Below are 129,208 nucleotides of genomic sequence, written 5' to 3'. Positions count from 1 at the left end.
AACGCAGCAGATCTCAGGAACCCTGCATAGTCAAGCAGGCACACTGAAACAGTGCGTACATCTTTCAAACACCCTGTATCCGAAAAAACATCAGCCAAACTTTCTAACAGATTGATAGGCTCTTTTTAACAAATTGGTCTAGCCAGTTTGCGCTTAGCAGCCCCCAATACATTTCTCATCAGAAGACTATCTGTAGGACTTGGCAAGCCTGTATTACTATGAGCATGACGAGTACTGTAAAAAGCCGCATGTATGAGCGGAAACGAATGACTTCACAACTAGGTAAATGGCATAATATGAAGGTTAAAAGGTTAAATAAGAAAATGTCGTTACTCCTCGCCTACTGTAACCACCTATGAATATCCATACTCATAGTTCTTATTAGTTGAATCCGCTCGTGCAAATTACAAAAGTTCTGGAATTTTACTAACCAGCAGTCTGTCTGGGCCTGAAAGGCTATGACTCTCATTAGCGTGTGCAGTATCAAAGACATATGCAAATATTGATTGTCAGTATGTCAAAGGTTACGTCTCTCTCACCTCACATACCTCCAGAGCTGACTTGCATGATGCGATCTTAGAGCTACTATGATTCTTCTCATTTTTCAACATAGCCTTAAGATGACTTTTAGTCGCAGGACTAAAATTGTTTTGTGCAAGTGGGCCCTGGAATATGACTGGGTACATAAGCTTCCTTGATCCTTCGGACACAGCAATGGTCAGTAACTAGCTGAGTACCACGCAGGTACAATCAAAGTACCTTGAGCTTTGCAAACCTTCATATGAGCTAGAAATCTACAAACAATATACACAGGAGGCACAATCCAGTTGTTTGTATCACTCCAATGCTCAGTGAAAGCATCTATTGCAACGCATAATTGATTTCCAGAATCGTTGAAATGTTTTGCGTTGTAATGAGAATAAAATTTGTCGACATCATACCCTCGTTTTTCTCCAGATTTCTAAAAAAATATCGCGAAATTCCCCAACCATCGTGATCTTTTATCTTGCCCCATATTCAGCTTTATCATGAAGGCATGTAGGAGCAACTGTATTTCCAAATGCACAGAATGAACTAGACACACGTTGACTATAGATCTGGCAAAAGCCTGCAAATCGGGTTTCCTGCTACCTTTACAGGCTTCAAGTTATATAACGTTTGTATTGTCAGTGTACCATTTTACTCGCTGTGTGGTTTGAAGAACCACCCTTACCGCCATCAGCTCTCTTCTAAGCCGACGTCTTATTTGCGTCTTCTGAACCTGTTTCCCACTGTTGCCAAGCTGAACACCATACCCACTAGAACTGAATAATCAACGATCTTGTCATCACCCTGACAAAAGGACCTCGCTACAGTCTTCATGGAAACAATCTGACCAACAGTGAAGCGACTGTGCTGACATCTTGAATTTCATTGAAGAAGGACAGAGGCATCCAGGACTGTTTCAAAATTTGATGAGACCACATCGGCGATCCGTTACATTCAATTTGATGAAACACATGTACAGTCTGGCACTTCCGTTACGGATAAAAAGGGAGTTAATCAATTTTTTTTCCGTTGCAAACCTCTAAAAGAATAAATAAGAAAGTCAGTGATGCGCCCATACAATCTCTACAAAGCAAGACATAACTGCAATAAATACTCAACAGGCTGATCGAACCGGATCTTTACCTGTACGATTTACCAGATCCTGAACAGACGACAGTAGCTTGTCCAGCCTCAATGTAGGAATGGACAACATCATAACTCTAATATTAGTAACAAGACCCAACCGCTTGACTTGACTAACACAATGAGGTCTCAATCTTCGGTACAAAACCGCCTCCAGGTCACTCTTGATAGCTAGCGCAATGCTCTAGGCATCATTCAAAGTATCACCAGACATTATCCCATCATCCGGAAATGTCACTCATCTGTTCGACTGAGATAGCCAGAACTTTACTAATTGTCGTGTAATTTTTGTAAACAACAAGGAGACAATAATTTCTATCTCATTCGTCCCTCAAACGATAGAAATCAAACTACTCCAAGTGGACTTTCCTCTCTAACTACGACCTACTCATATCTTATACGTCCCGATAAGCGTCCACTATACCCTGGACGCATCTACGGGTCGGCCCGATAATTTTATTACCTCCCTTTGCTGGCTGCGCATTCTCACAGTACAGGTTACACAACACCAAATGTTTGCTCATAGACTTCTATAGTAACCATATATATTTTAAAAAAATATCCAGGCTATCACCAGCCAATCCATGTACAGAGGGGTACAGTCTAGTCTTTAAACTACAATAAAACATAAATTCTGTCCAACTTGTCCACCTACTTTTCCCAGCACAGGAAGCGAAACACTTCAACCCTCGATTCCGCACCAAATGTCACCTACTTGAAAACATCGGTGCACACATAAGCATAAGTCATGGTGATGAAAAATGACAGCACTGAATAACTTAAAACTGTGGTCTGCTTTAATTACTGGATGGATGAGCTTTTGAAACACATAAACATCTTACACTATTTCATCCAAGGCCGCCGTTATAACCGACCTTGCCAACGTAAACAAAGGTAGCGGTCGCAACTGCGAAGGTTTGCTCGCAGTGCGACTCAGATTTGGGGGAATCATGCAAATTGACAGGTCCGAAACTTTAAAACAACATTGCAAGTATTCCTTCTACCTTCCAGGGAATCTCTACATGGTTTGTGTAGTCAAGTTTAATCGCTTAGATGATGTGAAAAGCGAAAGTGAGTTGTGGTTGGTTCGCTCAACTTCCCAGCGTAGACACCTGATTGGATAACAAGCCAACCAAGGCAGGCCACAAATTTATCGGGCTGAGGCGGAGATGCGTCCAGGGTATAGTGGAGACTTTTCGGACCGTATACCTTGGAGATATCGAGGATGCGACCTACTACACTAGCCCAGGTATACTAGTTATGCATTCACTTTGTCATGTGAGCGGAATATTAATTCTCAAGCACAGCAAAAATAACATCGTTTCCGTTGTTACGGAAACCTAGTGGATACTGGGTATTGTAGGTTTCCGCAATGTTTCAGCATCGTTTACAAAACTGAAACTAACAAGTCTAGGTTTCCGTCGTGTTTCTGCAACTGAAACACGAAAATTTGATTCTCTACCTATATTAATCTGTTAATCTGCCTATCTTTACGATTTCTGTATACATGTACTAATATTCAAATAAGGATATTGTCACATGAAAATTAATTTTTTGTATGACGGATTCTACTCCTTTTGTAAAGGTTAATTTATGCTAAATTTCTGGGAAGAGTGAAGTCGATAAGGCTCCAGTGGGTTTCCGTTTGTTATATTTCTCACCGTGATACATATTGACATAAGTAACTGGGAGTGGTTATGCACAGAACACGTAACTGTAAAAAAGAGGACAACACGTTCGTGAATGTTCAAGGAGAATTGTATTTTCCAAGACAACATAATATACATAATACACAAAAACATACAGAAAGCATATATCACAGTAGGACTCTACAACCTCTGATTATATATACTCAGTAACAATTTAAGTGAGTGAGTTTTAGTTTTACGCCGCACTCAGCAGTATTCCAGCTATATGGCGGCGGTCTGTAAATAATCGAGTCCGGACCAGACAATCCAGTGATCAACAACATGAGCATCGATCTGCGCAATTGGGAACAGATGACATGTCAACCAAGTCAGCGAGGCTAACCACCCGATCCCGTTAGTCGCCTCTTACGACAAGCTGAGTCGCCTTTTATGGCAAGCATGGGTTGCTGAAGGCCTATTCTACCCCGGGACCTTCACGGGTCTAACAATTTAAGTATTAAGTATTAAGTAATAAGATTATAATATAAACCCAGCTATTGCGCAAGAGCTGAACCTATAATGATTATTTACAATCACGGACAAATGTATGTTCACACATTTAGTTACATTTCCATGACAGCATTAGGTACAGTACACAACGCAACTATACACAAGAGCGAACATGCACCTGACAGGCAACTAGAAACCTAGTGCTCTGGTGTATTTCGAATGTCCATGCTCCTCTACACAAAATTCTCTGTACAGGTAAGGAGGCAGGGCCGTCATTTTGGTGCTTGGCTGACCACACTGACATCGGAGGCAAATAGCCGAGGGTTTCATCGCTAGTCCTGAACCAGACTACTTCGGCAAAAATGTGTTTTGTATAGTCCCCCGTGTCCAAATCATTGAAGTGAACAAGTAATCTCCTTACTTTTGCAGGCCGCGCACCTTGTGGTTCTATGTTTGTTTTATCATCAGCCCATGCTGCCCATATAACATCACCAGTTGATTGTCTATATTCGCTTAATCGAATTATGTCACCCATTAACTCAATGTAGCGATATTTCTTGTCTCCCCACCTAACATATCAATTGTTACTGTCCTCCTGTACATTGCAGTGTATGCACAGGCTAAGTCTTCCAAACAATTTCTGCTCAAGTTAGTAGTCTTGTAAGATTCATGGCGGAATGAACAGCTGGTTAGATCTTGCCAAGTGTCTTCACTCAAGTCGGAAACAGGCTTGGTGGGTGCAAATATTAATGAAGTATTTGTTGTCTTAATTACCTTCTGGGCTACATTTTGGCGAAGCTGCAAAACATTACCTTGATATTCTTCATGGACGCTATTTGGAATTAGTAATGTGAAAAGTTCAAATTTACGCACAATCTGTAATTCAATCGATCTCTTGTTTGTGGGATAGTCTGCGAGCATCCCATTGTAGCGTCCAAAGCTAAATAGCCCAAATCTATAAATACTTCCAAAATTTTGAACAGATTCTCTCAAGTGACAGTGGAGGTGCATGTTTGGGGTTACAAACTCTGGGCCATACAACGAACCTACTTCTCTGACAAACTTGACAAAACATTTATGGGCAATGTCAACATCAATATCGGACACAACTGGTTTACAAATATGTTTACAAGCCAATACAAATGTTTGCCATTCTCTTAAATGCTGCAATGGTAAATTTGTTTTCAGAGCATAAATTGAATACACAAGTACCCAGTTTTTCCACTCCTTTGCTGTCATCTGGCTGTAGTTTGATGAGATTTTTCTGGGAATACGGCCTAACTCTGAATCTACATTCAGCTAGTCAATCTTGTCAGTGATTGAAGACATGCCACTCTTGAAATCAGTTCAGTATCCACCCAGTGAGTAAACATCATATTTGCAATTGTCCAAAATATGTTGTGCATTGGATCAATTGCATAAAATGTTGATGGATTAAAGTAGCTAAGCTTCAACAGTTCTCTGTGCCTGTACTCATAACGTCCTCCAATCATGTTTTTGGCAGTTGAATTTAAAGTCTCACAATCTTCAGTCATTTTCGAAAGGTTTATATGATCTGCTCTGTTTCTTTTCGGCCATTTCATTTCATCAGGTACACCACAGTCATGCTTAGAGTTTCATATCAGTGGCTTTGTACAGCTAGAGCAACTTTGAGCAGCAGAGTGGCCCAAACATCCACATAGTTTTCTGGCAGCAGGTATATCTGCTGCTGCACACATGTATGCTGACGTTCGGTCACTGGTAGATTGGAACCGTGCACAGTCATTAAAACACCTCGCCATAATGCTTTTAGTTCATTAACAACTGGTTCAGGAAAGGAATTTATACAACTTGGCTCTTTCTTCGTTGATGGAATAATGCCTACAAGCAACACATTTTCAGTCTTATAGCGTTCTTCCCTGGGCAAATTGAGGACAACCACGTATAAGGCACCGATTGACAAGTCCCTACGTCCCTTCTGGGGACAAAACCAATCAACATTTAATGTAACACCAAAATGATATTTCTTTGTTAAGAAATCTGAACCATCGTTGCTAATGAAACTGTGCAAAACCTGTCCATCATACACATCGACATACAAACTATCTAGATTTCTCTGTCTCCAGAGATTACATTTATCAATAAAATCTGATCTATTCAACACAAGATTCTGAATGCTTTCAACAACTCCTTTAAAACAGTATATTTTGTATTGGTACAACACTCTTTCTCCATTCTTTAGAATAATCAGTCTTGCCAAGTTAGCATTACATTTTGCTCTCCCTCCCCTTCTACTGCTGTTAACAGACCTACAAGCAAAGATCTCATTTTTGCATAATATTTTACCATTTGTTAAGACATCCTCATAAGAATGTAATGTGCTACAGTTTGGACAGACAACACACTTTGTAAAATCATTTTGGCTATAATCTATAAATTTCCTGACCATATGCATCGACAAAGGAAATACAGAAGCAACAGTAGTACATAGTTCATTGTGATTGCTCAAGACAGTAAACCGTTGAGACAGCAATATCAGAATCTGTTCCATACATTTGTTGCTGAGATAGAGTGTACATAAATGCAAGTAAACATATAAATATTACGTAAACAGTAGCTTTTAGAACACTTGTGTTTGAGCTACCCGAGTCTGGGACAGCATTCCTGTTCATAAAACAGAATAATTACATGTATACAATTTGCCTAAAGGTAAAAATTTTAATGAAAGATCTATAAATAGTAGGGATACTAGGAAAAAGACCATTTACCATATACATTTACCAACATCAGATTCCTAATGTGCTTCACATTAAACTTACCTTTGCAAATCTTTGAGTGGTTGAAAGCTGTTTTCCGTGACACACACTTGTCACAGTGGGAACAATGGACTTGCTCTTGGATAGGTATTGTTGAATCACTGTACTACAGTACAAAACAGGACTGTCGGTTTTAGAAAATATAAACTATTGTTATTTCCAGAAACATATTTTGTTTTGTATCGAGCAATAACGATGGTAATAAATGCTTTTTGAAATACAATGCAAAATATTCAAACCTTTCACTTACAAATACAGTAAATAACCAGACATTGTAAAACATAGAGTGAGTGAGTGAGTGAATGAGTTTAGTGCTACGCCGCACTCAGCAATATTCCAGCTATATGTCGGCGGTCTGTAAATAATCGAATATGGACCAGACAATCCAGTGACCAACAACATGAACATCGATCTGCACAATTGGGAACCGATGACATGCGTCCACCAAGTCAGCGAGTCTGACTTACTATGGCAGAGGAAATAACCGAAGAAGACAAAACTTTTTGACCGCGAATATTATGATGAAAACAAATTAAAACTCTTATTTTTACCTTGCATGAATACCTGTCAACCATGTAACCCCAGAACAGGTTACCAAGGGCGTTAGCTACAGCAGCAAATGAGGACACCAAAGACAGAAAGTAGCCATCGGGGATGAACGTTTCTCAACAACATGAGCATCGATCTGCGCAATTGGGAACCAATGACATGTGTCAACCAAGTCAGCGAGGCTGACCACCCGATCCCGTTAGTCGCCTCTTACGACAAGCTGAGTCACCTTTTATGGCAAGCATGGGTTGCTGAAGGCCTATTCTACCCCGGGACCTTCACGGGTCTAACAATTTAAGTATTAAGTATTAAGTAATAAGATTATAATATAAACCCAGCTATTGCGCAAGAGCTGAACCTATAATGATTATTTACAATCACGGACAAATGTATGTTCACACATTTAGTTACATTTCCATGACAGCATTAGGTACAGTACACAACGCAACTATACACAAGAGCGAACATACCCCGGGACCTTCACGGGTCACCAGATGAGATGATAAACGATACCTATGCGACAATGCATCAGTGTTCAAACTGACAATCCCCGCGAAGATTTAATTGCCGCGTTGAAACAATTATTTATGCCGAAGTGGCCACCGAGTTTTCACACCTGTTAATCCCATTCAAGAATGACTAATGTGGTACAATGTCCCCTTTATATTTGTTATTCCTACCTTTTTTTAACCAAGATCCTAGTGAGTGAATTATCGTCCCATTATGACAGAAGCTAGTGAGATAAGTTGACTGGCGTGTTTTCGTAACAAAGGCCAGTGGTTGAAAAGTTAATTTGCATAAATGTGTCTGTCATGATGACAGCTTATATCACTGTTCTAGTGTACCGTCGGCATATTATCAGTTACATGTTTTTCAAACAGGAATAGAAAGAATTATGTTGGTCACTCGTGGATTCGTACAAAATACAGCGTTAAACAGTTTGAAATTATTCCAATCATTATGATTCATCATCCATCCACTTCTAAGCATACACAATAGAAGAAGTTGTTATCCATAACTATTATATATTGAAATGTTGGGTTTTGTACATACAGACCTTGAAACTGACAATCTGAGTTTGCACCCAGTTCCGTCCGACCCAGTCATCCGGGAAAAATGGAGGTAGTTTGTTTGCAACTCACAGGCGTAATAACATGTCATGTGTACAGGAATCGCACTTGCCTGTCTGTGTAATCACATAAAGTGACAGAGGCAGACCCCAGGTGCACGAGCCATAAAGCAATGGAATTTGTTTACGGTGTATAGTCTGATAGGTGTTATGTTGGTCAATGATTGAAGTCATTAGCAGACAAGCAGAGTGACAGGTGACAATAAACAGACATTGCGCTTTGTCTGTGACATAGACTGCTTGTCACAATCAATATATTATCTACGTTTCCATATACATGATTTAAAGCATTTCAGTTTTCAGGCTGAACAATGAAATTAGCATTTCTAAAACTACACATTTTTTTTAAAAAACATGGGTTGCAAATATGCAGGTACTGTACCAGTGTATTGTTATTACTGCCGAACCAGGATGTTTGTAACCACAAGAAACATCTCTTGTTCTCCCACTTCGACCGCAACGATAATCTTGCAGACATCACTTGTGTTTATACGAGTTGGCTTCCCGGTTCAAGCTAATCACTGCACATGTGCTATGGGTGGTGAAACCTCTTTTCCCCCCTGCGCTGGGGAAGCGTTTTTTTATTCGCGTTATTTTTCAACTTCATAACTTTAATTTGCATTTTTGATAATTTGTTACCGAACCGAATCAGAATCTGCAAAGAACTGTTTTGTGTTGCATGTGACCTTGAACCGACAAGACGTACTGGATATACTCTATAAAACATCTATTGTCCATTCAGCACCAACTGGCATTGTTTCAGTGTATTCCCCGAGTGGACGCTCTCTGGCTTGCACAATTATTAACCGCGGTGTCCACTCAAGGACAACCGAACCGGAACGATGACCGCTTATAGAGACAACCTGATAAACCACCAATTAACAGGTGTGAATACTCGGTGGCCACTTCGGCAAAAGTCATTGTTTCAACGAGGCAATTGCATCTTCGCGGGTATTGACACTTTGAACACTGATGCATTGTCGCATAGGCATTGTTTATCATCTCATATGGTACGCTGGTCTTTTCGGGCATGTTGATGAATTCAAATTATGGCTCCCATGTCTAACATTGTTATTATTGTATGTATGTAGTACATGTCCGGTTTCGTCTCTATTCGCCTTCAACCCATATCGCATACAAAAACAATGTAGGCTTATTGGGATTGGAAAATGCACTCCAATACTGTTAAATTAAATCTAGCACGACGTGAATCAACTAAGAAGTTACAATTGTGTTATAATGAAACGGATGGGAATAATGCATAAGCCTTTTAAAAGCAATAATGAAATACGGTCAAATTCACACTGTAAAATACTCTGTCTGTACTCTAATACTCTGGTTGTCTGGTACTAATAGGCTTTAAACAGGGGAAAACGACATAATTTAAAGAAAGTCTATATTAAATTTTATAACGATGGTGTTTAATCTTATTCAACTAAGATAATTCTGGTAGCGAAACCAAAATATCAGATAAATTGATGACGCTAAGTGCTTATTACTTGGACTAAACATGAAACTACCACTCACGCAGCAGTATCATTACTTATACTCTCTAATTTTGTTAATTTTGTTAAGATAATTCTGGTAGTGAAATAAAACAATTCTGCCAGAAATTTCTGCAGGAAAAAAAATTGCCAGAAATTGCTGCAGAAAGAAATTCTGCCAGAAATATCTGCAGAAATGCATTTTCAGAGCCAATTTGTGAGCTTATTAACACGTTAACACACTGGCACATGAACTTTTCGTTTTCATCTCCTCGAGATCTTGGTTATTTTGGTTCATACTTTTATATATTTAATGTCCATGTCAACTGACAGGGTTTTTGTGTCATTGTAGTTTGGTTTGTGTGTGTGTTTTTTTGTTTTTTGTTGTTTTGTTTTTTTGTTTTTTGGTGCTTGCGTCCGTACAGTGCTTTTCAGCATATTTTGTATTATTACAAAAAACGAATAAAGAGAAATTGACCGACTGCTTATATTTGTTGTTTCTTTAAATTTACATTTACATTTAATACTGGACAAATGTAGTTAGGGATATTTGTAAATTTTGCAAATTATGAATAATGATGCATTTATTCCTTGACATGCTTATGTTGTCCAGTGCATTTAATATGCACACGTGAATCTGGGTATCTGAAACCAACTGGAGCCTAAAGGGAATCTGGATAACGGAAACCCACTGAAATCCCCACTGGAATCTGGGTAACGAAACTCATTGGAACCCTACCGGATTGTGGGTAACATGTTAGTTTCCATTTTCCGGAAATTTCACGGAAACGTAAAGAAACGATCCGGAAACCTACCTGAAACTTAAGTATCGATTTTGTTTTAGTTAGGTTTCCGGTGTCAGGAAACGAGGTTAGTTTTGCTGTGGAGGAAAACTTTGCCCGAGATATTCGTTGTATGGGTCAGTATTGCAAGCCGTTATCACTTTTACTAAGAAATTGAAGATATCTTCAATTGAATTGAGCGTGTAACGGTCAGTCGACAGAAGGGCATTGGTCACCTGAGGAAGTAGTGCTTCTCATCAACTATACTGAGTCAAAACAGAAACTTCACATTCTTTCTTCAGGGCACTAAAAAAGAACAAGAGATGGTAAGATGGTTAAATTGTTATAATTTCATTGCTGTGATCTGTGTGATGTACTCGATACACTGACAGTGTCATAATCAGTTCCATTAGGTTACACCGCCGTTCCAAAGCATGGGTATACAGAATGTCAAAGTCACAAGAATAAGAATTCGAAATTTCTCCGTTCAATATTGTGTATGGCTGCCCCGCGCACTCACCACTGCCAAACACCGTCTCCTCATGGACTGCCTGACGCTTGTGAACACGTTGTTGGGGATTCTGCGCCATTGCTCTTGCAAAGCAGCGCCAATTTCCTTGAAATTCTGAGGTTGGTTCCTTGGATCACGAAGCCTTCTCACAAGTGCATCCCAAATGTGCTCTATAGGATTAAGGTGGGGGGACCTCGATGGCCAGTCCATGACGTTGATTCCAGCGTTTTGATGGAAATTGTGTGTCAACATCGCGGTATGCGGCCGAGCATTATCATGCTGGATCTGTAGACTTGGGTCATGAGCCGCCATGAAAGGAACGAGTTCAGGGGTGAGCACCTGGTCGCGGTAAGCAGCAGCTGTGAGGTTTCCACGGACGACCAGTGAGTGAGTTAATATTTAGCGTCACATCGGCAATATTGCAGCCAAATCGTGACGAGAACATACGTGACATATATGCGTATTATGAAGAGCCTGTCGACGAAGGACAGTAAAACCACTAGACTATCACAGTTAGTATTAAAACTTCTGTGGAAAACGGATGACCAGGAGTCGGGAACGGTTGTTCCCACAGAAAGTACCCCACACCATACAATTTCAGCCCGCGAATCTGTGCACTTCCTGTGCACAACATTGGCATACCGTTCACGACGTCATCTCATGGTGAACCTGTATTCATCGCTTAAGACTCGATTCCAGTCCCTCTGGGTCCATCGGGGGTGATGTTGGACCCACAGCAGAGGTTGACGTTGATGAAATGAAACAGCGTCAATATTGGCCCACGATTTGGACGTCAAGAATGGAGACTGGCAGCCCGCAACCAATTTCGAATGGTCTGTGAGGACAGTCGACCTCTAAATATCTCAGCCCTGCTTCGTGTAGCCGGCAGAAATGTGTCACGTAGGTGACGTAGGGCGATTTGATGGTCTTCTGCTCGTGACGTCACACGTGGACTACCCGACCTTGGGCAATCAGAAGTGGTGCCAGTTCGTTGTAGACGCTGCATCCTATTGCCCTTGCGACGTCAATAATCTTCCCACTTGCAACATGCCAACGTTCACGTTGCACAGTTGACAACCATGGCATTGAAAGTACTGTTATACCTGTGATTTAAAAGTGTTCTTTCAATTTTTGAGGCCAATGCAAACACGTGCAAATGAACAAAACTTCGATGCGAATATCACGTGATCGACTTGAAGTGCAAAACCTCATTTTTGCACTTACGTCATTTGCACGACAAATGGATGGGTTTGAGTGGGTTTTGCTAACGTTTATCTAGAGTCGAAAGATAGGGATCCCATTTCGGATACATAGATGTATCATTAGAGAAAAAATATTCATTATTTTCAAAACTTACATTTTGACTTAGTAAACGTAGAGATGTTAGCAGCTTTCCTCACTCTTCGAACTTATTGTTCAAACATGTCTATGTGCCACGTTAAACCTGTGATTGACAATACCACAGCTGCTGCCTATGTGATCAACATGGGAGGAAAGAAACCAACCTTGAACCGGTTAGTGGTGCTTGTTCAGGAATATTTGATTCAGCGCAGTATATCTCCCTGGTAAGCAGAACGTTATTGCTGACAAGGCATCACGGGTGATCAAAGACAACACTGAATGGGGTTATCGTGACGCGTGTGTCCAACAACATTTGTCACTTACTCGGTAGACCCCGATACAGATTTATTTGCCTCGAGACTGAACTCTAGGTTAAACAAGTACGTTTCCTGGCATCCCGATTCTGATGCATATGCAGTTGATGCATTTTCTATATCATGGACAAGTTATTTCATCTATGCCTTTCCACCTTTTCAGTCTTCTGAATACTGTGGTGAAGAAGATCGAGGAAGAGCAGCGGAACACTGGTAGCCCCATTATGGTCCACACAGCCGTGGTTCCCGCGCCTGCTCAGGCTGATCTCACACCCTCCAGTGATTCTACCCCGGGTACGTCAGATTCTAAGGTTCCCACACAACGAAGGCACGACCCACCCACTAACCAAAATGAAGATGGCAGGAGATCTCTGCAGAGAAGAAATGTATCCTAAAGAGCTAATGAGATCATTCTCCAGACCTGGTGGAAATCCACAAGAAAACAACATGACGCTAACATGAAACCCTGGCTGCCATTTTGTAATCCAAAACAGGTTGATTCACTGTGTTCATCTGTGACGGAAGTGTTGAATCTTCTGTGTAAGCTTTATGACAAGAACCTGGGATACAGTGCTTTGAATTCAGAGAGATCTTCTTCAGAAGACCCTTGAGTTACACACGCTCAGAAATAAATTTGTGAAAGGTGTTTTTCAGTTCCGTCCAGCCCTTCCACGATACAATGTAACCTGGGACACTAATGTAGTTTTAGCGTTTTTGAAAAGTAAGTCACCTGTGAAGAAACTCAGCTTAAAAGATTTGACACTGAAAGTTTGTACACTTTTAACTCTGTTATCAGGCCGCAGAGCACATGCTTTAGATATTAGACATATCACAAGTTTCCTCTGCTTGTTGTAGATTTAGATTAGGTAGCCTAGCTAAACAGTCTAGTCCTGGTACTCATCTCATCGAGGTAACAATTTCAGCCAACGCGCCAGAACGGCGCTTGTGTATTGTGACAGTTATGGGTGAACACCTGGACAGAACAGGTTTGTTACATGCAGGAGGAACTCATGGTGTCAAGTTGGGTGAACCGTGTACCGTGGACACTGACATAATTACACCACACAGCACCAGCGCTGCAATGAGACAGAGTGTACCACTACAAATAATTCTGAGAACACTCTCACTGGGTGGAGTGGTACTTCCACATTCACAAATTACTACAATAAACCTGTCAATGATGACTCTGTGTTTGCCTTGTCAATACTCGACAACAGTTGCCCATAGTGTAGTGTGTATATGTTCTATTGCATCACCAGCAAAATTTCTGTATGCGCACAATATCTTCTGACATTAAAACATGTGAACTTCCTTTTTTGTCACCTATGTCACAGTTTGAAACCCAGAACACTTTAAGCATATCACGTGATCAAGTACAACGACGTGATTAATTGAAATATAACTGGAAATTAAACGAGACTTCCATGTAAGTTGAAGTCTGATTAAAATTATATGAAACTAATCACAAGTAGACGGATCACGTGCCCACCCAAAGTGTAGTAGCTGTCAACCCACCGTGTATGGGTTTCAAACACTTTAAAGTCTGACTCGGATCTCTCTGTCGCTATCTCACGTGATTCAGTTGTTTGATCATGTGACATGTCAGCTCGCCTCCGTTGATACGAGAGTGACTCATGAAAATACGAGGGTTAGCAGACCACAAGAACCTGACTAGAATTTATGAAGGTGGTCGTGATACAAGATCGTGTCTTGATTGAATAGAACTGCATCGCGGCTCTCGACTAGAACTGTACCCTCGCCACTTTCCAAACCGGAAGTATATATTTGAAGATATATTGAAATCGTTTCCATTCAAAATATCTTTAATTCATGTAAAGATATCTCTAATTCAATTCCAGATATCTTCAATACAAATGAAGCACGTTTAGATTCAGTAACAGAAAGAATTAAAGATATCTATAATCGAATTAGATATATATCTAATTGAAATAAACATATCTGTAATACATTTGGAGACATCTTGAATTAATTTCTAATACAACCATCTACACTATGATCTTAATTATTTTGCAGCTATAGTTAACTTATAAAACTATCTTCAATTATTTACAGATATCTTTGAAACATTGTTGATATCTTTTAATAAAATACAGATACCACTGCAATAACAGAATACTACATGTAACAAGTAAAAAATAGACAATTTGTAAAGTGGTTTAACATCTCTTGTCTTATTTATCTCTTTGGGATCAATTTATAACACCTTAAACAATAATTCAATTGTCACTGGAAAGGTTTACATTTCACAAGTGAATGATGTATTCAAAGGCACCACTTGGTCCATCCTCGATATCTCCAGGGTGGAGTAGTGGAGAGTTATCGGAACGTATACCCTGGAGATATCGAGGATACACTTGGTCATGGGTTGAAAGTAGTTCCTATGCAAATTAGCCAAGTTTTGATAAGGTCAGGCCTGCTGTCTTATCCGTGGGTTCCATTGGCTCAAGATATGCAGAACCTTGATTGGATGTTGAATTTAGTTGCATCTGGAAAGTCATCAGTGGAGAATTTTGAGTTTGGTAGAATTCAGGTTAGTTATAATTGAATTTACATAAAAGAAATAAACTACAAAAAAAGTTTAATTGTTGAAAGGTGCATTGAATATTTATTGTAGCTGAATTTATTTATGTGGCGAAGGTATATTTTGAATCAGGGTTATAAGTTGTTGGTGTCAATAATTTCACACACAATCGATTCAGATTAATGTTTGAGTCCAAACAGATTGCACGTTTACTTTATTGGTGAGAATTAGCATCTCCATGCAAATTAAGGCATATATATTATAGGTCCTTGGATCAGGTGTATATGTTTGGTGCCCCAGAACATGTGGTCAGTTTAATGCAAGTTGTCCCATAGGTGGTAAGGCAAGCTGATATTTGATTGTTTGGAGGATGCCAAAAGTGTTCCATAACTGCGCTTCTAAGACTCTCATTATGTAACTGAAGCATTAATTTTGTGATGTCCATTTATTTTGAGTTCTTTTTATATGTTCAGATTCAGTATGCAATTGTTATTTGAACAACGTGCAATGAACTGACTGTGATAAAAAAAGTTAGTTTTGGTGGAGCTTTATAAATCGACAAAGCTCCCTGTCGTCAATGTTTTGCGAACTAAACTAAAAGTGCTTTATGATTCAACTTCTTTATCATACAAGGTCACAACGTTTCGAGACAGATTCTAGTCTCTTCTTCACGTGAGGTGAGGATAAAACTAAAGGGTTGTAGTATATATACACATAACAGTAGACCGACAACAATGGGTAACAAGATTTACAGGTTTGTATTGATTGATGTACAGGCTTCGATTGATTGATGTACAGGCTTCAACTTATGTACAGGCTTCAACTGATTGGTGTGCAGGCTTGTGTTGATTAGGTTAACGAGTTACAGGTACGGATGTTTGGATAAAGATTAGTCACTGAGGATAAGGTGGTTCCATGCATTGGGTGAGTAATAAGGCTTCCTCCAACTTCTAAATGCCTTTGAAACAACTAATGTTTTGCGAGATGAACAGCCCAACCAGTTTTACGTCTTTGTTTTGCGAGTCCACTTCATAATGATGAGGAAACTTCATTTACCGTACAAAGGAAATACCAATCGCATCGCTGACCATATATTTGAACAAACCACGATACAGCGGCGTACATACACACACGATGCCCACCATGTTTGATCACGTGATACACCAGCGTAAGTGGGGGGACAATTACATTGAAAAGATCATAGTGTGCTTATACACACATCACTTAACATACGTGGTGCAATGACTTGACTCAGTAACTAATTAATAAGACAGTGTCACTTTGTTTTAAACATCCGGAATTACACACTGTTGTTCCTGGACTACCGGACCCTTCTGTACCTGAAACGCCCCCAAAAAACTGGAAGAATGACGGCAGCAAACAAGACGATTGAAGGAAGTGTGAGGGGAACACCAGATACAACTATAACAAAACGTGGTGTCAAACGGAAACGGGAGAACAATCAGAGACACTTTATTTCAGCATTGGAGGCCGCGTGGCCCAGAGTGCAAATACAAAGTATTCACTGAACATATAATCATACAATTCTGTTAACTATAAATGTACATTAAGGTGTGGGAGATTAAGTACAATTATACATATTCCTTTTAAGGTAAATGGCGAGACCTTTCAACAATCACTTTTCTCCTGAGACTCATGCTAAGAATGCAAAGTATGGGACGAACACGGTAACACTAGGGCTGATAAACATGTTAGCACTTTATTGAGCAGGAGCATTGGTGAAAGCTCGGTAAGGTTTATGAAAAAATCTTACAGAAGAAAGGTGAAGACAACACAGTCGAAACTCACCAGCTGCCATATAAGGTGGGTCGGCCACTGTTCCTTTGAGAGATTGACAATCTCGTCAAAAAGCACGTGATTGGAATCCGGAATAGTGGGGACACCATAAACCTTTCTATTGTCATTGCTGCAGCAAAGGAGATAATAACGCATGAGAACAGATCTCTTCTGAGAATGGCGGCCTTATTAGTTTTGAAAAAAGACTCTGCCCATGATTTGTTTAATCGATTACGGTTTGTGAAACGAAGGCTGCGAGAAAACTCCCGGACGACTTTGAGACACAGAAGGACGAGTTCATTTCTGGAGTGGGTGATATGGTTACCGAGTGCCACATTCCACCAGAACTGGTAATCAGCTTCGGTCAAACAGAGGTTAAGATTGTCCCAGTATCCTACTGGTCATTGGCGACTCAGGGGTCGAAACAAGTGAAAATTGTCAGTCTCGAAGACAAGGGAGAGGTCACAGCCGTATTGGGATTACTCCTCCCATCAAAACTCATTTATCAAGGAGTGACAGACAAGTGCCAGGCCCAGATCAAATTTCCAGCTGATTGGCATGTGACGCATACAGCAAATCATTGGAGCTGTGAGCAAAACATGTTAGACTACATTGAAAACAAACATACTGGTTCCTTATACCAAATCGGTATAATCGATCTTGAAATTGCCTATTAGACAGACAACGCTTTTGTTGTTTCATGTGTTTTGCAGCGCGACCCTTTTTCAACTTGTTGGAGCAGCGACATTTCGTTTGGAGATTCTTTCCGGCTGGATGTACGGGCAAATTACAGCCGATGGATTTATCAGAGAACGCCGCTTTCAAGAGTGCCATGACAACCACCTTTACATAGTGGTATGCTGAGTGTATTGCCCCAAGTGTGAAAGACAATGTTGACAAGCGTATAGACTTGAGCATCAGCATGATGAAACCCGTTCACGCGAGGTGGATCATCGCAAGGCTTGATGCTGCCAAGAACAGGAGAGAGGAAGTCGTCCGCGGCTGGCAAACGTCTGGCCTTCTTGACATTGTGATTTGCTGTTATTGTTGCGTACTGAATGCGTATTGTCAGATTTGCTAGTATCATTGAAGTCATTGAATTTCTTAGTGTAATAAACTATAGTACCTAATAATGTGTTCTTGTTTATTGGAACAATACCAATATGGCTGCCATGCTTCATCGCGTAAACGTGGACCGGGATAATTAGTTAACGAAATGAAAGAGGTCATTACCACTGGAAAGTTTTGCTCCTGCAGTTCATTCGCAATACTAGCAAAACTTGCCTGCCCGCAAAATTTTGTCGATTTAGATTGTGTCAGATTTGTATTATGAAGTCAAACCTACAGTTAATTAATCAGAACTACAGCATCAACGGACCTAGGTCTTGTGTTGTTGAGTTATCCCCGATACATACATACTATCTGAACGACAAAATGGTATATCAAATAGGTGTGTATGTTTATGTCATAACGACCCAAGTTTATTTACACTATGAGTGAGCGACACATACGTGCACACAATGGAAAGGGAACTCCACACTGTTCGAATTCAGAACTGGGCTATTGCAAATCGAATCGCCTGGAGAGGTCAAGATCTATGCTTTGTTAACGTGGGATCAAACTGTTCGAGCACAAAATTTAAAACATGCAGGTTAAGATATCAAATGTGGCCAGAAGGGAAATCGTGCTCCCTACAAACGACCTGGTCTTAATTCAACACATTCCTGTTGTAAAAGGCGACTAACAGGATCGGATGGTCAGACTCTCTGACTTGGCTGACACATATCCCGATTGTGCTGCTGACCACTGGATTGTCTTGTCCAGGCTCGACTATTTACAAACAACTGCCTTGCACAGCACGTGGAAAGTTGAGTGCGGCGTTAAACAATAATCAGTCAGTTATACTCCAGGGCAGTGAACGCTATCGGCTTTATTAGACGTATGGGTATGCTTTACAACTGTATTTGATGCCCCTTTGATAAATATTCCTTTACGGTGTGTGTGTGTGTGTGTAAAAGCGTTCGCTTGTCACGCCGAAGACCCGAGTTCGATTCCCCACATGGTTACAGTGGGTGAAGCTCATCTGGTGTCCCCCGCCGCCATATTGCTGGATTATTGCTAAATGCGGCGTAAAACTAAACTCACTCACTCATTATTCCTTCGGATATTCACAGCAGATATTTTGTGCGGGGCGTGAGAGTGAACGGATTGAGTGCACAAGCATGGACACATGCGCACGTGTGCATACATTTATAGGAAGAAGGAAGATGAAAAAAAGAAAATATTTTTATTTGTGTGTCACATGTTATAAATAAAACGTATTTAGATAATTTAAAACACTCAGTACACTATAACATCCGGTCCCTATAAGACAGACCGTGAAGGTCCCCGGCACCCATGAAGAACCACCTCCTCTTGGTGGGTGCTGGGGAACGTTAAGTGCTCTTCTCCCGTGTGGACCTGTGACAGAATGTGTCCACAGCACCCAAGTGCTGGTCGTAAGAGGCGACCAATTTGGACAACCTGTTTGCCGTGGGTTGTGTCAGTGGAGGAAGGGAGGAAGGGATTCTGGTGGTTGAGAGCATAGGAGCTATGAACGGCGTTCCTTTGCCGAACACACCACCTAGCCCTGACTTCACCTAGCTATAGACGGGTGGTAGAATGGACCCGGTTCGACTAATCGGCTGGTCATGACAGGCCCTGTGCACTTTTTTTCATTTGTGGTCTTGGCACCTTTTGTTTTGTAACATCTTTTGATTTTTATCTTTATCATGAACTTTGCCTAGAGTCAGAATATTATTTGATTTGAATTTTGTTTACATGAATTCTGCCTAGAGTCTGATGCCCATAAGGCGGTGGCTCATGGGCAAATCTGGCGGAAGAATTAACGTTTTAGTTTATCTGCTGGAGTATCTCATCCGAGTATCCTTGGTGCTGCAAGTCGGAGACACACTTGTGTTTGGCATTGTCATTTGTGATACTTCGTGGTGGGTGGGGAGCTCAGATGATGAAACATATATACTAACTATGGAAAACCAAACCTCCCAAAAACGGAACAAACGTCAACTTGAGATCGATGATGACGACCAACGACCTTCCAACTCAATAGACTATTGGTCACGATTTTTAGTTATGGAAACTGTAGACAAGACACCACTTGTCCCTCTCTGTTGGTGGAATGCAGCAGAAAACAGCAAGCAACGAACCTGATGTCGACAGAAGTATTTGTTGGAATTCCCGTTTCTATCACTGCCCACAGGACTCTGAATGCTAGTAAAGGCATAATCAGAGACAGAGATGGATTGTTTGCTGTCATGTCAGTTAGATATTGTTTCTGAGATGAAAGATCAGGGAGTGATTTATGTGAAAAGATGCACGATCCACAGAAACAATTAAACGGTCCAAACAAATACGTTTCTGTTCTCCTCATCGCCGAATCCTCCGAAGTCTGTTAAAGCAGCTTACTGTGGTATTTCAGTTGACGTGCACATCCCAAATCCTTTGAGATGTTTTAGATGCCAAAGGTATGGGCACGGTGTTAACACTTGTACCAACCCATAGCACACGCCCACTGTTGTGAGAATACTCATGTCACAGAAGACTGTAACAGTGACCATAACAAGTGTACAAATTGTTCGGGAAATCATTCGTCTTTCTCCAAAAAGTGTCCAATCTGGAAAAACAAATGGAAATCAATAAAACTAAATTTTCCCAGAACATCAGCTTTTCTGACGCAAAAAAAAACACAAAACAAAACAAAACTTGTGGAATCTGCAGCACTTACTGAATCATTTGCATCAGTTGTCAGAACTCCTGAATATATCGTAAGAGTAACCACCTCGTCGATACATTGCCAGACATATTTGACGTGGGTTAAAACAAATAATGCTCAGTTTGTTGCACCCGAACAATCTACTCAAACCTTGACATCTTCTGTCAACACTCAGTCGATATCAAAAGTCCCGTCACTGTACTGTAGTCAGCCTTCATCTTATCTGGAGAACAATCTTTGTCTCAGTCAACTCACAAATCACGTTCAAAAACAATCTCGAAGAATATTGTTCAAAGTAAAACTGACTCAAGAACAGAATCTTCAAAAAAGAGAGTGGCAGACCCCCGAAGGATTAAAAAAATCATGTAAAACTATTCAATCAATACGGATCGCTTGAGGCCATGGAAGTGCCAGAAAACTTTCATCCCAGGGCACATAGCTTGTCTCCCTCAAAAAAGGTGAGGGCTAGATCCCCTATTTTTAACCCACCAAAAAGTTAGTTTATTTAAAGAACATTGTGCAGTGGAACTGTAGAGGTCTACGGACTATCTTCAATGAGGTACAGCTATTAGTCCAGGATTTAACACCATCAGCATTCTGTTTGCGGGAAAGGTATCTGAAACAGACAGATACTTTTACATTAAGTCAATTCAAAGGCTACCATTGTTTTTCTGCGCCAGGTGATCGGGCCACTGGAGGATCTTCTATCCTTGTGCGACAGGATATTATACACAGTCCTGTTACACTGAAAACTAATCTTCAAGCAGTAGCAATACGACTTACTCTTGGTGTTGCGTTTACTTTATGCTGTCTGTATATCCCACCCTCGCCAGCACTTCAGAAGACTGAACTTCAGCCTCTCTATGATCAACTACCGAAGCCCTGTGTTATCATGGATGGGTGACTTAAACAGCCACAACCCACTCTGGGGAGGTACACACACCAATGGTAAAGGTAAGTTTATCTCTAGAAATGATGTGTGCATATTTAATGACTATTAAAGCGCGTACCTGCATCCATCCACTGGCACATATTCTTCTTTAGATGTGTCTATTTCAAACTCTGTGTAACTCGAAACTACGACCAGAATGTTTCAATGATGTACCTGATTCCACTAAGACATTTTCTGACATTTTAAATGAAATTGCTGATGAGTGTATGCCTAAGTCCTCTACGACTCCACATGTACGAAAACCATGGTTTAATACAGATTGTAGGCAAGCCAGAAAAGCGAGGAAAAAGGCAGAAAAGTATTTCCGTAACCATCCAACTGTACACAACTTGAATAAATTTAAAATATTAAATGCGAAGGCACGTCGTACCTTCAAACAGAATAAACGGCTGTCTTGGAGGAACTATGTCTCCAAACTTAACTCGCGCACGCTTATGTCCAAGGTGTGGAACATGGTTCAGAGAATAAAAGGCAAAGGTTCAAAATCAGCTGTTCACCATCTTAAAGATGGAGATAATTTATTAGCTGACAAAACTCAAATTGCAAATAAAATTGGCGAAACTCTTGCCAAAAATTCATCATCGGCGAATTATGTCCCAGAGTTTCAGAAATATTAGAAACAAGAGAAAAACAATTGCAATAATGGTGAAGATTATAATGAAGTCGTTTCATTACACGAGTTATATACGGCTCTTGAGCAAGCTCACGACACTGCATTGAGTGATGACAATATTCATTAACAGCTCCTGAAACACTTGCCTGAACCATGTCTGATGACAATTTTAGATATATTTGATAAAATATGGACGTCTGGAAAATTTCCTCCTTCGTGGCGTAATGTCATTATAGTGCCAATACCAAAGCCGGACAGGGATCATACAGATCCGTCTAATTACAGACCGATATCTCTTACTAACTGTGTCTGTAAATCCATGGAACGTATGGTGAATAATAGATTAGCTTGGTATCTAGAAACCAATAACCTTATCACAAATATTCAATGTGGTTTCAGGAAAAATGGAAGTACTATTGATCATCTGGTACGACTAGAATCCTTTGTTAAAAATATTCTAGTAAATAAACAACATCCAGTATCGATTTTCTTTGATCTCGAGAAAGCATACGATACCACCTGGAAACATGGCATTTTGAAGAATTTACATAACTTCGGTTTAAGGGGTCGTTTACCTCTTTTTATATCACAATCTTTAAAGGACAGGCAATTTCAAGTCCGAATGGGTTCACCCCAGTCTGACCATTAAAATCAGGATCAGGGTGTTCCACAGGGCAGCGTTTTGTCTGTAACACTCTTTAGTATGAAGATAAACAGTTTATCCAAGGTTTTAAATGATGCAATCGATGGATCACTTTTTGTGGATGATTTTAATATTTCTTGTCGGGGAAAAATATGCACACTATTGAACGGCAACTGCAATTCTGCTTGAACAAAATAAACAAATGGTGTCTTGAAAACAGCTTTAAATTTTGTAAGTCAAAAAACAAATGTATACATTTCTGTAGAAAATACAAACCGCATAAAGACCCAGAATTGTTTTTAAATAGCACTCCCATCAAAGTCGTTCAGGAGGCAAAGTTCTTGGGTCTGATTTTCGACTCAAGTTTAACTTTTCTCCCCCATATCAAATCCCTAAAATATAAATGCCTGAAGGCGCTGGATTTATTAAACGTTGTTTCTAATTCAAAATGGGGAGGGGATCAAGCTACCCTCCTCCACCTATATAGATCACTCGTCGACTCAGAACTTGACTATGGCTCCATCGTATTTGGTGGAGCCTGCAAAGGCAACCTGAGACTATTAGATTCTGTCCACCACCAAGGTGTAAGACTTTGTCTTGGGTCCATCAGAACTTCACCTATTGACAGTCTCTACGTTGAGGCAGTCGAACCATTTCTTACCCACCGCCGTATAAAATTATCCTTACAATATATTACAAAGTTGTATTCTAACGAGTCTAATCCTGCATTTCACCGTGTCTTTAATTCTCCTTATGAAGATTTGTACAACAAGAAATCATCTCTTGTTCCGCCTTTCATTACTGCTGCCGACATTTAGCTGGATACTATAGCTCCTTCCCGTATCCTATCTTCTCCTCCTTGGCAGTTGGTTAGCCCACAAGTTGACTTCAGTACATTTAAAACATCAGAAACTAATGACTTACAATATAAACAAGAACATCATCAATTAAAAAACAAAAATAACAATTACAAATCCTCATTTACGGACGGGTCCAAGGACGGTGGCGCAGTAGCTTGTGCCACGGTCATTTGATCCAGAACAATATCTTCTGCTAACAGATAGCAGCTCTATTTCCACAGTAGAAGCAAACGCCATATTAACGGCTCATAAATAAATTTAAAGACATCCTAAACATAAACAGTATATAATCTGTTCGGACTCTCTTTCTTGTCTTCAGGCAATTAAAATTATTTCTTGTAAACATCCACTTTTAATAAAAATTATTGAATTGTATAATGATCTTGCCACAGGCGAATACGACATCGTCTTTTGTTGGTCACCCAGTCACGTTGGAATCTCTGGTAACACCGATCTTGCTGCTAAGGCAGCTCTCAACAAATCTGTGACATCACTTTGCATTCCTTATTCTGACTACAAAGCTAGCATTAGAGCTTACACCCGTGATCTAATGCAGAAGAAGTGGGACACCCAATTATGTATAAATAAATTACATGAAATAAAACCGTATATTGGTTACATCTACCTGAGTTGTCAGTCCAGATTTGATATACACATAAATAGTTGCTTAAAGGTGAGGATCCTCCGTTTGTGTCCATTGTGATGAAAGAATTACAGTCAAGCATATCCTGCTTGACTGTGTTGAATAATCCATCACAAGGGATCAGTATTTTAATTCACGAACAGTGAAGGATCTTTTTAGCAATATTAATCCTCGTTTAATTATTTCATTTTTAAAGGAATTAGATTTGTTAATTGAATTATAAATAGATAACTATTTCATAATTGGAAGATTAACCAGTAACTCAAATCGTTAGTGGCTGTACCCTCAAGGGGGTTGACGTACTATAAAATAATTGTCCTCCTTAGAGGGTACTTTAAGTCCCAAAACGTTTGAAGTAAATTTATGTTTTCCAGGTTTTTAATCGTAGAATAAGTGTTCTTTTACTTTCTGGCTAGATTTGTCTAACAACTGAGGAGATGATGTAAATCCAGCTAGGGTCCATGCCGGTAGCAAATGTACTGTAAGTCCCCATGGTCCTTAATATGGTGATCTACCTTCAGTTGTTGGCAACCTATTTTTATATTGTATTGTCCTCTATAGATACAATTTTTTAGGTCTAATCACTAGTTTTACATTCTACTCTGTGATATTCCAGTTAGTTTTACTTCCTTCGTTGACAGCTTTTTACAATGTATGTGCTATTAATTCATTTGTGTTTTTATAATTAATTGTTGTCGTCAATATTGCCGATGTGACGTTAAATATGAACTCACTCACTCACTCACGTGGAGGTCACGGGGTAAAATAGGCCTTCAGCAACCCATGCTTGCCATGAAAGGCGACTAACGGGATCGGGTGGTCAGACTTGCTGACTTGCTTGACACATGTCATCGGTTCCCAATTGCGCAATTCGATGCTCATGTTGTTGATCACTGGATTGTCTGGTCCAGACTCGATTATTTACAGACTGCCGCCATATATATGTAGCTGGAATATTGCTGAGTGAGGCGCAAAACTAAACTCACACACACACCCAAACACTTTGAAGTGTTTGGGACCAACATAACCCGTGGAGTACAAAAAATTACACTACTTCAACCCCTATGCAGAGTATAGCCACTAACAATCGCAGTTGCTAATTCACATAAGCATGTTTAAAATACCAATTTTCCATTTGCAAAACCTGTTATTCAAAATGTACCTAAATTCTATTTCCCTTAAAAATTCAATGAGTAAATGATAATTACCATTTAAAAGACTCTTCGCTGTTTTGAAAAAATAAATTATTCCTCTCTTGTGATGACAAAATCAATACAGTCCAGTGGAGGAAAATGTGTGCCACATGCTATATATCACACATACATTAACACTCAATAAACTATAACACCTGGCCTATGAGACACAAGCCACTACACTATACCTAAAATAGACGGTAGTGAATAATATATCACAGCATTAAAAGCATTAGTAAAGCGTGGTATATTTGATTATAGGACTACAAAGTAAACATTTCAGTAACCAATGCAGTTAAGGGTTCTAATAGTTTAAAATTAGGTAGTAGAAATACATCCTGGTCAGCTGGCGAGATAAGAGAGAAAAAATGATTTAACACATTTTCCCATGAGTCATATCGTAAATCCGAATACAGCGGACAGCGGATAGGCCAGTTCTGCTCGTTACACTCTAATTTACAAGCACACCCACACATCTACTGAAATGTATTAAAACACACGAATCACGTTATATTTCCGAATAAATTATCTATACATTGGCATCCGTGTACATGTTCAACTTCCAACACGTTCTATGCGGTGACTGCATGCAGAGTAATCGCCTTAGGTAATAACCCTTGTTATTGTTCGCGGTCGCTGAGCACATCGCTCGAACGCAACGACAAGAAAATGCTGGGGTAAGTCGACCTCTACAGCGCGATCACCTAGATCACTGACCTACTTGCTCAACTAAACTGCCTCGTGACAGTTTTAACGTGACGTGTAGAGGAGAAAGCATAATCCTGCAGCGTCGGGTCATAATGCTGAAACGGAAACGGGGCATGTCACGTTGTTGTGCAATATTTTATGACATCCGCTCATTATCTCTGCATCGGCGCATTACTACCATCATTGAAATGGTCGCTACATGAACATTCGCTTCCAAGGAGCTCTGGATGGGACCTGACTGAAGGTAACGTATGTTCGATACACGTGATTTGTGTTGTTGGGATCAGCGTAACACTGCTGCGTTTGGGTGTTACAAACCTACAACACTTCCATGAACGACTGGAGAGTTGTTCATACGCAACATTCACGTTTGTCAATCGAAATCCAAAAATAATGGGACATGTACAGATTGGGTAATTTTATTGAATATCGTCTGGAAAAAAAAATTAACAATGGAATTTACAGTGCATACATGATAACCATTTGTGCAAAGCTTTTATTGAAAATCTATAACTGTAAATACCATGTTCATGCAAGGCTTTATGCACAGTATTGCACGGCTTTATATATAGTATATAGCTATAGCATTTCTCTTCACAAACGCAGAGGCTCAGAGATTTCACTATCTCCTGGCGTGTAACTATTTTGTCAAGCTTTCATTGTCTCCGGGATCTTGTAACTCGGGTTCCATTGTTAACAGTGTAATGTGACGTAACGGGACCAATGATTGGTACGTGAAACGACAAACACAACGGCCACAGATACCCTGGAAACATAACCTGGAATGTTGCTGTGAGCAAGATAACATCTCAGTCATTCACTCACATTTTTTTCTTATTTTAGAAGGAAAACAATGAAAGCCCGCAAAGAGGACGCTGACCATGGATATGCCTGGGTTGTTCTCTCTGCTTGCTTCGCAATCGAGTTCCTCTACGGCTTCTTGATCTGCTCTGTTGGCGTGCTTACGCCAGCCTTTTTGGAGGAAATTGACAGTGACTTGGTTAAAGTGTCCTGGATTGGATCTACTCTGCTGGGGACATTTTCAACGTGTGGTGAGTGTATTTCTGATGTTCATGATTTAACGGTGATATTGTTATGTGTGGGCCTGATCAATGCACAGATGCGTTGGACCTGCGTCGTTGTAGCAAACACAACCACAATATGGTACTGGCGTCTCCGGCTGTAGTTTGCATGTCAAGTTTGGGACACTTACACAATATGTTAAGGGGAATAAATGACTGCAAGATTGTAGTGTATAAAACTAGTTTTGGGGAGAACGAAGGACAGTGCAGTATCGAGACGTCATGGCTCAAGCCAAAATATGATTATTTCTGAAAGTCTCCACTGGTTTGTTTGAGGAGCATAAATGTTCAATGAATCATCTGAGATATCAACATATAACATGTAATATATCACATATATTACATGTATCTATAACCTGTAACATACCTTACGTAAACTTATAACAGGTAGGGGGGCGGTGGGGTAGCCTAGTGGTTAAAGCGTTCGCTCGTCACGCCGAAGACCCGTGTTCGATTCCCTACATGGGTACAATGTGTGAAGCCCAATTTCTGGTGTCCCCCGCCGTGATATTGCTGGAATATTGCTAAAAACGGTGTAAAACTAAACTCACTCACTCACTATAACGGGTAACCTAAAACACATGATATATAACACAGATCTTACGTTACCATGTGACGTAAACATATGACATGTAAATATAACACATGATATCTAACACACTAACACACATCGTATGTGTTACATGTGATGTCAGTATATAACATAGAACACTTAATATATAACACGTATCTTACGTGTCCCACGTGACGTAAACACATAACATATAATGCATAATATATAACACACTAACACACTCGTTGGCATCTAACATAGTAATAGTACACGTAATGCATAGCACATCGTATTTACACAGTGTGACGTAAGCATGTAACATATAACGCATAATCCATAACACCATATCTTGCATGTACCATGTGACGTAAACATAACAAATAACATATAACACAACGCATAACATATAACACTAAGACATCTCACGTGTACCCTGTGACATAAACATATAACATACTACATGTAATATATAGCACATATGCTAATTGTACAGTGTGACGTAAACTATAACATGTAACATATAACACATTATATATTACACATGTCTTACACGCACCATGGGACGTAAAATTATAACTTATAACGTAGCATGTAACACACCACATGTAACATATGATACATAACACACATCGTACGTGTTGTAAGTGACGTAAGCATGTAACATATAACTCATGTCTTACGTGTAGCGAGTGTGGTAAACATGTAACATATAACTCATGTCTTACGTGTAGCGAGTGTGGTAAACATGTAACATATAACTCATGTCTTACGTGTAGCGAGTGTGGTAAACATGTAACATATAACTCATGTCTTACGTGTAGCGAGTGTGGTAACATGTAACATATAACTCATGTCTTACGTGTAGTGAGTGTGGTAAGCATGTAGCATATAACTCATGTCTTACGTGTTCTAAGTGACGTAAGCATGTAACATATAACTCATGTCTTACGTGTAGCGAGTGTGGTAAACATGTAACATATAACTCATGTCTTACGTGTAGCGAGTGTGGTAAACATGTAACATATAACTCATGTCTTACGTGTAGCGAGTGTGGTAAGCATGTAACATATAACTCATGTCTTACGTGTAGCGAGTGTGGTAAACATGTATTATATAACTCATGTCTTACGTGTAGCGAGTGTGGTAAACATGTAACATATAACTCATGTCTTACGTGTAGCGAGTGTGGTAAACATGTACCATATAACTCATGTCTTACGTGTAGCGAGTGTGGTAAGCATGTAACATATAACTCATGTCTTACGTGTAGCGAGTGTGGTAAACATGTACCATGTAACTCATGTCTTACGTGTAGCGAGTGTGGTAAACATGTAACATATAACTCATGTCTTACGTGTAGCGAGTGTGGTAAACATGTAACATATAACTCATGTCTTACGTGTAGCGAGTGTGGTAAACATGTAACATATAACTCATGTCTTACGTGTTCTAAGTGACGTAAGCATGTAACATATAACTCATGTCTTACGTGTAGCGAGTGTGGTAAACATGTAACATATAACTCATGTCTTACGTGTAGCGAGTGTGGTAAGCATGTAACATATAACTCATGTCTTACGTGTTCTAAGTGACGTAAGCATGTAACATATAACTCATGTCTTACGTGTAGCGAGTGTGGTAAACATGTACCATGTAACTCATGTCTTACGTGTAGCGAGTGTGGTAAACATGTAACATATAACTCATGTCTTACGTGTAGCGAGTGTGGTAAACATGTAACATATAACTCATGTCTTACGTGTAGCGAGTGTGGTAAACATGTAACATATAACTCATGTCTTACGTGTAGCGAGTGTGGTAAGCATGTAACATATAACTCATGTCTTACGTGTAGCGAGTGTGGTAAACATGTAACATATAACTCATGTCTTACGTGTAGCGAGTGTGGTAAACATGTAACATATAACTCATGTCTTACGTGTAGCGAGTGTGGTAAACATGTACCATATAACTCATGTCTTACGTGTAGCGAGTGTGGTAAGCATGTAACATATAACTCATGTCTTACGTGTAGCGAGTGTGGTAAACATGTACCATGTAACTCATGTCTTACGTGTAGCGAGTGTGGTAAACATGTACCATATAACTCATGTCTTACGTGTAGCGAGTGTGGTAAGCATGTAACATATAACTCATGTCTTACGTGTAGCGAGTGTGGTAAACATGTAACATATAACTCATGTCTTACGTGTAGCGAGTGTGGTAAGCATGTAACATATAACTCATGTCTTACGTGTTCTAAGTGACGTAAGCATGTAACATATAACTCATGTCTTACGTGTAGCGAGTGTGGTAAACATGTACCATGTAACTCATGTCTTACGTGTAGCGAGTGTGGTAAACATGTAACATATAACTCATGTCTTACGTGTAGCGAGTGTGGTAAACATGTACCATATAACTCATGTCTTACGTGTAGCGAGTGTGGTAAACATGTAACATATAACTCATGTCTTACGTGTTCTAAGTGACGTAAGCATGTAACATATAACTCATGTCTTACGTGTAGCGAGTGTGGTAAACATGTACCATATAACTCATGTCTTACGTGTAGCGAGTGTGGTAAGCATGTAACATATAACTCATGTCTTACGTGTTCTAAGTGACGTAAGCATGTAACATATAACTCATGTCTTACGTGTAGCGAGTGTGGTAAACATGTACCATATAACTCATGTCTTACGTGTAGCGAGTGTGGTAAGCATGTAACATATAACTCATGTCTTACGTGTAGCGAGTGTGGTAAACATGTAACATATAACTCATGTCTTACGTGTTCTAAGTGACGTAAGCATGTAACATATAACTCATGTCTTACGTGTAGCGAGTGTGGTAAACATGTACCATATAACTCATGTCTTACGTGTAGCGAGTGTGGTAAGCATGTAACATATAACTCATGTCTTACGTGTAGCGAGTGTGGTAAACATGTACCATGTAACTCATGTCTTGCGTGTAGCGAGTGTGGTAAACATGTAACATATAACTCATGTCTTACGTGTAGCGAGTGTGGTAAACATGTAACATATAACTCATGTCTTACGTGTAGCGAGTGTGGTAAGCATGTAACATATAACTCATGTCTTACGTGTTCTAAGTGACGTAAGCATGTAACATATAACTCATGTCTTACGTGTAGCGAGTGTGGTAAACATGTAACATATAACTCATGTCTTACGTGTAGCGAGTGTGGTAAACATGTAACATATAACTCATGTCTTACGTGTAGCGAGTGTGGTAAACATGTAACATATAACTCATGTCTTACGTGTTCTAAGTGACGTAAACATGTAACATATAACTCATGTCTTACGTGTAGCGAGTGTGGTAAACATGTAACATAAAACTCATGTCTTACGTGTAGCGAGTGTGGTAAACATGTACCATATAACTCATGTCTTACGTGTAGCGAGTGTGGTAAACATGTAACATATAACTCATGTCTTACGTGTTCTAAGTGACGTAAACATGTAAGATATAACTCATGTCTTACGTGTAGCGAGTGTGGTAAACATGTAACATATAACTCATGTCTTACGTGTAGCGAGTGTGGTAAACATGTAACATATAACTCATGTCTTACGTGTAGCGAGTGTGGTAAACATGTACCATATAACTCATGTCTTACGTGTAGCGAGTGTGGTAAGCATGTAACATATAACTCATGTCTTACGTGTTCTAAGTGACGTAAGCATGTAACATATAACTCATGTCTTACGTGTAGCGAGTGTGGTAAACATGTAACATATAACTCATGTCTTACGTGTAGCGAGTGTGGTAAACATGTAACATATAACTCATGTCTTACGTGTAGCGAGTGTGGTAAACATGTACCATATAACTCATGTCTTACGTGTTCTAAGTGACGTAAACATGTAACATATAACTCATGTCTTACGTGTAGCGAGTGTGGTAAACATGTAACATATAACTCATGTCTTACGTGTAGCGAGTGTGGTAAACATGTACCATATAACTCATGTCTTACGTGTAGCGAGTGTGGTAAACATGTAACATATAACTCATGTCTTACGTGTTCTAAGTGACGTAAACATGTAAGATATAACTCATGTCTTACGTGTAGCGAGTGTGGTAAACATGTAACATATAACTCATGTCTTACGTGTAGCGAGTGTGGTAAACATGTAACATATAACTCATGTCTTACGTGTAGCGAGTGTGGTAAACATGTAACATATAACTCATGTCTTACGTGTAGCGAGTGTGGTAAACATGTAACATATAACTCATGTCTTACGTGTAGCGAGTGTGGTAAACATGTACCATATAACTCATGTCTTACGTGTAGCGAGTGTGGTAAACATGTAACATATAACTCATGTCTTACGTGTAGCGAGTGTGGTAAACATGTAACATATGACACTTGATCCACAGGTACACTGCAGCGCAAATGTGATTGCGCATCATAGAGAATATGACAAGTCTGTTTATATGCGAGCGAAGCAAGCAAAGGTTGGCAACGTGCTTCCCTCGCTTCGGATCGCAAAATATTTTTCATGTCAAAGTAAAATATCGCCATCATCCAAGGATTACTCCCATTTCCTCAGTTGGTTGTGCTCTCAGACTTCCAACCCCATATTTAGTAATTACTCACATGAAATATGTTTTATTCAACATTTTTAGCGCCACTGGTGGTATTCAGATCGTTCTTCGCCTCCATTACTCCTGCAAGCTTCCCAATGAAGAAATGGGTGCATACCTTTGATGGTGGCGATATTTTATTTTAACATGAAAATATTTTTCAAACCGAAGCGGGGAAATGACGTTTGCCAACTTTTGCTCGCTTCGCTTGCATGTAAGAGGACTGGTCATAATCTCTTCGCTGCGCAAACCATTTGCGCCAAACTTTGCCTGTAGGTGATCTACCCTCTGTTGTTGGCAATCTATGGCCTGTTTTCATATTATACTGTCCAAATAGTGAGGGTATTATGTTTTTAAAGTTTCCACGCTAGCTGCAATACTAACTGTGATAGCCTAGTGTTCTTACTGTCCTCCGTCGACAGGTTTGTCATAATATGCATATATATTTCTTTTTTATGTCACGTATGTTCTCGTCACAATATGGCTGCAATATTGCCGGTGTGACGTTAAATATTAACTCACTCACTCACTTATTTCGGCATGGTCGAAAATAGGACAATCTGATTATCTGAAAACGATACCTAAATGTGCATGCGTTTGAGAATTTGTTTTGATGATTTGCATAAAACTGTTGTTCAGCTTTCTTGTAAGCTGATGCCTTCCGACACATCTTTGACAGTTGTTAGTAATTCTCAAAGGTAGGGGAGTAAGGTTTCTTTTTGTGTTTAGTGTCTATACTTTTTGTGGGAAAATATATGAAAGCTAGCTATTGTTGACACACGTGATCGTATCCTAGTTTCGTAGACCGATGCTGACGCTGTCAATCAATGGATTATCTCGTCCAGAATTAATTATTTTCAGGCAGCCGCAATAAAGTTTATTGTTGCCGAGTCCGGCGTTAAACCGCAGCCAATCAAACCAGACAAAAGTTTTCGTAAATCGGTCACTATGATGTCGTTTTAATTCTCGGCTACCCTGTAAAACAGCCGATACACGAGTAAATGCGCATCTAGACATTTTTAAACCGCGTGCTATTGAGTGATATAGCTATGTTTTCACCATACGTCAATATTACTAACCAGGGCACCCAACTTTATGGATGACAACTTCTTGTTTATGCACAGAGCAACGTTTCGCTCTTGACTGACTACAGTGGGTTAGTGAGTTTAGTTTTATGCCGCACTCAGCAATATTTCTGCTATGAAACGTGACTACAACCTAATGGTAGGAAGTGTATATAATTGTTATGTTATGGCAAACATTAAAGTGTAACAGCAGTACTTAATTGAAGAACAAGAGGTTCAGGCAAGTAGGGAACTAAAAACAGCCAATAAACACTGGGGATGAAGCCAATGAACAAGGACAATTAAGTATATGGTAACAACAAGCTGATGGGATGCTTTAATAGAGTTAGAAAGCATTTAGTAACCATTATGAATAAAACAGTTCAGTTTTCATACTTTATGTCTGTATACATATCAATGATAAATGTGCATTTAGCACTGTCAGCATTTATTGCATGGAGTTTTAAAAGCAAAACTGTAAAGAGTGGGATATTGCGGTATGAACATGACATTATGTTACAGAACTTTCATTGTATTAATCGGGGACTAATGGTGTAGTACGTATTACGGTACAAGGCCTTCGGTTCCGTGTATGGTATATGATCATAATGCATAGAAGAAAAGGAAATCAAAGAAATGCATAGATTTTGACAAAATGATTCCATTTCGAGACATTTTAGAAACGGTTTAAAAAGGTTACTAGTCTGATTGTATGAAAACCGAAAAAACGTAACTGTTTTCTTTTTACGGTATACCCTTTTTTTCAGGACCATTTGTAGGAAGTATTGAAGGCCGACTCGGACACAGACTGGCCAGTTTCCTGGGCGGAATCATCATTCTTGTAGGAATGGTATCCGCATCCTTCTGTAGAACTGTGACTGGGTTAATCCTCACCTTAGGAGTAATAACAGGTGAGGTAGAAACCAAAATATATCACGTGTCAGCAAACAGTTATTTTGGTTTAAACATATTTTTATTTTCAGAGAATCGGGTTTGGTAAAGAAGCCAAACTTTGCTTTTATTAATACATCGCCAGTAAATACATCATCTCGACACAAGAACTGCATACACAAAAACGACAAATTAAATCATATATGTGCATTGTACTTGCTCACGAACGACTAAAGTGCAGTTGCATTTCATTCATTGCATACATATATTGGTTTAGAATAAAGAATCAAATCGTTTAGTCTTGAAGACATATCGGTGCAGGGACGGTATTATGTTCTTTTTGACATTGTTGGTAGCTGGAGGTATTCCACATAACACAGATGGGAAGCTGTGGCCATTTACAGGGAAATATTTATTTGAAGAAAAACATCATGAACTGCAACATGACTTTTGCAGATAATGAGAGAAACTGTTTGACATTCTCGAAGTAGGTGTATGAAGCATACAATTTTATGCATGCCACCTTCATTGTTTATGGTACTAAGCTACGTTTCAGTCTGACAGCGATGAACGAATCTACACCTACACCGTAGCGTCGCTCCGTGCAACAAACAAGAAGCTGTCATCCATAAAGTGCCATGTTCCATTGATGACATAAACATCGCGCAAAGACATTGTACATCAATGTCTACTTTTTATGTCTTTCTTTGAGGATTTGATGGCCTTCAACAAGCTTTAGTCGGATGTGCAGTGCGCTTGTTTAGTCTTGAGAAGTTTCTGTTTGTTAAGAAGCGGGTGCGTCTGTGGTGTCCGATGTATAGGAACTCGTACATTGTCTGATATCATAGTTGTATTTTGCATATTTCTTCACTCTAAGCTTTACTTACTATATTTAACACAGGTTTAGGTTGTGGCATGGCTGCCAATGTGAGTGGTGTGGCTCCCGGAGACTACTTCAATACGAGACTGCCAATAGCATACGGTATCTGCATGTCTGGAGGTGCATTGGGACTGCTTGCAGTCGGTCCATTGACGATATTTCTGTTGGAAGTGTATACCCTGTCCGGAACGCTGCTAATTATGGGTGCCATCGGATTCCATGTGTGCTTAGCCGGAGCTCTGCTTAGACCATCGTCTACACTGATGCAGGAGATAGCAGTTTCAGAACATGACAGTGCTAGTTGTGTAGACGTACCACTAGAACCTGCTGATTGTGTGGATGTACCACAAGGATGTGCTGATTGTGTAGATGTACCAGGAGAACCTGCTGAGTGTGCTGACGAAACAGGAGGATGTGCTGATTGTGTAGATGTACCACAAGGATGTGCTGATTGTGTAGATGTACCAGGAGAACCTGCTGAGTGTGCTGACGAAACAGGAGGATGTGCTGATTGTGTAGATGTGCCAGGAGGACCTGATGATCGTGTAGAAGCACAACAAGAAACTGATGATCTGTGTACACAACGAGTGACAATTGTTACCCTTTCCCTCCAGGAAGATGGCGGACAAATGTTCTCACAAACAGATAATAATGGTGACACAGAAGCACACAGTCCTGACTCTGGCAACTCTTCGAAAGAAGACACTTCAGGCACAGAAAACGCAGCTGTTGCGCCTCTGCTGGGACAGAACTCACCTTCGTCAAAGACACATTCACGATGCAGGACAATAATAACAAGTGTAGCTTCATATGGCGCAAATGGGTTCCCCCTATACCTCCTCAGTGTCCTGTTTTGGTCTCTTTCAGAAGCTACCTGCATGGTTCATCTACCCAATTATGCTGAATTAAAAGGTAGTACGCCGGCACAAGCCGCGAGTCTGTTTACAGGGATGGGCATAGCAGCGCTTTTAGCTGGAATGCTTTCTGGTATGGCCTCGTCAGACAAAGCTATTGGCAGCATATTACTCCATGTTGGATTTCAGGGAATGTCTGGGGTGTCTGTGTTGCTAATCCCCATGCTGTCGCACACATACCATCTCCAAATGGTTATCTGTGTGTTATATGGCATGTATAGTCAAGGCCCGTATACGTTAGTAAGTCCTATATGCATTGAACTGCTAGGCCGATCTAAACTGGCTGTTGCCTATGGAATGTGGTCTTTTGTCCTAGGAATCGGCTTATTGTGTGGACCACCCATTGCAAGTAAGTAAAGTTCGGAATGTTCATTTTCTTAGCTACTTCGTGAGCCAATGAACATCGATATAAATGTGACTGTTGATTAAAATACATACTGTGTGCTCAATGGGCACATCTTCAAATATATGATCATTAATAAGCTGTTAAAACATTATGGCATATTGAAATTGGTTTAAATGGTGCCCAGGGTTACGACGGTGGCACATGTGTATTTTGGCTTCACTACAACATTTGAAATAACACTTGAATTGAGGTTGAGTTTTAGGACAATTATTGCTAAAACATAACCATATTTGTTTCAGGTCTAATATACGAAAATAGCGGAGATTATGACTACACTTTTATTTTTGCAGGTAATGGAACATTATAAGTGAAGTTTTGTTTGTAAAATGAAAGTAACCGTAAACAGCTGTACATTACGTTCACACAGGAGAATCCGAATGTCAGTTTTGAACGTTATTCACGTAACGTTATAGTGATGTCGACATGTATAATCTGGACTAATGTTATGGAATGTTAAACATGTTAACTAGCTTGGATAACATCAAAACATTGAATATCCTGATTACTGCATGATCTTTTCGGACAGATGTGAGATTTCTGATACTGTACAAGTCTTCACACCTGAATATGCTTTGTGTTCGGTCATGTTTGTCTATTTCTTCTGTTCATGTATCACCGTTCTCGTCTTTCAGGATGCTGCAATGTCACCAGTGCCGTACTCGCCATGTGTATACCTCTGTTCAAGAAGGATATATGACTCTGCGTGCTTGCGAATACATGTATGTGTGCATGCGTGTGTGCGGTAATGAGACGGAACTGATACCCTTAAGATGCAAGATTATTGACACAACAGAAGGTGATTTCAATGAACTCTATAATTATTGGATACGTTAAGATTTCACAATACAAAGTAAAAGCAATCTTGCAAAATGCGCTTATATTTAATTTTCTGTGGCATTATATGGTCCGTTTTATGGACCCGGCAAACACGTAATGCTGGAGGTGTATATCTCAGCATACACCTAATGTCAGGGTTTTAGATACGAAACGTAGGGCTATTAATTCACACACAAGTTCTTGCGTTGTCACTTGCACATGATCAGGTCTGAAACAGAATGAAGTGTCATCTTAGTGTTCATCCAAGATACAAAAGTGCCAAAAAGTAAATCTTTTGCATCATGTCTGTGTTTGAAATATCATGTTTTAGCATTGATAAATATACATACCATATGCTTATATACCTGAACCCGCGAAGATTCGGGTGAGAATTGAGTGAGTGAGTGAGTGAGTAAGTGAGTTTATTTTTTTACGCCGCTTTTAGCAATATTCCAGCGATATCACGGCGGGGGACACCAGAAAATGGGCTTCACACACTGTGCCCATGTGCGGAATCGAACCCGGGACTTCATCGTGACGAGCGAACGCTTTATCCACTAGGCTACTCCACCGCCCCCGGGTGAGAATTGATCTTCAGTAACCCATACTGAGGTATTTAATGGAATGAGGTTGTCAGGCTGCCTGACCTGGCTGACTCATGGCATCGTATCCTAATTAGATAGAAGGATGCTCATGATGCTGAACACCGGATTGCCTGGTCCAGACTCGATTATTACAGACCGCCGCCATATAGCTGGACTATTGCTAAGTGCGGCGTAAAGATAAACTCACTCACTTATATATTTGATTATCTTGGACAATAATACTGAAGAATAAACACACTGGAATTATTTGAATTATTCTTTGTGTGAAATCAAGATTTAGAATCAAAGAGGAATGGTCCCTAGTAAGAATCCAAACCAAGTACACCATTTGGAAAAAAAATGCATGTTCGTCATTACTGCTCCAATGGTGGGGAGACAACATGCTTGATGCCAGTAACCATATCGAGTTCTACGGACTCGACTAGGACTGAGGCGATGATGCTCAAGTGGTGACAGATCTATTTCCATATTTCACTTTTATCATGTGTTTCCATGACATCACTGCCGTAATAAAATAAGTTAAATAACATAAATATGGACTGCTTCTTCTCCACATAGATGTAAATCATTTATCTCACCTCACACATAAATGTAAATCATTTATCTCACCTCACACATAAATGTAAATCATTTATCTCACCTCACACATAAATGTCCCTGTCTGAGCGCTCTTCTTCTATTTTGAATGTACAAGCGAGGTACATTGCATTACACCCCGTTGCCAATAGTGGAAGTTACTTTTTTTGTCCCGAATAACATTAATGACGCACGATGCACGGAAATTACCGATGTTTTCCGAATGGAAATTGATGGGGGATAACCCTAGTTTGTTTTTCTTGTGTTGTCCGATAAATCTTGCGATGGCTACGAAAACATTTGACCCTCTTTCCACTAAATAAATTTGGACAAAACTTTCAAATGTAGTCCCTGTGAATATTAGGAAGGGGTATTATATCACAACACCTAGTGGGGAAAAGAGCAAGATCCAAGATTCGAATCGTTTGATACACACAGGTAGGCGTGTGCGATCCGATACCCATGCTTCAAACTGTTCAAAACTAACACTGAGGTGTGCCGTGAGATAAATACGTTGTCCACTGGTCACCTCATAACCGATGAACAGCTTATACCATCTGACATGGCAAAACTGACTCTCAGAACGACTGCAACCCTATTGTCCATTTAGATCACTTCGACCCGTGAAGGTCTCGTGGTAGAATAGGTCTTCAGCAACCCATGCTTGCCAAAAATGCGAATATGCTTGTGGTAAGGCAACGGGATCATGTGGTCAGGGTCGTTGACTAGGTTGACACATGTCATCGGTTCCCAATTGCGAAGTTCGATGCTCATGTTGTTGATCACTGGATTGTCTGGTCCAGACTCGATTATTTACAGACCGCCGCTATAAGCTTGAATATTGCTGAGTGCGGCGTGAAACTAAACTCACTCACTCACTAGATCACTTCGATAACAAAATCCCCAGAACCTCTGGACAGTTCCTAAAGTAAAGACCACACGGTTCGGACAACGCTCCACCTATTACTCTGCTATTAAAGGGTGGAAAGACCTGCCTCGTCACATCCGTTCCCACTCTGTTTATCGGAGATTCCGGGAAGCTTCCAGTTGACAACTGACATTTTGTGTGCCTTGAGCTGGATATTTAGCCTATACAAGGGCGCTGTATAAATGCCCTGTTATGTGTCATATATAAATGGAATAATGGATGTAGCTGGGCTTTTATGAGTGGTTAAGTGAGTGAATTTAGTTTTACGCCGCTTTTAGTAATGTTCCAGCAATCTCACACGTTTTGCTCGTGGGGAATTGAACACGTGTCTGGCGCGAGGTGGGAACGCTTTGACCACTACCTGTAGGCTACCTTTAGGCTACTACTAGGCTACCTCACTTCCCCCGTAATAACTGAAGTTACGGAATAAAAATATTTTAAACAACGTATGTACCACAATGGACAGAGGTGAAGTTGATATTCCCTGGACATAACAGCATGGCGCTGCTTACGCTTAATTCTTTAAAAGTGACATACTGTTTCGTATCAAAGGTGCCCCCTGACGTGCTGTTGCTAAATGCGGCGTAAACCATTATCATAACCATCAACGAGGGACCAAACCGGATTATGTCGACACATATTTGATCAAAAATAATGTGAAGAGGAATTCAGTTTCTGGCCAGGAGACATTTATGTCGCTAACACAACACTAGGTGGAAAAGGTGTTACAGTAGCATGCATAAACCAAAACTGGCTCACTTTTTTATCTTATCTTATCTTATCTTATCTTATCTTATCTTATCTTATCTTATCTTATCTTATCTTAAATATCACCATGGATAAAATGTATATCACAGTTCCTGATATCCTGGATGTGCTTTTCAGTCACTGCTGACGCGCAACAGTGTGTTTTCCAACTCACGTATTGTTCTTTGTGAGCATACAAACATAATTTCATTTAAGTAGCACGGTTCGCTGCGGCTGAAATATTGGCAAATTGTGTGATCTACCATGTATAATTAGGAGATAATATGTGTATAATGTCTGTGTTTGGAAATCAGATGAATGTTAGACAGAATTTCATTCGAAGTCGAACGTGTTACCAGCTGGCAGAGAGGAGAATTCTGGTAGTTCAGTTTTAGATCTGTAGTTCTTTAACGATGCAACGGGACTTGAAGGAGTATGAGTTGTATCAATTTGATGTTTGCCCTGATCGTTATCTTGCTAATTTCCCATTCTAAATGGAAACAAATATTCCATTTACAGGATATGGAAATGTTTACTAACATTCTGCTGCACATTTTGTATAGATAGGGATGTATTTTTACAAGGCTTTCTCATTTATATGTTAGATATTGATTGTTATGTACGGAGCTGTGTATTGCATTTGAGTATGAATAGAAGGTAATATGACAATTGTGAAGGACAAATCATGTAACTGTATAGTTCGAGTTTTAATAAATGCTTTATCAGCATTTCCATAACGTATTTTGCGTTGATATCAGTTATGTTAGTGGTCAAGGTGAAGTAGTGAGACAGTGTTGAATACGTGAGCACTGTAAAATCCGCAATCGAAAGCGGCTAGTTTTATGGACTGACCAATCAAATACGTGCATTTCACGTTGGCATGGTAGAATCATGGAGGATATTTTATACCTGTTACATTTGAAACAAGACATGAACATTCCAAGTATTGACCATGGATATGCCTGGGTGGTTCTTGGTGCTTGTTTCACTATTGAGGTGCTCTATGGCGCATTGGTATCCTCTGTTGGGGTGCTTACACCAGCCAATTTGGAGGAAATTGACAATGACATAGTCAAAGTGTAGTGGGTTGGATCAACTCTGTTGGGGACATTTTCAGTGTGTGGTGAGTGTATTTCTGATGTTCATGACGCAACACCGATATATAATTAGGCCCACAATATGATTCATACATATGCATGCTGGACAATGATGACACGCAGTATTAGCCGTCAACAACTACAATAATTACAGGCATGCCCGGTCCTAACAGATATGTTCTAATGCTGGGTACCTTACGTTTACAATACGATCTATTAGTATAAGGTCTCTGATGACAGTGCTTTAACAGTCTCAACAGATATGTTCTAAAGTTGCGTACATTACGTTTACAATCAGATTCATTGGTACAAGGTCTGTGATGACAGTGCTTTAACAGTGCTAACGGATATGTTCTAAAGTATCTTACGTTTACAAGACGATTTATGGGTAGAAGATCTCTGATGACATTGCTCTAACAGCCTCAACATAGTTGGAGATGGTAGGTCACAGATGGTATCCATAAGACCCGTGAAGATCCGGGTTCGAACTGGTCTTCAATAATCTTCAGTAGTCTTCACGGGGTCGGGTGGTCACATTTGTAGCCACGTGCTCATGGCGTTGATCGCTGGATTGTTTTGTCCAGATCCGATATTGACAGGCCGCCACAATCTAGCTAGAATATTAGTGAGTGACTCCAATTGGCAAAGCTTATGAGTGTTCACTCATACTCTCAGTCACTGGATTATCTAGCTCATGGAGAGACCTTTACAGCTGACACACGCCATAGTTTCCCCATTACATTGGTCGATGTTCATGATGCCAATCTGTTTCAGAGTCTGGACCAGACTCGGTTATTTACGGCCCGTAATCATACACCTGTAATATGACTGAGACCAGCGTTAATATAAACAATAAACACTTTGTCTTGTTTTCAGGTCAGTCACTAACACATAGTGAGTGATATTCCCATTGTCTTGGAGGACAATGTGAGACAGCGTCTTTCACAGACGTATAACATATTGCCACGAAAACATATTGTAACAAATAATCAAGGCGTTGTAATCCACGATACTTTTATTGTCTTTGAAATAAATCGTGTCTTCAAGGACCACTGGCGGGTGTTTTAGAAGGCAGACTGGGACACAGGTTGACTGGTGGCATCCTGATACTTGCAGGACCGACAACTGCATCCTTCTGTAGAACTGTCACTGGATTGGTCATCACCCTTGGAGTTATTACAGGTGAATATCGCTATTATGATAAGTGGTACAAAGCAGGTCCATTGGTATTAATATTCTACACATAGTACCAAACATAATAGTCAGGTTACATGGTGAGCTATAACAAATATTACAAACTGATATACTGAAACGTGGCTGTTGACCACGTGCTTTGCTGTCGAGGAATACATGACTGACCTGGGGGATAATGACTCATCTGGTGAATGAATGTGAAAATGTCAATTTACACAGACGTACACAATAGGAAACGTCCCACGTAGCTTCTTATATAGGTCTTATCAAGTTTCCATGTTATTAGTCCAAACTCGTCAACTGCTCATGCAGATCACTTCAATGAATGATGTATATATTTAGGAATACCATCAAAATATGTGTCATTGCACCATTCACTCTGAAATATTGTCAGTACTTTCTCGTGCTCTTTGACGTCCAAATGACATCTATTTTCAATTGTAGGATGTGGTCTTGCAGCCATCGTGAGTGGCGTGGCACCTGGTGACTACTTCGCTAAGAGGCTGCATGTGAATTTAGTTTATGGTATTTGTATGTCTGGAGGTTCATCTGGACTTCTTACAGTTGCCCCATTAACAGTGTTTCTCTCAGACTTGTACAATCGTCCTACATTGGAGGACCAGAAACCAGTCCCAGTTGACTTTGATAGAAACGACCTTGACCAAGACTGTAAAGAAGAAGCTATGTTTGAGCTTTACAGTGTGGAGAACAAGGATGCATGAGCTCGAAGGAGGAGGACAGTCAGCACTGTGACGTCTGACACGACTGTTTCTGCTTGTCTGACAGCTATTGGAAGCATTATCCTCCATGTCGGACTACAAGGAATGTTAGGGATATCATTAATGGCACTGCCCACTGTCTGACAGCTATTGGAAGCATTATCCTCCATGTCGGACTACAAGGAATGTTAGGGATATCATTAATGGCACTGGCCACTGTCTGACAGCTATTGGAAGCATTATCCTCCATGTCGGACTACAAGGAATGTTAGGGATATCATTAATGGCACTGGCCACTGCTCTCCCGCACGTATTGCCTTGAAATGATGTTCAGTGCATTATTTGTATTACTATTGTCTTAGGAATTGACTATGGTTGGACCACCTATTGGAAGTATGTAAATCCTGTATGTATTTTCATGTATCCATTTGTTAAACGCGTGACAACGTGACATGCTTTTGGTATATTCTACTATTTAATATGTATCTATTCTATGTTACTTACCTGGTGTTTATGGAGATTGTACTTTGTATCAAAGTGTACACGTGTTTATTAGCTACAAGTTAGTCCCCATTATCTATTGTGATTCTTCAAAGGCATTTAGAAGTTGGCGTAGGAATACAGGACAAATTTTATGGATAGCAACTTCTTGAATTTATTTTGCGACGTTTCGGGGCTTATCCTAGCCCCCTCATCAGGTTGAGCTGAACTGAACAGTAAAGCTAACTGTTAACTTTGTAAAATTCAAGAAGTTGCTATCCATACACTTTGTCCTGTATCCCATTATCTATTGATGTTTCCTTTTGTATCAAAGTGTACACGTGTTTATGAGCTACAGATTTGTCCCCATTATCTATTGTTATTTCCTTTTTGTATCAAAAAGTACACGTGTTTATGAGCTACAAGTTAGTCCCCATTATCTATCATTATTTTCTTTTTTTATCACAATGTACACGTGTTTATGAGCTACAAGTTAGTCCCCATTATCTATTATTATTTCATTTTTGTATCAAAATGTACATGTGTTTATGAGCTACAAGTTAATTCCCATTATCTATTATTATTTCCGTTTGTGTCAAACTGTACATTATTTACGTGACGTTTATGGAATAGGTTCTTTTCGTGTCAAAGAAAAAACAACTCATGGTCAGAAAATGACCTTGATATGATTATGCTTCTTTCCGTGGAACAACATCCAAACAATTAATTGCTCGTGTTGGGTGGCAGATGTCACTGGTAGAGCATTATATGCTTACTATGAACAGCTGTTGTCAGAACTGTGTGTTTCTCATTTCCAATTTTCTGTAAATGTTATTTTAGTATTTCATACCAAATGGAATTTCTTTTGCTGCAGACAATCGAGACTGATCAGTTACCATTTTGGCTGTGTTATATTTTTTGGTGTTGCAGGTCTCTTTTATGACACAAGCAGAGATTACGAATACACCATTAACTTCGCCGGTAATTGAAATACTAAGTTTGAATGTTTCCCTTTGCAAGATTCAGAAGAGGGTCACCCCACGCTCCCTGACCAATTGCATGAAGGGTTTTGACGCATTGCTCTACTGCATTCAGAAAAGTGGAGTATGGCGTAGTCACACCATACGGACACTTAGTAGCAATTATCAGCACGAGGGCGTAGTCTGTCTGTTTGATGTTTAACGCCATACTCAGTAATATTCAAGCTGTCTGGACCAGACAATCCAGTGATCAACATCCCGAACATCGATCTACGCAGTTGCTACACGATAACATGTGTCAACCAAGTCAGTGAGCTCTATCACCCTATCCTGTTTGTCGCATGTTACGACAAAACATGGGTCTTGAGAACCAGTGGTAACCCTGCTTTTCATGTGTGGGATGAAGGTGTGTGTAACGGTCGCGTAAGCAATCGAGTTCCACGTATTTACCAATCGTTACAACGAATAATGGAAACAAGTGAAACCTTTCCTCTTTTCCAGTTTTGGTACAAATGCATAACAATCCAGGATCACAATGTTCAAATGTTCAATAGGTTGAGCACTACTTTAGAAGTGCGTGAACATGGTTTTACTCTGTTTAAGGCAATATTCCAGCAATACCACGACGGGGGACACGGGAAATAGGCCTCACAGACTGTACCCATTAGGGGAATCGAATCTTGAACTTAGTTGTGGCAAACGGATGCATTAACCTAGCGGCTACCTTCGATTCGTACAGTGAGTGTTGACACTTTGTACAAGCCTAAACAGTCTGGAATTGAATTTTGAATCTCTGTACTAGTCTGAACAGTCTGGAATTGATTGTTTACTCTCTGTACCACTCTAACCAACCACTTAGGTTGAAGGTAATTATAACAAAAAGCATCCAGTGTAGAGGTGAGAATCTCGATAAATATGACGGTTAACGGTACATATACATCATCGCATTCAAGGAAAGAAACGTTTCATAGTTAAGGACATACATTTCGCTAAACAAAGATGTGTTCTACATTTTTATGCAAATTGCTGCTCAAGTGTCACAAATATTTTAAACACCTACTGTCACGGACAGTATTTCATATGCACGTGTTACTCAATATGACGTCATGAAACTATCACGTTCATAAACACATCGCTCGAATCGAATGTTGTCAGTCACGGGACTGTGTGGTCTGATATGGTTACAGTTGTACAATCGACTCTTCTTTTAGTAGATTTCTGAACGATGTGGACAGGGTTTTCTCGTTTTCATTATTACGCAACTGGTCATATTAGCGCATACTCATGGTATAGCGAGGGAAATGAAGCTCGTCTGACGGTCAATAAACAACGGGGTCGCAGTCGCAGGATACCTCTCTGGAGCTCGTTCACAAAGACAGTATTGAGCAGGCAGATTGTGACCTGCATAAAAAACCCAAGCTAATGAGAACGGAGTTAAATGAACTTTTAAAAGGTACAGTGCATTCACTATGTTTCTATTCATAATAACTGAGTACTACTCTTTACTATTGGCCGATGCCTATTCCAGTTAGTTCAGGACCTGTGCTTGTCGTGCGAGGCTACAGGATTTGCTCTGGAAGTCAGATGATGTGTGTTTCCTCGAACCAAGCGGGACGTGTCGCTGCTTATAATATCAATCATTGGATTGTCGTCTATATAAGGCGCCGTGGGTTTGCCAAGCGCTTAAAGCCGTCGTCCATCATATCGAAGATAGATTCTCGATTCTCTCGGCTCGATTCTCCACATTGGTGCAATGTGTGAACCCATTTCTGGTGTCTCCTGCCGTGATCCTGCAAAAAATGCTGCGAAAAACTAAACCCACTCACTCACAAGCTCATGTTGGTGAACCGCAGACACTGTATACCTGGAACATATATACGTGCTTGCTTTATTTAATAGCTTGTCGTTCATATTCGTTGTTAAAAGATCCAAAGATTTACCTTTTGGCTCATGTTTGAAATTCATGTAAAGGAATAACCAGTGGGCGTCTTTTTCCTATATCCACTTGCATGACTGAACGTTACAGCGTGTCAGCTATCCACACGAGGGATGGCTTTAAATTTGAGATTTTGTCGTGTAATAATTTTATAGTTATCATCTTTGAGTGTGCAGTTTCAGAACCTTATCGACAATGACTGCAAAGATGGTCTTATTGGTAACCTCCTGGACAAATTCCCACCCCCCATAGTGCATCGTAGGACAAAAATCGTACGTCAATTTCACCGGTGCAACGAGCACCCCTGGATGGTCTACCAGGAAGTGTCCACCCCCCTCCATCGTCAAACATAGCGAAAAGTTACAACAAAATAATTATCGGGGTTTTTTTTAAACGACGAAAGAAAGTATTTATTCGTGTGACCAAACCTATGAGACAAATCGTCAGAGATGTTCTGTCGACTTCACATGACTGTGCAGAATTTGATTGTGTTGTAATTATTTGATTTTGTGTTAGTGAGCAATTCATCGGTCTCTTATGAAATAAATAGACTGAAGCTTCGATAACACGATTGAGATAGCTTACAGTAGTGTAAATGAATAGTGTGTACACAGTTCCACGGGAGCAAACACTGCCATATTGTAGTGTGATATCCGGGCTATCAAGAGGTCATTAGCGTGGATATTACGTGGGAGGTAGGATACAATATATGTATATACTTACTACTGCACTATCTCTGATTGTTCTCGCGAGTAGTTTCATCGGTGAACCGGCTATTTATCATTAGCAAGGACAAAGGAGTATGTGTACATACGACATAAGGTAGTGTCTCAAATCTGAATGTCCGGGTTAGAATCGACCTTCAGCAACCCGTGTTTGTCGTGTGAGGTGACAAATGGGATCGGGTGGACAGACTCGCTGATTTGATTGGCTCATGTCATTGTATACTGGCGGTCCGGACCGTAATGATCACCGACATGTGCATGTATACAGGCAGTTCAGATATAGGTACGATGATCTGTCTTATCCAAGTCAGTGAGCCTGACCAATCCATTCGCTTGGTCGCCTTGTCCGACAGTCATGGGCTGCTGGAGACAATTCTAGCCCTGGGGCTCCTTTCACAAAGCAACCTTAACTAAGGTCAACCTTAGTTAACACTGGTTAGTTACCATTCTTTAACACTGCACTAAGGTTACCAAAATCTAACATAACTTTAGTGCAATGTTGTAGAATGTGAGTTAAGGTTGACCTTAGCAAAAGGTTACTTTGTGAAAGGAGCCCCTGATCTTCACGGGTTGCACCATGTGCAATTTATGAAACACATCTACATGGACTTTGTCTAGAGTTGAGTTCCTGTTTTCACTTGGTGATGTCAGTAATTATATGATGTCTACATTTTCCACTGGTAGGTATCAACAACAGGAATATATCAGCCCTTCTAGTTTCTATACTTTCATCCTTTGAAGATAGGCAAGAACATATATAGCCACGATTATTTCTCAGTTTTGTGCTAGTGTATACTGACAACTCTTCAGAAGACTATTTGTCAGTGAATGAGTGAGGTTAGTTGTACACGGCTTTTAGCAATATTACATTATTACAATGGGTTTCACACATTATCTGACTGCAGAGAACAAGATTAACGTTAACACTTCCCTGTCTGATTCCTGGTTCATGAATCACCGACTAAAGCAATTTCCTAAACTGAACCGACTAACTAACCGGAAAATGAGGCTCATATTTCAGAGGACAATATGCGGATTTAAGTGCAGAATATTTTGCAAGTTTATCCACACTATAGGATTACACTGTCACTGCAACGTCGGCGTAGTGTAGGCGACAGGTCGGTGGTTGTCGATAATACGTTATCATGCACGGTCACAGCACGTTGACGGACACCTTCCTGAATGCAACGTGTTCAAGGTAGAGTTGGTTTTGATTTTAATTTAACAAAGCAATGCATTAAACCTCCCGCTACTGAATATGAAAACATTTGATTCCATTTGGCTGATGACGTCTCCTTTGATGTAAACAATCCGAAAGCACGATATTGATGATGTCGCCACCATGAAAGATATTTGTCTGCTTTGGTGATGGACACGTTGCCACACTGATCTGGCTGGAAGGCCTACCGGGTGTTTGATAGATAAACAAAGCTTTCATGAAGTATTTGAGATGTATCTTGATAATATCATATGGTCAAAGATCAAAATCAGATCAGGGTCAGATTTTCCAATTTTAAATATGTATTTTAATTAGGAATCTGGTAATGTTGAAGAGAACGGTTTCTACTTCACCACAATAGAATCTGAAGCTGATTGTCGGATAACGAATGTTTCCACAACGTATTGACAATAACTATTTCAGAGATTGGTATGTCGGAGTCAGAAGGAGAAAATGTCGGATCAACGACAGTAATTATCACTTTTTTAAACGGTTTCCAATTTTTTGTGCATTGTCGCATTATCGAGAATTGACTGTATTGTCATCGATTTATACTCAGAATAAGAAACAGAATGACCATATTTGGTAGTGAATACAGTATTTAAAAGATGAAAGAATGACAAATGCAATTAGTTTTGATTGAGGATCAATACAGTAACATATGACAGTTTCGTTTAAGTATTTGATACCGTTTTTCATTATCGTTATTGTGGTATATTAGATAAATAAAGAAAGAAAGACAGAAAGAAAACACACAGTTCCAGAAGGTTATTATACAGAGGATCGATGCTGTAACATATGGCAGTTTTGTTGAAGTAATTGATACTGTTTGTCATAATATGACAATATCATATTCACCCATAGGCACGTTACATGGTTTACATAAATACGTTTCGATAATAAGCCCATTACTACTCCTTGTACCTTCTGTACAGCCAGTTTTGAATTTAGTGATAGAAAAATACTATTCAATGTCTTAAAGATATCCTAGACATGATTAATATATAACAACATAACACAGCTTGCCTTTGCTATGTTCCACAACCATTAAATCGTAAAAGGCCCTTAAAAACACAACATTACAGCCGTCAGATGTTACTTCTGTGATGGTACCTTCAGCATGTGTTGTCCTTTGATGCCAGGTTTCCATAATGTATACATATTTCCTTTCAATATCAATCGTGTTCTCGTCACGATAAGGCTGAAATATTGCGGATGTGACGTTAAATATTAACTCACTCACTCACTTCAGCATGTGCCCAAATTTAGGTTACCAGATCTACTCCATCCACGCCTTTGTCCACCATGAGATGCTTCCGTTCGTATATGTCCTGCAGCTGTTTCCCAACAAGAAGCAGACTTCGTACCAGAGACTGCTCAACATCCTGAAACAAAATAACACCGTCCTGAACGTCGTCCGCCGGCCTGCACACGTCTTCACCGACTTCGGGATAGCCGCCCAAAACGCCATCCGCATAGTATAGAGTCTCAATGCCAGACAGAGGGTTGGATGTTCCTGTATAGAAGGCAGACTATATGGAAAGATGCACAATGATTTTGCCTGCAAGCATCTTTCAGGACGAACCCCAGCATGAATCAGCTCGTCCGTCGTGCAGCAGCCCTTCCACTTCGGCTGAGTGATATTAGTGTCTTTTGGCTTTATGCCCTAGAAGACTGTGACATGGACACTCCAGGTGTAAGAGACTCTGCAGACTACGTTATCGAGCAGCGGGTGCAGGGTTGTCAGCCACTTACGTGGACACTCTTGGTCCGAGGAAAAACAGTCATGTGAAAGCGCTTGCCATCCTAAAATGTATAGATTTATCAATCTGATCAGAATTACACAGAAAGAGCATTGATGCAGTTTCAGGTGTAGTATGGTGATCCCACATTTCCGAGGTGACGCAGCGTGACGCAACGTGACGCAACCTCGAAATTGTGGGGTCACCATATTGCTGCAGGGTGGTGGCTGTGTGAGACCTAAGGAGAAGTATCGCCAGCGACTAAACCGCGAGAAGATGGTGTCACGAGTTTCTTACTAATTATGTACGTATGTGATATTGTGAAGGATAATAACGTATGTTTGTATCATGATGATAGCTAATATTGCATGCTGATGAGATTGTTCATGATGATGATGATGATGATGATGATGATGCTGTTGATGTGTATGAAATGAATGAATGAAGTCACAGTGTCCGTGTTGTCAATCACGTGCGTCCTCCAGGAAAACCCCTCATGGCTGATGGCAAACTGGGGGTACACTCTCTTGATCTATCCCAACATAATCTAAAGCGAATTAATACACATTAAACTTTTCCCTTTAAACATGGCTTATCCTATTTGGCCTGGTTTCCGAGTATACAGTTTAATATTCATAGTCTGATTGGATGAACAAAATTCCATTCAAATAAGTCAATATATACAAGTGTGATTAAACTGTTTATACGGAAGACATTTATAGGATATACCATTTACTTTTAAATAGCATAACGTGTAGTGTTTAGAACTGATAATGTTAAGTCAGTCAACCTCCATTAGTTATTCAAGTAGGGACCAGCATATCGTAATTATAGAATGGTTGTAGATGCGGACGAATCTTAGATGTTCTAAGCAAGTCGTTAGGGGCTTCACTCGTCACACCGATGAACTGGGTACGATTCCCCAAATAAGTGCAATGTGTTCTTTCATGCTGTTCCTGGTGTTCTATAATCAAGAACACCTTAATACCTTAATAATAAGAAGAGGAACGATTACAGTCAAACAGTTTACTGTCAGTGGTGTTGTGTACTGACCAGTGAAGATGCTTGACTTGCACAGTAAATCGTCCTCCTATGTTTGACTTTGATTGATACCTTAATGAATGAACAATACATTGTCGTGAATTTAAATCGTGACTGGCGATGCGTTGCTGGTGTATTGTTACATAACTATATCTTGTCCGGCGATGCAACCACGGTCGCCAGACAATAGACGGTCAGTGCGCACGTTGACTTTGAATGATGTGTCCATCATACGTCACTATAGCTTGCTATGTAGCTGTCAGTGTTCAATCTGACGCATAACATCTACTGCTAGGTTTGTTTGTAGATATCAAAACGTTAAAAGTATTTCGATTCCACTAAGGTTTGTTAATAATTATATTAAGGAACTCCAAATATTTATAGACAACCAAGCAAGTATTTTGAGCGTATTTTACACGGGTATAGTTCTTCTACCTCGAGATATCACTTGAATAGAGCTAAAAGTGTTGCAAAGCCACAGTCATTCTAGGATGCCCACAATAGAGGACTGACCTGTTGAAATGTTCTGTCAGAGTGGGTTTAGACAGTGAATGTTCACATTTGACTGTGAGGTGATTTGGGTTAAACAAATTAAGATAAATATGAATATTAATATGTATTTCTGCCTTTCAACTTGATCAAATGCATTGTGTTGTTTCAGTTTCTGCCACCATGAGCTATAAGTACAAACTATGTTTCGGGATGTGTCTGGTGACATCTCTTGCTGCGATGGCTTTCCACTTGACAAGTACTCCATTACAGGATGTATGTCTATGGCAAACTTCCAATCTGACAACATTTACAAGACGACTGTCCCCCCTCGAGGTGTCCCTTGAGTATCCCCTCGTGCTTCACAGACAGACAGTAAACATTACTACAGAAGATTATGAAACGCGGAAACGTATTGTGTGGATGAACGTCCCTCTCTTGTACAAGACTGTAAAGTCCTTTGACCACTGTTACGTTCGTTCGTGTGAAATAAGTACGAACGAGGCACACATATCATCTGCTGATGCTGTGGTTGTCAATGGAGTTAATTTGCCCGCATCCAAACACCCAAACACCAACATGAACCAGGTGTGGATTTTGTATGGATGGGAATCACCTCTTCACTATCATTCAAACACGATTTTCCGTTCTGACTGGAATGGACGTTTCAATTGGACATTGACGTACCGCCTGGATTCGGATATACCCTTTCCTTACAATAGGATCTTGTATACAGGAGGCACTGTGAATATAAGTGATGTTCTAAGACGAAAAAGCCGATCAATAGCTTGGTTTGTTAGTAACTGTGGTACATCGTCAAAGAGAGAAGTGTATGTTAAAGAACTACAAAAATATATTGACGTTGACATCTATGGTGCCTGCAGACAAAACAAGAGCTTTGACTGCCCCAGAGAAAGGTTCTTCGAGTGTCTTGGTCTGTTAAACACAACGTATCGGTTTTATCTGTCGTTTGAAAATTCTCTTTGTAAAGACTATATCACAGAAAAGTTCTACAACACGTTCATGACTACAGCTATTCCCATCGTTCGTGGAGGCGCTAACTACACACGTCTTCTGCCAGAAGGAACCTTCATCAACACGGCATCGTTTGACAGTCCCAAAAGTTTGGCGAATTATATCAAATATTTGGAGAACAATGAGACAGCTATGGGTGATATTCTGATAAAGAAGCACAAATATGAGTACATTAATTCACAAGGGACTGACTTTGACTGGAGGTGCCAGCTGTGTGCCAAGTTACACGGAAATATTACAAGGACGCATTACACAGATATGAAACAGTGGCTTAGAACCGGAAAATGTCTAGTACAGCCAACAGATCTGCCCTAATGCTTTGTATCATAAGAAACGTGTCCTGACCGCTGCATATGATAACATGAATTAATATTGCACAAGAAACAGTTTGTGGTCTTAGATAATTCTTCCAACACACCCTTCACAGTGAATGAGTGTGGATGTTTCCGTTCGTTTGACAAAATTGCTGTGTTTATGCAGAGGACTTAAACGGTGTCGCCTGTTGTCGTGCGCTCCTTGACATCGGCCTGTAGTTTGTTGATGTTGCTGACAGCAGCGTAAAATTTTATTTATTCTGCATCCAGTCTTTGAAATATTCATCCATATCTTTACAAATCAACCTTTTGTTCGTCAAGCCTGAATAAATTACAGATACACATAGCTGATCTCATGTGTGTAATTGTTATGGTGTATAAATTGCTTGCTGAATGTTCCTGATGACAAATGTATTTTGACAAAACCAATACCCAGGAATAGGGTTGGTTTGGTGTATTGATTTACTCCATACTCAGTAATATACCAGCTATATGGCGGCGGGCCATAAATAATCAAGTTTGGACCAGATAATCCGGTGATCAACAGCAAGGGCAAGTAGGACGAGCTCTCTAAGCGAAAGGTAAGCGAAAGGTGCCTGCTTCCATCCCCAGGTGTAACCTGGTGTGAATATCTCGGACCTAAAATTACGTACAGGCTCTTTCCGTGTTGCCAAAAACCCATAATGTGCAGCCCTGTGCACTTAAAAGAACCTGCCCATGGGTACCTTGTGAGGATGAGGCTGTGCAATAACTCGCTGCGTCCAGCAGGCTGCACGAGTTTAATACTCCCCAGAATACATACAAAAGACATCCGTTGATCAAGGGAACACTCAAGCGCCTTGAGCATGGTCCAGTTGATATGTGCGCTACTTGTCCTGTGCTGCCCCGTCCCGTCCCGTCACGTCACATCATTTCCCGTCCCGTCACGTCACATCATTTCCCGTCCCGTCACGTCACATCATTTCCCGTCACGTCATGTCTACGCATCTGGGATACGCTGACATGCGTCAACCGAGTCACGAGCCTGACCCATCCGAGACTTTTAATCGCCCCTTACCACAAGCCTAGATTACTGAAGATAGATTTTAACCCGGATCTTCACGGGTTATTTCAGTCTAAAACAGACACGTCACTCCACGGATATCTTAAGCTATAACAGATAACAAACGGGATAACAAACTAGTTACAAACCGTCCACAAACTGGTGGACATGACGTACTCAAGATGTTGATGACTTCAGGTACTTTATTGGTATTGAACTTGCACGATCAGATTTATTAGTATTCAACTTACACGATCTGATTCTGATCTGACAAACGTCCCGTTTCACCATCAACACCTTTCGATTTTTTATAATTACCAGCATTCCATCTATAAAGCTTTTCCTCACTGTTTAGTCTTGTTTATTTTACATTATTACTTGTAAGATTTGGTTGTGATAATACTTGCTTGCATGCCCAAACTGCGCGATACACGTGTACACAATGTGAACAGAGACTATGCCACTAATTTAAGTAACATGGTGGAAATTCTAAAGAAATGAAAGCTGTGCATCGTAATATAACTTGTATATGGAGTTAAGAACGAAATATATTGATCGGCAGACCTATTCTCGAAACTTTCATTGCCCTACGAACTTCGAACTTCGTAAGCTCTTTGTTAACACATTGGCTACAATCAAAGTTAAGAATTCTTAGGGATAGGATAGGGAATAAGGGCCCAGTTTATTAATATGCAGAATATTATTTGCATTATTGCTAGCAGAAACATATCTGTATAAAAAAATATTTGGTGTTCTCTTCTTCATCTTCTTCTTCCTCACCATCTTCTTTTTCTTCTTCCTTTTCGTCTTCCTCTTCTCCTTCTGTCTCCTCCTCCTCACCATAATCTTCATCATCATCATCATCAGCAGCAGCAGCATCTTCTTCTTCTTCTTCTTCTTCTTCTTCTTCTTCTTCCCTGTATTTGTTTCTCGGTTTTTCTTCTGTAAAGGTGTGAGGTAACCCAAGGCTCAATGAACATCTCTATTTTGTAGATGGAGTATTTACACCCGCTCCACTACAGCCACATCCCTTGTCAAACTAGTATATAACTTTATGTGCGCGCCAACACGTTTTTCCCCGTGAGCCGGTGGTCAAATCTACTGAGATATATTGTAAAGACAGAAAAGGAACTTATACAGGGCTACATTCAAATATTCCCTCGTCACGCAGAATGTAAGGTTCCAATTCCCCTCAAGCGTACAAAACACAAGTCTCATTTCATGTGTCCGCAGGAATGTTAAAATAATATTCACTCGCTCACTGAGTCAATCACGTAAAGACGCTCTTCTAAATAAACATTCGTTTTAATGAGTGTCCGTCAGCTGAGGCGAAGGGCTGGGGTTTTTATAAGTTGAAACAGAAATACAATCCGAATTATTATACGGTATTCTAGATCTCAAAGTCGGTGTCTATTCACAATTGCAGGATGAACATCTTACCCTTGCTTTTCGTGTTCACTGATGCGGATCGAGCAGGCAGGTTCAGATACATGGTTTGTCACGAGTGATCGTGTCGAGGAATTTTGCAGGAATAAAAAACACAACTGACGCACCAGCTGTAAGTAGGTAAGACACCTTCTTACAGATTCTTCATTATATATGATGCGACGTTTAGATTCTTATACCGTTGTCAAGCCGTTCACAGCGGTATGCCTTTGTTTACGGTATAAGAGTGAGTGAGTTAGTTTTACACCGCACTTACCAATATTCCAGCTATATGGCGGTGGTCGGTAAATAATCGAGTCTGGACCAGACAATCCAGTGATGAATAGCATGAGCATAGACCTCCACTACTGGGAACCGATGACATGTGTCAGTCAAGTCAGCGGGCTGGCCACCCGATCCATTTAATTGTTTAGTCGCTTCTAACGACAAGCATAGTCGCGCCTTTGGCAAACATGGGCTGCTGAAGGCCTGTTCTACCCCTGGTAGACCTTCACGGGTCTATCAGTATAAGGATCTATTCCGAAAGGTAGTATATAATACAGACATCCCCACGAGCAGGTGGTTGCAGTAAACCAGACGAAACGAGATAAGAAATCCAACCACAGTGGCTGCAGTTTCGGCTGTAAGAAGGTGAAGAATTAATCCTATTTTTCTCAAACGGAATGACAGTTTTTTTTGCGTACGAATCTCTTTGCCCCTTAATACTTAGACACAATAACACCAAGGGATTTTTCCATGAGGCGAGAAAGAAGAGATGGTTCTTGAATACGAACATTCTATTATGGTTTCTACCACAATGTGTGGCTGTTTGTTCAGTCTCGGTAAAATTACAGCTTTGCGATTGAGGATTCTGTTGTTATCGACGATGGATGAAACAGGCCACGGATTGGCATTGCAAGCTACTTTGTTGTCTCTTTTCATCTTACTGCATTCTATTTTCAATAAGCTGTATTATTAAAAAATCCATGTACACGAACTTGTAAGTGCTGAGTAAGATCCGCTCCACACTTACAGCACATTGGTGAGTGTGTGGATGCTCTTTAGTTTACGACATGTATCATATACACTATCTTTACAATATCTCATTAAAACCAGTCCTGTTTACGTCAACGCACGGCCCCCACGGTTTCCGTTACAGCACATACGTAAACGTAAATAGGATCAATAACAACATAACAGTATGTACAGAATCATATTTATGTACAAACGTTTTTATGTCAGCAGTGTCACTGTCACCTCTGAAACTTCTTGAAAAAGACGACTGAAGAAAACCCAAAACCTGGAACAGTACGGATCATTGAGTGAGTGAGTTTTACACCACTTAAGCAATGTTCCAGCAATATTACGGCGGGGAACACATGAAATGGGCTTCACACACTGTACCCATTTGAAGAATCGAACTCGGGTCATCGGAGTGATGAGCGAACGCTTTAACCACTAGGCTTCCCCCACCGCCCCGTAAGGACATTTGAGAAACAAGGTGTAATCAGCACATTTCATATTGATCATACACAGAAACAGATTTTCGAACTGTATTTTATAAAACATACCTTGTTTACGACATTGAAAGTAAAAACAACATGTGCACACTTCATTATGTGAATGAGTGAGTGAGGTTTACGTCAGTTTACGTCGTTTTTCAACTTACGTCAATTTACGACAATGTACGTTCAAGCAATATCGTCAGATATTGGCTTCATACATTGTACCCGACCTGGGTCTTCATCGTGATGAGCGAACGCTTTTACCACTAGGCTACACCACCGCCGTACACTTAATCAACCAAAGCTAACATGACACAACAGTGTAACATACGTAAGCTGATGTGGCGGTCGTTATGGTAAGTGAGTGAGTGGGTTTGAGTGAGTGAGTGAGTGAGTTGAGTTGAGTTTTACGCAGCACTCAGCAATATTCCAGCTATATGGCGGCGGTCTGTTAATAATCGAGTCTGGACTAAACAATCCAGTGATCAACAACATGAGCATAGATCTGCGCAATTAGGAACCGACGACATGTGTCAACCAAGTCAGCGAGCCTGACCACCCGATCCCGTTAGTCGCCACTTAGGACAAGCATAGTCGCCTTTTATGGCAACCATGGGTTGCTGAAGGCCTACTCTACCACAGGTAGTCTGGTAGTCAGGGGAGTTGCAGTCAACCATTGTTTAAATGTTACACACTTTATGTTCAGGTGCCATTTCTGATCTCTAGTGGAGGGCTCTGTAGACGTAACCCGGTCAGAACACCCGTGTCTCCACGGATTTCCAGTGATCATTCATGCAATTTTCACTTCTACTTTGCCAGTCTAATCTAATCAAGACTAGTGAATGCTGTTATCTCCTAGCGTTTGTGTTGAGAGAGAAACATTGATTAAACCTTGTACCACCGTTGATATTCATATTTATGGCGTTAAATTAAACTGCATGAAGTGAATGTTGTTGCTTTATAGGAGGTCAAATATATACCCAGAACACCGTGAAAGGTAACTTACTAATGACGAGAAAACCAGCCGCTAGTAAATATATCCCATGCCAGCCTATGGTATCTTTGACATGGGAGGAGAAAAACGCCATGAAAAAACTGAAGGCAACCTAGAAAGAGAAAACAATATTCTGGCTATATTCATTTGACCTGTAAAGAGTAACCTAAAATAAGGGACGTCAGCTAAATGTGTTACAGACTAATCTAACCGCCTTCACAAAATGATAAATGTTAAGAATGACTCATTATGTCAACATCGCAGTATATATACATATCGAGATATCCGAACTTCGAAACATGTGGATACAAGAAATCATGACCCTACATGGGCTATAAAGTTAACAAATACAGCGTCTCATATATTAAGATTTACTCTGCGTTTGCAATCAGTTTATAGTAATCAGTATAGGGGGTACCGATCATTCAGTTCGAGTAAAGGGGTAGGTTCGTAGCCCGATGGGCTGGTATGCTATCGTCCACTAAAGTCGTTTTTCTGTATTATTTTTGAAAGACATGTCATTTCGTGACATAATCTGAAATTTCATTTTCAGCCAAGTCTCAGCCTTCAGAATATCAAACTTTTGGTCTCGAAATAAGTGTCCATCTATATAAAATCTGGATTGTTACCGCTGTGGTGTTGAGAAGGCCGTAGTTGACGGAGAAGTGCTTGCTACCGAACGCCTCCATGGCTATTAAGGGTAGGATTGTTAAAGGCCCAGTGAAGGCGAAGTGTATGGCGCACACCCAGATGAAGTACATCGGTTTTCCTCCATACTCGGTGAGACAGAATGTTGATGTGAAGACGCCGAAAACGCAGTTGACGATCATCAGAACAGGCTGGTGCGTATTGCAAATATAGAAATTGGTGGTAAACTTAAAAGATTATGGTATATATGCTCAGCGTCACTATTGAATAGTCTCTTGTGGGTGGGCGTCAAACATGAGTTTGATTGGTGCCGCTTTCCGGCAATATCATCACACGTCCTACCCATTTGGAAAATCGAACCCGTATCTTCGACGTGGAGAGCGAACGTTTTTACTACTAGGCTATATTATACGGAAAAACGGTTGGGTTCTTAATTCTCAAAATTATTTTCAAACATATTACCTTGTACGTATACTTGTCTGCGAGAACGCCCCAGAAAAGATTCCCGGCCACAACGCTCACGGACCCAAACGAGGCCACAAGAGCCAGGAAGTAATCATCATCAATGAACGTCTCGCCATAGGTCTGTTGCAGATTTGAATGAGTGAGTGAGTTGGGTGTCTCTTTGAACAATTTCTAAGGGAGTGAGTGAGTTCAGTGTTACATTGCTGTTAACATTATTGCAGCCACACCACGGCTGGTGACTCCTGAAATGGGCTTCACACATTGTACCATGTGTGAACATAACCCGGGTTTTCGGCGTGACGAGCGAAAGCTCCAACCACTGGGCTACCACACCGTCACTTACAGTATCTAGGTGACATCATGTAGAGTAAGTCTGGGAGTCGAACCTCCGTTCACTGATCTTCTAACTTTCTTGCAGATATTAGCAGAGCCGTAGACAGAAACAGCCTTGCTAACAGTGTCATTTAAAGTGAGTGAGATAAACGTTTACGTCACATCGTCACATCAGCCATATCGTGACGACAATACTACAAATAAATATCTTCATACATTTTTAAAATTCTGTCAGCAAAGGACAGTATAACGTTTTGATTATCACAAGTTAATTAATACCAGTTTGAGTTCAGTGTAAAATGCTAAATCATTTCAAAACAACACAATATAGAATGGAGCTAGAGATCGCCAGCAGCTGGAGGTAGATCACCACACTAGAGACCATTCGTGGCATTTAAAGAGAGACATGGGGTACGTCTACAAATATTACTGTATTTACCTCTTTGGAAAGCCACCCCACATCCTCTCTATCCACCATCGCCAGCACGTAAAGGGTTCGTACATGCTACGTTCTTCCAGCAAAATGTAGTGCATATCACCTTTGACGATATCCAATACCAAATTGGTTTTTTTTGGTTTGTTTGCTTTTTTGTTTTGAATTGTTGTTTTGGGTTGTTGTTGTTTTGTTGTTGTTGTTTGTTTTGTTTTGTTGTTTGTTGTTTTTTTTCGTGTATTTGTTTGTTTTGGTTTTTTGTTTGTTTGGGTTTACTTTTTTGTTTTGTTTTTTTTGTCAGACGTGATTGTATCATTTTCTTTGATGACATTTCTGTTGTGGGATAAAATGTTAAAATTCTTTAGAATACTATACATTGATACTTTACCTTGTAAAAGAAGAAGTTGACATCAACAGCAAAACCTTCAAAGAAGTATGCAAACCACACGGCATAGAATATCCAGGTGTGCAGGACCTCCGTCGGTGTCATGTCGGGGCTGGACAAAAACACCTTATTGTCTCCGTTATACCACAAAATGTTTTATGTGCAGAGGTTTACTCATTATTGCATTTATTATTAAATAACGGGTGATTCTCTTTCTACAATGGCTTTTCCTTATGATTATATGCTGTAGATAAATGTTATGGACTGGATGGAGTAGGGGATAGGGAGCTTACGCTTGAGTGTGAGACTCCTTGATGACCTCAGTGCTCGTGTCCTTTTGACTGATCGTTGCAACAGCAACAACACCTCCTCCTTCTTCATTTTTGTAATTAACTGATATTTCCTGTGGCAGAAAATACTACATCGTGGCATTTATCAAATGGTCAAGCATGTTTGTCAACATTCAGTAGTATCATTTGGTGGGACGGTCGATATCATTTGTTTCCGATTGATGCGAATTATCAACGGTGTAGATTACACACATTATATCTAAATGGCCATTGCCATGTGAATCGGTGTTCGACATGCTATTTCTGATTGATGTGAACTGATGGTGTAAAATATACATGATCAACATGGGGGGGGGGGGGGGGGCGTATTCGGCTTGTGCTATTTCTTACAAATTCACGTTAATGTTGCTTAATAATAACAAAAGATAAAATGTATTCAAATGGATACTATGGCTTCTATCTAACATGTATCACATGAGTGAGAGTCATCGTTGTTCCTGGGTGAGGCCATAAGGTACAGACACCCTGCTCGCCAGGGCAGAGTCATCAGCTACAGATAATCTGCCCACTTGGCGGAGTCATCAGGTACAGACACAGGTACACACCTGGGAAAGGTCATCAGGTACAGACAACCTACTCACATGGGAGAGGTCATCAGGTACAGACGGCCTACTCATCTCTGAGAGGTCATCAGGTACAGACACCTTGTTCACCTGGGTGTGGTCATCAGGTACAGGCATCCAACTCATTGGACGAGATCATCAGGTACAGACACACTGCTCACCTGGGCGGGGTCATCAAGTAGAGACACCGAGCTCTCCTGGGAGAGGTCATGAGGTAGAGACTCCCTGTTCATCTGGGTTAGGCCATCAGGTACAGACACCCTGCTCACCTGTTCGGGGTCATATGGTACAGACACCCTGTTCACCTATTAGGGTCATCAGGTACAGACACCCTACTCACCTGGGCGTTGTCATCAGGTGGTTCCTTCATCAGCAAGATGCCTATGGCGAATACCACAGTGTACAACCCTCCCAGCAGCAGGTACGTGTACGGCACCATGTCCAGGAGAATCGCCTGTGTAAAGTACCTACACACAGACAAACACTAGTCGGTCGTGGTCTGGGAATCGCTGGGTGTAATGTGCTCAAGTGTAACAGTATATACAGATATATATATATCTGTATGTATATATATATCTGTATGTATGTATATCTATATATATCTATATATATATATATATATATATATCTGTATGTATGTATGTATGTATGTGTGTGTGTATATATGTATGTATGTATGTATGTATGTATGCACGATGTTTCCACGATGTTAACATAAGAACTAGTTAAAACACTCAATATTGTTATGTGACAGCTGAAAAAAGAGTCATCGTGATCATCAGTGATCCATTCTCACATTTGGTATCTGCATATATATATATCTGTATGTATGTATGTATGTATGTGTATGCATGTGTGTATGTATATATCTCTGTATGTATGTATGTATGTATTATACATACATACATACAGAGAGATATATATATATACACACATACATACATACATACATACATACATACATACATATATATATGCAGATACCAAATGTGAGAATGGATCACTGATGATCACGATGACTCTTTTTTCAGCTGTATGTATGTATGTATGTGTGTATATATATATCTCTGTATGTATGTATGTATGTATGTATGTGTATGTATGTGTGTATATATATATCTCTGTATGTATGTATGTATGTATAATACATACATACATACATACAGAGATATATATATACACACATGCATACACATACATACATACATACATACAGATATATATATATGCAGATACCAAATGTGAGAATGGATCACTGATGATCACGATGACTCTTTTTTCAGCTGTCACATAACAATATTGAGTGTTTTAACTAGTTCTTATGTTAACATTGTGGAAACTGTGATCTCCATCAGTTTAGGTCAACATACATGTATCTTCTATACAAACATAATATATTTGCATCTGTATGAGCGTGTGTGAGTATGGTATGGCTGCCAGTGAAACCTATCACAACAAGCTCTTCCTTCTGCTGTCACATTCATCAACAGACTTCTGCTTACTCGTTATCTCCTACTTCCTGGTCAGGAGAGAGGTTTTCAGGGTTGATGAAGCCAGTGATGATTTGATTCAGGATGAAGCCACTACCGCCGTACCCTCCTTCCAATATGCCGCAGATTAAGCCCTTCCGGTTCGGGAACCACTGACATAAAACACACGCACAGAGCTTCTGAGTCCAACATTTCGACCATACCACTGAACACCAATTGTACCCTTGTAACGATAATAGAACCCGAGTTCCCTATGATGTTCTGTCTTCTTTATTTGTTATTAAACTGCTATTATTAGCATATTCCAGCCGTTTCACAAGGTTGGGTGAATGATCGAGTCTGGACCAGACAACCCAGTGCCTGACATCATGTGTATTCATCAATGTAATTCGATGGCATCCTTCAGCCAAGTCAGAGAACCTGGCCCGTTAATCGCCTTTCAGCATGGCTTGCTGCAGACCAATTCTATTCCTATTCTTTCTGGCTGGATCATTTCCAGCCCGGTCGCTACAAGAGGCTGTGTGTAAAGAGGTTGTCGCCAAATAGTGTCTTATATCACCTACTCTGAATGCCAGTTTGGTTGTGATGGGGTATGAGAGCGCCTTCCCTGCCCCGATGGCACCGTAGGATGCGGCGACTGTGATGTAGCTGTAATTGATGCTGAAGTAGGTCGACGCCACTGAAATACTGTTGCAAGCCAAATGAGTGAGTTAGTTTTAAAGCTGGAAGCGGAACACCTGGAAATCCTGACTGAACCATAACATAACCTTGGTATGTTTGTTTGTTGTTGGATGGTGCAATCGCCCAGCGGATTCAGCCTTAAACAAATGCTTTGTATGATAATGGAAAGTGTTGGACCGCCAGTATCTAAAGGTCTAGAACCTGACTTGCTTAGGAACCAAAGCATCCTTCATTTGTTGTTGGGGGCAGTGTACATTTCCCTCTTGAAACCTACTTAAACTCATGATAAGCAAACAATTATTCTGTATCTACCTCTTGGGGTTTTATCTGCTTATCAAAGTAAAACAAAAGTACCCTGTTCACCTGTATATGATAGCTCCTATAACGATGCAGCCTCGAGCAGACAGCCTCCGTTCCAGTAGAGTGAGTACCGGCATCGTCGAGCCGTAGACGATGGTGTTGGCTGTTGAAATCCACACAGAGTCGGCATACGCAACGTCCGTCGAGGCGCTCCTGTTCCGCAAGTAGGAGGTAATGTATGGGTTAAAATTACCTGCAATAAAAGATTTACAGTATCACCCAAGAGCTACCAGCAAGTACGTGTCGCCTACCCCTAGTGCTTGGATTTACTTTGTTCACAACTTTTAGCATGTTTCCAGGCCCCTGGGATGGCCTAGTGGTTTAAGCGTTGGCCCGTCACGCCTATGACGCGTGTTTGATTCCCAGCATGGGCACAATGTGTGAAACCGATGTCTGGGTTTACCTGTGCCCGTGAGTAATATTTGAACTATCATCCTGTTACTCATAGACTACTTGTCCATTGAAAATGAAATGAAAATGTAGGCCTCAAGCAAGCTTCTTAGAGGTTACTGAGTGGATCGGGTCGTCAGGCTAGGTAACAAGCAGCCATTCAGATAAGAAGGTTTATTTCAAATGCATGGATCGAAGTACATGTTGCCAGTCACCGTATTGTCTGGCCCGAATGTGTCCGAGGATATATTTATATCATTTATTGAAAAAAGACGTGATTAGGTTAGTCAAGGTACGTACGACGATAAGAAGTTGTTTATCATGTCGTACAGTGCTGGAAAAGCAGTTACACAATTTGCTTCTCTAAATATTCACGTAAACACATAAACAATTCATGTCTGTTATCTGTAACTCCTGTCACATTGCAGATAGGCGTATCTCACCGGCGTTTGGAGGACAGCTTAGGGATACGTCTATCTGCATGGCTGAGCGACACCTGACACGTGCTGCAGGACATCCTCTCAAAAACAGCATCTTCCAATGGCTCCAAGCGTTTCTCCGAATTTCCGAAAAAGACGTAAGTTCAGGATCTGTTTTCTTTCAGAGAACGACATGAACGCGTAAAGGATCTCACAATAAATGTACTTTCTGTCATGACTTCGAAGAGACAAAATAGAACGTATGTTGATAGTATGTCGTAGAGGAATATTATTATAGAACGAGCGTTTTCGGCAAATGATAATTCCATAATATTCCCGTCACACCTATGCAACTACGGTATTGGCCAGCATTGGTATAGTGGCTGTGTTATAAAACACATGCAGTGTGAGAATTAAGTCATTCCTGACTGGATTTCAGACTCGAGTAAAACAACATATATTCAACCCTCTCGAAATTAGAAAGCTAAGCTTTTTGTTCTTAATATGTATGTGTGCCTATTTGCATACACGTGTAAACGTGCACTCGTTTATTCACGTGTGTATCAGGAGCAGCACATGTATGTTAAGCCCATATGTACTGTGCTATCGGTAACATGTCATCGTTTATATCAACACTAGTGGATGATATAATTCATATATGTTGATTTGCCACCACCTAACAAACTAGCAAAGACTCTGACTTTGACGGACGGCAAATCTGGCTTTGATGCGAACAGTCAGAGCAGAACGCCGACCTTGAGTTTGGGGAGATCTGCTAGGACTCAAGAAATAGTATTTTTGAAATAAATCTATGAACATCTCAGACATTAATCTAACACATTGCGATGTCACCAATAACATCCGTTCAAGAGGGTGTAAAACTCATTCAGTATCATTTACCTCAATTTTATCCCACAAGACGAGTCAAATAGTCAAATCTCACCGAATGTATAGCCATTGCCCATGCAGAAAACAATACAGATGCTCCCGATGATGGTAATAATCCCTTTACTTGGCACACCGGTGCAAGTTCCTTTGGGTTTCTCTTCCATGTCTGTTGCAGGACATTTACTGAATAACTGACACGCCAATAAATGTCCCAGCAGATTGGATCAGTGTATCATAAGAAACGTGACTTGCAGTGGTCCCGTAGCGAGGCCATCACGATTGTTTACTGTCCTACACGTGATAACTTCACAAGTGATAAATCACCGCGCTTGGGCAGCTAAGCTGGGTTATCAGTTCTTCCTCTGTTTACTTGTGCCTGGAGTGAAAGTGATGTTATGTGCCTCAACTTGTTTATCGTCGCCTTGAACAGTATCGGCTCCGTGTTTTGACATTATGTAGTTATGAGACGAATAAACCATAGTATCTTGACCCAGTGTAGAAATAAAGTGCCTGTGGTCATGGTACCACTGTGTAGTAATGAAGTGCATGTGTGTCATGGTGCCTTCACCCACTGTAGTAATGAAGTGCCTGTGTGCCATGGTACCTTGTAAATGTATAGTAATGAAGTGCCTGTGTGTCATGCATCCTTGACCCACTGTAGTAATGATGTGCCTATGTGCCATAGTACCTTGACACTGTGTAGTAATGAAGTGCCTATCTGCCTTAGTACCTTGACACTATGTAGTAATGAAGTGCCTGTGGTCATGGTAGCTTGACACTGTGTAGTAATAAAGTGCATGTGTGTCATGCACCCTTCACCCACTGTAGTAATGATGTGCCTATGTGCCATAGCACCTTGACACCATGTAGTAATGAAGTGCCTATGTGCCATAGTACCTTGACACTATGTAGTAATGAAGTGCCTATGTGCCATAGTACCTTGACACTATGTAGTAATGAAGTGCCTGTGGTCATGGTAACTTGACACCATGTAGTAATGAAGTGCCTATGTGCCATAGTACCTAGACACTATGTAGTAATGAAGTGCCTGTGTGCCATGGTACCTTGTCAATGTATAGTAATGAAGTGCCTGTGTATCATGCATCCTTGACCCACTGTAATAATGAAGTGCCTGTGGTCATGGTACCTTGACACTGTGTAGTAATGAAGTGCCTGTGTGTCATGCATCTTTCACCCACTGTAGTAATGAAGTGCCTGTGTGCCATGGTAACTTGACACCGTGCAGTAATGAAGTGCCTGGGTCATGGTGCCTGGACACTGTGTAGTAATGAAGTGCCTGTATGTCATGCATCCTTGACCCACTGTAATAATGACGTGCCTGTGTGTACATCCTTGACCCACTGTAGTAATGAAGAGCGTGTGTGTCATGGGACCTTGACACCGTGCAGTAATGAAGTGCCTGTATGTCATGCATCCTGGACCCACTGTAGTAATGACGTGCCTGTGTGTACATCCTTGACCTACTGCAGTAATGAAGAGCGTGTGTGTCATGGGACCTTGACACCGTGCAGTAATGAAGTGCCTGTATGTCATGCATCCTGGACCCACTGTAGTAATGACGTGCCTGTGTGTACATCTTTGACCCACTGTAGTAATGAAGAGCGTGTGTGTCATGGGACCTTGACACCATGCAGTAATGAAGTGTCTGTATGTCATGCATCCTTGACCCACTGTAGTAATGAAGTGCCTGTATGTCATGCATCCTTGACCCACTGTAGTAAGACACGGTGTATTACTGAGACGCCATGTGCGCCACGTGATCCGAACATGACATGACAGTGTGAGAATGAATTAAGTCCCAGTGGGTGAGTTTCAGGCTGCCTTGAACAGTATTTCCTTTAATTCACAGTGAGAGAGTTTCAGGCTGCCTTGAACAGTATTTCAGTTAATTCACAGTGAGTTTCAGGCTGCCTTGAACAATGTTTCAGTTATTTCACAGTGAGAGGTTTCAGGCTGCCTTGAACGATGTTTCAGCTAATTCACACTGAGAGAGCTCCAGGTTGCCTTGAACAATATTTCAGTTGTGCCATAGTGAGTATTTCAGCTCTGCCACTGTGAGTGAGTCTCAGGCTGCCTTGAACAATGTTTCAGTTGTGCCACAGTGAGTATTTCAGTTAATTCACAGTGAGTGAGTCTCAGGTTGCCTTGAACAATGTTTCAGTTGTGCCACAGTGAGTATTTCAGTTAATTCACAGTGAGTGAGTCTCAGGTTGCCTTGAACAATGTTTCAGTTGTGCCACAGTGAGTATTTCAGTTAATTCACAGTGAGTGAGTCTCAGGTTGCCTTGAACAATGTTTCAGTTGTGCCACAGTGAGTATTTCAGTTAATTCACAGTGAGTGAGTCTCAGGTTGCCTTGAACAATGTTTCAGTTGTGCCACAGTGAGTGAGTCTCAGGTTGCCTTGAACAATGTTTCAGTTGTGCCACAGTGAGTATTTCAGTTAATTCACAGTGAGTGAGTCTCAGGTTGCCTTGAACAATGTTTCAGTTGTGCCACAGTGAGTATTTCAGTTAATTCACCGTGAGTGAATCTCAGGTTGCCTTGAACAATGTTTCAGTTGTGCCACAGTGAGTATTTCAGCTCTGCCACTGTGAGTGAGTCTCAGGTTCCCTTGAACAATGTTTCAGTTGTGCCACAGTGAGTATTTCAGTTAATTCACAGTGAGTGAGTCTCAGGTTGCCTTGAACAATGTTTCAGTTGTGCCACAGTGAGTATTTCAGTTAATTCACAGTGAGTGAGTCTCAGGTTGCCTTGAACAATGTTTCAGTTGTGCCACAGTGAGTATTTCAATTAATTCACCGTGAGTGAATCTCAGGTTGCCTTGAACAATGTTTCAGTTGTGCCACAGTGAGTATTTCAGTTAATTCACAGTGAGTGAGTCTCAGGTTGCCTTGAACAATGTTTCAGTTGTGCCACAGTGAGTGAGTCTCAGGTTGCCTTGAACAATGTTTCAGTTGTGCCACAGTGAGTATTTCAGTTAATTCACAGTGAGTGAGTCTCAGGTTGCCTTGAACAATGTTTCAGTTGTGCCACAGTGAGTATTTCAGTTAATTCACCGTGAGTGAATCTCAGGTTGCCTTGAACAATGTTTCAGTTGTGCCACAGTGGGTATTTCAGCTCTGCCACTGTGAGTGAGTCTCAGGTTGTCTTGAACAATGTTTCAGTTGTGCCACAGTGAGTATTTCAGCTAACTGACAGTGAGTGAGTCTCAGGTTACTTTGAACAATGTTTCAGTTGTGTCACAGTGAGTATTTCAGTTAATTCACAGTGAGTGAGTCTCAGGCTGCCTTGAACATTGTTTCAGTTGTGCCACAGTGAGTGAGTCTCAGGTTGCCTTGAACAATATTTCAGTTGTGCAACAGTGAGTAAGCTTAATGAGGGGGGAAACCTGAAATAATGCATTCCTAAAGGTGGAAGGGGAGGTAATTCTGAAGTCAAAACTAACATGCAAAACTATTACTTGTTATGTTGCCAAAGCGAAGGACGTACACTGGGAGTATTATATAACTGAGAGACATGAGGTATTCTCCATCCTCATTGACAAACTGGATATTGACAATTATGGTCAAATGGACCTTTTGGGTGAATATGAGATGGCACTATTTTAGGGTTCGGATGAAACGTTACCTGGAATTGTTAGCCAGACCACTTGGGAAAGTGCGTCATTATTGTTGTGTAAATATGCACTTCATCTTAAGAATGCATTAGGCCACCATCTCCTTTCTGTGCAACAATAGCTGTCATTTGTGTACTTATTATTCGCCCGTTGAAGATACTGCAGTGTAATATTTTACGGCAATACTGTACTAGTGTAATACCGCTTGACGTTTGACGTCAAAATGGTTCAAAGTTGTGACGTCACAATGCTAATGCCGATGTCGCAATTTTACTAGCCCTTGCTTGACTCGCAAAAAGCTGAGAGTGATCACACTGTAGGGAATTTCGCAGCAGTTTCTGTCAGTTTATGCTGGCGAGTAATAAACAAAATACTAAATTCGCTTCCGTGAAATATCATTTTTATTAAACTCGTTAAAGATTTAGTATCAAACTCGCTTTCGCTCGTTTGATACCAAATCATTAACTCGTTTAATAAAAATGGTATTACACGGAAGGTCGTTTAGTATCCTCTATATATGTGATATCGAATACATGTAGTTACTTACAGAGCGTGTGTCACTAGGACTCTGAGTAGCATCAGGGATGTTATAAATCTTCGGATGTAGTTTCTGGAGGAATTAAAGAAATTCATTCATTTATTGGTTCACATGTTGTCGGTTCCCAATAGCGCAGATCGATGTTCACGCGGTTGATCACTGGATTCAACCTGTGAAGGTCCGGGGTAGAATAGGCCTTCAACAACCCATGCTTGCCATAAAAGGCGACTATACTTGTCATAAGAGGCGACTAACGGAATCGGGTGGTCAGGCTCGCTGACTTGGTTGGCACATGTTATCGGTTCCCAATTGTGCTGTTCATCACTGGATTATCTGGTCCAGACTCGATTATTTACAGACCACCGCCATACAGCTGGACTATTACTGAGCGCGGCGTAAAACTAGACTTACTGCACTACAATCAGTTCGGCGAGCTTTGAGAAATTGGGCCTGCGGCGATAGGTAAGTTGCAGATACCAAAAAAACACATTACCTTCATCAATACAACACCTGTTACTTTACGTTGTAATATCGCTATTGGCCAACGTATGAAAAATAGATAAACAGTGTAACGGAATACCCATCACACACAAACAAGGTTATGCATATTTTCGGAATATCCTTTCATTTGTCATGGGGAGAAACTTCATAGACACCGCGTGCCCTTCCTGTGCCGCCCATGGCGATGTCTGTACCTCATTTGTACGACCTATGTACGTTATTTGAGCGTTCAGAGACGTCCTGCGTAGCCTGAGAATGTACAGAGAAGACAGAAGGTCACCGTCCTGTGTGAAGGGGGTTTAAGAGGGGGCTATCAGGATTGGAACCTTGGTTGACAACTGCATCTCTGTCGATCAATTCTCACACTGCTCATCATTAAATTGTCTAGTCTTGTCTACCTAAACACGTTGTAGTGTACAAAGGCACTGTAAGTCCCAAACGTCCCTAGTATGGTGATCTACCTTCATTTGTTGGCAATATATAGCTTCTTTTTAGATTGTGTTATCCTCTGTAGTTAAAATGTTTTAGATTTGATAACTGGTTTTACCTTTCTATGTTAATAAAACAAAAGAGAAGAACAATCGATGACGCTAATCCTTGTTCCGTTAGTGATGTGAGCGCGGAAGGGATACGATGACACGTGTGAACCAAGGGAGCGAGACTGACCACCCGATCCCGTTAGTTGCCTCTCAGGACAACTATGGTCGCTTTTATGGCAAGCATGGGTTGCTGAAGGCCTGTTCTACCCCGGACCTTCACGAGTCTTATACCCATATAGGAAATCGAACCCGGGTCTGGGGCGTGACGAGCGAACGCTTTAACCACTAGGTTACCCCACCGCCAACGGACAGAAAAGAACACCTGCAACCTCGTGAGAACTAAATTTACCGAAACTAATATCTTCACACCCTGTGCCCATGTGGGGCTTCGACGTGACGAGCGAACACTTTACCATTAGGCCACCTATTGCTGAAGAAATGTACAGCATAATATAAGCGATATAAAATATATTCAATGATACAGTGATGTATGCGCATGAGCATTAATTAAGCATCACCCATTTTCATGCTATAAGATTGTGTTTAACACAACATGGGCCATTCATGATATGGAAACCAAACACATGGTTATGATTTCGTTAACTGAACCATCTAAAGTGTCAATCCATCAACTACGAACACTGCTGCTACTTTCGGCTGTAATTTATTGACAGTCATATGTCGGCACTAAACCGTTATCAATAATCCTGTCCAAAACTATAATCAGGTCACACAAACAATGCCTGTGGTCCAACGTACACGAAGTTCTGAAAAAACCGTTCACTGTTCAATCCTAAACCAACAGTAATGGTGACATCAGTATTTGGTGTATCCTCACCTCTCTGCTGCAGTCCCCCTCCTCATACTGGTAATCAAACGCCGAGTGGAATTGGAATCCTCTGCCGTCATGACGAGCCTGGGGTACTTCCTGTAGATTTTGGACAGGTGGATCCCTTACTTAAAACTGGCCCCCCAAGATGATCCCATAAACGCAGGCCAAGGTAATCTGTCAACTGTGTTGTTCTGCAAGCATTCGATAACAGCTCTGGAAGGATGGGGCCTAGCATTATCGTTCATAAATACTGGCCGACTGGCGAGGGGGTGGTTATCAAAATGCGGGACAACATCAGCTTCCAGTACTTCCTGTTGGTATCTCTGACCGTTGAGCGCCCCTTGAAAGGCGATAATATTGACATACACCAAAACAGAGCCACCGCCAAAGGGTTCAGCTGTTGATAAACCTCATTACTCCTTCTCGAAATTTGCCAACCGTCATCAGTAACACGACGAAAAATCAGCTTTCACTGGACCAATCGATCTTGCGCCATGTCCTCAGATTGCAGTTTTGCCGTTGATTACACTCCGCCAAACGTTGAGCCTTGTGTCTATCAGTGAGTAAGGGACGTCCGATTGGACGACGTGCACGAAGTCCAACGGTACGAAGCCTCTTTTGGATGGTGCTGGTTGAGAGACTCTTTGGCATCGGTCATGGGCCTGCGTCTCACTAGGCGAACTAGGGCATGGTCATCACGGTGAGTGGTCTTTCCCGGCCTTCCTGGTCGTGGACGATTTTTGAAGTAACCAATGGCGGCATGTTCCCTTACAAGGCGACTAATGACAGTATGATTGATATTCAATCTGGACCCAATGCTGCGACAGGACAAACCAGCTGCTTCATGCATACCAATAATCTGCCATCTGGTATTTACAGAAAGCCTACGCTTCGGCTTGTCCAAAAAAGTTCAGTTTCAGCACTGGTCTATAAGAAAGCAATGAGAATACTTCATTTCACCTTTTTGTACCCCTCCCTCGCTTGTACCATGACAGAACTTTAGCATGAAAAACATGCATTTGAGTTAGCAGGTGAATCTCATTCTAACTACATGTGTATTTAGATATAACTTGTTGACTTCTCTGTTTTGATCCCTTTTTGTTACAATCGACAATAATTTTTGGTGGTGCTTAATTAATGCTCATGTGTATATATTGCAGTGCTTTCCCGGGCCAGCTTTCATTGGGTCATTGTTTATAGATAACTACAAGGACACGCTCTGGAGGAAGAGGAAAACTAACAGTAAACACTGATCAGAGATAAAACCCTGGTACAAGGTTAAGATTTTACATCCTTCTTATGAAGTTCAACAACAACGGTTGATAATACAATCAGAATAACGACAGACAAAGACTTACTTGTGAGAAATTGGGAATTTATTTTGGCAAAAGAGTAGTATTTACAGACACAGATAACTCATTAGTGTCACATTTCCTGGTAACAATTAGCAGGAATATACTCCAGATAATTTCGAAACATAATATTTACGTATATACATTAATAAACATGATGTATACATAAACGAGTTTGGCAAATAATATTGTGAACGAATACCCAAAAGCCAGTACAAGCGCATTGTACAGCTGTGATGTCTAACCTACGGCTACCTTGTACTTTGTGTGAATTTTGTTTGGTAATCTAGCACTGAAATCAATGACAGTGTATAACTGATATATCACACAACAGTTTACGCTACTCTATTACACAACTATACAAACAACTCTCTATCACACAACAATATTACATACACTACTCTTCATCTCGAGTTTTCTTCGGCGCAAAGCAGTATACTATATATATGACACAACAGTATAAACTATATATCACACAGCAGTATAAAATACTACTGACACTTCAGTATAAGCTTCTGTTTATTATACAGGAGGATAAACTTCAATGTACAATGTAAACGACTTTTATGACGCAATCTTACAGACGTCTCTGTTATACAACAGTATCTTTTACTCTATATCACCTAACTCTTTAATACCACACACCATTATACAATAGCTGTAAAATAAGGGCTGAGATTGTCCGCAATTACAAATAGATACAAATGGAAGTGAATGAATCGTGGTAACGATAACAATCTTTGAACATGTCAAAATACAACATTGGCGATTTTCGCTATACTTTTGGGACGGACACACGCATACACGCAGGCACGCACGCACACACACACATATACCTGAAACACTTATGGGAACAGATGTTGATAATTATACAGTCAGTAGTATGAAATATCATTATAGGATATAATGAGATATAAGCAAGGATATAATCATAATAGGGTAAAAGCAAACCAATGATATAGCTATTTTTGCACTGTGACGTAATTTCCAGATGACATTGTTGAATACAATGGCCCTTGAACGTAAGCATGAGATTCTACATTTAACAAGTCACTAAATATTTAAGACATGTACCAGAGCGTTGTCCTTACCATAGCTGCTACTCTATTTGGGTATCAACCTCACTACAAATCCGTCACCGTGCATCTTGGAATATATCAGTTGTTGATAGCCTCTCCAAGTTTCACCCAAAATATGATCTGATCCTCTGCATTATCAGGGTGTTCCAGGTAAGACTCCGACCTCATCAGATACAGCAGCTCCCGAGGTACATCAGCAGTGGAGACGTCTTCAATCTTGACAACGATAAGGACACTTCTGGAGTTGTACACCGCTTCCATTCTAGCCATCTCAAACTCATAGCGACACCAGTGGCTGGCCAAGAAACTTCCCGACAGTATCTGGTCTGAACAGATGTAACAATATTGGCACCGATGGGTTCCCCAGGACGAACGTCCCGATGGTGGACAATCAGACGCTTCCCTTGACCCTCAAGGTTGTTACACAATGTGTCGACAAAGTCTCGATCTTCACTAACATAGGAAATGAAAGCATCAGATATAAACTGCCTACCGACATCATCTTCATGTGTAAGTAGATTATAACGGTCTCTTACCATGTAATAGAGATACATGATTCTCCATCGATATCTGTAGATCAGTCCAACCACAGTGACGGACAAGAAAAATGCAACAGAACATTATCCTCCAATGGCAACACCAGAAAATGATTTGCAAGTTTCCTTTTTCGTATTTCTTGTATCTTTGTTCAGAGGCACAAGTTTAATGGATTACTCGATGCATGTATAAGCGTTGAAAATTTCAAAATTTACTTTCGTTTTCAATATACACTCCAAAAAGTCAATACTGTCACAAGAACAGTCCAATATGGAATCCGAGAAAGGACATTGTCGCGTTGTCGCGTTGTCGTCCTCTCAAAAACAAGCAAAATGAGGCAAAAATTAACCAAAGCGCGACAATACGACAATGCGACAACGAGACATTTCGACTATTTGTCGCATTGTCGTGATGTCGCGTGTCGCGTTTTCAATAACATTTTCCCGTTCCTCCAAAGTGCGACATAGCGACAATTTTCAAGGTCATAATATGTCGCGATGTCGCATTGTCGCCCTATTTAAGATATTTAAAGAAAAAACTAAACATTTACTAAAACATTTTCAATATGTCGCATTGTCGCGTTGTCGCCCTTTTCGATTACCGGTGCGCATGCGTAGAAAGCCAATTATAGTACGCATGCGCAGGAAAAGTTTCACTGCGCAGGAACTCGATTTCACACTTCAGTGGTCTTTTTGCTACTTCCAGTGGGTTTTGAAATGAAGTAGAGCTCGAAATGGCAGTTGGGCTGCTTTTCTTGAACTTAATGTAAATCGTCATTGTTGGTTTGAAAATTATTTTATATATAAATGTATTTAGGCAATGAAGTGTGTTTTAGCCGCAAGACAATTATCTGAGCAACTTTTCATTGCAATCACGGCAAAAGGTTGCCTTGTCATTCAAGGTGGGGCAATTTGCTGTGCAGATTAATGTCTCTTAGTCACACCAGATAACTATTATCATAATGTTCCATAATGTGGCTCCTGACACAGTTTCATGGTACAATCCTGTCCGACGCTGATGAATTTGTTCGAGACCTGCCTCTGTTCAGTCAGCAGTGGATGGATACCAAGTAGAATGAACTATCACTTAACCCCCGACAGTTTAGTTCGGCTTTGAACATGATGATGGGAAAACGCCATACAACTTGACTGTTACCATTGTGATATACTAGTAGTGCACGCATAGACGAGAAATCTGTTGCGAAATTTTCAAACATGTACAACTCGTCCATAAATAGACTTTAGTGCATGAAAGTTTACATGAGAAATTAGTGCATGAGCTTAGAGGAAGGTAATGTCTATAAAACAAAGAATATACATCTAGATAGAAAAGACGTTGAGCGCGATGATGACGACGTAGCACGACCCTGACGTCGTGTTTTCCGGCTCTCAAACGAATCTCTTTCAACCTGTTTTGTACAGTTTGACCTGACATCCTCTAAAGCCCAGGTGCCGTGGCTATTGTGCTCTCACCCGCGGGAGTACGATCATGAAACTGTAGTACCCGGATGTACCGATCTTGACCTGCGGTGGTAACTAGAGGTCTGCTTGCACGGGGCCGGTGATTTCTTATATCTCTTTGGCTGCAACGGGCTGCAAATGATTGTCTTTCTGAGACTAACATTCAGACGCCTGGCAACAGAAGATTGGTAATCTCCAGCACGCACTCTTTCAATGGTGATGTTCCGTGTCGAGTCAAGACGTAGTGATTGGACATTGAAACGCCTTTAAAACGAATGTCAATTTCGGAAAGTAAACTGGACTTTTTTTTTATTGCCAGTCAGTAAATTGTGTAAAATCGTGCTTTCAACACTTTTGTTACATATTTTGACGATTGTGTGAACACAACCGGTAATTACTAGAGTTGTAAAAATACAAATCGGCTATGCGTTTCTCTTGGCGGGATGGCGCGACATTTTGACGAAATGTCGCGTTGTCGCGTTGTCAGGCGTCGCGCTTTGTTAAAAAATTGATCACAATATGGATTTTAACGTATTGACTAAAACGCAACACACGACAATGCGACAACGCGACATTTCATCAAGATTTCATCAGTTACGGCGGAATGTAAAAATATCACAATCATGAATATTTTTCGATATTTTTAAAGGGTTGAGATACCCAGGGATCAAAATCAGAACAATAAATAAATGAACGTACATATAGCCGTGAAGTGGTTGAGTGTCGCTGCTTAACGGAATGGTTCTGACTGACATTTTTGCTGAAAATTATTGTAATATAGCAGCCGTCGGTTTGAAACGATACAAGTACATGTGCAAGGCTGGATATAGTATATGTGTATGAGAAAACTATGAGGTATATTGTGAATCAGGCTATGAGCAGGATTAATATTATAGGACTCAAACAGAAATGAAAACGGGCATCACAATACATTATTTAATGAAATACCTTGCTATTTACCAAAAAACCTTGGGTGAGTGGAGTGGAGTGGCGGAAGAGTGAGAGGAGTGGAGTGGAGTGGAGGGTAGTGGAGCCTGACAGAGTGAGAGAAGTGAGGGAGGGAAAGCTGGTTTCCGGCACTACAAGTGTACACAACTCTACCAAGTGATGTAATTGTTTCTAATATCCTACTGCTAATAGTCCATTTGTAAGGCTTTTTCCTATTATCACGTTCATTGAGGTGACGGATGGTTAAGTGATATCTCATTCTAATTGGTATCCATCCACTGCTGGCTGAACAGAGGCAGATCTCAGACAAATTCATCAGCGTCGGACAGGATTATACCATCAAACTGTCAGGAGCCACATTATGGAACATAGTGACCCATTCGAGTACATCACCTGATGTTTCTGCCGATGTGGCTTGAATTTTAACAATATTTTAGTTTTTCACAACCTGTCATCGAAATCTCCAAAGTAATTAATGTGTATGGTGCTGGTATTCGAACGTATGGTAATAACTGGTGTGACTAAGAGACTAACTCTGCTCAGCAAATTGCCCCGCCTTGAATGACAGGGGCACAGTGTGCCGTGATTACAATGAATAGTTGCGCTACTAATTCGTTTTGCTGCTAGAACACACTTGACTGCCTAAATACATTTGCAATAAGTAAAACAACAACGCAAAAAAGAAAGATTTGCATTAAGTTCAAGAAGAGAAGGTCCATTGCCATTTCGAGCACTACTTCATTTTAAAAACTATTGGAGGTAACGAAAGACCAGTGAAGTCTGGAATAGAGTATAACATTTTCTGCGCATGCGTAGATTAACTGACTTTCTACCCATGCGCATCGGTATCAGAAACGAGCGACAACGCGACAACGCGACAATGCGACATATATTTTGTCGCATTGTCGCGTGTCGCGTTTTAGTCGATTTGTTAAATGCATACTATGGTCAATTTTGGAGATAAACATCATGTGTTGGTCAATTTCCGGGTGTTATTGAGTATTTGAAGCACGGGAATGCATTTGGAACCGACGGCGTAGTGGGATATATCAAGTGATTTGACACTGTTCGCTTTGGAAAAGTACGCGGGTGGTATTCCTGCATGCATGGTCATATTTCTGAGGACAAGTTTCTCAAGATTTGGGGGCAATGGAAAAGACGTTATCCAAGGACTCGCATACATTCTATTTTCTTCAGGCAAAAAAATGCCGTGGCCAAGGTCATTGTCACTGACATCTGCTTACATTAATCCTGTCCATTTATTTAGCTCAAAGATGTAATGGCCAAAGGTAAATTTATTGTCACGAAGTGATAAGAATTTCAAACTTGGTGGGAAGTAGCTCAACGTCCCTGCCTCTACCATTCTTATCTCATTATGATCTGCATGCAGCTCCCGGACTGACGCATTAAACACATACCGGAAAATGTCGTGGGGTAGTATAACGCAAACCGAATATTGCTTGTATATGCTGTTTAACTTAAGGACTCTAATTTGTGTGTCTCTCAAACCATTAAACACGTGTGTTACATTTAAACCGAGTTGTGTGTTGTCGGACAGATCTAAGATTTCAGTTAGGGGGACTTTGGGAAAGGATTCTTTGTTGGCAAAGGATTCTTTGTGGGCGTCGATGAAATGACAGTCGGTCATCCTAAGAAAGGTAATGTTAGGTGTATTAACAAACATGTTTTCCTTAACATAATCGATATAACTACGCTTAAAATATAAACGTTTCAGTTTGCGCAAATTTCTAAATCCAAGTCCAAACACACCATTGGGTAAACCATCGACTGATAATTCTTGTAACGCCTGAAATTCCCCTATGGCGTTATCAGGATAGTTAAACAGACCACGTGGTTGTAAGAACCAATCAAGGGCAACATTGTTCCCAGTAGGCTCTTAAGTGATACCAGTCCCAAGAAACATAGGTCAGGGTATGCACTGTGGGACGTTGTATTCAAGATCCAAACTTTCCAAGCATCTGAGGCCAGCAAATGAGTGATTATTAATTGTCTTGATCTGATTATTAGACAAATCAAGGTGCTTCAAATGTGCGTATTCTTTAAAAGCTAATACTTCAATTTCCACCAGTTTATTACGGGTCATCAACAACGTGGTGATGTTTTCAGACAGTGTTGAAGGAACTGTAATGAAACCTCTGTCACTACACTTGGCAACTTTGGTTGTTCACGTGACACAGATCAGCATGTGCAATCACAAGCATTTGTATCAGGATCAGTTGATCAAGGACATTCTGTGGAAATATAAGCCGTTCCATTTCCTCTGTCACCTGAGGGAGATTGAGCACATGTTTAATCATTTACATAATAACTACTATTTGCTTTATCTAACTGAACACTCTATGAGGAATTATTGCATTGTAAATTTTCAGGAATCCAATACAAATAAGACGTCGATGAAGTGTTTACGCCGCGATATTGCTGGCCTAAAGCTACAAACGTCGTGAAACCTGACTCACTCACTCACTCACTCACTCACTCACTCACTCACTCACTCTGGGGATGTCTCTTCTTGTGGTACAAAAGGACGTTCTTGCTAACGGGGCTGCTAAGGTGTCATTTACACATGGTGTTTTTTAAAGTGTCATTTGCAAACGGAGGTGTTGATGTTGATAAAGTGTCATTTACACATAGAGGTGTTGATGTGGTTGATGAGGTGTCATTTACAATCGGAGGTGTTGATGTGGTTGCTAATACAACAACAAATACAATTCTTTTAAAAATCCAATAATTAAATGAGAACTTATATTGTTAAAAAGATCCTTCATAGTTTGTGTTTTGAAAAAGGCATCCCTTGTGATGGAGTATTCAACACAGTCAAGCAGGACGTGCTTGACTGTGATTCTTTCAGCACAAGGGATGCAGAACGGAGGATCCTCACCTTTCAGTAGGTAGTTGTGGGTATATCTAGTGTGGCCAATACGGCATCGTCTCATTATGACCTCTTCAAATCTCGACTGACAACCCAAGTAGGTATAACCGATATAGGGTTTTATTTCATGTAATTTGTTGATACCTACTTGAGCGTCCCACCTCTTCTGCATCAGATCACGGATGTAAGATCTAATGGTAGCTTTATAATCCGTGTAGGGAATAAGAAGTGGTGTCACGGATTTGCTGAGTGCTGCATTGGCAGCAAGGTCAGCCATTGTGTTCCCAGAAATGCCAACGTGGCTGGGTAACCAAAAAAAGACGATGTCGTATTGGCAAGTAGCAAGATCATTATATAATTCAATAATTTCTTTTAAAAGTGGATGTTTACAAGACAATTTTTTAATAGCCTGAAGACAAGAAAGAGAGTCGGAGTAGGTTATATATTATATTGTTTATGTTTAGGGTGCCTTTGAATATAGTTAAGAGAAGTTTATATGACGTTTGCTTCTGCAGTAAAAATAGAGCTGTCATCTGGAATTCTAGAAGATATTGTTCTGGATCCAATGACAGTGGCACAAGCCACTGCGCCACCATCCATGGACCCATCTGTAAATAAGGATTTATAATTGCTATATTTATGTTTCAGTTGATTATATTCTTGTTTATATTGTAGTTCATTAGTTTCTGATTTTTTTAGTTTAGTTAATGTTCGGTCAACTTCTGGCTTGACCAGTTGCCAAGGAGGAGAAGAAAGAGGACGGGAAGGGGCTATATTATCCAGCTCAATGCTGACAGCAGAAATAAGTGGTTTTATTCTGAAACCAAGAGGCGGAACAAGAGGAGATTTCTTATTGTATACATCCTCATACAGAGGATTGAAAACACAGTTATACGCAGGATTTGATTCACTGGAATATAGTTTTGTTACATATTGCAAAGCTAATTTTATACGTCGCTTCTCAAGAGATGGTTCATCAGCCTCGACATACAGGCTGTCAACAGGTGAAGTTCTAAAGGAGCCAAGACAAAGTCTTAGACCCTGATGATGGACAGAATCAAATAGTTTTAAGTTGCTTTTGCAGGGTCCACCATATAGAATTGAGCCATAATCAAGCTTCGAACGGACAAGCGATCTATACAGGTGTAAAAGGGTAGCTTGATCCCTTCCCCACTTTGAATTAGACACGACTTTCAATAAATCAAGTGCCTTCAGGCATTTAGTTTTTAGGGATTTGATATGTGGAAGGAAAGTTAAATGAGAGTCAAAAATCAGACCTAAGAACTTGGCCTCCTTGACAACTTTCATGGGAGTGACATTTAAAAACAGTTCTGGGTCCTTATGTGGTTTATACTTACGGCAAAAATGTATGCAATTAGTTTTTGATTTAGAAAATTTAAAGCCGTTCTCAAGACATCATTTATCTATTTTGTTTAAACATAACTGCATTTGCCGTTCAATAGTATTCATATTTTTCCCCAGACAAGAAATATTAAAATCATCCACAAATACTGATCCATCGATTGAATTGTTTAAAACTTTTGTTAAACTGTTAATCTTGATACTAAATAAGGTCACAGACAAAATGCTGCCTTGTGGAACACCCTGATCCTGACTGTAATGATCAGACAGGGTAGAACCCACGCGGACTCGAAACTGTCTGTCATTTAAAAACTTGGCTATAAATGTAGGTAAACGACCTCGTAATCCGAAGTCATGTAAATCTTTTAAGATGCCATATTTCCATGTGGTGTCATATGCTTTTTCAAGATAGTAAAAGATAGACACTGCATGTTGTTTAGTAATTAGAGCGTGTTTGACAAATGATTCTAAACGTACTAAGTGATCAACGGTACTCCTGTTTTTGAGGAAACCACACTGAATATCTGTGATCAGATTATTGGTTTCCAAGTACCAAACAAGTCGATTATTAATCATGCGTTCCATGGTCTTGCAAACACAGCTAGTAAGCGAAATAGGTCGATACTTCGAAGGATCGGTATGATCACGTCCAGGTTTAGGGATAGGGACTACTATAGCATTATGCCATGAAGAAGGAAAGTTACCAGAAGTCCAAATATCATCAAAAATGTTTAACAGTGTCTCTAAACATGATTCCGGTAAGTGTTTCAGGAGCTGATAATGTATGTTGTCAGTTCCCGTAGCAGTATCGTGAGCTTGTTCTAGAACAGTAAAATGTTCATGAATAGAAAATATTTCATTGTAATCTTCCCCATTATCTGAATTAAAATTAGCTGATTTCATTTCCTGTTGTTCTTTATATTTTCGGAATTGAAGTACATAATTCGATGAGGAAGAGTGTTTGGCTAAAGTTTCTCCAAGTTTATTTGCAATATCAGATTTACTAGTTAATAATGCATCTTCGGCTTTGAGATGTTTAATGCAATTGTGAGGGCCCTTACCTTTTATTTTCTGGATCATATTCCATACCTTTGATATTGGTGTTCGGGAATTTATTTTCGACACATAATTGCGCCAGGATTGGCGCTTACTGTGCTTAAAAGTACGCCGTGCCTTAGCATTTAAAATTTTGAAATTATTCAAATTATGGACCATGGGGTGGCGACGGAAATAACGCTCAGCTTTCTTCCGTGCCTTCCTAGCCTGTTTGCAGTCATCTGTAAACCATGGTTTTCGGATGTGTGGAACTGCAGAAGATTTAGGGATACACTCATCAGCAATGTTTATTAGTTCATCAGAGAAATCTTTTATGGGATCAGGACTTTCTAACAAAAGTTCAGATATATATGGCCATTTAAGTCTCCCATAATAACACAAGATTTGGGTAGCTGGTCATACAGAGCTTGAAGGTCTGTTTTCTGAAACGTTGAAGACGGAGAAATGTACAAAGAGCATAAGGTAAATGCAGCATGTAATGTGAGACGTACTGCAACTGCTTGAAGATGTAACAGGGCTATGAATTACATTCTGACTGACTAAGATAGAAGAACCTCCAGTGGCCCTATCGCCAGGAGGAGAAAAATAATGGTATGAATTGTAATGACGTAAGTTAATTTTGTCTGTTTGCTTTAAATACGTTTCCTGCAGACACAAAGCTGATGGTTTAAATTCCTGGACCAATAATTGTAAGTCGTTAAAATGTGTCTTAAATCCTCTACAATTCCACTGAATCAGTGTTTGAGAATGAGTCATCTCTTAGGTGGCTTAACTGGAGATCTGCCTCGCCCATTTCTTTTAGGCGACAAACTAGCAGGTCTACGATGGATGCTCTCTGAGACATCCATCTCTTCAAGTGATCCAAACTTGTTGATTGGATCATCTGATCCTTTAGGTTGCCTACCCCGTAGATTACAACGAGAAAATGAATCTGTTTTATACCTTGTTGGAGCAGTTTGTCCTTTTCCAGAACGTGTTTTTGATGGCTGTGAAGGGTTCGTGGAAGGCAGTTTAGTTGTCGAAGTAGGTGTTTCAAGTGTGATAGAAGATGCAGATTCAGAAATCTGTGTCGCTGGAATTTCAACAGTAGTCTGGGTAGCAGATTCAGATGGCACGACTGGTTGAGGAGTGACAGAGTTCACCCACGTCAAATCTGTCTGGCACTGAATTGATGCAGTCGATGTTGAGACTGGGCGTGTTTTTGTTACAGATGCATATGTCTCAGTCTGATCGTTATTTGGTACAAGTTTCTTTGCTTCCAGGTAAGTGATGTTCCTTGTGTATTTTAGTTTGTTGATTTCCATTTCTCATTTCCAGACTGGCCACGATTTACTGGAGGAAGAGTGAGGACCAGAACAGTTCTGTCAACGGGTAATTGACGCGTAGTATGTGGTGGACGTGATTACATACATGCAGTACTTTGACGAAATGATGAATGCATATGTTGATGACGACGATGGCATAGTTTAGTTGTTCAAACTTCTTTAGTTGGTTTCACAAGACATGACAAACAAGTATACATGAATGAGGCGAGCGGACTTCCAGCTCAACCCCAGGGCCTTTCCTGCGAGCGGCATAATCCTGCTCGCGGTCGCCCCCTACAAAGACAGTCGGAATGCCGGACTCCACACTCACATCTCACCTCTCACATGTCACGTCTCTAGATGTGAGCATACATATATATACAGTTTTTAACAACAATGGACAAGCAACGATTCAACAATGGACAGCTAGAGAAACAATAGTACTTCCTTCTACAGTTGTTGTGATGACAGACACAGCCAAGGGGGATGACCAATAAAGACCATAAATGTCATTTACAGTAATTAATGGAAGTGACAAAGAGGAACAAGGTAGCTGACAAAACGATGTACTCTGCGGTAGTGATAAATATCAAGATTGCAGATTGAATAATAATAACTAAATATCATATAGCCTGGCTACATAGTTTTTGGTCTGTAGAAATATTTAGACATTGCTGTCCTGAAGTAGACACTATAACAGTTCTTACACTTTTTGAAATCACTCTTACTATCTTCTGTGACATGACTAGTTTCACTACAGTGCGCACATGTGATACTATTTTTGCAGAAATTTACGCCGTGGCCAAACTTTTGACATTTAAAACACCTCAAAGGATTCGGAATAAACATTTCAACATCAATTTTGCAATATCCTGCTTTGACTGATTTGGGTGCTGTTGGAGACGAAAATTAAAAAAGGTACGTATTTGTGTTGATTATTTCGGTACCCTGACGCCTGGTAAAGCCTTTAACAAAGGTAACTCCCTGGTCGTTCATTTCACAACCAATATCCAATTCAGACATATCTTCAAAGAGTCTATCTCGATCTCTTATGATACCTCTGCTAGTGTTGAGAAATCTGTGTGGTGAAACCTTCACAGGGACGCCAACAAGTTCATCGATTGACATCAAGTTTGTTGCTTGTTGTCTTTTAGCTCATTCAATAAGGATTGACCCTGTTCTCAGCCTTTTCATATTTTTTAAATCACCTGCTATCCCTTGAATGCCCTTAGCAACAGCAAATGGGTTCAGTTTGATCTGGGTTTTGACAGGTGTTTCCAGCACCGGGAAACTAGGCCAGTACTCCACTGATTTTGAAATGACAGAAATATCACCAGTCTCAGCATCATTTTCAAGCGTTCGCTTTGTTTTTTAAATTGGGGTTTGAAAAGCCATGATTGTATGAATTAAGTTTCGTCAAGCCTACTCCCCACCCGCCACCAAGTGCCAATAAAGACAGTATCCTGTTGCCTGCGGATGTCCAACAGGCAGATACTAGGGATATAGGGATGATATACACCAGTAGAAAGATCTATCAGTTTGGCCCATGAGCCATCGCCTTCTGGCACCAGCATCTAGGCACATTTTCTCAAATTTGACAATATATGTATCTTATCAAATACATACAAGTTACAAAAGAGAGCAATAGTGTGTATCACAAAAATCAAGCCAAACAATGATAGAGCAATAATAGTTTAGTGCTCAGGGCTTGACATGACCGGCCGATTGGTTGAACCGGGCCCATTCAACCTCCCGTCTAGGTGAAGTCAGGGCCGAAGTGGTGTATTGAGCAATAGGAACACTGGTCCTGCTCCCATTGCCCTCAACCACCAGGATCCCCCTCCTCCACCGACACAGGGCCGCAACCCACGGCAGACGGGTTGGTGGACCAAATATCCCTCGGGTCCACTACGGGGGTGTCGGCGAGCTCTTAGCATTACCCAGCACCCACCACGAGGAGGTGGCTCGCCACGGGTGCCACTAGTTTGTAGGAAAGAAAAATCAAAATTTGTTCAGACTCTGTGGCATCCAAATATTTTCTATCACGAAAATAGATGTTAGGATCAGTCATTACACATGCCATCCTATACCAGTAACGTGGATTTATGCTCACGCTTTTGATCACTGGTCCAGACTCGATTATTTACAAACCACTGCTATTAAGCTGGAATGCTGCTGCGTGCAGCGTGCGTGTTGAAACAACAAATCAAACCAAACCAAACAGGAATAATCAGTTGTTGAAATGTCTGACTTGGATAGAACGGTTTATGATTCATAACTTAAGGTCCCAACACACGCAAAACGTTGCAATTTATTCATGCGTGATTTTTGCACATCAGTCAAAAGGTAGTTAATTAGATCTCAGCAATTTGTACTGCTGATTTACATTTCCTTTGCTAACGAAACGTCACAGAAGGCAAAGGTCAGGAACAAATCCATCAACCATAGGTAAATCACGGCGACAATTGTCTGTGTGTCTCTTTTAAAGACCACCGTGCACATGGACCGGACAAGGGAGGGGGTACCCGTGAAGATCCGGGTCAGCATTACTCTCCAGCAATCCATGCTTGTCGTAGGAGGCGACCAACGCGATCGGGTGTTCAGGTTCACTGACCTCGTTGACTTATAACATTGTGTTCCAGTTGCAACGGTAGATGTTCATGATGTTGATCACTGGATTGTCAGGTCTCCAATATTAGGAGCTCAAATTTGCTGAGTGCAGCGCTAAACAACAAGCAAACAATCGAACAAAGTCGCATCTGAAAGGTATTCCAAAATATATATTACGTGTTCAGCCCGGAAAATCTGAACAAGCACACACTGTTCAAAATGCAAACTTTACATGTACATAGGTTACAGAGGCGGGGACAGCCTTTTGAGAAAGTGGGTGGGGAGTGTGCGCACTATTGAGATAAGGGTGTGCGTGTACACTTCATTTTCACCCGAGTGACAAACAAAACTTCATTTATTTACAAAAGGAGAGTGCGGGAATGCGGGAGTGCGCCCCCTTGGATCCCAGTCTGGATCCGCCTACGGGTCTCTGACTGAAGCGATGGTAAATAAAACGTCCAAAAATGGTATATGTATGAGCATGTGTGCATGTCTAATGTGTGCATTTGCGGCTGTGCGCCTGAGTGTTGATTATCAATTATTCACATGAACAGTGAACAAGGAGTCTCCAGAACGTCACCTACTTCAGATACATTGACGTGAACACAGGCGAGGTATGTTGCCGTGTGTTGAAATAAGAGGAAAACGTGCTCTTATACGACCATTCTGTCCAAGGTCAAACTTGTACATCCAATCAGCTTCGACGTTTCCACGTGATGTTTAACTAACTCGATGGACAAGACATTGACGACTGTTCAGATGCTTTTTCCTTACTTGATTGTAAGGGTTACAAGGGATAACGATAACTTGTGACACATCTGAATTTCGCAAATCCAGGTAAGGCCGATTAAGACAGAATCCAATGTATCTTGTGTACGAGAGTCATTCAAGACGTTCAAAAAATTTACGTTACGTTACGATAAAAACACTTACTGAGAAATGTGAACATTGCATTATCCATCAATGTACACGGTCGGCACAGACCAGTGCAGGGACGTGTTGACCAACAGTCCCCCGGAAACAGTGTTCTACGTTGGAAACAGTTGAAACGCGTATCAGCGCAAGCATGTACATCGACCATGGCTGTCCTAGTCTTTTACTAACTGTATGTAGGGCGGCGGTGAAGCGTGGCGGTTAAAGCGTTCAATTTCCCGCATGATCCCCATTTGTGAGCAGACAGTTTTGGTTGAGGGAGGTTGAGGGAAGGTTAATGGGATTTCATTGGCTGATTCAAGTCACGTGATCACCGTCAGGTGCGCCATAAACAGCCTGTCAAAGGTGATCACTGCTCCCACCTATAATACTACTTATATTGCACAAACCACTCTCAGGGAGAACGCTCATCCTCGCGATTGGTGTGTGCATGCCGACCCTGGCCTCTGTCTCCTAGTACCGGCGACACCCAACAGGCGGGAGGGGGATAGTGCTGTCACCCCGTAGTTCTCCAGTCTCTCCCTCCCCACTCCTGCAGACCTTATGTCCGACTTCCTGTTGACAGGTCTCCTTCAGTGTTGATGTGGGTTAATTTGAGGTTGACCATGTCCTTATCATACTAACTACCCTCGGAAACACGAATGCAGTTTACTTTAAAGAGAATGAGACAACTGTAACATTTTTATGATGAAGTATCAATTCTGAAGCATCTCACTGCTGTCTGTTTACTGTTTAACACATAATCGCTTACCACAGACTATGACAAGAATAAGTGAAGTAAAATATAGATACAATGAGGGATAAATAGGTCCAGGTTGCCAGGATTTAGGAAGTAGATTCCTAAAGAAAGGAAAGTAAGTTTACTTCAGGCTTTAGTTTACACCTCCGACGTTGGCCCTTTCTCTGCCTAACGAGGTAGAACCATTCATGCCCAACATTAGGACGTCACATTTTATACAGACGGTTGAAAATGTTCTCACCTAGTGGTTCCAGGTGATTCGAACGTCTATAACACATTTCCTCTATATTTTGAAGACCTAACATAAACAGAGAAGCGCATTCTTATATGACAATGGCTTTTGTCGTTGGAGGCGATTTTTAACATATACATGGCATTACTTGCACTACTACCATGACGTCAATACTTTTCTAGGATTGAAACCTACACGTACGTCTTTCTACAACGGTGTCATCTGAACATCAACTATGCCGCTAAAAGACATCATCAGCAATGATTACTGACAAATGTCCATCAGGCCTTGAAACTTCTGCCTTAATGGAAAGGTGTGTTGCTATTGATAACCCGCCTTTCTTTGAAAGCGTATCAAGTTATTCCCACATTTGGTTATATAAATCTGTTAAAAGTCTCAATTAAATGTGAGGATTATCTATTGCTAATTATTGTACCAGTTTATTGTATTGCACTCTGTAATGATCTAATCACGCACTGCTAATCGTGGGAGGACGATAGATCGGACTAGCACGGAGCGGAAGATTATGTCTTTTTGTGCTGTACCCATTGTTTAGTCTAAATATCACCTCTGCTTAGAATGTAACTTTCATAAATAAATTTTGTCAGGCCCATCTCCCTAAGATTTAGTACCCTTCTCCTTCTCTCCATAAATTATTGTCATCTTATTATACTTCTCTTATTAATAATTTAGCTAAATACGTATTTCCAGAAACGTCTATGGAATTGATGCAATGTAGTATCATACCGGAGATTTATCATCTCTTATAAACCATGCATGGGCGGATCCAGGAATTTTGAAAGGAGAACCCCCCCAACCCTTTTTGGGCCCGCTAACATACAAAAAATGCTTCAGTGTCATCATGTCATTTTCAAAAGGTGTGTGTGTGTTTGTTATGTGGTGTGTGTTCGTACTCCTGCCAATATTTCGTTCAATATCGGGTTTTGGTCAGCCATTTTGTATAAGTCTTCTCGCGGTGCGCTACGTTATTTCTCGTTTTTTCTCGCCATCAGGTGGATACATTCAGTCGAGAGTCGGACTTCTATCCTCTGACCTTCGTGTTAAGTTGCACAAGGTAAATATCAATAAATCTGCTTCAAACTCATATTTTACGACTGAGATTACTTATGTTAAAAATGTTACTCGCAAAAAAATGCTTCGTCTAGATAAATCATAGCTTGTAAAATACACAGTAACTTGTCGTCTGCTTGTTTACGTCTTGTCATCATTTTGTGACATTACATATCACATAACAGTGCCGTCGCAAAATAAAAATCTATCGAAGATGGGAAGGGTAATCTCGCAAAGTGCCTTTCGAAAAAAAGAGCCTAAAGAACAGAAATTAATAGCAGATTTATTGTTTTAGGTCTTGACGAATGGCCCGTCTACTGGATGGCAAGTGCCTCTGACTTTGCTGAATTGTTCAGGAATAATGCAGAGAATATTAGTATGAGTATTGCACTGAAATTACCGCATAGCACCGACTCGTGAAGGTCATGGGGTAGAATAGGCATTCAGCAACCCGCGCTTGCCATAACAGGCGACTATGCTTGTCGTAAGAGGCGACTAACGGGATCTGGTGGTCAGGCTTGCTGACTTGGTTGACACATGTCATCGGTTCTCAATTGCGCAGATCGATGCTTATGTTGTTGATCACTGGATTGTCCAGACTCGATTATTTACAGACCGCCGCCATATAGCTGGAATTGCTGAGTGCGGCATAAAACTAAACTAACTCATTGACCACATAGTACCGTTCCTCTCTCCCACGACACACTGCTCCGTGGCCAACATCTATATATTTGTCGGGACTTCAGCCTCTACAGTAGTGATTCGGAACCTATCCGAAATGCGCCCTGAAAATCTTGTGAGCTCGATCCCTACGTGGTTGACGAGTTTATGCTGCGAGCCTACCTTAGAGATTATCACCTCAATTTTGAGCGACTCACTATACGAAGGTAAAGTTCCCGAGACTTTCAAAGAGACCATCATCAGGCCACTGCTGAAGAAACCTTTGTTAGATTCATCAATGGCCCTACAACTTCCCGCCCTGCATCCAGTCTGCCAGTCCTGTCCAATGTCATGGAGAAAATCATCCTGTCTAGACTTAACACTCACCTTGGTACCAAATCACTATCTGAGGTGTTCCAATCAGTCTACAAGTCGCGACATAGTACTAAGTCAACACTCCTTAGGGTACAAAAAAAATGACATCCTGAGGCACATGGACAAACAGGAGTTGTCCTACTTGTACTCCTAGACCTCTGGACCGCCTTTGACACGGTGGACCAGGGCATCCTGTTGCAGAGGTTGGAACACATTGTCGACATCACTGGCAGTGCCCCAAAGTGGTTTAGGTCATGTCGCACCAACAAAACTGCAAGGGTCTAAGTTGGCGCTGAAGCTCCAAGTCCATCCCGTGTAAAGCATGGTATACCACAGGGTTCAGTGCTAGTTCCGATCCTTTTCTCCCTGTACATTTTTCCCATCGGCAACATCATTAGGAAGTACAACCTTGAGTTCCAAGGCTACACAGATGACAACCAGCTCTGCACAGGCGTCAGACCATCGGATTCCTCCACATCATTTGCAGTTCTACTGCAGTGTATCAGTGACCTTCGCAGCAAGATGACCACCCCCTTTCACCAGGTGAATGACAACAAAACTGAATTCATTATAATTGGCACCGAGGTTCAGCTAAACAAGACATCTAATCACTCACTCGCAGTTGACACCATCGCTCCATCACAACTGGTAAAAGAAATCTTGGTGTGACATTCTCAAGTTCCATGTCGCCAGACGCCCACTCCCCTGCCTAGCCAAAGCGAGGGCTGCCTCACATCTTCGCGTGCAGTGAAGATCATGCGCTATCTAGACACTGAGACAACCAAACTCTGAATCCACTGTGACGTCCAGGCAAGACTACAGTAACTCCCTGATGTCCGGAAAAAAACTCCATCAACAGACTCCAAAGGGTACATTACAGAGCTGCACGACTGGTAAGAAGAGCGAAGCTGCACATCACATCACACCAGTACTGAACTCCCTCCACTGCCTCCCTATCCTTAAACAGATCAAGTACAAAGTCCTATTCATCAACTACTCCACCCCGAAGACATCATCCATCTCTACCAAAAAAAACCGGAACTTTCAGATCACAGAGCAAATGTCAGTTTTCAGTGCCTGACTCTAAGATAGTCATGGGCACCAGAGCTAAGCATATGCTGTCAGCTGTCCAAGATCTATCACTACTATGCTTATAGGGTGTGGTAGTGCGTCAGGCGCCGTAATACCGCCGTATTCTGCATTCAAGGGGATAGAAGGCGTGAAGAAAACATACCAGAATCGACACCCGGAACAGCGACAATCGTTTCTGATTCTGAATGGTCGAATTCCGATACATTCCGTCATTACTTGCACACCATTTCCTGAAGAATTTCGCCACAACGTCAGTTGATCGCCCCTCGCTTATTCTCTATGATGGACATGGATTTCATCTGTCATTATCACTGAAAACTTGGGCTCGTGAACACAACGTTATATTGTTTGTTTTACAGGCGCACACGTCACTTGTTTTACAGCCTATGGACGCTGGCTGTTTTGTACCGTTTTCGAAGATTTGCACATAAGATCTCCCATAAGATCTGTCACATAAATTCATGAGGACCAATTTCATGTATTTCTCTCATGGGTAGAACCTATCATGCAAATACTAGTTTCACCTGAAGGTATGCACACCCGTAAGAGTTATTCGTGGTACGTCAGAAATCTGGTGGCAGTGTCATGAGAAGGAGGAATAACTTGTGATAGAGTATTTATCAAGCCAGTGATGTACATATGATTTTCCTTGTGAAATATTTTGGAATTAATCTTTCTTCGTTACTGTGACCTTTTGATTGACGCAGCCATCTTTTACAATTATGTCTCTGCCAAACTATCATACCGCCTTCTGTAAACTTTAAACAGTGAAACAATCATTCGAACGAAAATTGATGACGTCACTTCCATGCAGCGATGTTTGGATAGCGAAGTTTGCTGACGACAGAAACACGAGATAATCTTATCATGTTTGTTTGTGTTGTCAATAAATAGCCAAGGGAAAGATGGACAATATCAATATTTATCGTCTGAAATACGCGGTGGGATTTCATATCTGACCGGTAACCAGGAAATAAACAGTTTCACGTAAAGCACGGTGAGTTTCCTGGTAGAGAAGGCAAAGACCAATAGCTGTCGATAATAAATAATTATACGGGGTCAAGTCAGTCATTTAAACAAGTCAGGAAAATCCGCAGATTCTCTACGTCACTCAAAAATCTAAGTAATCACACACGTTTGAGTGCTAAGACAGGGTACAGACAAAGAATATTGATTCGGTTGGTTGTTGGTTGTTGGTTTTTTGGATACGATGTGTTAACCAAGTCCGCGAGCCTGATCCCCCGATCAGCGTTCAAGTTGTCATTGCATCGGGCCGACAGTTTCAAATATCTGTGGCCTGCAGTAAATTATATGCGTTTTTATAACTGGAATCTTTCCCTTGCTTTTTCCCTTTATTAACTTTCAGGAATCACCCATGATGAATCACGTTACCATAGCTCACAGTTTCACCTCCTGGTATTTCTGTTTCTTGTCCATAGGGATGTTCACACCAGTCTCTAAGAAAGAAAAAAAGTCTAACTGTAGGATTTGCTAATTGGTTTTGTAGAAACAGTATGGAACTGTGGGACCTGTGTAGTCTATTTTATTTTTTCTTGCTTTGACTCAAACAAAATGGACTTTAAAAGCCAGTAGGATACAGCAGGCCCTGATAACCAATTGGCGAATTAAAGTGTTGCAAACACTGCTCTTAGTGCAAGCCATATTCAGTTCGGCAATTCATTAGACTGGCATGATGGATCTGGAGGGTATAGCTCGACCATCCTAAGACGTGTATGTGCACCACCCTAACATACGTCCTCTCAGTTGTAACACAAAGCTGACATAGTTCAGGAAACGTTCCAAGAGGCATTTATTTAGAAACTATATTTACACAATTTAAAAAAGAAACGCTCGCCTAGCCATACAATTTTCAGATGCGGCAGTGTTGTATCTGTGTTTTATCAGTGCTGCATCGGTGTTGTGTCGTATTGGTGTTGTGATAGTGTTGTACCGGCGTTGTGACGGTGTTGTACGGGAACTGTACTGATGTTGTGAAGGTGCTGTATTGGTGTTGCTCAATGTTGGACGGTACAGATGTTATACTGATGTAAAGGGGATGTTCTGGTGTTGTGTTGGTGTGGTACCGGTGTTGTGATGGTGTGGTACTGGTGTTTTGATCGTATTGTGTTGGTGTTGTGAAGGTGCTGTACAGGTGTTGTACAGGTGTTTTGACGGTCTGGTACTGTTGGTGTGAGAGTGTTGTGCTGATGTACTGTTGTGACGGCGTAGTACTAGTATTGTGATGGTGTTGTACTGTTGTTGTTGTTATGATGGTGTAGTACTTGTGTTGTGATGGTGCTATACTTGTGTTGTACTGGTACTGCGACAGTGTCGTACTGGTGTTGTGATGGCGTTGTACCGCCGTTGTGTCGTCATGGTACTGGTGTTGTGATCTTGTGGTACTGGTGTTGTGATGGTGCTCTACTGGTGTTGTACAGGTGTTTTGAGGGTTTGGTACTGATGATGTGATGGTGTGGTACTGGTGTTTTACCGTTGTGACTGGTGTTGTAACGCCGTTCTACTGTTTTGCACTGGTGTTGTAACGGTGTTCTGTTGTTGTTGTATTGGTGTTGTACTGTTGTGACTGTTGTTGTGACGGTGTGGTACTGAACTTACAGTGGTGCTGTACTGGTGTTGTGATGGCGTTGTACTAGTGCTGTACTGGTGCCGTGACGGTGTGGTACTGGTGTTATAATGGTGCTGTACTGATGTTGTGATGGCGTTGTACTGGTGCTGTACTTCTGTTGTATTGCTGTTGTGATGGTGTTGTACTGGTGCTGTACAAGTACTGTACCGCTGTTGTACTGCTGTTGTGATGGTGTTGTACTGGTGCTGTGATGGTGTGGTACTGGTGTTATGATGGTGCTGTACTGTTGTTGTGATGGTTTTGTACTGGTGTTGTAACGGTGTTGCAGTGGTGTTGTGATGATGCTCTACTGGTATTGTACTGGTGTTGTAACGGTGTGGTAGCGGCGTTGTGATGGTGTTGTACTGGTGTTGTGGCGGTGTGGAACTGGTGTTATCATGGTGTTACCCTGGTGTTGCCAGTCTAGCTGAATAAAATAAATATATTCGATGTCCTCTTAGGGAGGTACTGCCTGTTTGCGATTGCCAATGATAGCTGGTGCGAACATGTGCAAGACTTCTCATTGTATCTCATGGTATTCAATAATTTAACACTCACAACAGAGGGCGCTTAATTGTGACTCATTATTAGGGTGAAACAGACTCTTGTCAATGTCCTTCTCCTTGCCTACGTATGCATTTAGTCTCGTCATAACTAGGAATGGGATTACCAAGGAAAATAAAAGAACATCCTCCTTGTATGCCGTCGTAGTGTGATAAACGTTTTGATGCATTTTGTTTTTAACAAGGGACAGTGCATTCCCAGGACTTCGGTAAGTACAGTTTATCAATGTAAGAACGAAGGATCACTTGCTTAGTTTCAAAGTGTTTACGATTTGTTTGTTCCATGTAATCGGAACCAAGCACTGTGGCCTTCAGAAATTACGTATTGCGTGTTATATGGAACCTGCACCAGCTTGCATGTATTGCCTGTTATCTGGAATCTGCACCGAACACCACACTGCACCAACTTGTTTGTATTGTGTCGTAAATACTAAAGAAGTAGTACATCCATACCATGCACTGTTATGTTACCTTCCAACGCCTAAATGCCCATCAATAATCGACATGTACGGTGGTATAAATCAGTGATAGACTAGGACTTTAACTGCCCTTTCCAGACAGTTAAGTATATATGTTTGTTTTTATTTCATTCATACATTTATAGATGTAGGACTTCCATAGTCACGATGTGGCTGAAATACTGCCGGGTTTCTGCTCTAGATTTTAACTCACTCACATGGATTGTGACTTCCACCTAAATGTCTGTTATTTGGAATTTACACCAGACACTATGACCTCCAGCTGTGTCCGTAATGTCTGTTATCTGGAATCTACACCAGGCACTATGACCTCCAGCAGTGTCTGTAATGTCTGTTATCTGGAATCTACACCAGGCACTATGACCTCCAACTGTGTCCGTAATGTCTGTTATCTGGAATCTACACCAGACACTATGACCTCCAGCTGTGTCCGTAATGTCTGTTATCTGGAATCTACACCAGACACTATGACCTCCAGCTGTGTCCGTAATGTCTGTTATCTGGAATCTACACCAGGCACTATGACCTCCAAATATGTGCGTGATGTATGGTAACTGGACCAGGTACTGTGACCTCCATATATGTACTAATGTCTGTTATCTGGAATCTACAACAGCTACTGTGACCTCCAAATATATACTAATGTCTGCTATCTGGAATGTACACCTGGTACTGTGACCTCCATATATGTACCAATGTCTGTTATCTGTAATCTACACCAGGCACTGTGTCCTCCAAATATGTACTAATGTCTGTTATCTGGAATCAACAACAGGTACTGTGACCTCTTCGATATGTTCGTAGGCAGAACATACTGGATTTGTCTTGAAAACGGAAAGTCTTTGTTTTAGTGATACAGTGATGGGTGGTATGATTTCTCTCTGTATCATTACATTAAACAGACGAGGCGGCCTCACTGGGAAAGAATGTCCACGACATACTGATACGTCCTCTATATAGTCCAAGTGGGTATACTGGCAGTTGAAAGAGAGATGCTTCAGAAACTATAACTTACCTGTGCAGTAATCATTGCATGGTATTATTTACTCAACCAGTTATACCACACTACATGTAGTTATAACCCATGATTATATTTTGTGATCACTATATATAGTCACTATATATATGTATACTTTACAAATATAAAAAAAACCCTGATAATTAAAACAAATACCTGCACCGTGATATCAAGAAGGATACATTTAATGCAAGAGAAAGGATTTCCATCAATCACTTTCGACTATCAGCCATTATTTTAACTCTACGCGCTAACAGATTCCTTACGGAAATCATAGAATTCTGATCTGCTCAACAAGGATGTATATAATTATTTAATGATCTTCTCTAAAATGAATCTTTTTTCTGAACGCCTTTGTGCTTGTGTGTATTCACTTTCGCTGAAAGGGGACATGACGGAAGTGAGTTCTCATTGTCCTTTGTATTAATTCGCAGTGATGAATGTCTTTGTCTCGTCATGTGTTACAGCCGTGAAACACGCGCACACGAAAGGAAATGGCCTGTGCCAAATGTGCACTATACATTATGAATATGCTCATGTTGTACTTATGAGTGAGAGAGTGAGTTTAAATGGGTTGAGTGAGTGAGAGAGTGAGTGAGGATCTACCTTCTCATCAGCAATATTTGAGCCTTTTTGACAATTAGAAATTAACGTTGAATACATTTTGACTTAATAGAACATCACAGTCAATAAGGTTAAAATAGTATGTTGTCATCAAATGATATCATTAACAAGAGCAAGAACGGCTGTATATTGCCAACAACGGAAGGTAGATCACCATACTTAGGACCAGGGGGAGCTTACAGTACTTTTGTTACCTGCATGGACCCAAGACGGATTTTCATCATTCCCTCAGCCGTGGAGGATTGTATTCAAGTTAAGCCAAACATTAAAATAACATAACACCTTCTACGATAGAAACCCGTAGTATGACAAATATACTCAATGTGACACCGTCGCACAATGACCGCTTAAGACTGAACTGACAACGCAAAAAAGCATAACCATTTGTGGATTTATTTCTTTTTAATCTTATTGATACTTACTTTGGTGTCCCACTTGTTTTGCAATCAGAGAGTGGTATTAAAACTGGTGTCACAGACTTGTTGAGTGCTGCCTTAGAATCAGAACACGCGGCTTCAGTAAAGCTTTCAAAAGGTTTTCTAGTAGACATGTGGAAACATTTCCCAATTTGTTGCATCAGTGACATTACGTCCTTTACAATTCTTTTTTTTACCTAAACCACACCTTCCCGAATTATGTTAGGTTACTAATTCACTTGGTATAATAATGTTTATGACAAGTGAATCAAATCGTCACGTGACAAGTGACGGAAATAGCATGAGCTTGTACATATGACGAGGGATGGGTGTGGGTTGGGTATTAAGTGTTGCATGTACTTGTGTCGATGAATGGGTGTGGATTGGGTATTAAGTATTGCATGTACATATAACGATGAATGGGTGTGGGTTGGGTATTAAGTGTTGCATGTACTTGTGTCGATGAATGGGTGTGGATTGGGTATTAAGTATTGCATGTACTTATGACGAGGGATGGGTGTGGATTGGGTATTAAGTATTGCATGTACATATGACGAGGGATGGGTGTGGATTGGGTAGTAAGCATTGCATGTACATATGACGAGGGATGGGTGTGGATTGGGTATTAAGTATGGCATGTACATATGGCGAGGGATGGGTGTGGATTGGGTATTAAGTATTGCATGTACATATAACGAGGGATGGGTGTGGGTTGGTATTAAGTATTGCATGTACCTGTGTCGATGGATGGGTGTGGGTTGAGTGTTAAGTATTGCATGTACTTGTGTCCGATGATGTCTGTCATTATGACATATATGTGTTTACAATACAAAAATAAAGTCACGGAAAGAGTTTAGTGTCTCATTACATAATGCTTACAGTCTCGGTACACGTCATCACCATGATCAAATGTCCAGCTGTTTTCAATGTGAACTGTTCCAGATGAGATGATACTATGTGATTACTGTGGCGATGATATCTCACCAACGACTAGTGGTCGTGAACACTCAGATAAGATATTCCATCAAGATTGTTTCAAGTACGTATTGCACTTCAAACATTTTCCCTGAGCACTGGTTTTCTTTTTAGATATTATACCATAACAGTTTTTAATAAGAAAATCGCATTACACCAAAAGGAAATCATTCCATATCTGGCGACAAGGGATATTACATTGCCGTGATTAAATTAAACCATAGGATTTCGCCAACTATTTGTGCTGTCTAGAGCCTCTTTACAAAGACTGGTTCCTTGTGGTCTTACCATATGACTATTTCTACGAGTTTGTTCATTACGCCTGTATGATTCTGTTTCTGTCTAAGTAGTCATTCTTTTAAAATTACTTTACATATCAAGAATTCTCCCAAAAAAACCAACAAATATTCTCTCATATTATTTTGTATTTCAGTCACCATATTCCCAGAGGAGAACGTGCTCTTGCTCTCTTCAGAAAGGATTCGTCGCAATCTAATGTATTTCTGACGGCAATACACATCAGCTATTTGAACGGACTGAAAGGTGAAAACTCCGAACAAAGGAAACAGAAAAGGGTTAAGAGAGACAGCAAAGTAAAAGAGTTATTGAAAGAAGTGACAGCACTCCGCAATTCAACCTCTGGTCAGATCTTGATACATCTTGTAGGTCGTGACCATCAGGATACTTTCTCAGGTGCTTTTGACGAATTCGTTGATGAAAAGCTTTTTGGTTTAATCCACGATGGAAGTCTTTTCACTGATGTTTACACGAAACAGCCCATGTGTGCATATGGCAAAGTCCTGCAGCAACAGAAACTCGAGAAAGAAGAGGAGCTTCGCGCGCTGAGACAAAGCCATAAGGAAGACATTGATCAGCGAGAGACCTTGATAGAACAAACCAAGCTAGAGCTGGAAGCCATAGAACGGGAGTTACAACAGGATGAGGTGGCACAGTTTCTGAGCTTTACTGATATTATAGTTCTTTCTGTAGAAGGGGGAGACTATCTTACTACAACCGACTTTAAGACCAAGATAGCCTTGGACGATCGAATCATCAACCCCTCGGATCACACTGTACTTACTTGCCTGAGTAAGAAGAAGCAGTTTCATGAAGTGTTCCATCGTCCAGAAGTGAATTGGGATATACAAAATCTACAAGAGAGCAGGTCAATTCAGTTCAAAGGATACTACCCCAAACCAAACAGCAGTGATCGAGATATTTTAGATTTCATGTTCAATGAGCACAAGCTTCTGGAATACGCAAGCGCGTTTACAAAAAACGACAGAGGTGGATCGTATTTCGTTGGAGTTGCAGAGAGTGACGTGTACTTTGCAAGCAACTTTTACAGGTCAAAGATTTATGAAAAGCAGAGAGTCGAAGTGATAAGTTGTGAACAACTTGCAGCTGACATTAAGAAAACACTTGAAGAAACAGTTTTGGTTTGTGACTATAGGGGGAATAGAAGACCTGATCTGGATTTAGTGAAGGTTGAATTTCTTCACTCACTCACGCGCAGTGGAGCAAACGGTGCACCAAACGCACCAAGTGGATATTTTGTAATCCATGTACACATCAAACCAGTGAGTGGAATAGTGTTCTATGACAGTCAAGGACCATTGGCCTATAGAATAGTCAACAACGCTGTCACAACATACACTGTGAAGGAGTGGTTCCGGGCAATGAATGTGTCATCCAACACTTTAGCCCCATAACTGTATTGCAGAGGAATAAGATCATATTCATCACCGTTCCACCAGAAGTAAGTATACTCATACATATTTGCAGCATCACTTCCACATCTCTCCTCTGTCATGGAATATGTTTTTTGTAGAATTGAAACAACAATATTGGCTATACAATACGAATTACAATGTAGAAAATACAACATATGCTATACAGTATACAGCGTAAATAATGACAATGACATATCATCATTTTCTTTTACTGTATTTGATATGTGAGTGCCAACCTATGTGATGGCGGTAGCCAGCCGTGGCTGTGTAGTTTAGATCGCTGACTTTTCTTGTTGGCGATTTGCTGCCTGACTCTCTCTGCGAGTACAGTTACCTTTACTGAATTCCAGATTTAACATATTTTACACTTTGAAATACTTTCCAAATAGTTTTGTTTTTTCACATGAGCGCTAACAGCTCAAGTGAGTTAAGACTGACGGTCACAATGTTTTGGTCATATCGTGACTGAAACAAGTTTCACTTACTAGGCGCCTAGTGGTTAAAGCGTTGGCTCGTCAAGCCAAAGACCCGGGTTCGATTCCCCACATGGGTATAATGTGTGAAGCCCATTTTCTGGTGTCCCCCCGCCGTGATATTGCTGGAATATTGCTAAAAAGCGGCGTAAAACTAAACTCACTCACACATACTAGGCTAACGTTGAAAGATCACTCTTCTGTCATACAATAAGATCATACATGCATGACGTATTTAGTCTACAAAACGATCGTCTTGTTTCAGATTTGCAAGTCCACTAGATAAACAATGGCGAAACTTGAGGTATATGTTTTAATCATTAGCTTTTCAATATCTTCTGAAGTCGAATAATTTCAGTGGAAATGTAGGTGCAGCTGATGCATGTACAGACACAGGTTAGACTGACATGTAAACTGGCATACAAAAGAAAGTATACACAATTTGTTTGGTGAATTATTTCCAAAACGCAGTGTATGCGAAAGGTTACCATAGTTACGAATAGGTTCCATCGTAAATGCAGTCAGGGAACTGTAAGTTGTTTCAGTACAAGACGTTACCGTTGTACTCGCGACACTATGCAGAAGGATGGGACAGTTGCTAGTAGGTCCACTGTAAATACAGTCAAACACAGTCGAACGTTGCTGTGTCAAGTTTGAGCTGCTTCGAATAAAGGGCTAGGTGCCCTTATTCATAGGGGATGGTGAAATAGCCTTGTGGTTAAAACGCTCGCTCGTTCACGCCGATGGCATGGGTTATATTCCTGATGTGGGTTCATTGTGTGAGGTCCATTTTTGGTGTCCCCTGCCGTGACATTGCTGGAATACTGTTAAAGGCGGCTTAACTCTTAGCTCACTCACCCACTCATACTTCCTATCGCTTGTGACGAACCTCGGATATTTTGAGATCGGTATTTTGAACTTCGACACAGCGGGATTTAGCTGTATCGTAAAACTAGACATATGATACACATGATAATCAGGCATAATGATATCACTGATTCCTACACTCCATGTACATTCAGACTGATTTGTCAATTGTGTAACTGTAAGCAATCAACCATATTCACTCCACTGTTGCATTTACATATTTACATGTGTCAGTGTTGATTACATAACTGCAACATATTTCACCATATTGATTCAAACACACCATATTTATGTGTTTAGTGTTGATTCGTATGAATGACACATATTCCGCCATATTTCAGGGAAAAGTAAACCCAGAGGCGGAAAAGGAATTCCATTTGAAAACTAAAGATTTTCTTCGTCCTTCATTGAAGCAAGTAGGAAACAGCATCGCTGAAATCAAACGCTACTTTCATGAGCAAGGTAAACAATCCCTTTTATGCATATGATCAACTTCTGATTGTACATATTCTGTCTCGAATATACTCTAAGGATGCCTGTTATCACTTTCACCGATCTTACACCAGATTTCCAAATAAATATCTGAAACGAAAGCTATAATTACAAGATGGATGCTTAACGTCTTCCTGGGCTCCCAGGAGTGTAACAAAAAGGTTACATGTTGTACATGTTGACTGTATCATAATCACTTTTAATTAACAATTCGTTCACAGGAAGACGGCGCTCTGAATATCTCTGAATGCCTTTAAACATACTTCTGATTGGATGGCCATGGACTTTGTGGTATATTTTCATTTGACCAAAACACACAACGTATCGAATGCCCTCCAATTCAATGATGTTTTCATCAGAACCTATCGTTATATATTACACATACGCCTCATTTTGCAGGTGTCATAAGAATCGTTCCATCACGACTGCACGAAGATCTGCAAGAAATCAGTGATGATTTGATGTCACGAATTAGAGCGGATGGATCTCTGTTCAAAGAAAACATAGTGAAAGGTGCAAGTTCTGAGATATGTGAAAACACGACTGGGCTTGTGCTGATGACAACTTCGTTTGGAGCTACATGCAACCTGCCGACATTGCCACAAACATTACAACATCTATGTGATATTTTCTTGGCAATACCCCAGCAACCACCCATGTTGCTCACGGTCATTGATGCTTTTCCTGAGACAAAGGATGTAAAGGATTACAATGCACATTTGGCCAGAGAATTGACAACTAAATTGCGGTTGTTTACCAGTGAGAGTGTTAACCTTGTACGTGGGATTATCAGTAGAAACGATCTAAAAGATGGAAGACTGTTCCATACCAGATTGCGACTGCATGCATCGTTGTCTTCAATATTCCCGCCAAAGTCATCATTCTCCATGAATCTAATGAAGTATGATCAAGTCATGACAGCCTTTTGGGCGGTTGTTGCTGAAACAAACTCCGTTGTTACAGAAAAAGGTGATGTTAATCACACGGATATACGGTTTCTCACTAAAGAACAGTATGTTGCCTGGGTGGAGAACATGAACTCTAAAGATGTTCAGGTGAGATGTGAACCCGGAAGTGGTGCCACGACTCTGATGTTGGAGGTGGCCAGGAGACTGAACAGGCTGGGTGAAACTCTCCTGGTGTGTAGGTCAAGGGAGGAGACAGGGAGACTCAGGTACATTACTCACTACGTTTGTAAACACGTTGATAGGAATAACTGAAAGTAAGGAATACATGTATGACAACTGCAATTATTCGGAGCTTAAACATCGTGTGTTGCCTGTGAATACATGTGGTTTTTTTCTTATCTGGAGGATGAATCCGTTTCTTGGATGTCTTATTGGCTGATTTATTTTGTGATCTATGTACCCATAAAAATGTCACACTACGATCCATTCTGAGATAAAACGGAATGCGTTTGAATACCTTTGCTGTTTTCCATCTGGAAAATGAACCTACAGGTATGTGTTGATATATTTCCAGGCCTGTGTACCCGTCCATCCTATCACTAGGCGAAGTTTGGAACCGTGATCTGTCCAAGTTTGAGAATCTAGTCCAAGACACTCATGCAGTACTACATGGAACAAATGGCCGTCACTGGCAGTTTCTGAGAGGCGAGTGTCAATCTAGAAAAACACTCAACCACATTGTATTCTCTCATTCAAAGCCTAGTGGTTAAAGTGTCACGATGAAGACCGATACCCCACATGGGTGCTCATTTTTGGTGTTCCCAGTCATGATATTGCTGTATTGGTGGAGTATTGCTACAAGAGTAGTAAAACCATCTTTACTTACTCAAACCTCAAATGTAAGACATTAGCTCGAGTGTAGATGGTGTAATGATTTCTTAGTTTGATTTTCTAAGAGGTTTACAGCTCCTCAGATGTCCACGTTTATCATTTATTTCCAGAGACAAGCACGGCAGACCTGAGGAAAAGCGTCACGGCTGCTGAAAGGGTAAATTCAACTCTTGCTCACGATGAACCTTGACCGTGAACATTCGGGTTACATTTAGTCTTAAGCAAACCGTGTGTGTCGTAAAAAGGCGACTTACTGGAACGTGTGCACGGTCTCGCTGACGTGGTTGACACATGTCAGCGCATCCCAGTTGCGTAGATCGATACTCGTGATGTTGATCACTGGATTGTCTGGTCCAAACCCGCTTATTTGCAGACGACAGGCATTCAGATTACCTTCAGAAACGAGAAAAGGCAAAGGGCATATATCTAGGTTAAAACGCAAGAAAACTAGAAAGTAAACCCCAGAAATCCGCACAGGCAGTAAAATCGCCTCACAATTGTGGTTAGAGTCGGCATTAAACCCGTTTCATATGTTTCAGGTTGTAAGTGCAATGGACAAGCAACTGGAGGCCATGAAATGTGGTATGTCCTTCTTTGATGCTTCAGTCAATGCGATCGAGTCGTATGACAACCATCTTTTATCATGAATACATGACTGTTTTCGACCTCGATATCTAATTTCCTGATTTTATCATTATTTGTTCACAGAAAACTGGAAACAGAGGATGAACTACTTGCAGTCGGAAATGGATGTACTCAAGTTATTTCGTCAACTAGCTGGGTCTCATGCTGTAAGTTTTGTTCTGATGCTGCAAGTTGTGCTCTGATGCTGCAAGTTGTGCTCTGATGCTGCAAGCTGTGTTATGATGCTGGAATTGTGGTCTTATGCTGCAAGTTGTGCTCTGATGCTGCAAGTTGTGCTCTGATGCTGCAAGTTGTGCTCTGATGCTGCAAGCTGTGTTATGATGCTGGAATTGTGGTCTTATGCTGCAAGTTGTGCTCTGATGCTGCAAGTTGTGCTCTGATGCTGCAAGTTGTGCTCTGATGCTGCAAGTTGTGGTCTTATGCTGCAAGCTGTGTTATGATGCTGGAATTGTGGTCTTATGCTGCAAGTTGTGCTCTGATGCTGCAAGTTGTGCTCTGATGCTGCAAGTTGTGGTCTTATGCTGCAAGTTGTAGTCTTATGCTCTAAGGTGTGGTGTCAGACTCTAAGTTGTGTTCTGATGCTGTACGTTGTGGTGTCAGGCTCTAGGTTGTGTTCTGATGCTGTAAGTTGTGGTGTCAGGCTCTAGGTTGTGTTCTGATGCTGTAAGTTGTGTTCTGATGCTGTAAGTTGTGTTCTGATGCTGTAAGTTGTGTTCTGATGCTGTAAGTTGTGTTGTCATGCTGTAAGTTGAGAAGAGAGTAAGGGAAGGTTGCAAAATCTAACTCATTCTTGTCCTTGAGGGCTTTATCGGTCTCTACAACCAATTAAGTGCTCAAGAGATGGTATCAATCCTACTAGGGAAGTAACCAGAAGTATTGTAAGTCCCCACAGTTGCTGGTGTGGTGGACTCATCTTAGTTGTCTGCGATCTCTACTGTGTTCGTCAATGGATAGATTCATTTTTAATGTTTTCAAGCCACTTTTTATAAGATACGTGATAATCTAGTAGTTACACTGCCTTTCCATCACAGCTATAACGCATAGTAGCCATGCATATATTCATTCTTATAAATGACTTTGTGTGTTTACGATATGGTTCAAATATTGCTGATGTGACATAAACTGAGCTCTTTTATTCAGATTTAAGTTTCTTTTGGAGCGGGTTTTGACACCATTATACATAAATATTGCGTAACTGATTTAACTAGACATTAACTGGTGGTTACCTGGACATAGAGTATACATTAACGACGCATTAACGAATCCTTCCCTTTGCAGCTCAACGCTATCAGTCACAAAACGGACATTCTCGGAAAATGTTTAAAAGATGACATTTCACTTTGTAAGTATGACGTAAATAAATATACTAACGTCATGTTGATGCACGATGGATAATTGGGTTAGAACCAAGAAGATGCCATTCTAGAAGATGCCATTAACGGGATCGGGTGGTCAGGCTCGCTGTCTTTGTTGACATATGTCATCGTATCCCCATTACGTAGATTGATGCTCATGCTGTTGATCACTTTATTGTCTGGTGCAAAACTGGATTTACTACAGACTGCCAACATGTAGCTGGGATATTTCTGACAGTGGCGCTTAACAACAAACATACAAAGCACAGTAGATTCACTTACATGTTTTCACTCACTCAAAGTAACCATCAACTAATATATTGATAGATATGTAAAGACAACAATACTGTTCTTTTCTTGTAAAACCGATAGTGTTTCTTAGAATTGACTTTCAGCAGCCGAAAATGTCAAAATCAGTATACTCCTTGGTTATAATACATTTTTCAGCATCCCATGAATCTGGTGTGGCGGAGCCTCACATGAGGAACTTTATGGAAAGAATAGAAGACCGAAAGGACCCCTTTCCCATTCTAGGAATGGTACGAAATAAAATTAAAGATACACACTGTACATACCAATGATCAATATTCACTTTTATTTGACATGTTTTGAAAATAGTAATTGGAAGCACTCATCAAATACCTTTATCCAGTTCATTATTTTTTGTAGTTTATCATGGAAAGGAAGGCTGAGCTGATGTATCTGAGAGTTAAAATGACCTTCTTGGAGAAAGGTATGTAACTACTGGTGTTGCTAACTTCGTCACTATGAACTCTTTTCAATGGCAATTAATGCCTAGAATGTACGGTGATTTGTGAAATTATGAGTGTTTCATATACTGTGAAGAAAGATGAAAACTCTGTTGTATAATGTTTGAACTCAAACATGATAATGTATATCGCCATGCATTCTTTCCGTTTTAGCTACCAAGGGTTCTGAGGACAAAAATCACAAGAACAAGCTGTACACACTGCAGGTACGTTAAGATTAAAGAGAGAATCTTATGTCGACTTCCCTATTATGAGGAATTTATTCCTATTATTCCTCATAATACAGAAGTGGACATCCATAAAACTCTTTTCCTTATTTGTATGACGTCTAAATGCCGTTCACCATAGAGTTGAGTGTGGCGAAAACTAAATGGACGATTATTGTCGTGCGATTATGAAAAGGGCACTGTCTCTAATATCAACGTGATGTTCTTAAAAGCAGTTAGTAATCACACCACTACTATTCAATATTCTATTATAGGAGGGACAAAACAACTCCGAACAGTTGTGTCTGAACCCCGGGAAAGGTTTGTATTCATCATGACGTTGTTTATTTGAGTTTCTTAACTAAATGTGATTTCAGTTGGTTGTTAGTTAATGCATTTCTGCAAAAATATGTCTAGATTAAGCCAGCTGTAAAAAATGTTGTCAAATGTAACCGAACATGTAAGGGATTACACTCAATAATCTCAGTGAATCTCAGTAAAATACAATAATTTGATCTCCTCATTCTGAGAGTGAGTCTCATTCTGAGGGTAAGCCTCATTCTGAGAGTGAGGGTTCGAATTCCGTATGAGAATGAAGCCAAAGGTTCTAGAATGTGTAAGTTATACAGTGTGTCAGTGATAGTATGAGAATGAAGCCAAAGGTTCTAGAATTTGTAAGTTATACAGTGTGTCAGTGATAGTATGAGAATGAAACCAAAGGTTCTAGAATTTGTAAGTTACACAGTGTGTGAGTGATAGTATGAGAATGAAGCCAAAGGTTCTAGAATTTGTAAGTTACACAGTGTGTGAGTGATAGTATGAGAATGAAGCCAAAGGCTCTGGAATTTGTAAGTTATACAGTGTGTGAGTGATAGTATGAGAATGAAACCAAAGGTTCTAGAATTTGAAAGTTACACAGTGTGTGAGTGATAGTATGAGAATGAAACCAAAGGTTCCGGAATTTGTAAGTTATACAGTGTGTGAGTGATAGTATGAGAATGAAGCCAAAGGCTCTGGAATTTGTAAGTTATACAGTGTGTGAGTGATAGTATGAGAATGAAGCCAAAGGTTCTAGAATTTGTAAGTCATACAGTGTGTGAGTGATAGTATGAGAATGAAACCAAAGGTTCTAGAATTTGTAAGTTACACAGTGTGTCAGTGATAGTATGAGAATGAAGCCAAAGGCTCTGGAATTTGTAAGTTATACAGTGTGTGAGTGATAGTATGAGAATGAAACCAAAGGTTCTAGAATTTGAAAGTTACACAGTGTGTGAGTGATAGTATGAGAATGAAACCAAAGGTTCCGGAATTTGTAAGTTATACAGTGTGTGAGTGATAGTATGAGAATGAAGCCAAAGGTTCTAGAATTTGTATGTCATACAGTGTGTGAGTGATAGTATGAGAATGAAACCAAAGGTTCCGGAATTTGTAAGTTACACATTGTGTGAGTGATAGTATGAGAATGAAGCCAAAGGTTCTAGAATTTGTAGGTTGCACAGTGTGTCAGTGATAGTCATGGAAAGCACTCTAATGTCAGTGTTCATCCTCCAGCTGTGAGGAGAGAGAAACAAAAACAGAGGCCTAAGAGGAAATATTCCCGGAAGCAGAGACACGGACGCAGCTCCAAAGAAGACGATGAAGACTGTGCAGCTAGAGTAAGGTTAAATTTGGCATCATTCGCCACGATTCCTTTTGTGCAAGAGAATCAGTCGAATCTTGATCTCCCAGGGTGATACTATGTGAAAATATGTGTGCAAGCGATAAAAATATATTTGTAGCCGCCATTAATGGTTAGGTAAGGTGAAATGGGGTTTGACGTCTTACTGAAGAATGCGTGCATGTGGCATGTGTGTGTATGTACAGTGGTTTGTTCTACCAAGACTAAGCTAGTTTTATAGTACTAGCTCACTGAAATAACATTCCGCAGTTAAGCATGAATACCCCACTCATTACACTCACTACGACCCGACTAGTCCCTGTTTTGTACATTAATGCCGACTGGGTACAACCCATCCACTTGTTTTCTTTTCAGAACATATCCAGACAGCATCCTTCCGCAATCCCTGAAACTCTGGCTCAGTTTTCCCACCCAAGATATGAAACAACACAGCGGCGTAAGTATAACAATGCGTGCATGTGTGTGTATGTACAATGGCTTCTTCTACCAAGACCAACGAGGAATTGGGAGTCTTCGCAGTGATCATGTTCACTGCATGTCCTATGCACTAATATTCTCCTAACTTCCCTGGCGAGCCCAGTATTAAGTATGTAATTAATGATTATACAATGGCTCGTTGAAATGTTGCGAGGATTTAACCATTCAACTTTCATCAAAAGGAAATGTGGCCATTATGTGTGTATCCTGATAGATTTGTACGCTTCCCTTTCAGCAATTGAAGGGACTGAGACACTGCGAAAAAGATTGGAAACTCTTGAGAAGGTACCAGTCCACACATATATGATGTTGTACTGCATGTATTGCAAGACACGTACAGATTCAGTGTTCAACAGAACTTCTGTTAATAGACTACAATAAAAATACCCTTCACGTCTTTGTTATGTTTTGTTATAAGTGATTTGTTCTGTTACAGGCAAGAGATGAAAAAACACTGCAGCTGATTCCTCTTCTCACTGGTGAGTAAACTGCCTGATATTCAGTTGATCGAAGAATTCATACAACGTGCTCCGAAGGGTCCTACAGCTTACGTCAATTATACGTCCACAGGTGCATTTCTTTACACTGACATGTACCGTAACCAACTATAGAAAACATAAAAGTGTCCAGGTTTAAGTGAAGATGATACTGGTTATAAAATGGGCGTATTTCCGTTCGTTCGACACTAGTCCTCGGCCAAGTACGAAGACAGGGCCTAATGGTAATCACGATGTGTTTGCATTCCAGCATTCAGGAAGGTACAGTGGCCGACACGTTCTATGTTTGGGATAGCATTTTCTCGCTAAAGTGCATAACGTTTGGGGTTTGAGCTCCACTCGGGATTCTAGCTCACGTTCTCAGAGTAAGGCATCTAACTGCCAGCACCCTAAGTCAGCGATCTAACCCACTCAGTCACCACGGCCTCCTTAAAAAATGATAGTCTGGCAACTGGTAGTTTAGATCGCGCACTCTGACAAATGACCTCTCTTTGAGTACCTGTTTCGTACTTTGTATTTTCAAAGAAAAATTGTTCACTGGTAGTTATTGTTTCCCAGTTGAGTGGCAAAACACGTTGAACTACTTGAGGAGACATACCACCACACTCTCCTGGTTTGGTGAGGATATGAGAGGATTCGAGTTTGTAAGTATTGACATTTCCATTGCTAATGCACATCGCAAATCTGTATGATGACAATGAGATAGGTTCAATTAGAGAATTAATATCAGTGTAAACCATTATGACGAGCAGGGCAGTCATGTTAAATGAAAGTAGTAGGTGCAATAACAAGCAAAGAAATATTTGATAACTTGTGAACATCCACTGATGTTATATATTGTTGCTAAAGTCAAATTCAGAGATGAAAGCAAATTACTAGAAGTAACTCCATGTATCAGATAAATATACTCATATATGAGTTCTCGTTTCCTTCAGGATCAACGAGAGCGATACGACTCTTCTGTGCTCGAAACACATTCTCGCCAGGAAGGTCTCTTTGAAGGTAATACTAGAGGGTAATAATACTGTGATCGAACATCAGTGCAATCTCGCAGTCTTATCTCGCAACGTGCTCAGTTTTTACACACACGTCTCTCTGTTTTTCCAATAACGTAGCGTGACAAAGGAGATTCGGAGATTCTTGTATCGTATTCCCAAAACGGAATGATGCACTACGGTTGCTCTTGTGTAGTCTTCTGCAAACGTAGACATTAATCACGTGTTTTCTGCTTTAATCTTGTAGATAAATATTGTGTAATGGTCGTCACCGTTCTACGTTTTTCTTGTCTTTTGTGCTTCAACCTTAATATATTGTCTTGTTCTTCAACCTTTATGTAGTGTCTTGTTCTTTAACCTTGATATAATGTCTTGTTCTTCAACCTTAATATAATAGCTTTCTCTTCAACCCTGATATATTTTCTTGTTCTTCAACCTCCATGTATTTTCTTGTTGCTCTTCACCCTTAATACATTATCTTGTTCTTCAACCTTCATATTGTGTTGTTTTACAACCTTGATATTGTCTTGTTCTTCCAACTTAATATATTGTCTTGTTGTTCAACCTTGATGTATTGTTTTGTTCTTTATTTTTATACTTTAATCTTTTCGTTTGTTCTTCAACCTTATTACGTCAATAGCCTTGTTCCTAAACAGTACACATGAAAGTGACATGACTTAGCCACAAAATATGATAACGATTAAAACGCCCGTTGAAGAGTAACAAAAAAGTTTTGAAAAACAAATGGTTGGTTCTAGGTTCTGAGATTTCTAGTAGAAGATATGCCTTGTACGAAAACATAGGACAGATTGGTATAGCATGTTGCTCCATTTCAGATCGGGGAGGTGACCAAACTGACACAATGAGAAACAAAGGTGTTGATGCAGGCACAGAAGAGGTAGGGTTTATAATATTTTGGCATTTTTTTTCCGACATACACTGAGGCAACATTGATCATGCGATGTCGAAGACCTGGTTCGTGGTGTGTCATAACACCTGAAGGTGGGGGGCGTCGATTACATATATCACCAGCAATGGTGAATGACAGATGAACTTCAAAGAGTTGGAACTAGTGGAACGGGAAAACGTTCACTCATTAATTATTTGTGTCCTTACCTTGCCTTGTATGTCTGATCACCTCGCTATCATCACTGTACATTGTCTTATAGACATAACATGTTAGCTTAGGGCCTCCTTTGAGGGCATATTATATGTGTCATTCCAGTGTCTAGTACTTAACTTTCAGGTGGCTTCCTTTGCCATGGACTTGGACAGAACAAGAGCACCTTCCATTTGTGAGTGTAGTAAAATGAATCCAAAATCTATGAAAACATTCTTGTCAAGGTTTGTATGAATTGTATCTTGTCAACCCAGTTGTTCATTAAATACGATATGGATGAACACCGATCAGCAGATGGTTGTAGCCATGTATTCATCACGGAGCCCAAAACAAACATAATTCTGATATTCTTACCTACATCTTCATCACAATGTCCAGGAAATTGTATGAATTCCCATCTTGGCATTTAATGCAAATGTTGTCTCTTGTCTGGTTGTCATGTGAAGTCACTGTTTATGGTATTGCTACCTAATATAATTACTATCATCGTAATGATAATCATTGTTTCCTTCTTGCTGACCGTCCATCCTATTCTGCCATTTTCTCCTCCAGCACATCCTATCAGGAAAACACGCTCCAAGCAAGAAAGTCCTGTTTATCAACTGAGGAATTTTCAGTTGGGAAGGCTAAGTGTTGTGCGCATTTATGAAAAACTCGGACAGGTAAGTTCAAATAAAACATTTACAGCAAAGAGTCTACTCCAAACTATATGTTCACGAAGAAAACGTCACTCACTGCACTGACCCTGTATACAGAGATCGCTTTACTGACAGCTCCGTGTATAAGAGGAAACTTTTCCCCACGGTTCCATGTATACGAGGAAAACTATTCGCACCTTGGACATGTGCAGCATTATATACATGACGATTGCCTGTATACGAGGAAAACTATTCGCACCTTGGACATGTGCAGCATTATATACACGACGATTTCCTGTATACGAGGAAAACTATTCGCACCTTGGACATGTGCAGCATTATATACACGACGATTGCCTGTATACGAGGAAAACTATTCGCACCTTGGACATGTGCAGCATTATATACACGACGATTGCCTCTATGCGAGGAAAACTATTCACACCTTGTACATGTACAGCACTATGTACACGACGGTTCCATGTACACAGAAAAGGAACATTTTGATCACGAGTCAACATATATACGCAAGTCCACTACAAACACTCAAAAGCATTTTAATACACATATTTTCACATTTATTTACAATATGTTATTTACAATTTACAACGTGTTGTAACAATACTACTAACAACTCCACGTTAACAAGGATATAAATCTACTTAAGTATCACGGAACATTATGCATTTGTTACAGGTGACTGATATTATGATATCACCTCACTAATCATGTATTTGTATTTATCAGATAGCAGCCGCGGATAATGATAGCATAGCTGATCTGCAAGACAAAAGTAGACACATGGAGAAAGGTTTGTTTATAATTTAATATAAATCATCACTATCAGCTGGCATGTGGCTACTGAGGTATATGATGAGCGAAGGAACCCATAATTACCCGTGTAATATTCAAGATGTAGTATGACGGTTAAGATTACACTGTGCTAGCAATGATGATTCAGTCATAACACAACATGTAAAACGTAAAATGAATATGAACGTGCTGCTTCATTCCCCGGAAATAAGACGGACAAGTGAATGCACAATGAATCCAGCAAAAACATGAAGCTATTCACGAATTTGAAATATTGTCACACTAAGAACTACATTTTATGTACTTGGATGAGTCTTGATAGCAACCATAGTATCATTAACGTCATTTCAGCTTTTGGTTGTCCTCTTCATGTTGTGAGAGAGCTGGATTCATCCCGATGTCATCCTGTTTCATGTAAGTGTATCAAATAACACTATTTCAATCATGTAGAAAAAAAGATAAAGTACTGAACTATATCCACATGGTATCAAGAAATTACCTATGGTCTGAAACTATTTGAAATAGCATTAACTTCTCCGGTACCTAATTGTATTGTTTATGTTGATAATTTACCACTGAGAAAGAAAATATAAGGAATTTGATGCATACATTCAGTGCAAGAAATATTACCAGAAGACGTATTTCGTTTCAGGCCCTCCATTTTTACTTAACGCCAAACGAGCCAACCAGAGAAGGTGTCACGTGACTGCATATGGAACGTTAGTGAACTCACCACCAGCGAAAAAAGCCAAGGATGATACTGGATTGGAGGAGTATAGTGGCACCTGCAGTCATCTTCCTATTCTGCTCCCTGAACATGTGACAGGTGACTCTGATAGCCTCCCAGTTCAATACTGGGAGACACATACAGATGTAGGGGTGGTCGTTCCGCAGGGATGGCCACCCGTCCTAGAGATGGGACTCTCAGAGGCAGGTCTGGTTGACAACAGGACCTGGATTTGTAATCAGCCTCGCTCCTGGTGCGTGACTGTATGGAAGTGTCAGAAGCACGGCGGAAAGATCTGTACCCGTGCGTATCAGGAAGGGGATTGGGCAGAATGTGTGACTGACACCATGTCAGACATTCCTGGAACAAAGGCAACCCTCTGCTATGGCGTCGTTTTGGATGTAAAGAGAGGGAGGGTCGCCTTTATTGATCTGAATAGGGAGGTTGTTTTGGCCAGGTATGATGTTCGGTTCAAGGAGACCATTTTCCCAATGTTTGGTGTTTGGCGGAGATCAGAAGATTTCTCAGTGGAGATGAAGCTCATCAGTGGGGTGGCCATTACGATGACTGACACCAAGAGAACTCTTATTTGCCAAAGTCTCAAATAGCACAGAAACTCTATTTAATCACTCCGATGAACTGATTGTTTACTGAACGCAATGTTATCAAAATCAATACAGGTCACACCATGGGATGTGCAAATCTATATGAACTGATTTCTTAACACCTTCTCTGACACCCGGTGTCCAGGAGGTGTCCTGACCTACTGGTACCACCCATCACACAGATCAACGGCATTGTCAGCTAACATTTATTTTGAAGTAAAGTGAGAGCCACAATATTCCAATTACATTACGGTATATTGTGGGAAAACTGCACAAGTAAAACGAGTCTTTGGCTTTTAGTACTTCGATCTGTTTGATTGGTTTTCTGGAGGTTAAAAACACTCTAACTAAAACCTCACATGATGAAGAGACTTTCACCCCACCCTCGAGCCTGAAATCAAGACATATAATCGGGGCAACACGAAATTCATATCCACCCTGCCGAGGTTTCTGGAGTGTCCAAGACACGACACCTCACACTGAACAACAGTGCCTGAGACCACTGGGTCATTCGTGCCCCGGAAAGAGAGCCGAACTATTGACTTTATCTGTCATTATCTTAAATTACACATAAACGTCGTTTTCTTATTAGCTAAACTAATCAGTGCACCCTGCCTACAGTCGAGTAACATTTTCTGTATTACCCGCTGGAAATGCCAGACTGTGGGATTTCGTTTGGTACTTTATGTTAGCTGAGTCTGGGCTGTTGCCTTACTCCGGTACTCCTTGTTATCATCCAATAGCCGTGTGTCAGACAATTCAGAATTACCATTGAGGTGTTCGGTATGATAAACGATTTGCTGCTCATTGATCCCTCGGGGTCCCTCGGGTGATTTATCGTTTTCCATGCCCCGTGCACAGTGAACAAGTTATAATGTCTTCTATCTGTAATACATGTTCGTAGAGCTGCATATTATGTCCACCAAATGAAGAAGTTTTTTTCTGTAATGCACCACACAATGATGCTGACAGATGTCTTGCTCTACTGAAGGACAAATGGTACAGGGTTACTTCTCATTGCCATTTATCACTTGGCTTTGTTTCAAACATCTTTTTAAAGTGTTGTGTTTGCCATGCAATCGTCTCTTAAGTTCAAGTAGACATATTCTTGAAATGTAGATGTGATATTGCTCTTACTGCTGCGTTATGTCGAATACAGTGTGAGAGAGTGATTAAGTGAGTGAGTGAGTGAGTTATGATTGTTAGACATACAGGCAGCATTTCAGTTATACAGTAACAAGTTGTACATCCATGTCATGTGTCCCACTTTTCTAATACACATAAGCTAGAGGAAACAAATAAAAGAACACGAAATAGATTGATTTTCAACGTTACACCAACAGTACAATTCAAAACGTGACGGAACACGAAAAATGAAATAAAAAAACGAATACTTGTTTGCCACTGTACATGTTTAAGTAGTGCTTATTTCATACTGACTGCAAGTGTTGTAATCGTGTAACTGTTTACGTCGCTCTTATTTCCGTGCCAGTTTTCATGCTGACTGCAAGTATTGTAATCGTGTACATGTGTAAGTAATGTTTATTTCCGTGCCTGTGTTCATAATAACTGCAAGTATTATAATTGATAATTGAATACGTTTGTTAAAATTTTGGTTGAGTAAAGATTCTCTAGATTACATATAAGTTTGCTAAATAAAGCTTGTTAATGAATAAGCATGATTTTATTAGTCACTTGTGTGAGTAACTTTTACACCACTTTAAATTGCGCTTCAATGAAAAAAAATACTTGACAGGCAGGTTAGTAGGTTATTTACTGAGTGCAGTTCTAGTGAACTAAATCAAACATGACGTCACTGCTCAATTACAGTAAAATCACCACTTTGCAGATTTCCAAAACATGATTATCCAGAAAGTGTTTGGTAAAACTAGAGAGAGATATTAAAGCACCTTGGTCAGAGTAAAGTGTCTGCATCTGGTGTACCCACCATGAGCATCGATAACAAACCATCACACTTTCACCATCAAATGTATCGATCTGCTGTACACAGGTATAGGTGTAATATTCGCTCTGATGTCTGTCCATCAGCACGTTTGAGAAGCATTCGAGACTCATCCGAAGACAAAACTGTACTCCATCCTGCCCGCGGTAATCTCACTTGTTCTCAGCACCATTGTAGACGGTCAACCTGGTGACGTTGTGTCAAGACGCAACAAACGGGTGTTCTGTCAAAACGTACGGCCCCCGTAGCCATAATCAGGGCAATCATGAGATAACAACGGTAACACTAATAGTGGGGCAATCATGAGATGACAATGATAACACTAAGAGTGGGGCAATCATGAGATGACAACGATAACACTAAGAGTGGGGCAATCATGAGATGACAATGGTAACACTAAGAGTGGGGCAATCATGAGATGACAATGGTAACACTAAGAGTGGGGCAATCATCAGATAACAATGGTAACACTAAGAGTGTCAAATATTTGATCGTTTGTATATAATTACACAACGCTTTTTAGAAAGAAGTCGCACAAAACATATGTTACATTTGGAAATACACTTTCTCAGTACAGTGCAGTACAGATTCTAGTACTTTTGTTAGGATGAATATCATCCAGGATTCCAAACGCACTCTCAGAGTCTGGCACCTGTGATAGCGATACTTTGCCTATACTAGGATGTGTACTTTATGACGAACACTTAATCCCATGTGAAGCATATTTTACACGTCCACGTTCCTGGTGATAAAGGGCACTTCCTCTAGGAACACTTGATCAATATACACCACCACTTATACAATTTAACAGGATGTGTTCCCTGCTCCCATGAATGGAGGGGTACGAATCACGATAAATATCTTCCGTAACTTCGTCACATCAGTTCCACGAGGACAATGTGTGGGTTGCCCCGTAATTTAATGTTATCTGTGTTGAATACCCATTTAGAACATACATAGTGAGAAATATTTCATTTTGTCGACAGAGACCGTGGCATGAACTACAACTAATTATTACCTGCGGTCGTGAATCTAGGACAAGAGATCCTAAGTGGTGCATGTTTGTGGAGAAACGGAACTTTAGCTATCACAACCACGTAACCCAGAGGACGATATAATCGCAGACCCGAGTGTGAGTATATCTACATTCGTGTCCATGTATACATAATAATTATACTAGGTATAACTTTCATTTTATGTCCAACAGGAAACGTGAAGTAATATTGTCATTTGCTTGATGGAACCAAATCTGTGAATAAGGTGTATTAAAAGCCACTCTGATATATGTTATAGCAGTTATAAGTGAGTCAGAACGGGCGAACATACACAGCGCTTGTTATAACAGACGTTAACTGAAAAGCAAAAGAGTTTATAGAGTATGAACTAGTTGATATAAATCATTTTGGCTCGAGCCCGGGGACAACCACTAGTTTACCCAGAATATATATATGATATATTTAACAGGTCACCATGACGTTACTGAACTGTTGTTGCGTGACAAAACATTCATCAAAAGGTGCATTCAAATGTCTGTATTCACATTCTGTTTGTGAGATACGAGTGAGATATCACCCATCCCACCTCTATTGTCAGCACGATGAAACACCGACCACGCCCTCCATACAGTGTATGACGTCACCTATGTTATTCATACATCTCCATTTGTCAATACCACGTGGTTGCATGAGATCAGTGTACATGTTTTCAGTGTACAAGACTTTTACACGGGAAATGTAATTAGAGTCTCAGATAACTACTTGACAACATCCGCGATTATTTCTTAAATAACCGTACATTTCCTGTCTCAAAATTATTTTAGCAAAAACATAAAACGTAAGCAAATCAGATCCTCAAATCAGAAAATTCGTAAGTTTTCTGAAAATTTCAGAAAATGTGTACATTTACGAAGCAAATCAGAAAATGTACACGTTTCCAAATTATTCCAGGAAATTAACACATGTCCTGATTTGACACATTCACTGAAGCAGGTGGTTTTTGCTGGTGATTTCTCGACATTGAAATGTCAAACGGCGACCTTGTCTCTGCTGTTCCGACAATCAGCTGACAAAGGTGCATCCCTTCACAGTAACAGACCCAACCAGCTGTAGTGTATAGTATTGTAGTGACGAGTCGGACAGTGAGTGAACAGTGTTAGATAGTACATCTGCCAATATTTAAAAACTTCACTTATTTATTTTGAATTTCTGTGTTGAACCACATATTATATCTAAATATTAATATAGAGAAATGCAAGACTGCATTGTCCCATTCTTCTCAAAAATCCATATTGATGTGGTCACATATCACGTTACACGAGACCAACAATTCTGTCACCACTGTAACACAAGGCCTATCGAAAAAGATTTAAAATGTTAATTTTTGAAAAATACAAAAAGGATGAAATAGTTAATACCATGTCCATTCGACTTGTGGAAGTTTAACGCTTTGCTGTCATCATCACATAATCTAACCATGTAATACCTGTTCATGTTCCATGCCATGAATGTTAGAAGCTCGTCACGGTATGACTGAAATATTGCCGATGTGACGATAAAACTCACTCACTCACTCACTCACTCACTCACTCACTCACATACTCACTCACGCACTCACTCACTCACTCACTCACTCCGAAGCTTTGTAATGTCACCTGTGGATCTGCCCCTGTAAACTAACAGTCACGACATGGTCCATAGTGCGTAATAAACAGACAATATCGAAAACAAAAATAGCTATCCTCCAGTCCCACAGTGTATCCACATAGCTAATCGCTAATCGAAGGTGCGTTTGAGCCACTAGGTCTCTCACTGTTCCTGGTCCATAGCGAGTAACTGAGCACAAGTTTAAACATATGCGATATCCTACCGTGTATACGAGAAAGTGTTCCCTGTGACAATGAAAGGACTCACAGAAGCCCTCGCCATACCAAGAAGTGATATGTGTCTGCCCCTGCTTCCCCTTCATAGCATCACCCATGAAGATCCGGGCTTCAACTGACCTTCAGTAACCCATGCTTGCTACTTACAGGATCGGGTGGTCAGACACTCTAAATTGGTCGACACATATAATCGTATCCCAATTGCATAGATCAATGCTCATGTTGTTGATCACTTGATTGTGAGGTCCAGACTATGTATTGCAGCTATAGCGTTGGTCTGTAACTAATCGAGTCTGGACCTTATACTCGAGTGATCCACGGTGATAAGCATTGATTTCCTAAACTGATATTCGATACAATTTACCTACAAAAAATGCTGTGAAAGTAATGATTGTTTTCTTTCAGATCCGAAAAAGAACTGCACAAAGATGGCATTACTCCAGGTACGGTAGTTTAGAGCTGTATTGAGAAATATGTGAATATTATTTTACATAAGAGTCGATGTGGTTAAGTTTTAAATCATGTCTCTGACATGTTCCAACTTGACTGTGGAGAACATCAGTAAGACCGATGGTATCATCTTTCAGGGAATGGTGCAGACAGAGGAGGAAAGAGGATGTCATCTGAACACCAAGGATTTCCTTCGTCCACATTTGAAACAAATAGGAAACAGTATAGCAGACATCAGAAATTATTTTGAAAAGAAAGGTATAAATATACTTCACTACAATAAAATATATACTTACGAATATCATTGTAAATGAATTCAAACTCTTTTTCAAAACAAATTGTCAAAGTACTTTATAGTTGGTGAAGGAAAAGACAGACATGTTCAGTGCCGTTTTATCATGCAACGTAGAGTTTAAGCTGTTTTACTGCTGACTGCCGCGTCCAACAAACACATTCTCAGGATACATTCACAGTTGTAGACTTAACTCGATTTTAGCAGAGATGTCTTAGGGTTTTGTCGTCTCTTTTTTACTGTCAGTTTCTGCATTGCAGGGGTCATAAACATGATGTGTGACGGTGCCAAGAAGTATCTGGAAGATATTGACTCGGATTTGTTGTCACTATTAGAGGAAGACTGTGTCTTCTCTGGTGACAATATAGTGAAGGGGGCGTGTTCCGGTACAAGCTCTGACACATGCACAGACGCTCCCTGTCTTGTGGTTTTGTCAGAATCCTTAACATTCGATATCTCTGCGTGGCCACGACCGTCCGGACACAAGTGTGATATATTCCTAGCAACACCACATCAACCCCTAATGCTGCTAACAGTGATTGATGATTTGTCTGAGACGGGAGCAGGAAGGGACTATAATGCTTCTGTGGCCAGAGAAGTGATGTCAAAACTGCGAGCGTTTACAAGTGAGAGCGTTAACATGGTGCATGGTGCTATCTGCAGAAGAGATTTGAAAGACAGTCGAACGTTCCACAGAAAGATACTTCTTCACGCAGCTCTATCGTCATTGTTCCTTCCAAAGTCTTCTTTCTCCATGAGTGAACCAAAGTACAGTCGTGTTCTAACAGCTTTTTGGGCAGCAATGGCTCAAACCGGATCTGTGCTGACGGAGACAGATAGGAGTATCAGGTTTCTTACCAAAGAACAGTGTGTCGTCTGGGTGGAGAACATGAACTCTAAAGATGTTCGGGTGAGATGTGAACCCGGAAGTGGTGCCACGACTCTGATGCTGGAGGTGGCCAGGAGACTGAGCAGGCTGGGTGAAACTCTCCTGGTGTGTAGGTCAAGGGAGGAGACAGACAGACTCAGGTACACACAAAAGTTTTGTAGTAGAAATTGTGCAGTTTGATAAAACAGTTGCAAACATCAGTTCTATTAAGATATCATGTGATCATTGTGTCTGGTATGTGGGCTGCTGTGTAACGCCTGACTCAGCAACTTTGCTGCTATATAAACTCCGTCTGTGTATAATCGAGCCTAGACCAGACAATCCACTGACTGGCAACAAAGACTTGACTACACAGTCCGTTAGTCGCCTCTTAACGTGAGCATGGTTTGTTGAATACTCATTCTTAGCCCTATCTTCACTGGTCTATAACATGCTGATTACTCAGGGTGTTCAATTACGTTTCCAGGTTGATGTACCCATCAACAGTATCGATGTATGATGTCGAATACTTGGATTTCTCAGAGTTTGAGAATATCGTCCACGACACTGATGATATATTCTACCAACCACAAGGTAGACACTGGCAGTTCCTGAGAGGTGAGTGCGAGACAATGCCATAGTCATCTTTCTTCTCATGTCACTAGAGATATGACTAAATATTTAAGTGTCATCCAAAGACAGATGTAAGTTGGTTATCAGATGTTAGTAAGTTGGTTATCAGATGTTAGTAAGTTGGTTATCAGATGTTAGTAAGTCGGTTACCAGATGTTAGTAAGTTGGTTATCAGATGTTAGTAAGTTGGTTATCAGATGTTAGTAAGTTGGTTACCAGATGTTAGTAAGTTGGTTACCAGATGTTAGTAAGTCGGTTACCAGATGTTAGTAAGTTGGTTATCAGATGTTAGTAAGTTGGTTACCAGATGTTAGTAAGTTGGTTATCAGATGTTAGTAAGTTGGTTACCTGATGTTAGTAAGTTGGTTACCAGATGTTAGTAAGTTGGTTACCAGATGTTAGTAAACTGGTTATCAGATGTTAGTAAGTTGGTCACCAGATGTTAGTAAGTTGGTTACCAGATGTTAGTAAGTGGGTTATCAGATGTTAGTAAGCTGGTTATCAGATGTTAGTAAGTGGGTTATCAGATGTTAGTAAGTTGGTTATCAGATGTTAGTAAGCTGGTTACCAGATGTTAGTAAGCTGGTTATCAGATGTTAGTAAGCTGGTTTCCAGATGTTAGTAAGTTGGTTATCAGATGTTAGTAAGCTGGTTACCAGATGTTAATAAGCTGGTTACCAGATGTTAGTAAGTTGCTTACCAGATGTTAGTAAGTTGGTTACCAGATGTTAGTAAGTTGGTTACCAGATGTTAGTAAGTTGGTTACCAGATGTTAGTAAGCTGGTTACCAGATGTTAGTAAGTTGGTTACCAGATGTTGCAAATCCTTTGGAGACACTAGAATCCGTATATGAGAATGTTTACAAACAATCGTTGTATATCACACTGTAAGAGCCAAGACCGTTGTGTTCAGCTGTGTTTTAGAAATGCAAAGGACATTCAGTTTATACACACCCGGGTTCGATTCCCGCATGGGTACAATCACTGAAGCCCATTCCTATTGTCCTTTTCCATGATATTGATGGAATATTGCTGAAAGCGGTGTAAAACTCACTCACTCACTCCAGCTTCCCGTATTATCTTTGTGGCATAGTGACCGATGATGCTAATTTATAGTGGCATTTTGTACGATTCTCGTCAGTGTCATCACGCACTTTAAGTCGTGTGTGCGCGTGTCAAAAACATACACAGTTACAAATTCCGCATCTGTGAAACCAGTGTATCAAAATCATTTATGTACACAGAGCTTGCATAATAAATGATTCTCTCACGCGGACATGTACGAACAATGAAAATTAATGTCGATTTTAACATTGATTGGAACACATCGATATGCCAAATCAGAACATGTGATTGAAAATCATAATTGATTGAGGGAGTGACTTAAATTTTAAGTCACATTGGAAATATTTATGCCATGCTGTGACTTATAGATTAATAATAATTAATGTAATTCACATAAAAAATGACAGTGATGGACATTTATACAACTAGAATATGATAGATATAAATGTTAAACTAGGAATGGACTAACACTTAGTCTCTGAACACACACACACGCACACACGCACACACGACACACGCATACACACGCGCGCGCGCACACGCACGCACGCACGCACGCACGCACATAATTAAAAGGCGCCCCAGGGAGACCACATATATACTCAAAACCTGGAGAAAAATAGACATGCTTCTGCAGAGAGAGCTAGATTGTTGGGAAAATAATATGGTTCAGGTGGTTGAAGGACTGTGAAACAGACCAGTCTTGTGATCAGAGTTAGAATTATAGTATTACTATAAGAGACAGCACAATATAAAACAAGCATAGATTGCTAACAACTGAAGGTAGATAGCTCGGGGTTTTACAGTAAAAAATCATATTCCATTATCAAATAATTACTCTGTACAGAGTTGCGTCCCTTAGTTGCGACAATGACGGAGTTGATTCCATTCGTCACCACTCGCCTCTTTCCGTAACCGCCAAGAGGGCTCGTCCCTCCATCGATGCTTGATAGGTGCGAAAATACAACCAATCAGACCGCGTGCTTTGATAAAAGAAATCACAACTACTACTCATGGCATCATGCTATTGTTTTAAAAAATATGCACATCGTCATGGTGAAAATAATGGGGACGTAGCTAACAGAATTGTGCTTTCTAATGCGATGTTTTTGATAAGAATCGTGCGATTGAGGGTGAAAGATACATATACACGAACATGATTTTTTTTTACTTAACGACTCTCTGAGTATATCTCTGACAATCTTTCGGGCTGTTTGTGGCTTTTATACGTGCGCTTCAAACAGTTTTAGGAACTGTGAATTTCAAAACAATATTATATTTGTACGTAAGGAAACATCTGTAACATTGGGCATACCTTTCACACTTCTAGGAATATTTTATTCTGACTTTTTTCTTTTTTTAATACATTTTTTTGCATATTCGGTAAAACAAATTCCATTTGTGATTATTTTCAGAAATATAACTGGAAACATAAGCTGAACATTTAGATATAATAACATATAAATAATCAAGTCAGAATACATATTAACAAGTAGGTGTTTCTCCATGTAGGCGTATATAGGAAGCTAAATTCGTCAAAAATATAAACAAAAACACATCTACAATTCATGAACTCTGTATCAAGGCAATGAAACCGGAAGAGACTTATCGTTCCTGTTTGAAGTAGTTCTATGATTCTACGCCAAGTGGAAACCCTTTGAGAGGGTCACGAATCGCTATTCGGCTTGTCCGGGAATAACACGAGTTGATCACGAATAAGTTGATTCTTCTCCTGTCTGCCCTGTATCTGTGCTCATCGCTTCACGAAGACAGTGAGGGCCTCACAGACAGCAGGCTGGAATATGAAATGCTGAAATACTGAACCACTGGGTTCAACGGGTATAACCTATTTCTGGTATCACTAGGTACAGCGGGTATAGCCCATTTCTGGTATCACTGGGTACAACGAGTACAGCCTATTTCCGGTATCACTTGGTACAACGGGCATAGTCTATCTCTGGTATCACTGGGTACAACGGGTATAATGTATTTCTGGTATCACTGGGTACAACGGGTATAGTGTATTTCTGGTATCACTGGGCACAACGGGTATAGTGTATCTCTGGTATCACTGGGTACAACGGGTATAGTGTATTTCTGGTATCATTGGGTACAACGGGTATAGTGTATTTCTGGTATCACTGGGTACAACGAGTACAGCCTATTTCCGGTATCACTTGGTACAACGGGTATAGTCTATCTCTGGTATCACTGGGTACAACGGGTATAATGTATTTCTGGTATCACCGGGTACAACGGGTATAGCCCATTTCTGGTATCACTGGGTACAACGGGTATAGTGTATTTCTGGTATCACTGGGTACAACGGGTATAGTGTATTTCTGGTATCATTGGGTACAACGGGTATAGTGTATTTCTGGCATCACTGGGTCCAACAGGTATAGTGTATTTCTGGTATCACCGGGTACAACAGGTATAGCCTATTTCTGGTATCACTGGGTACAACGGGTATAGCCCTTTTCTGGTATCACTGGGTACAACGGGTATAGCCTATTTCTGGTATCACTAGGTACAACGGGTATAGTGTATTTCTGGTATCACCGGGTACAGCGGGTATAGTCTATTTCTGGTAATACTGGGTACAACGGGTATAGTGTATTTCTGGTATCACTGGGTACAACGGGTATAGTGTATTTCTGGTATCACCGGGTACAACGGGTATAGTGTATTTCTGGTATCACTGGCCACAACGGGTATAGTGTATCTCTGGTATCACTGGGTACAACGGGTATAGTGTATTTCTGGTATCACCGGGTACAACGGGTATAGTGTATTTCTGGTATCACTGGGTCCAACAGGTATAGCCTATTTCTGGTATCACCGGGTACAACAGGTATAGCCTATTTCTGGTATCACTGGGTACAGCGGGTATAGCACTTTTCTGGTATCACTGGGTACAACGGGTATAGTGTATTTCTGGTATCACTGGGTACAACGGGTATAGTCTATTTCTGGTATCACTGGGTACAACGGGTATAGTGTATTTCTGGTATCACTGGGTACAACGGGTATAGTCTATTTCTGGTATCACTGGGTACAACGGGTATAATGTATTTCTGGTATCACTGGGTACAACGGGTATAGTGTATTTCTGGTATAACTACCGTGATATTCCTGGATCATACTGACTAATGATATATGTATATAATCTTGTTATGAACACTTTTCGAACGATGTGCTGTATATATTACACTCTTGTTTCAGGTCCCGGATATTGGTTGTGTTTTGATCAAAATATATTTTTGATCTGATATTGTTTCTTGTTTTCTTTCATCTAGAATCATCTTGAACCAGGGAAAAACAGTAGCAGTCACTGGAGTGCTTATTTCTGTCGCCATCTTGTCATCCTCCTCCTTCTGTCCTCTCCTATCTCAAGCAGAAGCCACCAGTTCGACGTTGGTCTATACTTGTGACGTCGTAGAGGGATGTAGATGACGGCATTTCTAGACACTGGGTTCTAGGATCAACACCTCTCCGTGTGTGTCCTTGAGTGTGCTGCTGTTGTTGTATAACGCCAAACTAAGCAATGTTCGCACGGTGGCAGTCGATAAATAATCGAGTCTGGACTCATCAAACCAGAGATCAACATTATGAACACCGATATACGCATTTGGGACACGGTGACATGAGTCAGCCAACACAGTGAGCCAAACCATCTCGTTAGCTGGCTCTTCCGTCAAGCATGGATCGGTGAAGATTGGAGACTGGATGTGTGAGACATTGTACTACTAGTACGCGACTAATACTGGGGCGCGTCCGGTCTGCACGTCACAGTCATCAATAGGGAACTTCGTTGCATTGGGCACATCTCAGGCATACACGGATTCAAGCCAAGCACTGACACCTGACAGCATTTCCTGCTGCTTCGATAGGTGGTATTACACGTGTTTATGGTAGCTACTTCACAAATTTATATCACATTTGCTACCAACTGACCGGAAGGTGACTGCCATGTCTGTTAATGATTTGTATGATGCTTTACACAATTTAATACGGAAGAGCAATACGTAAAGTACATTAAGTGAGGTGAGGTGAGGTGAGGTGAGGTGAGGTGAGGTGAGGTGAGGTGAGGTGAAATAGGGTTAAAAGTTCTACTCCAGAATTTTTCGCTCATATGACGACGTGCATGAATGTGTATGTGTAGCTGCTTGTCCACACTGGCTTTAAAGTGGTGATTTCCTGACAAACTGATATCAGTGATCATTAATATGCTAAATTTGAAATTCAATACTGTCAATAATTATCAGATTTTCACATTTCAAAACATACAGAAAATAACGGTATTAATCGCGATTTCGTAATGTGTAAAAAATGCGACATTTACGATGAAACATATATTGAAAAGTTTCACTTTGTCTGAGATAAAAGGGAATGGAATCAAGAAACAACACTGACAAAGCTCGTACAAAACTGGGATTGTGACAGACTTCACAGGAACCAGTTACATCAAAGTTTTGCCTTGGCCATCTCCTTCCCAAGACCTTAAGCCAATAGAGCATGTATGGGACTTTCTGGGCAGAAATATCAGAATGTGACGAAACACTCCAGCAAACCAGAGTCAACTGGGACAGGCCATTCCTAACGAATGGCGGAATATCCTAAATTCTTTCATCAGACGTCTCACAGCGTCAGTGAGAGGTTGAATGCACGCATGTAACAGGAGGAGGACACACAAGATACTAAGCAATGCACACCTACACGGTGAAAAATGTGTTTTAATGTGAGTTCACGTATATTATTTAACTGACAACATGTAATATTGCCTTTTGATACCGTTGTTGCTTAAATATTAATTCATGTGTGATGTTGTAATAACCCCCAGGTGTTTAACTAGTGGCCCTACTATCAGCACAAACATATATGAAACCTAATCTTTGCCTGTGTTGATTTTATAAAGACTTTTAGCACGAGTGACTTTCTTTTGGCTTTGAGTGTATGCTCATACAATGACAGCTTTATATTCGTTCGTATCCTAACAACAGTATTTTTCACAAGATACACAGACATAACTAATTAATGGTATGACTCACATATTTAAATTGGGAAAACACAGTTTCATACGGACCCGCACTTAGGCAATCCAGTCATCAACTTCATGAGCACTGATGTACTCAGTTAGAATACGATGACACATGTCAAGCCTGGCCACCCGATTGTGTTAGTCGCCTCTTAAGGACAGCATGGTTGACTGAAGACAAAGTCATACCCGGATCTTCAACCAAACCTAATGCAGAGCAGTATGAGCCGTTTTCTTTCCATGTTGAATGTTACTGTTGATTTCAATTGTGTAGAGGATGTAGGGGTCCCGGGAAATACAACCACGCCTAGGACAGCACCCGTATGCTGTATAAATAGGAGAACCAATATATACGCTTGCCATTGTAACGAACAGTACTTAGCTGTATTTTCGGGCACATCGTGTGTTCCTGAATATCACCATTGTTCAGAGGTATATCCGGACAACTTTTATCATGACCAGATTGTCATCAAAACTGTTGACAGGTTGTAGACACTGTAGATGTTCAAGATTCAACATTCCACATTCCTTTACTCAGTTTCACATGAATACATGCACACATATAGCACACACACGTGCAAGTCACAAAGCATATCATTTACAAAGGTTACGTTTCCCCGTCACCAAAAGTAAATGAAGCGATCGTACAATGATGAGTTGTCTCCCTTAGCTGTGCACCGACAACTGTGTGATTTGTGTGCACTTTAGAATATACAGTGCTAAAATTTCTAACAAAGTATTATGAGCCAAAATTGATACAAAATTTGATGAATAGGAGCTTGATGTGTAATAGTTTTGAAGCAAAAGTCTGCACAAAAAGCATATTGAGTCATGACAAATGACATATATATATATATAGTGATCAATACGCACAATATTATGTAGTTGTTACAAGTCAAACACTTGAACCATAACAGCTGTAGGTAGACAAAATGTTGAAATATGATGGAGTTAACTCCCTTGCATCAGGGATTGAGGCATCACAACAGAGGCCTTGAATATGTATTTTGCTAATAATGACTGATTCTTGCATGATGTGGACATGCATATTATGAAGACCCTATCTACGAAGGACAGTAAAACCACTAGACTATCACAGTTAGTATTAAAACTAGCTATGGTCCCTTGCTGGATTTACACCATCCCCTCAGCTGTTGGCGACTGTATGCAAGATTAGCCAAAAAAATTAAAATGACACATATTCTACAATTAAAAAAGTGGAATAAATCGGACGTAAATCGTTTTGGGACTTACGTACCCTCTCAGGAGGACAATAATTTTACGGTACTTCAACCCCCTTCGAGGATACAGCCACTAACAATTTTAGCTGCTAATTCAACTTCCAATCATAAAATACTTATTTATTTACATGTCGGTCAATAAATTCAATTCTTTTTAAAATGCAATAATTAAATGAGAACTTACGTTACTAAAAAGGTCCTTCGTAGTTCTTGATTTAAATTGTCCCTTGTGATGGAATATTCAACACAGTCAAGCAAGACATGCTTGACCGTGATTATTTCATCACAAGGGATGCAGAACGGAGGATCCTCACCTTTCAAAAGATATTCATGCCTATACCTAGTGTGGCCAATACGACATCGTCGTATAATGAGCTCTTCAAATCTGAACCGACAACCCAAGTAGGTGTAACCAACATGGTTTTATTGATACCTACTTGGGTGTCCCACTTCTTCTGCATCAGATCACGGATGTAAGATCTAATGGTAGCTTTATAATCAGTATAGGGAATACGAAATCGTGTCACAGATTTGTTTAGCGCTGCCTTAGCAACAAGGTCAGCCAAAGTGTTCCCAGA

At 40.5% G+C, this 129,208-nt stretch overlaps 4 protein-coding genes and 4 pseudogenes across 6 annotated transcripts in view; 5 read left to right on the top strand and 3 right to left on the bottom strand.

Annotated features, from left to right (window-relative positions):
- Positions 1-26,360: 26,360 nt before the first annotated feature.
- LOC137282624 (monocarboxylate transporter 5-like) lies at positions 26,361-38,804 on the top strand. Of its 2 annotated transcripts, none has more exons than XM_067814404.1 (6): positions 26,361-26,406; positions 27,281-27,489; positions 34,527-34,670; positions 35,552-36,793; positions 37,090-37,140; positions 37,483-38,804. In XM_067814404.1, the coding sequence occupies exons 1-6, from the start codon at positions 26,399-26,401 to the stop codon at positions 37,545-37,547; spliced, it is 1,719 nt and encodes a 572-aa protein (XP_067670505.1). In that variant the 5' UTR covers positions 26,361-26,398; the 3' UTR covers positions 37,548-38,804. The 2 variants fall into 2 exon arrangements, with proteins under 2 accessions (XP_067670505.1, XP_067670506.1); XM_067814405.1 differs by having other exon boundaries at positions 26,372-26,681.
- Positions 38,805-41,413: 2,609 nt separating this feature from the next.
- LOC137281054 (monocarboxylate transporter 4-like) lies at positions 41,414-43,535 on the top strand (annotated as a pseudogene).
- Positions 43,536-46,326: 2,791 nt separating this feature from the next.
- On the top strand, positions 46,327-53,844 carry LOC137282622 (glycoprotein 3-alpha-L-fucosyltransferase A-like). 2 transcript variants are annotated; one of them, XM_067814402.1, is made up of 2 exons: positions 46,327-46,445; positions 52,317-53,844. In XM_067814402.1, exons 1-2 carry the CDS (start codon positions 46,415-46,417, stop codon positions 53,492-53,494), a joined length of 1,209 nt encoding a protein of 402 aa, XP_067670503.1. In that variant the 5' UTR covers positions 46,327-46,414; the 3' UTR covers positions 53,495-53,844. The 2 variants fall into 2 exon arrangements, with proteins under 2 accessions (XP_067670503.1, XP_067670504.1); XM_067814403.1 differs by lacking the exon at positions 46,327-46,445 and adding an exon at positions 48,794-48,851.
- Positions 53,845-57,164: 3,320 nt separating this feature from the next.
- LOC137282621 (uncharacterized MFS-type transporter YhjX-like) lies at positions 57,165-66,195 on the bottom strand. The gene is made up of 11 exons (XM_067814401.1): positions 65,920-66,195; positions 64,171-64,360; positions 63,690-63,813; positions 63,139-63,278; positions 61,977-62,103; positions 61,017-61,126; positions 60,727-60,835; positions 59,570-59,692; positions 59,089-59,298; positions 58,472-58,571; positions 57,165-57,260 (listed from the first exon to the last, which is right to left on the bottom strand). Exons 1-11 carry the CDS (start codon positions 66,026-66,028, stop codon positions 57,214-57,216), a joined length of 1,389 nt encoding a protein of 462 aa, XP_067670502.1. The 5' UTR covers positions 66,029-66,195; the 3' UTR covers positions 57,165-57,213.
- An 8,226-nt stretch (positions 66,196-74,421) lies between these two features.
- Positions 74,422-75,491, bottom strand: LOC137281053 (toll-like receptor 4; annotated as a pseudogene).
- A 2,764-nt stretch (positions 75,492-78,255) lies between these two features.
- Positions 78,256-79,606, bottom strand: LOC137281052 (toll-like receptor 4; annotated as a pseudogene).
- A 10,093-nt stretch (positions 79,607-89,699) lies between these two features.
- Positions 89,700-114,206, top strand: LOC137281051 (uncharacterized; annotated as a pseudogene).
- A 5,359-nt stretch (positions 114,207-119,565) lies between these two features.
- The window catches only part of LOC137281050 (uncharacterized), a 20,894-nt gene continuing 11,251 nt past the window's right edge, over positions 119,566-129,208 (top strand). Inside the window, exons 1-3 of the mRNA XM_067812201.1 lie at positions 119,566-119,752; positions 120,047-120,815; positions 121,142-121,272. Coding sequence (XP_067668302.1) covers positions 119,566-119,752; positions 120,047-120,815; positions 121,142-121,272 — 1,087 coding nt within the window. The remainder of the gene's footprint in view (positions 119,753-120,046; positions 120,816-121,141; positions 121,273-129,208) is intronic.

This window comes from Haliotis asinina, chromosome 4, assembly GCF_037392515.1.
Source record: "Haliotis asinina isolate JCU_RB_2024 chromosome 4, JCU_Hal_asi_v2, whole genome shotgun sequence".
Taxonomy (NCBI): domain Eukaryota; kingdom Metazoa; phylum Mollusca; class Gastropoda; order Lepetellida; family Haliotidae; genus Haliotis; species Haliotis asinina.
The sequence above is the reverse complement of the archived record's forward strand: the minus strand, read 5'-3'. Positions and strand labels throughout refer to the sequence as shown.

Bases quoted from the DNA above. Each gene is read 5' to 3' on its own strand.
- LOC137282624 (XM_067814404.1), top strand. The intron at 27,490-34,526 runs GTGAGTGTATTT...CCTTTTTTTCAG, and splicing joins GGGGACATTTTCAACGTGTG to GACCATTTGTAGGAAGTATT. The intron at 36,794-37,089 runs GTAAGTAAAGTT...TATTTGTTTCAG, and splicing joins GTGTGGACCACCCATTGCAA to GTCTAATATACGAAAATAGC.
- LOC137282622 (XM_067814402.1), top strand. From the start codon at position 46,415: ATGAGAACGGAGTTAAATGAACTTTTAAAAG. The intron at 46,446-52,316 runs GTACAGTGCATT...GTGTTGTTTCAG, and splicing joins GTTAAATGAACTTTTAAAAG to TTTCTGCCACCATGAGCTAT.
- LOC137282621 (XM_067814401.1), bottom strand. From the start codon at position 66,028: ATGGAAGAGAAACCCAAAGGAACTTGCACCGGTGTGCCAAGTAAAGGG. The intron at 64,361-65,919 runs GTGAGATTTGAC...CTTTTATTGCAG, and splicing joins GGGCAATGGCTATACATTCG to GTAATTTTAACCCATACATT. The intron at 59,693-60,726 runs GTAAAGTATCAA...AATCTGCAACAG, and splicing joins TCAACTTCTTCTTTTACAAG to ACCTATGGCGAGACGTTCAT.